The following is a 111504-nucleotide window of genomic DNA, read 5'->3' as shown; positions in this document are numbered from 1 at the left end:
CTGTCGCTGAAGCTGCTTTTCTGTTTGGAGATGATGATGTGTAGTGGATTTGTCCATGATTGACCGCAGCTTGTTCTATACCCGTCTCTCTGCTACTGTTGTCAGGCTGTCGAGCTCTGTGCCCACAACAGAGCTCGCTTTCCTCGCCAGTTTATTAAATAATTCAAGATGGCGGCGCCCCTGTTCGGCTGCGGCTACATCGGCTCGCTACAGTTTTTTACACTTCGGTCATAAAACCCAGTCTTCGACTCAGTTTTGACGGCGAACAAAGTCAATTCAAACCGCAGATTAATATACGATCGCAATTTTTTTGCTGGATATGCGATCATCCAGAAATCAAGCGCTCGGTGCCACGACCACTCGGGAGTGTTTACTTAGCCTCGGACTGCTACGTCAACAAGACCCAGCGGCCTACAAAGCAGCGAAGCAGAGTGGCAAGAGAGCGGTGTGACCGGAGGAGGAAGCGAGGTTGTCGGGCCGGGCTAACCGCTAGGCTAAAGGCTAAACCCTTTAAAACGCCTCTCCCATCCATTTTCCTCTCCAACGTTCGATCTCTGGACAATAAACTTGACCATTTAAAACTGGATCTAACATCGAACCGCAAGATGACGAACTGCTGCGCTATAATTCTGACGAAGACATGGTTAAACTTATCTATCCCGGCTGACGCTCAAGGAAACTGTGCGTGTCGGATGTATCGACATTTGGTTCTGTATACACGTGTACACGAATGACAATAAAGTATATCTGAATCTGAATCTGAATTAAGATGAGAGGCATCCTTCTTCTTAGTGCTGCCTCCCCAACACACTGCCGCATAGAAGAGGGCGCTTGCTACAACAGTCTCATAGAACATTTGCAGGAGTTATTTGCAGATGTTGAAGGACGCCAGCCTTCTGAGGAAGTACAGTCTGCTTTGACCTTTCCTGGATAGAGCTTCTGTGTTGGCAGTCCAGTCCAGTTTATTGTCCAGCTGCACACCCAGGTATTTGTTGGTCTGGACAAATTCTACACATTCTCCTTTGATAGTTACAGGTTCCCGGTGAGGTCTAGTTCTCCTGAGGTCTAGTTCTCCACCACCATCTCCCTGGTCTTGGTGGTGTTCAGGTGCAGGTGGTTAACGTCGCTCCATTGGACAAAATCCTGGATCAATTTCCTGTACTCCTCCTCCTGCCCACTTCTGATACATCCCACGATAGCAGTGTGATCAGCAAACTTCTGCACAAGGCAGGACTCAGAGTTATACTGAAAGTCCGACGTATACAGGGTGAATAGGACCGGAGAGAGCACGGTCCCCTGCGGCGATCCCGTGCTGCTGACCACAGTGCCCGAAGTACAGCACCCCTGTTTCACATGCTGTATCTGTCTGCCTGTCAGGTAGTCCGTAATCCATGCTACAAGTTGTGAGCTAACTCCCATCTCTGTCAGTTTACGATTAAGTAGCAGAGGCTGTATGATGTTGAAAGCACTGGAGAAGTCCAAAAATGTAATCCTCACAGCACCCTTGCCCCTGTCCAGGTGAGAGACGGATCGGTGTAGCATGTAGATTACAGCATCCCACCTTCTCCTGGTAGTCAGATATCAGACAGGACGAGACAGACTGAATCGATACCGGATACTGGAGTCAGATTTCAGACAGGACGAGACAGACAGGATCGATACTGGATAATGGCGCAGGATATCGGACAGGATAAGACAGGCGAAATAGATACCGGATGCTGGAGACTGTAGCAAGATATTAGACAGAAAAGGACAGCCAGGATCGATGCCAGATACACAAGCAGATACCGGACAGACGGGATCGATACCGGACAGGACAGGACAGGATCGATACCAGATACTGGAGACTGGAGTCAGATATCAAAAAGGACGAGATAGACTGGATCGATACCCGATACTGGGGACTGGAGTCAGATATCAAACAGGACGAGATAGACAATACCAGGCAGGATTCGCAAACAGGATACCGGACAGAGTCCAAACACACCTCTTGCAGGTGCAAAGGTTCGTTGACGGACTGACAAGGGGTGAGTGAGAGCACTGAACTTAAATAGGAGGGAAGCCAATCAGGCCAGAGCCGCAGCTGGCGCCAAACAGGCAGGTCCAAGTGTGGGCTATCGCCCCCCTAAACGAGTGCACAACACTGTGAAAACATCTCGCGACTTTTTCTTTCTTCGAAACTGTGTAAATGTATACCTTGTGAAAATTAGGGTTTGTCGTTGCTGCTAAATACTGTATTATTGCATTTTTTTCCATTGCACTCATTTTTTCACAAATATTACACTATTATTACAACTAGACTGGGAGGTCGGTGGTTCGCGCCCCGGCCGAGTCATTCCTAAGACTTAAATAGTGGTCGGCGGCGCCCTCTGTTGGCTGCGGCTGCATCGGCTCGCTACAACGGGTCAGGTGCAATCGACATTTCGTTCTGTGTACATTGTTACACAGAATGACAATACAAGGAAATTATTATTATTATTATTATTATTATTATTAAGCCAGTCTCTTAGATCAGTGGTCCCCAAACTACGGCCCGCCTCCACATTTGGTCCGGCCCCCTGAACAATACCAGAAAGCATTTTGATTTCTTTTTTCACATATGTGTATTTGTATTTGATAATAAAGTTGGACTTTTGCATTAAAATGTTCCTTAGTTATGAACTATTTTCATTATTAACTATTAGTTAATAACTATTTTATATGGCGCAACAAGGGTTGTTGACTAGTTATAATGTTATATTTTGGGATTTTGGATTTGTTTTGTAAAGCAGAAAAAGTGAAGTACCAGTATATCACCACTAGATGACATAGTCTCACAGGTCAGAGAAGGGTGTTTGGGGCAAGTCTCACGGGACCTCACGTGATTTAATGAGACTTGAGACAATAAATCACTCTTAATGTCAACAAGTAAATGGTGTCGTGTGAGACTGACATTTCCCATCTATTTTGCAGGTGAGATGTTTATCCTGGTAACACACTTACTGTGAAGAGGATAATATGTGGAAATATGTTTGTAAAGGTTGTTTGTGATGTCTGTAAAGTTTACAAAAAGTAAAATAGTACGAGTGAGTCGTCCGTTAGCATAAGCAACAGAGTGAGGTATGCTACGTTACGCGGGACTGGGTTAAGAGTGTACTGTGATGTTAATATGTATATTTGGCTACCATATAACACAAAGTGAGTTGTTTTGGAAGGTACAGTTATGGTGTTTTTGTTAAATGATTCTTGAAAAGTACCAATTGATGGCAATGTTATTTTGTATTTATATGTTAAAGGGGACCTCACGTAATTTAATGAGATTTGTTCAATAAATCACTCTTAATGTCAACAAGTAAATGGTGTCGTGTGAGACTGACATTTACCATCTATTTTGCAGGTAAAACAACAAGAACAACAAATAAATATATATGTATATATATATAAATCAAATGAACCCAGAGAGGGTTATTATTTATTTCATAAATAGTGTTATTTATTTCCTGCCTTTTTTCTGTGAAGAGCCTAGAGAGGGTTATTTGGTTATTATTTATTTCATTCATAGTGTTATTTATTTTCTGACTTTTGTTATGTGAAGAATACAGAAAGGGTTAGTTGATTGTGGCTTTCTGGAAAAAAATACGTTTTTACATTTAGGCACTCCTGCAGTCATCACACTTTTTCTGTTACAAACTGACCCCGGCCCCTCATCAGAGAAGGGAAAAGTTATGTGGCCCTCACAGGAAAAAGTTTGGGGACTCCTGTCTTAAATCATCATAGTAAACATTTTTTCTGCTTTTACCCATTTCATCTTATTTTCTCTTTCAAATCTTGATTACATGTTTACCCTGGAGTGCCATGTCCAATTATCATTGAATACACAACGTTTATATCATTGACAATAGAGACAATTCAATTCAAAAATAGAGTGTTCGATAATAATAATAACAGTAAGTATAATACATTTTACTTCGAAGGGCCTTTCAGGACATGTCACGATTCTGTCACTTGCCCGCTAATTGCCGTACTCGGCGCTCACTCCTTCAGCCCAAGCTACCACTCATTTCCTAATTATCCCTCTCCCTATTTAAGCACTTCATTCTCGTTCACTCCTTGTCAGTCCGTCAGTGAACCTCAGCACATGCAAGGCAAGCACTTTTTGATTCCGACCTGTTCCTGCATCCTGCCTGATTCTGTCCCGTTTCGCTGGCTTCCAATTCATCTCCGGTTACCTGACTTGCTTCCGATCCCCGACCACGCTTCGTTCTCCTGTTCCGGCTCCCCGACTCGCTTTCAATCACCGACTATGCTTCGTTCTCCTGACCCAGCTACTCGACTTGCTTCATAAGCTTCGTTCTCCTGTCCCGGCTACCCGACTTGCCACCTGTCACTGGCCGCGAGGGCTTCCTGCTCCTCCTGCCCAGCGAGCACCAGATCACTGTCCTTTTTCCTCTCGCTCTGACTTCCCCGAACCGTTAACAAAGCATTTTGTGAAACATTCCGCATTTAGGTCTACTGCTTGCTCCGGCCGTGACAGGACACCCAAGGTCGCTGTATATATAGTAGGACACAACAATAAAGAAAGAGTAAAACAAGCAAGTAATAAATAGCAAATAAAACACAGTAGAGTTAAAAGGGGGCAGTATGTGAGGCACATTGTCAAGAAAACGCAAGTCTGAAGAGTCCAGATTTGAAGGTGGACAGGGTCACAGAATTTCAGAGGTCAGGTAGCAATGAGTTCCAGAGCTAGGGAGCAGAGCGGCTGAAAGCTCAGCTACCCATGGATAACATATACTGATTTTTAATATCAAAAGGTTGGCATGTATGGCATATATAACATTTTAAAATAATCATTCACCCTACCAAAGGTTGAGCGATCTCAAAAATTACAACATGGGCCTTGTGCACTGTGTGAATATTGACTAAGTGTGAGTAAACACTGACCTGCTGTGAGTTGAGAATGAATAACGCGAGATAAAAGAGAAAAAGAAGGTGTGTATTATACGCAATCATCAATCCAACTCATTAAACGTCTCGCTCGCCCTTTTCCCCGATAAGGAGTGGTGCTAAATGACTCATTTGGCATACAGTAGACTGACGGTTGCCAAGACAACGACTGCAAAATATTTACTCTGAAACAAATCCTAATGTTCTCATCACCTTTATTTTTATTTCTTGCAAACATATTCACAATTTGTGATCAATTTTTGAACCCCTTAACGCAGGGGTGAGAAAATTTGGGTTTAAAGTTTGGCAAATGGCCTGGAGACCCATCCTATTTTCAAAACCTGGTCTCGGCAACTTTGTTGATGATAATGTCATCAATTGAATAAAGAGATGAGAATTTCCTTTTCAGTGTATTTCAGCATGAAGGCCAAAAGTGAATGAGTGAGCTTCTTAGCCTAGTTTCAAATTTGAAAGCAGGGAAGATCCGTTCACATGCAACCTGAGTACAGGAAAGGATCAACAGGAAGTTATATACCAGCCCCATGACATGGTAGGCATTTGTGAAGTGGTTTTGTTGTGAGAGGACCTGCTTTTTTCTTCATTTCGTTTTTTTTCTTTTGTTTTCCTCATTTTTTCCTGAATTTTCTTCCTTTTTCTCATTTTCCTTGAGGTCTTTTTATTCTTCTAGCCTTTTACTGTTTTATTTCTTCCTTTCCACCTTGACCTTGACCACCTTGCCTTCTGGGAAATCTTCCGTTCTTCCTGATTAGTCACTCCGTCATTGTACGTCCTTATATTATTCTTAGAATATATTAGTTTAATTACATTGGATTTTAAACACTCACAATTAAAGCAAAATAATAAATTTGGCATTTGTTTTAAGCACTTATTTTAATATTTGGTTTTGTAATAATTTTTGTAGTATTTGTGTAGTTTTTTTATATATTATTGTAGTATTATTTCTATAGTATTATTTTGTCGAATTTATGATTTTTTTTATTTTTGTTGTATTCCTTTTTTAGTGATTTTGTAGTTTTCTGTAGAAGTATTTTGGTTGTAGAATTTTGTATTTGTTCTACATTTTTTGTAGTATACCCATATTTGTATTTTTGTAGTATTCTTGTAGTTTTTTTCTATCTTACTGTCGTACTGTAACAGTATTTATGTTGTATTGAAGTATTACTGTAGTTGCATTTTGCAGTATTATTGTACATAGTAGGATTTTTGTTTTATTTTTGTAGTATTTCCATAGCAGTACTTATTTTAGTATTTCTGCAGTGTTTTTTTTTTCTATTTTACTCTTGTAGTATTTATGTTGTATTAAAGTATTACTGTAGTTGCATTTTGTAGTATTATTATACATAGTAGGATTTTTGTAGTATTTCCATTATAGTACTTATTTTAATATTTCCGTAGTGTGTTTTTAGTAGACACACAAAGGGACATGAGGACAAAGTTGGTATATATATATATATATATATATATATATATATATATATATATATATAATGAAAAGTAATTCATTTTTTTAACATTTTTGTTTGACAGGCCGGATTAATAAGCGTGGCGCGTTGCATACGGCTGCGGGCCGTAGTTTGCCCACCCGTGCCTTAAAGGGATAGTGTGTATTATTTAGTGCCGCCTAGTGCTTAACAAACGTTCATTCATTTAAGAAAAAAACTATTATATATGACATATTTTATACAAACATGCATTTGTTCAAATATTCTTGGGTTGAAAAATTTGTCTGATACAACATGAGCCTCATCTAGATATAATTGTCTGCCATCTTGCTGCTAGCAGGGATAAAACACTCGCTAAAGGGTGCAGAAAAAATAAGAAAAAAAATGCGCTGTTTGGTCCTTTTGGGTCTCGGTAGTTTTTATTTTCGTGCTTTTTAGCAGTCTTCCGTCGCAGTGACATCATATGGTCAAAAAACACACACTGTTCCTTTAGCATAGAATAGAATATACCTTTGTCGTCATTGTTACAACATGGGATATATTGTGACAACGGAATTGGACGTGGCACTCCAGGTCCACATTTTACAGTGAGGATAAGGAAAACAAAGAGATAAAGGAACAAAGTACTTTAACAGCCTTTTAAAACATTTTTGAGTTCTAAATTGTAATAAAAACAATAATTCAAGCATAGTTTTCCTTCCAAGCTTTACATAAAGAGTACTGCACACATCTGAAATAGTATTTTCAAAATTAAGATAACAGACTGCAACATAGCACCTATTTTGGTTATATATTTGATTTTAAAGGCAGCCTTACCGTGTTATCTCCTTCGATGACTCTTAGACAGGGAAGGTGATATGCTCGAGGCCTTCTTTATTGAACTGTATATAAGCCTGGTGCTTTTATTGCAAAATCCCAACCCTTTTTCCCAGGGAGCCTATCAGGATCATTAGATCAGCAAGCCCTGCGGCTACATATAAAGTCCTGTCTTGTTAAGAGTGTAAATGTCAACATGACAGCAGAGGGGAAAGGGAAAGGTTTCCTCATTTCAAGGATCATGTTTGGATCTGAAGATATATATTTTTATATTGTTTCTTGAATAAAATAAAATATAATTTGAACTTGAAAAAAAAAAACAGTTTGTATACAATTTTGAAGGCAAAATTCGCGGAGGAAAGAAGCACTACAGTACTGGATTCAAAAGACTTACAAAGCCGATTTGAAGGATAAAATCCAGTGTGTATTGTGTATTTTGCAGAGCCACAACTATATCTACGATTTGAATTTGTGATCTATAATCTCAGACCACAGACTATTACAGGCTACAGAATTATATTACAGCCTCCCCTGATCTAAAACCTACATAAGGAAAAGGAAAAACTAAAAAATGAGAGCTAGTGAGAAGAACTGACATGTACTAAAAAGTACTGAAAAGCACATATAGTATGAAAAAGTTATGGCCAGTAAATCAAATTCCAAAAAGTACTGAAAAGTGTATTAAATAAGACACTCGGTCTCAAACCAAGGACATTCCTTGTGTCAGACAAATATGCTAAACACTGCACTACGGAAACACACTAACAAGTATAAAATATTATAAATAGCACTGAAAAGTATGAGAGTAAAGCGAGATCGTAAGCGAGTCGGCTATCTTTTAAGTCAAAGGTGGTTCTTTAAACAATCGAGAAACCGCCAATAAAACCTACCGTTAATGTCCACGGGATGGCACTAGTGTATTTTAAATGCGTATTTTGTTATTTGCTATAAACTGACGCAGTAAAAAACAGATTTGTAGTATTTAATAGCGCTGTGAAGTCGATCATAAAAGTATTATTTTCTTTCTTTTAAGTAAAAAAAACATCTAATTGGCAGATATGTAAACAGAAAAGGGCAGCACGGCGGGGCAGTGGTTAGCGCTTGTACGGCACAGTTCATGTCATGGGAACCTGTCGTGGGTTCAAATCCAGCTCCAGACTTCCTGTGCGGAGTTTGTATGTTCTCCCTGTGCTTGCGTGGGTTTCCTCCGGGCACTCCGGTTTCCTCCCACGTTCCAAAAACATGCATTTCAGGTGAATTGGCCGGTCCAAATTGTCCCTAGGTGTGAATGAGCGAATGAGATGTCTGTCCCTGTGTGCCCTGCTATTGGCTGGAGACCAGTTCAGGGTGTCCCCTGCCCACTGCCCGGAGATGGCTGGGATGGGCTCCAGCCCCCCCGAGACCCTAATGAGGATAAGCGGTATGGCTGATGAGATGAACAGAAAAATGTCACAAATGCTATCTGTAGTCCATGGGCATTCTTCTTTCCTAGACCTCAAAGGTGGATTGATGTAGTAGATGTTGACTTGATTTCAATTTGTGTTTGAATTATGTTAAACTACATCTAAATTACAATAATAAAGAGCTAAATGTTGAATAGCAACCTGACTTGATCATTTTTTGTTTTTGAAACATGACACAAATTATTAGATAAGCAAAAGAGACAACGTTGAGAGATTTTTAATCGCGTGGTCGTGGTTTTCTTCTAATCTAGGATAAAAAAAAATCGTAAAGGTAAGAAAACGACTTATCAAATATAATCCAAATGACAATGAAAACACCCTAAAAAAGATTAAAAAATGAAGTTTATTGCAGCGCTCAAAGATTTGCGCATACTTGCTCGTGCAACAAACGAGGCTGCAATGATAATTTCACCCAGAAGATGGCATCAGCAAGTAAAACATTCTAAGTTATATACAACACCTTTAAAAAATAGGAAATGGATGCAGTGCCTCCAAGCTTCTGTAAATTTTGTAATATAGTCATAGGACAATTCGATTTTTATTTCATTAAGTCGCTCGTTTATTACTAAAAAGTACAAGTTTACTACCACAAAGACGTGAAACAAAATATTGAAAATGAGTACAGCTTGAGCCTCAGTACCTTAGGAACTTAAAAGGCATAATGAGGACGAAGAAAATCTTGTTCGGACTCAGTGGTTCATTCTTGCCCTGCCTGATCCCTCAGATGGCTCACTGGTCAGAGCGTCTTCTGTCTGAGCAGAAGTTGTTTCTGAACCAGTGTTACTGTCACTGGTTCCCTCCTCCATGGCCCCCTCTAAGACACTTTCCTTATCTTCTGAAGCCCCCTCTTCACTACCTGGCTGGTCCTGAAGTTCATCAGCTGCCTTCAGCCTCCCTGTAACATGGAAATAATGGGAAGATCATTAACTGCGTTCACCAAAATTTATTCTAAAAGCCAGATCCGGACAATGGTATGATGACTCACCTGAGGGCTCGTTGTTGACCAAGTCATTGTTCTCCCCTCCCTTGTTGGTAATGTCGTTGAGAGCATGGGGTTGAGGTTTGCCATGTTTTTCATCTTCAGCTGTAGACACACCCGTGGGGGGCTCTTTTGTTCCTTTGTCCCCTGCTTCTTTCTCTCGCTCAGCCATCCGTTTGCGGGCTGCCTCTTCTGCAGCTGAGATCTCTGCAGAAATCTTCTCCATGTCCACTTCCACTTTCATACAGCAGAGCTGTGGTTTAAAATAATAACAAAATTGAAAAAAGGTGCGTTGTTATTATTCGAGTAACAAGAATGTCAAAAACAACAAAATTACTGAGGTAGTTTGAGTGTTTAAGTTTTGAAGTTCTCTTATGTACAGTACAGACGCTCCCCTACTTACGAACGTTTGAGTTACAAATAAAGGCTGATACAATATTTTTTTTCGGGATGCCGAAAAATATCCGGACATTGTTGTAAGTTAGATTTTGTATTGTGTGCACCATTTTCTAGAGTACAGGATATTACTGTAGTGCTTCTTTCTGCCACTACCGGTGTGTGGCGCTGTGGGAGCTCAGTCAGCATCCACCCCGAAGAAGAACTCTGCTTTCTTTTCCTAGTTTGTGTTTTAACATTCTATACTGCATCTCCAGCACACTAAGAACTTTGACATTTTCATTGTTTAATATTTCATGCATCCATTTAATATGGTCGGTGTAAAGAGGCGAGCCATTTCTTTTGAAACGAAAGTGGAATAAGAAACCTTGATGTGGTTGAAAAAAATAGTTGGATCGTTTTGTTTTTAGCCACTGTCTACCACGGAGGAGGAAGTCGCCTAACTCTTGAAGCTCATCTTCCAAAGGTAAGTTAAACTTGACTTTATTTATCTTTGTAGAGCATAATATTTGATGAAACTTTTATTTTCTAGTACAAAACAATACAGGTTACTTATAAAAACCTTAAACATACCTCTATAAACCTTAAACATAAAAAATATAGCACTGAAGCAACTTACAAACAAATTCAACTTACGAACGAACCTCCGAACTTATGATTTCATTCATAAATAGGGCGGCATCACAAAAAGTAAAATGACACCCTATCGGATAAATAGCACCACCTGCTGTAAACTGTTGATTGGGTTGGCAACAAATGCATTTCATTGTAATGGGAACAATATTGAAAACTAGAGCTACATCGGGATGAAAGCATTCGGGCAACTTGATCATTTTCAAGATTTTCCTCCTCAAATGATTTGGATAAACAAAAATCAAGTTTAAGTTGATCGGATTTACAGAACGTGTCCATTAATTACTGAGAGTAGGCAGGTGCATGTATTTTGGTACTCTTGAATTATTGATCTGAGAATACATTATTGCAACACAAAATTTGTTTGGTAAGCTCATTGACCCAGACCATCATTGGATGCTGAAGAAAGCTTTTAGAGACCATTTCTGCAAAACTGCATCTACCAAATATATATGTATCTTTCTTTCGGGGTGTTACACAAATAACTAATTTTGAATAATTTTTGCACACTTTCTGTAAATCCTAAAAACTTTATTCACTTCTCAACGCTGTCTCCTGTAAGATCGAATCAACTGAAATTGCTGATCCAAACAACCAATGATTTATAAAGGAAAATCTTGAAATTGATTAGTTGACCCAAACTTTATCATACGACTGTATGAAACGACCACCTTGGAAGGAGTTATGAAAAAGCAAATCCCAAAGTTGGCCTTGCATGAGGATTCCACATCATATATTTACTACCGAAACACGAATAAACACTTACTCTTTTGAGTTCATTTGTAAAAGAATCTGTGGCTTCAATGAATTTACGTTTCTTATCTTGGTGACGATCTTCAATTTGAAGCAACTCTGCTTCCAATTTTCTCTGTGACATGAAACAAAAGCAAAATTAAGCAATAATCGCTACTAGCATCTCAGCAATAAGTTAAATTTGCACAGAAATCCAAATTACTGCTGATGATTAAAAAAATAAAACTAATAGGAATGTTACAAAATGTATGTAGGACTGGTAATGTCATATGCTATATAAATAATCTCTGAAGGTAAAATATTTCTCCCTATAGAATAGGGCTTCATTTTTTCTGTACTTTGCTCATTGGGTATTTATTTTTGCAGTGTTTTTACCCCTCACCACTATTGCATTGTATTCTACGCTTCATTTCTCTCGTGTTTTTGTTTTCCAGCATTTTTACACTCCTTGTTACTTATCAGTTCTTTAAAATTCCAGTGTTCCCTCATGTGGGTGGGACTCTGGACTGGGAGCAGTGGTTGACTGGCTGGTAGGAAAGATTTTAGAAGCCCTATTCCTGCAGGTGTCCTCTATCGCACCCACCAATATGCATGAGCTACCCCTTAGGACTTTTTCGTCTCATGATTGAAATGTGCCTTGCCATGTTTTCCATCACAATCTGTGTGCATAAGTCTAAGTGACTGTCTGGGATATTGAGCGGGGGAGACGAATGTTTTTTCCTTTCATTTTTGTATATTAAATGCTTTCATACAGAACTGACTTGTATTTTTTGTAATAATAAGAATATCCATATACATTTGATTTTATTAAAAAAATGTTATTAACGCAAAAGAAAACACGATAATGACCAATCAACTCAGTCATAAATGCTAGCTGGAAATGCTAATGCTACAATGCCCAACGCTAGAGGCTCACACCGCAGCAGATGGGTAGGCCATGATAAAATATTTGAGTTACTGTAAAAAGGCCGAGCGAAAAACCCAAAAAATGGCTATACCTGGTGAACCATCAAAGACTGCACTTGACGTTTTAGGACTTGCATACGAGCAGTTGTGACAACAGAGCGCACATCGGGCACGACACTTTCGCTGAGGATTTCACTGATCAGACGGTGGTTGCGCTGGAAACGGGCTGCCGCAGAGTGCTTTACAGAAAACCCATCATCGTAATCTAAGGAGGGAAAAACAAAAAGGGGGGGTTATGTTTGCACCAAAAAAGTAGATTGTGATATATGAACCATAACTTTTAAGGTACAGTAATCCCCCCATTTTCCGAGAGTAACTGGTTAGATCCACGAAGTAAAAATGTTTTTTTTTACTTTACACAACAACAACAGAATCATTTTTTACAGAGCCAAGCATTTATTTGAAAAATAAAAGTATAATCTACCTATAAATAGGGGTGCAACAGATTGGAAAACTCAAGAATCTGTTTCTTTTTCAGATCAGAAAAAAAAAATCAGACAAAAAATAGACTTGAGTGGTCTATTTATTATGTAATCCAAACGTTTAATTAAATGCAGGTTCATTTCTTGCACCAATCCCCGCCAATCTGCCGACTAGCGTGAGATTCACACGCTGTGCATGGCAAACTGGAGCGAAAAACATGTCATATATTAACATATCAATGACAGATTTCGTGCAGGTTTGCATTACAGTATTATTCACAATTTCTTTCAATTTATAGATAATATATTGTGTGGTCTTTATACAGGCTGCTTATTTTTCATTTTGCACACGAGAAGTAAGGGGACAGAAAGTGCTCTAAAACAAGAGCTCTGCCAAGATTTTTTCTAACAGAACATTTTTTACCAAAAGTTCGTGTATATTCCCTTTGATTTCACATTAGAGTAGGCCGCTAACAGGACTTTTGCTATTCTGTAAATGCTAACACTTCCCTAAGTTCTTTTTTGCCTATTTGTTTTATGATAATGTAACATAAGTGTTTGAAATCTGTAGCTAATAATTTCCCAGACAGATATTTCTTATACATTAACTTTTTCACAAGTCAGACCAAAATATGTTTTTTTGTTCATGTATTATGGTACTACCGTTTTTGGAGTATCAGCAAAATGTTTTTATTTCGATTTCAGTTACTAATTGTCATCCCTGCTTTTAACTTAGACAAATGATAAGTTCACATAATGAAGTATTGAACTTTCTTTCATACATGCGAGAAAATGTAATAAACTGTAATTATATTAAAAAAAGATTTTTGGGTATCAAATCACAATTTGATGCCGAGGAGGAACCCAAATATTACGCTTAGAAATGTGTACAAGAGATTATCTGTCATACCCATTAGGACGGCAAGTACACATTATAGTCTCACTTGTTTAGAACTAAGTGCTTTTAGAAGTAATTTCCCTCAATGTTATCTTCTACTGTCAGACATCTAGACTCGAGCCAAGTATCATTTCCTTGGTATGGGTGTAGCTCATGTTGAGGTTTTCTTCTTTTCTGAGTGTGCGTGTCTAAGAAAAGTTCAAGTTCCAGAACATGGAATTAGTTCCAGGACTTTTGGCCATTCAAAAAGAAAATGTCATCTTAAACTACGATACCTACAGAAAAACATTCCGTTTGTGTGGTCCTGCCTGAGTAATTGGAGCATGGTGCTGTAATGTGGAGTGGAAAACAAATTATGAAGAGCAGCCTTACCATCTGGATCCTCAGCAGGCTGAATACTCATGTAGGGCTCGCCCTTGTCCAATCTCGACTGCCTCTGACGGCTCTCTTCTTCAAGTGCTGCTTCAGCGCGGCTTTTTGCATTCACGTAGGCCAAGTAAGCTGGTGAGTTGTGATAGGCCTTCATGCTTTCATTATATTCGATCTATGTTAGAGAGGACAGCAATTACAAGGAGAAACCGCGCAAGCATATACCAGCCAAATCTTGATAAAAGAGGTCATGAGGTTTGTTACACAGGAAGCAATGATGACTGGAGGGACCCACAATTGCTCAACACACTTCAATGTAGATTACACACCCCTGTTCAAATGCCAGTTTTTGTGATATGACAAGGAGGAAACCTGGGATCATTTCAAAAGATATCCTTTCCAAAACTTGGACAAGACCAAGAACATTTTAGAGGGAAGTAGGAAATTAAACATTGACGATGTTTAGGCGTTATTCGGAATTGGCCAAACATATGAAAACACATTAAATGGGAGTCAACACGTGTGCCACAATTTAGTGATTAATGTCAGTGAAAGTCAACCGTAAGAATTTCCAAATAATATGTTGTACAGGAATCTACATAGTTAAACATGACATTTCGTGTTTGTAGAATACATTGAGAAACAGTACAGACATAATTTGCTGGGGATGGCTATTTAGAGACTTACGGTTGACTAATATATGAGGGGCAAAAAATACATGAACTATCATACCAATGATGTTTATAAATACTCATAGGTCGAGGAATGTGTCAGTCTTTTAAATAGCGGAATCGATACCTAAATAGTTGCCGCCATATTTGTCTGGGATCATGCTGCTGCGCTGTGCTCAACAGGCACCATTTTTTGTTTGCATTCGACAAAACAGTCCCATCCAGTGGTCAAGTATTACACAATAAACCTTTAAGCACATGGTAGTCCGCACATAACCGATATTTTTAGTGACGGGAAAATGCTGCCAACCCGAAATTTTAACATAATTTAAATACCAGAAATTCATGCATCTATCAATCTACAAAGCATTGTTTCATGTGACTTTTGATTTAAACAAAATAAGTAAAATAAATAGATGGAATTTGTTTGCTGTACAGCGACAAAAATCAATGCTCACCTAGTGCAGCATATTGACAAAGTTTTTTTTTTCAAGCTAGTGAAACGTCAAATATCTGAAACAAAACTGGCGGGGAAATGTCGCTAGAGCTTGCTTTTGTACTTTAAGAGATCTGATAGTTTCTGGTCTCTGAAGGCACTACAACGCCAGCATAGAACGGTCATCTTTGGTAATTGTTCTGACAGTGTTTTAGAAAAAAAAAATACATTTTTATGAGGGTGTAGTGTGTGTAAGAACTGAATTCAAACTAAAGAACTGAAACTGTCGGGACAGTGAAGCGGTGTTTAGACGCAGCGACCCTTTACACTTTTCCAAGTTTGCCGAATACTCCCGGAGGGCGATCTTAGAACAGTAGCTCGCTTTGAGGACGAAAAGAAGGCATGATACTTGAATAGAGGCTTGCACGACATGAAGCCTCTGGTGCTGTCCACATCAGCTATACCGATTAAATTAACAGCATAAAAATCGAGATTTCAGTCACTTCACCAAAAAGAGATGCCTGGTCACCATTGCTTGAACAGACATTACTGTACTGTTGAGGACTCCACACATATATGTGAGCACATTTTGTTCACCAACCTTTTTAACATGCTTCCTGGCAAAATGGTTCTGACAAAAGTATTCAACTCTCTCTTGATCACAATGATCAATCTGTGGTAAATTCATTGCCCGGAATAGCTAATTAGCAACTTGACAGCAAGTTTTATTGTTAGGATGTTTGCTAAGCTTTCTACTCTTTACTTTCGCAGATGTGCCTAGGAGACCAGTAGGGTTATTTGCTTTGAATTGTGAAATTATCAGAAGTATGACTTTTGTTTGGACTTGCTTATAATCAAATAGAGCGTTTTTCTCCACTGCATGAGACTGTGGGACGGGACAATATTCAAACGCTACTATTTAGCTGTGGTTCTGCCAAAATAATCAGGTCCTTTAATGGGCGGAACAGTTCTACAGTTTTAAATTGCATTTTTGGGACCAGATTATGATCAGTTACAAATGTTTTTATTGCAGAACTGCAGTTATTTTTCTTTCCATGATTCAAAAAAGTATGATCTTTGCAGACAAAAACATTGCCATAACAACAAATGGAGGAAGTGCCATTTCCCATACCTACAGGGCTGTTTTTTTTCTTAGCTAAAATTGTGGCTTTGGCCAGAAGGTAAACAATTAGCAGGTAAACAATTAGTCAAGACAGTCAGCATTAGCTAAAAAAAAAAAAACTTTGATCGACAGCAAAACCATGTTAGGAGCAGAGTACAACATTTATAATGGCAAACATAGAAAGACTATATTGTGTCAGGTTTGTTCATTTAAAAGATCTAATGCTACTGGCAATTCTGAACAACTACCACCCTTGATTCAGTTTAAGAGCGGAAAATGTTGATGAATTATTTCCCCCTTTTCTTTTACATCACAAAAAACAGTGCATGAACAGGAGTGTGTGAACCTCACATTCACTGTATCTCACGACTACCAGGCATGAAGGACCCATAAACATTCCTAGTAAAACAACCAACCTTCTCTGCTTCATAGTCATTCAAATAATCCTGTTTCTCCTCATCAGTGAGGTCCCTCCACATGCCACCGATTATCTTCCCAATTTCCCATAGCTTCAGATCAGGATTGGAGGCTTTTACTTGATCCCAAACCTGGTGATGAGAACCAGACATGGGGGTGGGATTGGGTTGGAGGGGCTATATAAGTGGGCATCTCTTTGCAGAGAGGTCACAAACCAGAGGAGGCCGAGTGCTTTAAACTCCATCTCCGAGATTAAATTCCACAACATGAAAAGACTATCCTAAATGTGGCCTGGCTAAATTTGACAAAACCTACCTTGATTAGAACACATTGGCTTTTTAAATATAGTTATTGACTCAAAAGTGATTAATGCATTCAAGTGTTTCAAATGTGGTCATGATGATGCGAATTGCATAGTGTAGTGTACAGTATTTACCTTTCGACTGTATCTCATATATGGCATCAGTGGCTTGTCAGGTGGCTTGGGCGGCTTGGGTATATTTATTCCTGAGGAATTCTTACAAAGGAAAACAAAGAGGAAGGAGAGACTATAATAAATGGTTGAAGTTTTATGAAAATTGGTATAGTAGCTGACCTGCAAATTGAAAATTCTAATCCCCCCAAGTGCAGTAACACATGATTTAATAGTTTTCAGACAGTACAAAAAATAATGCAAATGAAGTATTCACAAAAATGAGATTTTGTCTGCTACTGAGCATAATTTGTTTGCATTAGCAAAAAAGCAAATTTCATGCAGCAATGAATTACTGTTCGGCAGCCAAAGTCTTGCCAAACAGACAGCATGATTCCATGGCAACAAGGATGACATGGCCCTTAAGATGGCCATCAGAAACGCAGAATTCAAAAGCTTAGATGGATGACGAACCAGTGTGCACTGTTAATATTTGGAAGGCAGCATTGAAGTCTGTGTTATACGGTTGACTTTGGGTAATACTATTTGGACAATCTCAATAGAATATTTATGTTTGTAAAATAAGTATAAAGCTCATCAGTGGCTAATGTTTTTGTGTGTTTTCTCTATTTGTAGGGGCTTAAAACATGTTGCTTTCAAACTAGCAAGCCATGTCATGCATCAAAAGCAGCATTATATTTAACTGACTGAATAAATTAAATACATACATAAATTTGCTTTTTTGCTATGACAATAGTCATACCGTTACCCGACTGTTGCTGCTTTGGCTCCCTCCCAGTCTGTAGTTGTTGTAGGCCAGATGACTGTAGGGGTTGTACCCTACAAATCCCGCAGTATTGGGCATTTGCTAATGGAAAAAAACGGGACAGAGACACAAATGAGAAGGAAAGGAACAAAATAAAGCAAATGGTACATGAGAACAAAATAAGCTGTGGTAGGACATGTTTTTTAAGTGATCAAAAGGAAAATATCCATATTTCACGTTCGAGTTAATCACAATCACATACGTGAAGCTGTACTTACAGTTGTAGGTGCCGGGGGAGGAGGAGGAGCATAAGAGGGCCTCTCTGGAATAAAAAAATAATAATAATCCCAAGAGAATACGAAATAAATGCTTTTTCTAAGAAAATCAAATAATGCCGGACATCCAAACAGCAAAATAAAGATACTGGGTTACAAATAGCTGATTTTAAGTGACGCTATCCCATGTATCAAGGGCAGATTTAACAATCAAAAGTCCTTACTTGACATCTTGCCACAGATGTAGGTTTTAGTCCGTTCCAGTCACTTCTGCAACAAATATTTAAGACAATGTATGAATACAAAAGGACATTATGGGAGAGTTGTAGTTCGCATTTGGACTGTATTTGAAACGGTCCGTTTCTTACTTTCACCATTTTCGTCCTAGAATAACATAGAACTGTTAAATCACTCTCCAAGTCGCCAATTTCTGGAAATCAGATAACTGAATTGGTGTTGAGATTGCAGATAAGATACCCAAATTCCTCCGAAGCTTTTAAATAAATAGATAGGGACACAATACCAGAACAAACTACAATCGGCCATCCATTTGACTTGTAGCCTCCATTAAAGCATCAAATATAATGCTTTTACGCCACCTTCAGGTATTTCTTTACCATATGACTTTTATCCATGTAATAGAGTTTATTTCTCTGATTACAATTAGAGTGCATTTGGTTGATTATTTTGTTTGTAATTGCTTGAGACTATGCAGGGTACATGCTAGGCTAACAACCTAGCAAGTGGGTCAGACAACAATGGAGCATGTGAACCCGACAGTTAGACTGAATCTAAATTCACACAATACGCCATTCATTTGAAATTGGGAAGTTTATTTGGTATAAAACAAGGTAATGTGTAAAATAACAAGACATATAAATACTTGTAATTACCATATTACGAAGGTAGAAACGACTGTCGTTTTGCTAGCTTATGACTAGCTTCGCTAGCATGCTAACTAGCCAAACTAACATGACAGCGTCTTCGGATATTGACGTGCTTATCAAATTGTAATTCGTCAATTTTAATAAAACCCATTATAGGAGAAAACTCACCCAAACTCCGACCTACTCCTTAGTTTTGGACGTTTCGATTTAAATAGAAATTCGGCAGTCGAATTTTCAGCAGGTTTCACACGGATGAGAAAGAAGAGGGGCTTCAATGATGGCGCATGCGCACAACACTTGCATAGTATACCCCCTACACTAATATTTAAAATCGCAGTTTTTTTAAATAAATACATTTTTTTCCATTAAGTTAAGAAAAAAGACCCACTAACAAAAAAAATTAACATTTGATTACATTGGTTGGGTATGTTGACAGAATTAAGTGTTTTACCAATGTTCTCAATCTCAACCCTTGATCCTTGTTAATTAACAGTGCATAGCAATGTGCAATGAAACAAAAATGAAAAAAAATGAAAAATAAACAACATCTTACTTTAATTATTCTGATCGTATTTTTTAATAATTTTCAAAACTCATTTTGTCACTCATTTAATATGTTACGATTTTACTATACCAAATTTCATAATAACAAAAATGAAATCCACTCCTTTTAAGTTTTGCTCATTTTTTCAGTCACTTCACCAAAACTTCATTTATGATATGAAGAGGATAAGTGGACTTTTACAAACACAAAAATACATAAAAAATAATGTTGTATTTAACTAGAAAAATAATGTTGTTATACTATATACTGAAATAAAAAGAAATCTGTAGAAAATCCTCGGAACGTCAGCAAAATTATCAGATAGTTTTGCTCATATTTTAGGATTTTTATAATGTTACTATGTGTTTTCCTCCTTCTTCTTCTAAAAAAAAGTAATATTTATCTTGTTCCTGATTTCGCGATCATTTAATTAAAAATAGATATTTTTATTGGGAAGATTCCTTTGAACAAATACAGTATATTGCACTTTTTTTCGAGTAAATAATTTGAAATCTAGAAAAATAAGAAAAAAAGGACAACAAACATTTTTTTCTGATTTCACTGTTTTTTAAGTTTTCTAATAAAATAAGATAATTTACGTTGACATAAAAAAAATATTTGAGAGAAAACGTAAAAATGCATCAAAATAATTTAAAAAAACTCCCATATTTGATCATAATGATTTGATTGTTTATTAAATGTAGTTAACTATTATAGATTGGATATTAGTCCTTTTCATGAATTTGTATATATTACATAAAATGAGGTTCACCTAGAGCAGGGGTGTCAAACTCATTTTAACTCGGGGGCCACACAATAGAACAAACATTCTGTCGGGGGCCGAACTAGTAGATTCAAGAGAAATAAAAAGAGAGATAAAGAAATAAGAGAAAGAGGGAGGGAAAGGGAGAGAGGGTGGGACAAAGAAAGAGAGAGGGAGAGAGCTTGAGAAACAAAAGAGATAAAAAGAGAAGTCGTGAGAGAGGGGGAAAGAAAGAGAGAGGAAGAAAGAAATCCAAAGAGAAATACAAAGAAAGAAGGAGAGAAAAGAGAAAAGAAAGCGCAAAGGGTAGGAAGAGAGAAAGAGAAAAGAGAGAAAAGGAAAAAAGGAAATTAGAGCAAAATAAGTTAAAAAGACACAGAGAGAGAAAGAGACAAAGACAGAGAGTGGGAGTAAAGGGGTGGAAAAGAGGGAGGGAGGGAGAGAGAGAAAGAGAGAAAGAGAGAAAGAGAGAGAGAGAGAGAGAGAGAGAGAGAGAGAAAGAAATACAAGTACAGTGTCTTTGTTCGAGGCACCTTTCTTTGGCAACATCAAGTGGACATATTTCAACCTGCAGCTTGTTTTTCTCTTGCGCTTCTTTGAGTCTTGTCTCACGGGCCGGATTCAATCCCCAGGCCGCCTGTTTGACACCTGTGACCTAGAGGGAGCTGATATTACTGTCTGCCATTTTGCTGCTACGGGTACTTCCAAAAACCTTACAAAATGCTGGGCGAATAAAATCTCCGTCGTTTGTATTCTTCCTTGTGCTTTTAAGAACCCCTTTATGGTGGCACTACACAATACAGTGACATCTAGTGGTCCTTTTGAGATGAATGTAAAAATCTCAAGCACCTTTTCAGTACACTGTCTGATTTATACCACGCAGCGTGTTTTTTTCTCAATTCTTCATTGTTTTTGGAAGACAAATGCTTTGCATTCTTGCTCACATTTTTGGCGAGCTGAACCAAGTCTGTAGTTGTTATAATGTGTTCCCTCTATTGAAACAACCAAAAGCCCGCCGGATTTATCCTACATCTCCACCCATTCAACCTGAATTAAACTGATTTTAGTTATAATTGATTGTGATGACTGTGGCCCTCTGGCAGATAACAAATACGGGTGCCTATCAATTTTTATGTACTTGTATGCTTTTTTCAATTTTTAGCAATATTTGATTAAATCTGACAAAATACTTTTAATTGTATAAACTGTATTTACAGTAACTGCCCGCCATAATGGTTGTTAGAGTTAGGGGATATAATGCATTTAAGGACAGTGGGAAATCGGAATTTTTACTGTTAACAGAAATGAAGCCTTTTGAAAATAAACTTTAAAAGGACTGAAGATAAAAAACAAAGAGGATGAATAAAGTATCTATCTATCTATCTATCTATCTATCTATCTATCTATCTATCTATCTATCTATCTATCTATCTATCTATCTATCTATCTATCTATCTATCTATCTATCTATCTATCTATCTATCTATCTATCTATCTATCTATCTATCTATCTATCTATCTATCTATCTATCTATCTATCTATCTATCTATCTATCTATCTATCTATCTATCTATCTATCTATCCATCTATCCATCTATCATCTATCTATCTATCCATCTATCTATCTATCTATCTATCCATCTATCTATCTATCTATCTATCTATCTATCTATCTATCTATCTATCTATCTATCTATCTATCTATCTATCTATCTATCTATCTATCTATCTATCTATCTATCTATCTATCTATCTATCTATCTATCTATCTATCTATCTATCTATCTATCTATCCATCTATCTATCTATCAAAAATAAAATAAAGCATGACTGTCTCCACGAGTGGTCAGCAACCACCAGGTCGCGGACCAGTACTAGGCCATTGGTCGTTTAGTACCAGGCCGCACGGGGAAAAAAAAGCCTTGTTTTTTTTTTTGTTTATACAGTATTTATCGGTGTATACGCAGATTTTTTTTGTTTGAAAAAACCTCAGCGTTTGAGTGAGCGTTCTGCTGTGGTTTTACCGTAGTACACCACCGCAATTGAGCAACGATTACTGGTTGTAATGAAGGATTATGGGTTGCCCTAGATGAGAAAAATGCTCCAAAAAGCTGACTCAGCACTTTTAGTTTTGTTGACTCAGTATATTTTCCCAGAAAGACATTCCACTCTGGCAGGTTAGAACGACACCATATTTTACAGGCAGTCAGTTAATTCGTTCCAGGAGTAGCTTCGTCACCTGAAAACTCGGTAGGTAGAGAAGCGAGAAGCAAAAGATAAGTATGGTATCTTTGACAAATCAGAAATAACAGAAATAATCATTAACTTTTCCTCGCGTTTATTGAAAAACTAATCCAATGACATCTGCTTTTGGTGACTTTTGCCTATGAGTCAGAAATGGCCAAGGCAGGGGTGGCGATAGCTCGACTTGTCAACACTTTTTCCAGGTGATTCTTTTCCACAAATATCTAAACTTCCTGGAACTTTGCAGATATGTCTTTTATCCGTGCTGATTAAATGATGGCTGTGTCCTCCTCCCCGCTATCTTGCCGGAAACCCTCCTCTTCCTCGTCTGTGAACTCTGAACTGTGACGGTGACACGAAGAGCATGCCCGGAGCACGCATGCGCAGTGGTTGCAAGATTTGAAGCAATAGCCTGTTTGTTTACGTTGTGGAATCTCTGGGAGTGGCAAATAGCAACGCGTTCTGTGCTCTATTATTGGGTTCGTGAAGAGAGGAAATCTTCGTAACTAGAGGCAATATATTCCCTTTCAGGTACTTTGTAACCTGAAACATTTGTTTGAAGAGACATTCGTAAGTAGAGTTACCATTGCACTGTTTTCTGACATAGCTTTTAAGCCTGGTGTGTTTTTCTGCGGTAGTTTTTTAGCATGGTGTTTGTTGACGACAGTAATCAAGGACCAATGGTCCCTCTAAGCTGCGCGCGTGCGCAATCGCGCACTGCCCCCACATTCTCAGCGCACAAGAAAATCTATCCAGAGCAATGTTCCCTCTAAACTGCGTGTGTGCGCAATTGCGCACTACCCAGAGCCTTTCCGCACACAAGAAAATCTAGCCAGCTCACAAAAATCAGGGCTCATTAAGAAGTGAATTAAGTCAAAGTTATAGAGCATGAAGGTAAAAATACACGGGTTTCCCTGACACTGTGTCCTAAATGCAGTATTTTGAAGTCACGAAGTCGAGTGAAGTCAGTAGAGTTTTTCGAGTTTTTCGAGAACCGGCTTCTTCGGCTCGGCTCATTAAAAAGAACCGGCTCTTTCGGGTCCCAAACGGCTCATCAGGTTGTTTTTGCTTCTTTAATCCCTACACGACCAAATATTATGTAAAATTGTGCACAAAATGAAAAATGATCTGCATTTCTATAGCGCTTTTCAAGTCAATGACTTCCCAAAGCGCTTTACAGTGTGCTTCACATTTCCCAATAGCGGCCTTGTATTGCAGCCATGTAAGACGCTAACCTGCTTATAGGGGGTATTAGGGGTTCAGTGTCTTACCCAAGGACACTTCGACATGTAACACGGACAAGCCGGGATTCGAACTGGGATCCCTTGATCCCAAGACGAGCGCTCTACCTCCTACTGCCGCCCCCAGACTTAAAGGAAGGGGAGAAATAGAACAAAAAGGAAAAAAAATACCAAAATGATAATGTAGTGAAAAGCTGAGAAAAAAAAGAAACAAAAGGAAAAAAAAAGGAAAAATTCTGAAAAAAGCCAGAAAAAAGGAAAAGAAAGAAACAAAGGGAAAAAAAGTAAATAGAGATCAAAAAGAAAAAAGTGACAGCTAGGAAAAAATAAACGCAATGAGATTTTTTTTAAAGGAATTAAAAAAAAAAGAAGAAAAAGTTTGTGTTGCATTCAAATAATTTCCAATTATACCGAGTCAATCTTGTTCCCAACATTGTAGTTACACTAAAAATGTTATTAAATACAGATCTGTATCGTGCAACCGACTAAATAAGCCCCCCAAAATGTTAGTATTATACGACAAAAGATACCAGGAAGAAAAAGAAATGGAAATCTTGTGAAAGAATTGTTGTAAAAACAAATGACGTTTGTAGGCCGTACAACCTTTGCAATAATACATTAGTCAATTCATTCAAAAGTGAAAACTAAATTTGCATTGCCGCAAAATATAACGTGATGTCAAGTTTTGGACATGTTTGATAATGATTTAGTTGCCATACTTGGAATTGCTGTTGCTCACTGTTGTTTCAAGCGTTGCTCACCGTCTTTGTGTGAACGCTCAGGCCCGAGGAAAATCAGAGGGAACATTGTCAAGGACCCTCGTTATTTGTCATGAGTAAAAGTTCTGTTTGCAACAATTTCAGTGATGCTAGTTTTACTTAACAACAAAGAAAACAAAATTCTCTGTCAGGTTGGATGTTTCGGTAAAACACCGGTCTGTGGTACAGACAAGTTCGCGGACCACTGGTCTACACGACAACCTCAAACCTCACACTTGGATCACGCTAACGTTAAAATAACAAGATTAAGGGTGGGTTAAACGGATCCTTTAATCTGCCCGTCTATTCAGTCCGAACATGTATACACACACCTGTACATACACAAGGGCCTCAGAGGCACAGCTGCTGGATGCCTCGGGCGTTGTATGAGCCTGTGACATTTTCAATCCATCAATGGATGACCTAAAAAGCTGCTTTCGTAAGGCAGTTACAAGCACAGATCTTAAGCCTGCGCAGCTCCCCAAAATGGACCCACTTACTGGAACTAAGCAGACTTGAAAGTTTATTCTGGTGCTGGGCAATGGAGGTATTTTTAGAAGCTGCCGAGGTCAGGGTATTATGATGTATCATTCCTGAGGTTTTTGTTGGAGGCTTGTCGTAAGTATAATTTAATAGCTTTTACCAGCCCTCGCAACCAATGACAAACAGTCTCAAGAAAGCACAGGAAGACTAAAATTGTCTTACCTAAACATGTTCATTTTACCTGTGAAAAGTGATGGGTCCCGGGGACTTGCATGATCAAAAATCTATGGGTCCCAACAGAGATCTATGGGTCCCCAAAATTTAGGGTGCTCCATGCCCTTACAAACTGTCGTATTTTCCCTTACAAAATACAAACAAATCTTTTTTTTTCAAACATGTTTATTTATGTAGTTTAACATGTTATATTGTACATGAAATGAAATGATCTGCATTTATATAGCGCTTTTCAAGTCAATGACTTCTCAAAGCGCTTTACAATGTGCTCCACATTTTCCCAATAGCGGCCTTGCAGCCATGTAAGGCGCTAACCTGGGTGTATTGGGGGTTCAGTGTCTTACCCAAGGACACTTTGACATGTAACACGGACGAGCCGGGATTTGAACTGGAATCCTTAGATCCCAAGACGAGAGCTCTACCTCCTGAGCTACTGCCGCCCCCATGCATTACATGTGTTTCCTTATATCATATATATTGTTAATGAACATTTTGTTGCGAGACACTGAGCTGCTCGACATGAATGAGGTTTATTATAAAAAAAGTTAAAAAATAAAGTCGCTTGGACGTTCACTGTAGAAGGAAAAAATATGTGCAAATATAATTAAGTAGAATAATACATTTTCTTATTCAAATTATGAATTCATTTTCTGCATTAAATTATTGTTGGTGATATACTGATTAAAAGGGATCACCACAAACCTGTCTTTTTTAATTTTCTCCTTTTATACTTCCTTTTTTTCGTAACTTCTTTATACAACATAATCATTCGTAATATAATGCATCAAAGCAAGTGAGCCGTTTGAGAGACTTTAATGAGTTGAGCCGAAAAAGCCGGTTCTCTAAAAAGAGACGGACTTTCACTACACAACTCGAACTCGAGATCGGCATGCAGACGAAAACTCGAACCGCGAGACCGGAACAACAATGGCGGATCCGCCTGACGAAAAGTTTGGAGTGCGGTAAATCTTTGTTAAAAATGATAATGACAATTTCGTGTCAAAAAAGTTGGGTTCCGGGGACGCACGTTGATTTGACACCATGTGTCCCCAGCAAAAATAATGCGTCTAGGAAGCAGGGGCGCGGGCAAACAAGAACACTGCCTAAAATTGATTTTTTGATGACAAAATTTCTGTCTTTTTGTTCATTAAATTTGGCTGATCTATACAAATATATCATAGTACTTCGTCCAGGTACATTATTGTCAAGTTCTGTTTAATATCATTTAATGCAGTATCCATAATTTTTCCAATTCTCTACTAACAATAGTAATAATTATAATTATAATCATAATAATAATAATATGGTACCATATCTTGATGATGCAATAAATATCAGTGTTCTCTATTCTTTTTATTCTTTTTTTTTTCTCTCAAATTGCCTTTCAAGATGTCATGTTTGGTTTTGCTGTTGGATTTTATCAATTACATTTCCTGAAAAATATGACTTAAAGTGCCACATATACATGATTTTTTTTATTGCTTCAGTATCGATCCCGTCTAGCTCGCCCTGTCCGGTATCGATCCCGTCCGTCCAGTATCTACTCGTGTATCTGGTATCGATCTCGTCTGCCTCTGGCTTCCTGTTTTTCCGTGCCGAATCCCTGGCGTTTGTGTTCACGCGCATGACTGCCCCATTCCCGTAAAATAAAGCTTGTGTGAAAACGTTACGCGTCTGGGTCCTCTGTCTGTTCTGGTTCTGATACCTTCAAACACATTTTACCCTTGGCCCAAACTCAAATACAAGAAAGGACAACAGAAGCAAGATGTTTTTTTTTATTTAATGCATTAGAATGTGAAAAGGGAAAAATAATAGTACGAAAATCCTAACAATTCCAACAACTGTAAAACTCACTTTCAGATTTTTGATCACTTCAGTGTTTAAATATTAACACAAGACAAGTCTTATTTCTCGTCTTTGGCTTATTTTGACCTAATTGTCTATACACGCTATTGTTAAAAAAATCAGTATACAGGTCACTACAGCCAAGTTAGAGACATACGACTTAAATTCAAAAACATTTCGGTGAAGATGTACGTGTTTACTTTTGAATGTTTTCGGTACAAGTGATTAGCAAATAGGAGTCACCATTTTGAAGCTGAGGGCTACTTTTTAGTTACTATTAGCGCAAAGGGCTGTCATTCTGATACACACAACAAGTTATAATGTTTTGTTACATTATTTCTATGTAATTATCATGTTATTACCAGGTTGTAATTATTAAAAGCAGGGTTGCAATAGGCTAAGTCAATAAACCATCACTGGTGAGCTATTTTCAGAACAGATTTATGAGCTACTCTGGTGTTCTTCTATTGTGTTCCTGGTGACCGTGGGTTGGAGACCCATTGGTGTATTTGAATTCCTGCAGTAAATATCAAAATCATGGGCATATCGTTTTGTTTTTTTTAAAGCCATCAAGTTTGTTTCTTCTACCGTCCCGTCTAATCAAACTTCTGCATTTAGTTTAAGTGAGTGACATTATGATGATACAAAACTTGTCAACTCTAACGTGGGAAATTTAATTTCACTACACCAAGTATTTTTAATACAGTGTTCTCGTTTGGCCGCGTCCCTGCGTCCTAGACGCATCATTTTTGCTGGGGACGCATAGTCTCAAATCAACGTGCGTCCCCGGACGCAACCTTTTTGACACAAAATTGTCATTATTACCCGATTACTTTTTTTTTTACAAGGATTTACCGCACTCCAAACTTTTTGTCAGGCAGATCCGCCATTGTTGTTTTGGTCTCACGCTTCGAGATTTCGCCTGCACGCCGATCTCGGCAAACCAGATCTCGTTGCTTCGAGATTAGGTCATTGTTGTGGTGGTTGTCGTCGAGTTAAGGTGAAAATCAACACAAAATTGGTAATTTCCTCAGTGTCAGTAATAAGTCGAAACATAACACAGAAACTGGTAACAACGGCAATAATTCCGGCACGAAAAAATGGCAGAGAAATTCTTCGGAAGACCGCGAAGGCAAGGAAAACACGTGTGTTGAAGCGAACGATTCGACGAAAGAAAATAAACAAAATAATACTCCTAGCAAGAAAAGGACTTTTTTGCCAAAATGGACTAAATTATATTCCTGGTGACGCTATGAGGAGGATGATAATGGATTGGACCTTGAGAAGGCATTACAACTTGTGGCGAGACAGCAAACCACAAAGAATATATGAACTGCAAAATCAGAAGTGATAACTTGCTCTGTATTACCAATTAACTGTGATGGTTAAAACTGGATCAAAATATATATTAATATAATTATTTCAGCAATATTATTTTGTATAATGTACAATATTGTTGTGAACTGAAAAATCTTGAGGTGATAACTGATTTGTATGACCAATAAACTGTGATGATTAAAACTGAATGAATATATAGATTTATATTATACATTTGTCGCTGATTTACAATGTCAACCTCGATAACACAAAATTTTGGGGACCCATAGATCTCTGTTGGGACCCATAGATTATTGAGCATGCGAGTCCCCGGGACCCATCACCTTTCACAGGTAAAACACTGTCAATAGTATCCTTCTCATTGTTCCTGTATTTATCTCAATTGTTTTTCAACCTGAAGCATGTCAACGCCTGCATGGACCAGCCGGCAGAGATGGGGAGCTGACTCGTTGCTGTCCTGGACTTTTTGGACTATTTTACAGGCTTGAGGCATTGTTGCTTTCTTGCAGTTTCTGGACAAAATTCAACATGTATTGTGTTCACCATGTTTTGTGTACTGTTACACAATACTTAATTTGTTGCATCCTGGTCATCCTAGAGGGGGATGAACAATTTTAAGGCCCCTTCTCAAGGTTTCTTATTTTCCTCATGCTCAGGTTTTGAGTTCTTTCCTTGCCCGCATGTTGGTCTAAGATCAGGGGATGGTGTAATTGTAATCCTGTGCAGTCCTTTGAGACATCTTGTGTTCTTAAAGAAATTTGGCCTGACTTTTGACTTGACTTGACTTCAAATCAATTATTTCGGTGTGAAGCTGGAAAAGGGAATTTATAGCAAAATGTCACGGTTGCCATGACGCCCAATTGGCCCCGCCCATGTGGTGCCAGCTGCGGCGCATTTACAGATTGGCTTTCCGTCAATTTAAGCTCAGTGCTCTCATTCTTCCTTTGTCAGCCCGTCAACGAACCTCTACCCAGAAAAACGTGGGTTTTGACTCGGTCCTGTTCACTGTTGGTATTTCCTGTCCGGTATGGTTCCCGTTTATTTTGTCCTGTCTAATATCGGTTTCCAGTTTCGTTCCCGTCTAGTTTGTCCTGTTTAATTTAAATCCCCCTGTTTTGATATCAATCCTGTCTGCCTCGTTGTTTAATATTGGTTTCAAATTTCGTTCCCGTGTAGTTTGTCCTGTTTAATTTCGATCCCCTATTTTGATATCAATCCTGTCTGTCCCGTACTGTCTTGTATCGACCTCATCTGTCCGATAACTACTCGGGCAATTGGTATCGATCTCGTCGGCCTCTGGCTTCTTATCTTTTCACGCCAGACTGCTGCTTAAAGTGCATGACTACACATTTCCCGTAAAATAATGGGCTTGTGTGAGAAACGTCACGCGTTTGGGTCCTATCCTGCTCTGGTTCATGACAGCAAAATATGAAAAATAATGCTTAACATTGGCAAAATTAACTGCTGACAAAATGAGAATGTTTTACGAAGACAAATAATGAATTGTGTTATGTTATAATTATTGTTTGTTATATATAATTATTTGGGGGCAACTTTCCTTGAGAATGTATCGTAATTACCGGACTATAAGCCAAAACTTTTGTAACACGATTTCAACACTACGGCTGCTTTTCTTTTTTTTTTCCTTTCTATTTTTTGATGCGTTACCGTGCTTGTGTTGCTATGTCATAGTGTTTTTCACCAGTGTGTGTTTTTTTTAACCAACCCTCTTAGTACTGTGTTGTTTTGCTGCGTTGCCGTGTCACGGTGCCTTTTCCCCATGCGTGTTTGTTATTAAAACACTGTGTACTGTCTTTTTTTGTTAATATCTCATTTCAACCCAGGCGCGAATAGTTATGTGTGGGCTTTGTGTGCAACTTTCTGACCAGAACGGACACAGGACTCAATTGCATGCGTTTCTCAGATTTTATTGAAAGAGAGTGAGAGTAAGGCTTGCTTGATTGCTTGATCCGAAGACTGGCGGAGAGCGGGATCGAGCAAGGCGGGAGTGACACGTCCGTGTCGGAAGAAGGCAGGCGGGAATGGCACGTCGTTTGACCAGGGCTGGGGATCAGAGGTGATGTCGAGTTTGTAATAGTAGTCGTAGGCAGGCGGCAGGCAAAACAGGCGTAGTCAGGTTCGGAAACGGGTCGAAAAACGGGAATCGGGCAGGAAACAGGTTTTAACAGGGACAAAGACGGACGGGAACGCTCACTGAGTGAAACACAACAGCTCGCAACGATCTGACAAAGTTTGAACTGAAGTCGGGGCTTAAGAAGGGTGTGGCCACCAATCAGCTTGTCCGGGCTCTTGCCGCCAATCAAGCTGTCACAGGTGTTCCAAATAGGGCAATTATGACACAAAACTGTCAGGACCAGAACGGAAACAGGACCCGATTGCATGACGTTTACCACAAGTTTTATTGAAAGAAAGAGGAAGGGCTGCGCCGACGACCCGGTGTTCGCTGGACACGGGAAGCAAGTCGCTTTCGGATTCAGACTGGGATCTGATCACAGAAGTGGATCTTCCGTAGCGAGCGATGGCGGTGTCACGGACGGAAAAACGGGTCAGTAGCCGGGAGAGGGAGAGCAAGGAGTGGTCGGGGTCAGAAACGAGTCGTAAGCCAGAACGGGAGAGTAGACGTAGTCGGGGACAAAAAAAGGTCGTAAGCCAGGACGGGAGAACAGACGTGGTCAGGAGCAAAACAGGTCGTAGCCGGAGACAGACGGGAGCAAAAACCGGACATGTGGGAGTGAGGGTCGAAAAAGTCTTGCCTAGTATGCACTGAGGTTTGCAGACGGACTGACAACAGGGGACAGACAGGACTGGGTTCAAATAGTGACAGGGAGCCAATCAGAACCCGGGGCGGTTGGCGCCAAATGAGCAGGCACAGCTGAGTCACATCAGTAATCATGACGCTAAACAATCTGTGCGACAAAGTAATTCTAATCTTCTCAAGGAATGGAAGGAGCATGGATTTTGTGCACAAACAAAAAGGATTTTCAATAAGTAAGATATGACTATATTCCTACAATTTCATGAGGTTGTTATTGATATTTTTTTAATATGTGTAAAAGCTGCAGTAAATGGTTTGTATCCATAAATAGTTATTGAAATGAAATGATCTTCATTTACATAACGCTTTTCAAGTCAACGACTTCCCAAATGTGCTCCACATTATTAAATAACAGTTAGCATAGCACTACATGTCTGCACAAAATTATAAAATCCTTCAAAAGATTAAGAATTAAGAAGAATCAAAGTGACCATAACGCTCCATTTCCCTTCGGATTTTTTTTTTGGGCAGCCTTTCGTTTTTTATTTGGGTACCCTTCGCAACAAAATGGCGGACAATTACATCAGGAGAGCCTCTTGTTATGCATGATAGATAAAAATATCTTGACTGGCCAGCATCTTAAAACATGCCTGTTTATGTATGTATGCTTATTTTTTTCAATCAATATATTTTTAATCGATGTTTTTTACCACCGAGAGGTGCTTAATAATACACACTGTCCCTTTAAATTTTCATATTAAGGCAGAGGCCTCAAACTATCACCCGGCGGGCTACGATTCACCCATGTGTGTTTGAGACTCCTGGTGTAACAAAATAAACATTGAAAAAACAATTGATTTTACCATGACTGCCTTGCTTTCTTGTTTTCCTCATTTTCCTCATGTTGAGGTTTTTTGAGTTTTTCCTTGCCCTCATGTTGGTTCCATATCAGGGGATGATGTAATAATAGTCTGAAAAATAGTCTGTGTAATAACCTGTGCAGCCCTTTGAGACTCTTTGTGATTAAGGTGTCATGGTCGCCGTGGCGACCGGTCTGCCCCGCCCCCTGGGCACCAGCTGAAGCAGATCAGCTAATTGCGTGGCTGCTACTTAAGGTTGGGTTGTGGGTATTGCGGGTGTTGGCTCAATACACCTTTTCCGTTCTGTTATGCCCTGGCCTGTTTAGTTTGAGTCGGAGGAAACCTGTACCTGACCATTCTGAGTGTAAGAATGTTTTTGTTCTGTTTTGTCCCGGAGTTTTTGGATGACTTTTATTTTGTTAAATAAAAGTTTTGATCGTCACGCAATTGAGTTCTCCCTTCCTGCCCCCTGCCTCCGTTCTGGTCCGGTCTCCACGCCTCGTGACATAAGGGCTATACAAATAAAAATGACTTGACTTGTTTTCTGAAGAAACCTATACATTTCATAAACCTGACTTGAAAATGCTTTTGAAATAATTTTCCGAATAAAGTACCTTGACCAATAAACTCTATGAAGATTCTTACTGAAGAAAAATGATTGCTTTATTGATGAAGAAATGTTTGTCTGTGTTTGTACAAGACATCAGTATTTTCCAAAAATGACAAGCATTTTAATAGTTGTTTTCAGTTGTCACAAAAAATACACACAATCAGAACATCCAAAAAACAAAACTAAAGTGTGTGAATTAATACTGTATATCACACAGAGTGTGCTTGTCCAAGTAATATACCAAATGAAGCACAGCTGTAGAAATAAGATTGTCCTATCAACATTTATTAGATTTTTTTGGTAAACCTGTTATTCCAGGCCTTTGGGATGAAACCGAAAAATGAAATCATCACGATGAAGTGAACTCACATGGCAACAATTTAAAGTTTTTTTGAGGGTGGCTGTTATTTCAAACTGTTTTTAGCGTGAGTCTTACTATTGCAAATCTGTAAAATGCAAACCATATGGATGCTAAGAGCCTGTTTCTCAATTTCATCTCTTTGAGTATACTATGATTTGTTTCCAGATTTTAAACATTTAAAGGTATTGAAATGAAATATTTCCTTCTTTTTGACTGCTACTTGTAGAAGGGGAACACAATAATAATTAATAATTTTTTTTACAATAATAAGACATATTTGACTCCACTAGTTGAGTTCAAATTGTTTTTGTGGAATGATTTGAGGAGAAAACCCCTTTTTAAAACTATTTAACCACTTGCTGTCCTTTGGAAAAAGCATCAGAGATTCCAAGAGACCAGGTAACCACCAATCATGGCTCACCTGTTTTCTGGAGAGGAGACAGAATTTGGCGATACCTAAAGCCCGTCGCAAACCTGGCGCCAACTATGTGGGGAATTAGGGGATCACATATTTATTACTGCGCTGAAAGATAACACAAATAAGAGTGCGTTGCTTAAAGTGTCAGCATTATATTTCCAGACGACGGCGCTAGGGCAGCCATACTGTGCCACATTGCAACATAGATGTAGCTTTTTGTGTTGTTGTCATTGTTGGTTGCCGCGGTAATAGTCAAAATTACATTTGCTTGTTATCAGTCCTCGAGGATTAAAGGAAACTTTAGCGACTTGACATTAACGCAGGTGATACGGAAAAAGAGTTGTAGTAATGCTTTGTTTCGGGCGACAGTAGCTCAGGAGGTAAAGCGCTTGTCTTGGGATCGAGAGATCGCAGGTTTGATTCCCAGCTCCCCCGTGTTATATGTCGAGGTGTCCTTGGGTGAGCCACTGAATCTCTAAGCAGGGAGTTGCCTTGCATGGCTGACGCTGCTATCGGAATGTGAGTATGTGAGTGTGTGTGAATGGGTAAGTGTAAAGCACATTGTAAAACGCTTCATTGACTTGAAAAGCGCTATATAAATGCATTACATTGTTCTAAGACAATGGTCTGCGTTATGCCAGAGGCTTCCAGTCACAAGGGGTTGCATCCAGCTACGTTCTTATCCAGGGCAGTGGTTTTCCCTGGGCTTTGACACTGAGTGGGGGGATTAGCATCGTATGGGCATGATACATCTGCTGAATTGGCTCTGGGTATCAATGAAGGCCACACTGTCGGGTTATTTACAGACTTAAGCTTCGTGTTTATGTGATTGACAGTGCGCGGCACTTGAAACCCTGAGAATGCTATTCTCCGCCAGGTGATAGTCGTGGTGGTCTCGGCAGCGTTTCGATATGTTATCAAAAAAGGGAAACAGTGTCCTGTCTTGAACTGTAATAATTACATGTTTACCGACTTAAACTCCAGTGTATGTGTGTGTGTGTGTGAGAGAGTGAACGACGGTTTGTACATTAGTAGTATTAATTATAGGGAGTGCTGGCTGGATTATAACTTGCTGGTAAGTCGAATCGTGTCATGTTTTTTTTGTATGGCTGTATTCTGGCCAACTTAGTTCGCAATAGATAATTATCCCGGGTCAATTGAGTGAGGCATGCCGTTTTTAATACAACCGCTGTTTTTCACTGCCATTTCAATTAAAGACTTGACTTGTGGGTGAAAAGGTTGAAAATTTGTATGTATGTTCTAAATATAGAATAAAGTACTGTCAAACTTCCTGTTTTGCTTTGCTGTGTATTATATGACGAATGTTGGAAAAAACATAGACTCATTTCTCCTCTAGAAGGGCGTCATGAATGTTTCGACACATCACCGCAGTGTTTGTATTTAGAGCGCATGGGTTATGGGGAAAAAGCAGCTCGGCATCTTCCTCATAGCACCGCGTAATTGAGGAATTTGACGACTGAATGGCAAAATTATCCAACATGTTTGATACTCGATGTCATTGGTGCCACACCATTTTGCTCCAAAAAACGCCCTGCTCAACTGACCCCAAAAGCAAAATCCCGATTGCCTGTGGCATCGACATGATTGGGGCCAGGTCCCAGTAAATGAAAATTGCAGCAAATGGTACGTCGTCTTCAGTGGACAACAAGTGGTAAAATGCCTAACCACTAAGATCGTTTTCTGAAAATATATATCTTACTAGCACGATACTAATCAAAATACTGAGTAAAGACTAGCGGGTAAGCAAAGAACATACTATTGTCGATACATATCGGGTGGTTGAATTTCCCTTTAAAGCATATACTGCATCAAATGACTGCAGGTCGTAACTTTTCATCACAATACACAACAAGTGCCCGGAAGATTCACGTGCACAGAAAGAAAATAACAGCAACAAAAGACTCATTTAAATTCCAAACTCTTTCCTTTTGTTACTCTAGCTCAAGTACCATAGGTCACGAATGCCGTGAGCCTTTGGGGCCTTTCCTTACGAAGATCCGATCTTGAGCACTAGTTGAACTAAGCTGCTCCTTGTGAAATCTTTGGCTTTTCAATCCCTCAGAGTATCCGTCATTAACTGGTGGCAATCCAATTCCCCGCGAGTCTCTCCCGGGCCCGGCAGTCTCATGCCAGTCTTCTGGTCCACGCACCAGCACTTTCCCCGTTGGCCGTTGCGTGCTGGATGACACTGGAAACACAAATTAAGAACATTGTTCACCTTCCTAAAGGTACTCGCGAACAGATTTATTTCTCAATTAGGCACAGAACATGTAGTGCACTTTCCCACAAGTAGGCAGATATGTTTCAAAATATTATATATACCACAGCCATATCTCCCTATCCAACTAGCAGGAGCTGGCTAGAGTCCGTTCTGACTCTTTTTGGGAGATTGATTCAGAGGAGGGGATTCCCAGTCCCCTCGCTCAACCCAACTGAGGTGTTGGGAGTCGTTAGGTTACCAAACCCCCCAATTCCAACCCGTAATGATGAACGCCAAGCAGGGAGGCAACGGGTACCAATGTTTAAGGCTTGAACCTCAACCTCCCAGTCTCAGGGCGGGCGCCATACCCCCAAGGCCACCGAGCTGGTCTTCAAAATATGATATCAATATAATATAACCCTTAGCCTCGTGCCGGGGGGACTCAGAGTTCACCTATCTGGCTTGTTTCCTGTAGAGTTGTGATGTCATGGAAGGAACACAACACTTTCAAAAAGGAATATACTAATGAAATACTGTATGTGTCATGATTACAGATGTGACTCAGCTGTGACCGCTCCTTTGGCGCCAGCTGCTTCGGACTCTGATTGGCTCCCTGTCCCTATTTAAACCCACTCCTACCTGTTGGTGAGTCCGTCTGCGAACCTCTGTTTTTCAAGGCAAACCTTTTTTCGATCCCTGACTCACGCCTGTCCTGTTTTTGCTCCCGTTTCTCTCCGACTACGACCCGTTTTGATCCAGACCACGTCTGCTGTCCCGTCCCGACTTATGACCTGTTTTGATTCCGACCACATCTACTCTCCCGTTCTGGCTTACGACTCGTTTCCGACCCCGACCATGTTTTTGCTCTCCCGTCCGGGCTTTCGACCTCTTTTTGTCCCCGACCACGTCTACTCTCCTGTTCTGGCTTACGACTCGTTTTCGACCCCGACCACGTTTTTGATGGTTTCTGAGCATGAACAGCCTGCTTTAAATCACACCATACAATGTTCAGGTTTAGGGACTGGGATGGCCATTCCAGGGCATTGTACTTGGAAGTGAAGTCAATCCGTCAACGAGCCGCAGCTGGCGCCACACGGGCGGGGCTAATTGAGCTCCATGGCAACTGTGAAAAACCTATTACTTTAACAAGAATGCCAGTAGCTGCAATGGCCACACAGTCCCACAAAACCGTCACCAAATTTTACTGTGGGTATTAAATATTTTTCTGGAAATTACGTGTTATTTTGTTGTTATGTCCAAATAAATCATTTTGTGTTTAATCAGTCTATGATGATTCTGCTGGTAGTGTCTGTGGAAAGAAGTCCTCTGCCACATTACTCTTGCATACAGCATCTCATTGTGCAAAGAGCGCTGAATTGGTAAATGATACACACAGGGTTCGGTAGGGTTACTTTAACTGGATTACTTTCAATTACTTTTGGATTACTCCAATACCAAATATGCTAATAAAAGACAAAAGAAACTAAATATGACTAGAATGATGACTCACAACACATGGTAAGCTTTCTCTCCTGGCTTTGATCTCTTTGATCTCCGGCAAAACGAACATAAAATGCGACAGAGACAAAATGAAAATAAATCCAAACAGCTTGCCAACATCGTTTTTGCCGTTCCATGTATTCCATTACTCCCCAAGCTTGCACAAAATTTAGTCATTTTATTCATATTTAGTTTCTTTTGTCTTTCATTAGCATATTTGCTATTGGAGTAATCCAAAAGTAATTGAAAGTAATCCAGTTAAAGTAACCCTACCCAACCCTGGATACACAGTGACACTATCCGTAGCAATATTATGCTGTATGTCTTTGGAATTGGTCTGTGGGTGGAGTTTGATTGTTCTCACCATCTTTCACCCCTGCTCGTCGGAGATTTTTCTTGGCCTTCCACTGCGGGAATTAACTGTCCCTATGGGCTTCCATTTCCCACTATGTTTCTCACTGTGGAATCTTCCAGCTGTAATATCAGAGTTAGCTGTTTGTATCCATCCCCTAAACCAAGATGCTAAACAATCTTTATTTTCAGGTCATTTGAGTTGATTCGAGGCTGCCATGTTGTCAGTCTTTCAAGAAGATGCAAAGAGGAGAACAACTTGGAAGTGGCTACCTAAAATACCCTTTCTCATGATTGGCTTTACTTCTGTATGTAGTTCTAGGTTCAAAGAGCTTACTAAACAAAATTTGTGTTGAGTAATAATTGCAGTTTCTGTAAATCCTATAAACTTCATCGCACATCTCGAATGTCAGTTTGTTTTCTATATAATACAACTGAAATCGTTGTTCCAAACAACCAATGATTTGTAAAGGAAAATCTTGAAAATGATCAGAGGAGCACAGCTGTTTGTTTTAGTTAGCTTTAGTTTTAGTTTTTGTTAGCTTAAGGTGTGTCACGGTTGCCCGTTGCCCCCAATTGGCCCCGCCCGTTTTGCACCAGCTGCGGCTCGTTGACTGATTGGCTTCCCTTCTGTTTAAGCTTAGTGCTCTCACTCACCCTTTGTCAGTCCGTCAAGGAACATCTGGGTTTTGACTCTTTTGGGTATCCTGCTTGTGTATCCTGTCTGGTATTGTTCCCATCTATCTCATCCTGTTTGTTATCGGTCTCCAGTCTCCAGTGTCTTGTATCATTCCCGTCTATCTCGTCCTGTTTGATATCAGTCTCCAGTGTCTGGTATCGATCCCATCAGTCTCATCCTGTCTGATATCTGTCTCCAGTCTCCTGTGTCTGATATCAATCCTGTCTGTCCCGTCCTGTCCGGTATCTGCTCGTGTAACTGGTATCGATCTCATCGACCTCTGGCTTCCTGTTGTTCCACGACAGACATCTGCCCTACTTCTCCCGCCCAGCGATCGCCGAATCACTGCCGTTTGTGTTAACGTGCATGACTGCCCTAGTCCCGTAAAATAAAGCTTGTGTGAGAAACGTTACGCATCTGGGTCCTCCTCCTTTTCTGGTTTTGACAAGGTGTGATTTTAGGGTTCTGTTGGTATTATACAAAATCATGCATGGACTTGCTCCCTCATATCTTTCAGATTTAATTTCCCCCCTATGTTCCGGTCCGGAGCCTTCGCTCTGAAAATGCTGGTCTACGAGTGATCCCAAGAGCCAAGAAGAAATACGCAGGTTCGAGAGCGTTCTCCATTCGGGCCCTGGTGTTGTGGAATGGCCTTCCCCCTGAGATTCGATAAGCAACCTCAGTGGAGCTGTTTGAATCTAGGCTTGAAACACACTTCAATAGCTTATGAATGACCTATATTTCATTGACAATATCTGTGTATTATTTGTTATTGCAACATCCCTTGCAGCCTGGTCACTCTGGAAGAGGGATTACCTCATGTGGGGTCCCTTCTCAAGGTTTCTTCATTTTCCTCATGTTGAAGATTTTGAGTTTATCCCTTGCCCTCATGTAGGTTTTAGATCAGTGGATGGTGTAAAAAATAGTCTGTAGTTTGCAATAGTCTGTGGTCTGTGCGGCCCTTTGAGACTCTTTGTGATTAAGGGATATACAAATAAACATGACTTGACTTGACTAGTGTAACTAATCTGAAAGTTTCTCACAGCTAAACATAGATAAAAATGTCACGTTTTATTATTTTAGACTTGTATTTACTGGGCTGGCCGCAAGTAACAAAAATCAGCAAAAGTTCCACGAACCGTTCTTACTTGTCCCTCATGACATGTTTTACTTCCCAGTTTTTTTCACTGCAGTCTTAATCAGTAAACATGTTTCTCAGTTTTCTGCAGACAAGGATACTTTAGCCATGTTGCACAATCAAAAATGTCAGTCTGGTAGAGGACGTTTGCCTTTCTAGAACTTTTTGTTGATTGCAAACAAAGCTCAGAGCAATCTTATCTCCAGTCTTTGTTCGCCCTAAGCTTTTATTGTGAAGCTTATCTGACTGGTTACAGACTCTTATCAAAGCGGAAGAATAACAAAATCAAGAAATTATGTCGTAAAGCTAAAAAAATGCATTGTTGCTTTGTAATGAGTCATGAGAAGTTGAATGGACCTTGTCTAGTGCTCCGCAGGAAATTTCCCAATTTTACCTCTGCAAAAAAAAAAAAAGCATGCCATTGTTCAGTGTGATTGACTTCTTAACTGTGGCATTCATCCATTTGAAATGAAATGATCTGCATTTATATAGCGCTGTTCAAGTCAATGACTTTCCAAAGCGCTTTACATTGTGCTCCACATTTCCCAATAGCGGCCTTGAATTGCAGCCATGCTAACCTGCTTATCGGGGGTATCAGGGGTTCAGTGTCTTACCCAAGGACACTTCGACATGTAACACGGACGAGCGCTCTACCTCCTGAGCTACTGCCGCCCCATTTCAGTAGGTGGCAGCAGATTACAATATTTATTTTCCTTTTTTTGAATTCTAGTTATCTGCTCATGAGGTAATACAGTGGATTTAGTAAGTTCTACTGCTTGATGACGCTGTTTGAAATTCCTTTGCAAAACCTGATCAATCAAACAAGTAAAAATAATGCGCATCATTTTGAATTTTCCCTTTGTTTTACTGACAAATAAAACACAAGTTAGAAGCAAGACTTGGGAAAACAGGTTAAATATCTAGTCCAATCGAAACTAAACAGTGACCAAAAATTAATTAACAAAACTTTATAGTTTATACTGTCAGTTTAGGAATCACGATAACTTAAGCTTTAATTTATGGAATATGACTTAAAAGCTGTCCTTAATTTATATCAATTTTAAATAAAATGCTATAGAGGATTAACAAATCAACAGTTTCTTTGGGTAGGGGTCACTAGCGGTATGATTGCAAGACTGAAATGTCATTTTTTTGTTTTACAATTTCCCTTTGTTGGGGTAAACCTCTGTTTTCTTGTTTTGAATCTGAATATGTTATCCCTGCAAGGAAAAATGTAAAAGGGTTAGGCAGTTTGAAGCTTTTGCTTTAGCCTACCTTCTTTGGGAACATGTTAATGTATTAAATTATTGTATTGTACATTTGTTTTTGTGCAAATATTTTGTTGTTTCCTTTTAATAATTCGTGGTTGTTGTTTTTTTGTATTGTATTGTGCCTAAATAGAAAGGCAAAAACATAAGAAAATAAATACATAAAACTAATGCCGGGAATTAATGCTCAAACATTTTTTGATGGACGCCGTACCTTGAAATTTTTTAATATAAAAAAGTTTTTTTTTTTGCTCAAAAATGTTTAAAAGGCTAGACTGGGGAGCATTTGATATTCGAACAGGGGGGGGGATGAATGCATGAATTAAAAGGAGGGTCTACTTGAAGATATGTTATTGAATTTGCACTTAGAGATGTGGGCATGTTTTATAAGCTAGCTCAGAGACTGTTGAAGTAGTTGGAATTGTTTGTAAGCATTGTTTGTAAACACACCTAAGTCCAATCTCCAACCACCTATTTATTCCAACAACTTATATTGACAGCTTGGACTGCTAACTGTGCCAGGTCATTGCATTTCCTTTTCATTCTTAGGTCTCTGGTTGTCATGATTGCCTAAGTCAGGTCAACTGGGGGCAATAGTTTGGCGCGCTGGAGCGCGCTCTCTGATTGGCTGACATTCTCCTCTTAAGCGGTCAGCGTCCAGAGAAGGACGTCAGACTGTACTTCTGTATTCCTGTGTGTTTCGCCAGATTACCAAGTACCAAAGACAACTCTTGCTTGATTCCTGCCTGCTTTCTGATTTTGACCTGTTTCCGTTCCACGTTTTCGACCTGCTCCCCCGCCCTGGCCATCGACCTGCCCGCTAAGCTGTACCGATTCCACCTACCTGTCACGGAACTGCCATTCCGTTCGAAGCGGCTGATGACCGACAGACGCCGGCGTCCAAAGCCAGTTCCGACAACTCTTTCTAATAAAGATTATTTTGAAACAAACGCAATTGGGTCCGAGATTCCGTCCTGGTTCATGACACTGGTTTGGATATTGTCAGGTTTGATTTTGTTTTGTGATCGTTTCTTTGTTTGTTACTTTGTTCCTTGCATTTTCAGTCAGGTCTTTGTTCCTGGTTTAAATATAGTCGGGTTTGATTTTGTTTTGGCGTGTTATGTCTTTTGTGATCCCTTGTTTGTTTGTTGTCACTTTGTTCCTGATTTAATTATATACCGTCCTTATTTTGAGCACCCTTGCCTCAGTTGCTGCCTCCCCTTGCTTGGGTCCACTGGCAAAACGTAACAAGCCAGCTATTGTGTGCTTCATGTTACAGACCTGCTTAATGTGAAAGTCTCCATTCTTGTCGCAGTTGGGGATCGGTATGGTGAAAAGATCATCGTGAGTGCGGGAGTTGGATGCCAATCTGTCCAGTGCTCTCTGGAGCTCCGCACGACATGGAGCCTGCAGGCGACAATATTCAGTTTGTAAATGTCAACAGAACAACTGCGCTCATTTACTTTCATATAACTTGCTGTTGTGGTAGAGAGTGAAAAGATTTTTAAGAAAATGGAAGATGGAAAACAGGCGCGGTTTTTCTTCAAGTAATTAATGCAATAATGATGGCCATTCCCTGAATTATATTCTTTAAATTGGAGCTGGATTATATATTTACCGTGTGTATTCGTGTATAACGTGACCCCCTATATATGGATTAAAAATAGGCACATTATTTTCATCATTATTTTTTTACACTTAGTTCATCCATCCATCCATCCATTATCTGCACCGCTTATCCTCAGTAGGGTCGCGGGAGTGCTGGAGCCCATACCAGCTATCTTCGGGCAATGGGCAGGGGACACCCTGAACGGTTACCAGCCAGTCGCAGGGCACACAGGGACAGACAACTCACTCGCTCATTCACACCTAGGGACAATTTGAACCGGCCAATTAACCTGACATGCATGTTTTTGGAATGTGGGAGGAAACCGGTGTGCCCGGAGGAAACCCACACAAGCACAGGGAGAACATGCAAACTCCACACAGGAGGTTCGATCTCATGACCTCAGAACTGTGCCGCACACCCGCTAACCACTCCGCCGCCGTGCTGCCATACATTTCATATTCATATCAATTTATTTAATATTGGTACAATACTTTGCAGGCAGACTAGCGGAATAATGTTTGTTTGTTGCTACTTTGTTCCTGTTTTTTTATTATTACGTATGAAAAAAACAATATAATATCCCATTATCACACTATTTTTGGTCACGGTACCAGAGACCAATGTAATTTCTTGTGAATTTCACATGTTACAATGACAATAAATTCTATTCTTTTATTCTATTCTATTGTAAGCATTGTAATTGATAATTTTATCTTCATTTTATCATGTGCATAACAAAATTAACATTCATCTCCGGTACCATGACTACAAAATAGTGTAATAATACGATAAAACGTACTGTCTTGGGTTCTACCAATTGCATTCAATGTATTGAGATTGTGGTCATCAATATTTAATCTGACCTGCACCCAAACTTTGAGGTTTTTTTTAGGTAAAAAACAAATGAATGCGTGGTATACACAAATAAATACGGTACATCTCAAATCCAAATACATTAGACGACAGAATAGTGTGGGACCTATAATTGACCAGTCTTTCAAACGTGGGTCTCAAAGACGCTGCCCGGAGTCTGCAGTTGTCCCGTGGGTCGATAGTTTGTGGTCCCTGAATGTTTTTTATTGAAAAAAAAAGTTTGTTTTATTACTTTACTTTTTCCTTAAGGAGCTTAGCGTATCTGATCAGATTCATATGACAAAGAACTCAGATGTTGTGTAAAGTTGATATATTGGTTAGTTGCTCTGATCAGGATTTACATAATGCCAGTGAATGTGACCAATTGGCCGGGATTCTGAGATTAGTGATGCGAATTCCGGCTCTTTTTAAAGAACGTTTTTTTTGGCTCCTGTACAGCTCTGCGGTAGCGCAGAAACAGAAACGAAAAAACGTATATATAAGAATAAAAAAGCAAGTGAGGACAAAAAGAAAGCGTCTCAAACTCAACCGGCTCCTGATTGGTGGAGAGCCATTTCCTGTCATTCACTTTAAAGAGCTGGTAAGTCACATATAGAAAAATACTAATTTCTTGCCCTTCATGTACTGAATTTTAGCACCATAGGGTGTGCCGGATTTAAGGCGCACACCCCAAAAATAGTCTTTTGTGATACAGTGGAACCTCGGTTTTCAAACGCCTCTCAGTTCGAACAAATCGGAGTCCGACCAAAAATTTCGAGAAATTCTTGCTTCGCTGTTCGGTCAAAAAATCGGAGTTCGAACGCCGGTAATGCGTGAGTGCGTACGCTAGGGTGCGATGCTGAGCAGCGTACGGGTGTAGATCGCTCTTTTCCTGACCAAATGTTATCGCGTGCGGACGTGCTTCGTTTTGCTTTCGCTTTTAATATAGGTGTACGAAGTGTTTTAGCCCCTAATTATGCCTCCGAAGAAAGTCAGTGCAAGCAGCAAAGTTGCTACAGGTGAAAAAAGAAAAGTAGTGCGTACAACTACTCCACCTGCGCCTTCTGCTGACCACCACAAAGGTAAGAAATCCTATTCATAATTCTTTTCTTTATCCTTTTTTTTTATTTTTACACGTTCATGTTAGCGTAATCTTTCGTACGGAAGATTACGATAACGCGAACGTACAATTAGCCTGGGTTAGCTTTGTTTACATTGAACATTCGAGGTAAACATTCGAGGTAAACATTCAGGGTGTTGGAACGGAGCCCAACTTTCAGGGTGTTGGAACGGAGCCCTCTTTCCAATCAACCGCTCACCACTTGTTGTGGAGACCCGGGTGCTAAATGACTTGTAAACGACCTGATTTTTTTACTTTTACACGTTCATGTTAGCGTAATCTTTCGTACGGAAGATTACGATAACGCGGACGTACGATTAGCCTGAGTTAGCTTTATGTTTCCGTTAAACATTCAAGGTAAACATTCAGTGTGTTGGAACGGATTAAAACGATTTACATTATTTTTAATGGGAAAAATGATTTCGGTGATCAAACAAATCGGTTTTCGAACAGGGTTCTGGAACGGATTATGGTCGAGAACCGAGGTTACACTGTATTTCTTTCTTGTATCGACATTTCGTTCTGTGTACATTGTTACAAAGAATGACAATACAAAGGAAATTATTATTATTATTATTATTATATATAAGGTGCACCGGACTTTAAGGCAGCAGGATTAAAACTATTGTTAGGGCTAAGGTTAGATAGATAGATAGATAGATAGATAGATAGATAGATAGATAGATAGATAGAAAGATAGATAGATAGATAGATAGATAGATAGATAGATAGATAGATAGATAGATAGATAGATAGATAGATAGATAGATAGATAGATAGATGGATGGATTTCATATTTGCAAATGTATTGATCAGTCAGAAAATATAGCATATTATTGCATACAGTTGCACACAATTGCATAATTGATTGCAAAAAGAATCAAAACCAGTGGAAAGTATGGGTGCCTCGGACTAGACTTGATTTACTAGATTTGTAGGGATAAAATCAATATTCAAAAAGATATTTGATTTTATCTCATCATCACAGTATTTTTAGTCGTGTTGCCAAATCTTTGACAATATTATTGGGCTAGGCCACAAGAACATTGTCAGACATGAAACTGGTCCCTGAAACAGCTGAATTGCAAAGTCTTTACGAAGCGCACATATTCCATACCTGTCAACCCGTACGTTTTTGCCGTACAAAGTACGTTTATAATGCATTTTAAGACGTGTACGACCTACAAGAAAATCAGTACGGAAAAACGCAAATTTGTCAATTATGGGTACCATCCGGAATACACCGACTATTACGAAACGGCAAATCAATCAAGTCAAACCAGTTCACCACGGCATCCTCTATCTCTGTATCGGTTTTTTTTCCGTTGCAAACGAAGCGAGCGGTTTGATGCTACTGTGCGCATGCGTCTGCCGCCTGGGGATTTCCCATCATGCATCATTCTGAAAAAAAAACATGGTGTAAGATTATTTTGTAAGGGAAAATACGACAGTTTGTATGGGCATGGAGCTGTGGAGGTTGACAGGTATGATGTTGAATGAATGATTGAAAACTTTTATTTCGAACATAAAAATAAAAAAAACAGGACAAAAAACAATGAGTCAACAACAAAATAATGTCACATAACATGTTCGATATTCTGAACTGAATGACGATAAGGGCATTGTGGGAAGTGATTTGTTCTTTCTGAACTGAATGAAGAGAACGGTATTTCCAATTTCAATGACTGGCCAATTTGGGATTTTTGGGCATGCCTTATAGTCCTGAAGTATTTTGAAAAATTCACATTTTTATTTTAGTTCATGTTATGGTTTTATGAAAGTTTATTAAAGATAATGCGCAGTGAGTCCGACTCTTGTCCTCTTTGACCTTTAAATAAGCACATTACTTTTTCTGATCTCAGTAATGGCTGCACATGAGTACTCATTACCAGGGTTGGGTAGGGTTACTTTAACTGGATTACTTTCAATTACTTTTGGATTACACCAATACCAAATATGCTAATAAAAGACAAAATAAACTAAATATGAAAAAAAATATGACTCCCAACACGTGGTAAGCTTTCTCTCCTGGCTTTGATCTCTTTGATCTCCGGCAAAACGAACATAAAATGCGACTGAAACAAAATGAAAATAAATCCAAACAGCTTGCCAACATCATTTTTGCCGTTCCATGTATTCCTTTACTCCCCAAGCCTGCACAAAATTGAGTCATTTTATTCATATTTACCGTAGTTTCTTTTGTGTTTTATTAGCATATTTGGTATTGGAGTAATCCAAAAGTAATTGAAAGTAATCCAGTTAAAGTAACCCTACCCAACCCTGCTCATTACGCTGTTCCTCATCACCAACACTCTCCACTTCTAATCTCATGAATTCCTTTGAAGTCACTCCCGCTCCCGCTAGCATACTCAAATGATGCTTTTTCTCACCAGCGCCGCCTTAGCCTCTTCCCTGGCCGTGTTGCTTCTCTGATTCGTGGACTTCGGAGGGTGCCGGGCCAATGTCTTTTGTATGCAACGTTTGTCTTGTGGACTGCATCGGATATTGCTGTTGTTCGGATGCTCCGGGACGATTTCATCCTGCCGTTCCATCACTAAAAGCAGAAGAGCGTCAAACAAATCACTGAAGCCAGTATGTCAAAGTACCTTTCCTCCTGTTGCGCTGGCCGGCTGCAGAGCGCTTCATAATAACCGCAGCCGTGCCGCGATTTATTAGGTAGTTGAAATGACAGAGCCCCCGTTGCGGCCTACAACTTTGAGTGTCTCGTTCCGTGGCCCTTTAGGCAGCCAGCTGCTTCCTGAGGAAATGTCCCCTCCCTCTCCATCCTCCATCTCTCCAGATGGAGGTTGTTAAAGGGTATTTGCACTGTCATACTGTAAGTGGGCACTGTTGCGTACGCCCATCTGCACACATCCACAGTCACTTCACCTGTGGCTCGCGAGAATTGGCCGTGTTCTCCTCTTCCAGCTCGTTACCTGTGGCGTTTTATAGACTGGCACCGGAATCAAAGCAGGCTAAACTATAAAAGCTGTGGATTTGCGCTCTGCTTGCTACACAAGGGCCCGGCCGGGGATCCAATTAAAACCCTTTTGGCAAGGACGAAGAAAGAAAGGGCGGGTTTGCTGCCTGCTAAACCTTTGCATGTGGATTTTGCTCTGGATGTTTTCTTTCCCGTTTTAAAATTCTTTCCATTTTTATACCAATAAGTCATGTCGGATTAGAAATAGTGAGGTATGTTTTTTGTCCTTTTAGTCCTTTGACAGCTTTCTTTTTTGCACTATGTTGACTATTTTGCACCAAATGCATATTGCACAAACCCTTACGATACCAACTGTATGTAACATCCTACATGCCGACATTTCTTGTGTAAATTTTGTGTAAATTATAACTATAACCTTATCCTCCTTGTTTTATAACCTGATCTTCTCTGTTCCTTATCTTCTTGGTTTCTTTACCTCACCGTGAATGTGTGAAACTGGAGTGTCATGCCCAATTTCGTCGTCACAATATGTTAACCCATTTTGTAACAATGACAATAAAGGTATATTCTATTCTATTCTATTCTATTCTATTCTATTCAAACAAACGAGTGAGCCTTAATCCTTATAATCAGTGTTGAGAGTAACGTGTTACAAAGGAACTACTACTACAATGGAATTAGTGTTTTGGTAACAAATATACAATATGAATCAAATTTTGTAACTCAACATTCGTTATATCATGGTATGTTACTCTGTTACTTTTAAACGACACTCGAAAAAAGAAGAGCAGACATCAATACATTTTGAACTTGCAAAGACTGTATGACAATTCATCTATCCATTATCTGCACCACTTATCCTCAGTAGGTTCTCTGGGATGCCGGAGCCCATCCCAGCTTTCTTCGTGCAGTGGGTAGAGGACACCCTGAACTGGTTGCCAGCCAATTATAGGGTACACAGAGACAGACAACTCACTCGTTTATCCACACCTAGGGACAATTCGGACCGGCCGATTAACCTGTTTTTTGGAATGAGGGAGAAAACTGTTGTGCTTGTTGGAAATCCACGCAAGCACGGGGGGAACATGCAAACTCTGCACATTAAGGCTAGAAGCTGGGGTTGAACCGATGACTGTACCGTGGACGAGTTAATCAGAAAATTCCGAAGTGTTCTAAAGGTCCTCCCCTGAGCCCTTTCTTTTGTCTATTTTCCTAGGTTACAAAAACAGAGAGCAACATTATGCAAATAGTGCATTGTAGTCATAATAACAAACAACAGTGAGGCATATTAGTTATATTAGTATAATAGATTACCGATGTGAATTACCTCTGCCCGCTCCTTTAGCGCCTACTGCCTCGGACTCTGATTGGCTCCCTGTCCCAATTCAAACCCACTCCTGTCTGTCCCCATTTGTCAGTCTGTCTGCGAACCTCAGTTAACACTAGGCAAGCCTTTTTCGACCCTGACTCCCACCTGCTTTTTGCTCCAGTCTGTTCCCCGGCTTCGACCCGTTTTTTATCCTGGCCACGTCAACTCTCCCGTGCCGGCTTTCGACCTCTTTTTGTCCCCGACCAGGTCTTCTCTCCTTTCCTGGCTTATGACTCGCTTCCGACCCCGACCACGTTTTGCTCTCCCGTCCCGGCTACTGACCCATCTTTCTGTTACCGACACCGCCATCGCTCGCCACGGAAGATCCACTTCCGCGTTCAGAGCGACCTGCTTCCCGCGCCTAGCGAACGCCGGATCCTGGGCACAGCCCTTTGTCATGATTGCCAAAGTGAAGACACCTGCGGCAGTCGGGTGGCGCGCTGAAGCGCGCTCCCTGATTGGCTGACGTTCTGTTCTTAAGCGGTCAGCGTCCAGACCAGTTTGTCCGAACGTACCTCTGTGTTCCTGTTTGTTTCGCCAGATTATCAAGTACTAAAGACTACTCTCTGTTTTGATTCCTGCCTTCGGTTCCGACCTGTTTCTGCCCCGCGTTAGGAACTTCTCTCCTGCCCTGGCCATCGACCTGTCCGCTAAGATTGATTCTGCTTACCTGTCACGGAACTGCCGTTCCGTCCAACGCTGCTGGCGACCGACGTCCGCCGGCTTCCTAAGCCAGCTCTGTCAACTAGCCAATAAAGATTCCTTTCAAACGTACGCATTTGAGTCCGAGATTCCATTCTGGGTTCTGACACCCTTTCCCTTTCCTTTAATAAAACTTGTGAGAAACGTAATGCCATTGTGTCCTGTGTCCGTTCTGGTCCTGACAATTAGTCCAGATAATTAACCAGAATCCCATGTGAATCAGTGTGCACGTTTCCAGTATTAAAAACAGAATAAACTTGTTAAAATCAAAGAAAATAACTCTTATGACCCTAAATTTTCTGAGGATGAGCGAAGTATTCTCCCGACTCGTTGCGGGAAACCTAACATTTTGTAATAATAACCCCTGTTGTAATTTTGAGATTTTTTTAAGCTTACATGCATGCATATCAAATGTCTGGTATGGAATTTACACTTTTAAAACGAAATGTTCAGCTGCACAAAAGATGCCCCTTTTTACCCTCCGAGTATTCGCCCCCGAAATGTGCGTGCGTGGAGGTGCCATTTCCGTTTATTTTTAGTCCTGCTGCATTTAATCTTCGCTCATCAGCACTTCCCATTACAAGCAAAACACTTGTTTCGGTTATTTTCTCACATCCACTAATGTTCAGGGAGTGGGTCAAGAGTGAAAGGTATTGTCGGGTGATTCAAATGCTGTTTTTCTACTGGGACACTTGTTGTATAAGGAGTACAATAAGGGATTGCCCCTTTATGACATTAGTATAAAAACTACATTGTTGTTTTTTTTTGCAAGTCAAGTCATGTTTATTTGTATAGCCCTTAATCACAAAGAGTCTCAAAGGGCTGCACAGATTATTGCAAAGCACAGGCTATTATGACACCATCCCCTGATCTAAAACCTACATGAGGGCAAGGAAAAACTCAAAAACCTCAACATGAGGAAAATGAAGAAACCTTGAGAAGGGACCGCACATGAGTCAAGTTAAGTCGTGTTTATTTGTGACGACCTCTATCACAAGGAGTCTCAAAGGGCTGCACAGACCACAGATTATTGCAAACGACAGACTATTATTACACCATCCCCTGATCTAAAACCTACATGAGGGCAAGGAAAATCTCAAAAACCTCAACATGAGGAAAATCAAGAAAATGAAGTTTCAATATTTATCAATTACTGATAAGTTTATTCTGCTTGATTCTGTTTCTAATATTGGACACCTGCAAAGGAGATTGCACAATTCGTTATTTTCAAATTTATTTTCTTATTTTGACTATTACGCACTGTTTACAATTTAGTTACGTATTCATTTATGTATAAATAATTTGAATATAGACACTAAAATATGGGCAGCACGGCGGCGCAGTGGGTAGCGCGTGTGCAGCACAGTTCTAAGGTCTTGGGAACCGCCTGTGTGGGTTCAAATCCAGCTACCGGACTTACTGTGTGGAGTTTGTATGTCCTCCCCGTGCTTGCGTGGGTTTCCTCCGGGTACTCCGGTTTCCTCCCACATTCCAAAGACATGCATTTCAGGTGAATTGGCCGGTCCAAATTGTCCCTTGGTGTGAATGAGCGAGCGAGTTGTCTGTCCCTGTGTGCCCTGCGATTGGCTGTCAACCAGTTCAGGGTGCCCCCTGCCCACTGCCCGAAGATAGCTGAAATGGGCTCCAGCACCCCTGCGACCCTACTGAGGATAAGCGGTGCAGCTAATGAGATGAGATGAGATACAAAAATATACAAAACGCTAAATCCATTTACCGAACAAAGAGCCCTTGAGCCTTTAATTGGTCCCAAAAGCATAGGACGCAACGTCATCGCCACAAAGTTCGTTTTTCAACAAAAATATGAAAGCCGCAAGTGATGCAATGTGATACTCAAAATTTTAGAACAAAACAGTTTCCCCCCAGTGATTTAGGATCTGCCCATCATAGCCGAGGTCAGGCTCATCTCTGGAAAATGGGATGAGGCAGTATACTGTAAAACAATGGCGACCAGATGATAAAGGTACTTCCCTTGCAACTGGTAACACTGGAAACCAGTACTTTTTCTTTCATGTAGGGGAGCTAATGCCAGTCAAAAAACAGCCTAGAGAGGGATGGCCTTCGCCAGGCTGTACTGCCCAAGACACACCACAGAAAGTGCTGGCGGTTAAGGGATCCAACATCCTTGTCACTACACAATGCCAATAATCATATAATAATGATTTCCACAGACATTAGGCCGGATCTGCTTTTGTAACCAAGGAAATTTTATAAAATTTAAAGGGCTCAGGGGAGTGTTTTCACAACAGATTTGGAATTTGGCATTGTGAGGGTTTTTTTGGTCAGTCCTCTTCTGTTCTTCTTGTAAGAATTCATTGATGTCTTCACTCCTTATTTCATGTCTACTAAGCTTTAAAGCTATTGATTACCTTTGAACATATAATTGCAGTAGATTAGTATTGCTTTAAAAACTTGAATGTGGTGTATTCTGATAATCAATTGCATTTTCTAGCAAATTCAGATTTAAAACTAATATGCTCTAAAATTATTGCGTAACATAGAATTCTTAAATGCAACCAATGTAACAATACCTGGCTATCCCAGAACTTAGTAAAAACGGTTTAGCTAACGTTACCAATTATATTAAAGCCAATTTATCAAACCAAATATGTTCTTGCATTATAAATGGGTGTTTATCTTATTTATTGACTTATTTGAGAATTATTTTGCTCCTAAAAACACTACTTTTCATTGCACTATTGTTACGCTAGGCCAGTCTCCAAACACTACCTTGGAAATATTTATTTTCATCTTTCATCTGTTTGGGTCGAAGCAGCCCTTTTCTTACTTTCACCACTTTCACGGGAGCATGACAAACAGAAAACAATTAAAACCAGCGGGGACGGGCGTGACATCACTCTACAGTACTTCCCCCGAGCTGCCGTTCCTCAAACCTAATGTTTTCCGCCCCGAACAGCAGATAAAAGCGGATAGGCACAGTGGGGGGAAAAGCATAAGGGCTCTTTGAACTCGGAAGGGCATTTTCAACGCATACTTACTAGAGAACTTTTTAAGGACACCTCAAACAATTCACCCGACCTCTAAAATAAACAGTTATACAAAATCTAACGCTATCCAAGCCAAAATGAGGTCATATCAAAGCATATCTTTCCAGCGCTCTGCTCTTTTCTTTCACAATTTCTATGCGATACACATTCAGTAACTCCTGCAAAGCAAAAAGTCCCATTCCACTGATTGACTTGACATTTCTCATATAATCTAATCAAGTCTCGAGGACATTGCCGGCTTGCGAAACTTCAACAGAGCCAACAATATCATGAAGGCCTCCTCTCACTTCAGCCACCACCTCTTTGACCTGTTGCCCTCTGGTAGGCGCTACAGGTCCCTTGAAATAAGGACGAACAGGCTCAGAGGAATTTTCTTCCCCAGGGCAATCACCATCCCAAAAAGGCGCACAAGATTGTGAAAAATATATTGTTTAACTTGCCTATGTATAGAAAAATGGGTATTCATATTTTATTCACAGACTTATGATTGTTGCAACCGGTGTTCCCTCTAAGCTGCGCGAGTGCGCAATCGCGCACTGCCTGCACATTCTCAGTGTGAGTTTTTAGAGTTTTTCGAGAACCGGCTTCTTCGGCTCGGCTCACTAAAAGGAACCGGCTCTTTCGGGTCGTAAACGGCTCTTCGGGTTGTTTTTGCTTCTTTCATCCCTATATGACCAAATATTATGTAAAATTATGCACAAAATGACTTAAAGGAAGGGGGAATAGAACAAAAAAGAAAAAATACCAAAATGAAAAAGTAGTGAAAAGCTAAGAAAAAAAGAAACAAAAGGAAGAGAAAAAAGAAGGAAAATTTCAGAAAAAAACAGAAAAAAAAAGAAATAAACAAAGGAAAAAAAGTCATTAGAGAACAAAAAGAAAAAAGGAACAGCTAGGAAAAAATAAACACAATGAGATTTTTTTAAAAGGGATTAAAAAAATAGAAAAAACAGGGGAAAAGAAGAAAAAGTTTGTGTTGCATTCAAATAATTTACAATTATACCAAGTCAATCTTGTTGCCAACATTGTACTTCCACTAAAAAATGTGATTAAATACAGTTCTGTATCGTGCAACCGACTAAATAAGCCCCCAAAAATGTTGGTGTTATGCGACAAAAGATGGAAAAAAAAGAAATGGAAATCTTGTGAAAGAATTGTTGTAAAAACAAACGATGTTTGTAGGCCGTAAAACCTTTGCAATAATACATTAGTCAATTCATTCAAAAGTGAAAAACATTTTTGCATTGCCGGAAACTCAGCAAAATGTAACGTGATGTCAAGTTTTGGACGTGTTTGATAATGATTTAGTTGCCACACTTGGGATTGCTGTTGCTCACTGTTGTTTCAAGCGTTGCTCACCGACTTTGTGTGAACGCTCAGACCCGTAAGGAAAATTACAGGGAACATTGGTTACGATGTACGTACAGCTTAGGCCATTTTTTCCTTTTCGGTCTTTGTTTATCTTGTTCATGCTGGAGTGCCATGTTTAACCTTGTTGCAAGCAAGGTTTACTACGTTATTGTCAAAAACAATGAAGGCAATTCAATTCTATTGTTAACTGTTCTGCTAAAACCCAAATTCTGGGGGACTAAAACCATACGTACATCAATGACCAAAAGGTAGGTCCCTTTGTTTTCTTTAAGAGCTTTACAAAACACTTTCCTCACATCCAATGATACTATTGGTCCAAAACCCAACGACCCCTGTGGTAGCCAAGGTCGAAGGTCAGCTCTCCGAGAATATGTTACTCATCAGCAATATTTGTGATGTCTACCTCGACTCCCTCTGTCAATAAAGCAACCAGACACCCTAAAAGCAAGGCTCTGTTAAGTGGTACTCCAATTTGGATTGTATCCTCTCTGCAATTTAGCCTCTGGTTAAATATGACTTCAAAATGTGCTTTGTATCCTTGGTTTTAACTTGCATTCCTAGTTTATTGGTTTATTGGTTTATTGGTTTTATTATATGATCAAAGCGGCGCTGCCACGAGCGGCTGCCTTTTCCAGCAGCTGCCCTATTGTTTTATTGTCTGCTCCTATCTTCGGTGTTTTTCTTCCCGTTTTGACAACTACACTATGGATTACTTCTATCCTATGGACATGGGTTTTAGCGCACAAAAATGCGTTTATTCAAGGAATCAATTTCCTTGCCCTGAAGAATTCTCGTGCCGGCGTGATGAAGGGGCCTATCGTGGAAGAAGAGCCGGAGCTACCTAAGCGGCTAGCGGCGTTATAAGTCTTCGGTACCATCCGTAATCATGGTAAATGCGAACTCACGACCAAATAAGATCATCGAGTGCTGGTGGAAAACATCGAAGCGCACAGGGAGCGCAGTTGCTGTGTTTTGCGGAAGCGTGGCTCACGTTTAGCATTCCGGACGCTAACGTGTAGCCACCCGGAGCTACTCGGAACTATCCGGCTTCAACGCCGCTATACAGAGACACGAAAGCCGGGGGGGATCGGAGAGGAGGCGGACTTGCTAACACGAGGTAGTGTATCCCTGGATTTTCACAAAGAAAAGATTTCCATCTGCCGCAGGGATGTCGAACTTTTGGACTAGCGTGACGTCATCCACTCCGCTACAAGCACCCCTAGGGCATCATGTTAATCTGTAAATAAACAACGGGTTAGACTGCTGGAAATGTGAATTAACCTACGGGGATGAATAAAGTATCTATCTATCTATCTATCTATCTATCTATCTATCTATCTATCTATCTATCTATCTATCTATCTATCTATCTATCTATCTATCTATCTATCTATCTATCTATCTATCTATCTATCTATCGATCTATCTATCTATCTATCTATCTATCTATCTATCTCTCTATCTCTCTTTCTCTCTCTCTCTCTCTCTCTCTCTCTCTCTCTCTCTCTATCTATCTATCTATCTCTCTATCTCTCTATCTATCTCTCTCTCTCTCTCTCTCTCTCTCTATATATATATCTATCTATCTATCTATCTATCTATCTATCTATTGTATCGTACATCTATTAATTACAAACCACGAGTAAAGCGAGGGTGGTGATAATGTTTACGTTTTGGTAGTAAGTATACACAACTCTTTGTTTGTCTGTTTGTCTGTCGGTTTACCCAAAAAAGGGAGAAGTCGTTTGGATATAACCATGTTACAGGGAATCGGGTAGGTTGCTTTAGATGTGAAAAATGCCAAAAAGCTGACTCAGCACTTTTGTTTTTGCTGATTCGGCATCTATCCCGGAAAGACATTCCAGTCTCCCAGACCAGAACGACATTGAATATCAATACAATATTTTACAGGAAATGAGGGGCAGCACGGCGGGGCAGTGGTTAGCGCTTGTGCGGCACAGTTCATGTCATGGGAACCTGTCGTGGGTTCAAATCCAGCTCCAGACTTCCTGTGCGGAGTTTGTATGTTCTCCCCGTGCCTGCGTGGGTTTCCGCCGGGCACTCCGGTTTCCTCCCACGTTCCAAAAACATGCATTTTAGGTGTATTGGCCGTTCCAAAATTGTCCCTAGGTGTGAATGAGCGAATGAGTTGTCTGTCCCTGTGTGCCCTGCGATTGGCTGGCAACCAGTTCAGGGTGTCCCCTGCCCACTGCCCGGAGATGGCTGGGTTGGGCTCCAGCCCCCCCGCGACCCTGATGAGGATAAGCGGTACGGCTAATGAGATGAGATGAGATGAGTTAGGTTACCTTATATGTTAAAAATGCCCACCCAAAAAGCTGACTCAGCTGTTTTTTGTTTTTGTTGACACAGTAGATTTCCCAGAAAGACATTCTACTCTCCCAGGCCAGAACTAGTTTGGCCAGGGTTACAATCTTTCACAATTAACCTGGTAAGCCACTCTAGAAGTGGTAGTGCACAAAAAACAATGACTTAGCACTTTCTGTTTTGTTGACTCAGCAGTTTACAGACAGCCATTGCCCTATTCCAGCCCAGAACAAGATTCAATTTAAATACTAGATCTCGCATACAGAAGGGTTTCCTATATTTGGGGGAAACGCCCCAAAAAATCGACTACGCACTTCTGGTTTTGCTGACTCAGCTTTCTTTTTCCAGAAAGACATTTCACTCTTTCAGAAGAAACAACACCGAGTATCAACAGGATTTTGTTACAGGAAGTGGGATGGCTTACCCCTGATATGAAAACTGCCAAAAAAGCAGACTCTGCATATTTGGTTTTACTGACTGAGCTTTTCCAGAAAGACATTCTACTCTCTTAGGCCAGAGCAAGTTTGGCCAGGATCACAATCTTTTACAAGCAATGATGTAGGTCACTCTAGAGGTGAATGATCCTGCCCTAAAAAGGAAATGCCACCCAAAAATGATTTCACGTCTCAACGTGGATGACGCTCTACTGGCACGCTGTCTTTCTAGTTTCGAACGGATATTTTTTATTTTTATTTTGGAGCTACAAACATTTTACTAAAAGCATTCAGAGGGTCTTGAATCAAGACAGTCTGAACAGAAGCCAGGGAAATGACTACACCATCACTTATCTGTTCATAATGTAAGCTTTAAACAAACGTAATGTCTCATTTTTACATTTTTATATGTGTTTAGAGTTGAATGTCTTGGATGGATGTCTTCTTAACAGGAACTTGACCTTCCCTGCCGTGCTTGAAATATGGTGTGGTTTGTGCTGAATCACGAGCCTTTTTTTCACAGCACTCTTCTTTTTTTTTCAGTTCCTTTCAGTGTGGTCCAACTTAATCTTGGTTTAATCTTCAAAGAACCTTGTTGTGGAGATGTGAGGGGCTTTGAAGCCCATGTTGATTTTTAATTTGGGTTTTCTCAATCAACTACAGTTACTTTTGCAGTTTTCAAAACTGACAGGTTTTCTTTGATTCATACTTTGGAGTCTACCAAATTCCTATGTGGTTAAAGGAAAATAGAAATACTTGGTGGCTATTACATCATTTCCCAGGCAACTTTGTAAACCACATGCAGAAACGATGCTAGGCAATTTGAGTATGAATACAATAGAAACAGAAACCAAAATGTAGTGTTTTTGGATGGGGAAATTAAAAGTGAATATTCAAAGACTCCAGATAGGTTGAAAGGCTCAGCACAGCTGAAACTCGGTCTTTTGGGATATAAGATGTCCTGCTTCCAAAGCTTCACTTTTCAATCATCCCAATCTTAACCTGGTCTTTATGAAACCTGGCTTCTCTCCCTAACTATGAGAGCTCTCTTGTGGGATGCTCTTTGATGAGATACACTGAAATTTACTCCCCGTGCCTCTAATAAATATAAGGCATTGGAGACTCTGGTCTTGGGGTCATCTTCCATGTCTGCCTTACTAAGACAAAAGATGGATGTCACTTAACTTCAATCCTGAAAAATCTGAAATGTTAATTATTGGTCCTTCTCCATGCCGTGACTTGTTCTTAAACTCTGTTCTGAACCTTGACAAATGAAATATCATGAAGAGTGACTCGGTCACAAATGTAGGTGTCAGGTTTGATCCTAATCTGTCCTTCCAAACACACGTTAAGAATATTACTAGAACAGCTTTTTTTTCCCATCTTCGCAACATTGCAAAATTTCGTCCCATGATGTCCCAGTTTATGCAGTGATTATATTTCATGCATTTGTCTCGATTATATGTAATGTACTATTCGCCGGTCTCACAAAGGCTAGCATCAAAAGCCTGGAGCTGGTACAGAGTACCGCAGCGAGGCTTTTAACTAAGACAAGAAAGTTTGATCACTTTAACCCGATTTTGTCTGACCAGCATTAGCTCCCTGTCAGCTCAAGATGTGATTTGAAGATTATGTTGGTATTATACAAAATTATGCATGGGCTTGAACCCACATATATTTTCTCCTATGCACTTGCTAGGAGCATTTGCTTGGAAAATGCTAGATTACTAGTAATACCAAGAGCCAAGAAGAAATCTGCAGGCTCAAGAGCGTTCTCCATTCAGGCCTCGGTGCTGTAAAATTTTCTTCCCCCTGAGATTCGATCTGTAACCTCAGTGAAAATGTTTAAAACTAAGTTTAAAACACACTTATATTCAATAGCTTGTGAATGATGTTAATCTCAGGAAGTTTTCAACCAGACATTCTGTTATTTCCCATATTTCATGTTTATGAGGTCTTTGTATTGTCTGTTGATGCCCTTGTATCATCCATTGCATCCAGGTCATCCTGGAATGTGGATTACCTCATGTGCGGCCTTTTCTCAAGGTTTCTCCATTTCCTCATGCTGAGGTTTTTGAGAATTTCGCTGCCCTCATGTAGTATTTAGATCAGGGCATGATGTAATCGTAGTCTGTAGTCTGTACAGCCCTTTGAGACTTTTGTGATTAAGGGCTATACAAATAAACACTTGATTTGCATAGGTTCAATAAAACCTGTCGATATAAATTACACCACATCAACTATAGGGAATTTCTACACAACCCGGAACTTCAAACCTCTGTTTTGTAACAATCACAATCTATTCGAAAAAATGTTTTGGTTTTATTCATGTTTTTGGTTGTATTCAACCCGGTCTTCAAGAAAACGAAATACCTTTTTCAGAGTCAATATCAAATGTTGCCAAAGCAAAAAGCCACTCCAACAGGCATTACCCTCCAAAAGCTATGCAAACAAAAACTGTGTATACTGAAGACATTTGGGTTTTGCAGCAAAAGATAAAAAAGCCCCATACGTAAGCTTTTATTGCTTTTGAGTCTAGATGTTTTAACTCAATTTGTTTTAATGTACCCACATTTTCAAGTGAGCAAAAAGTATTGTTTATAGGTGCTCAGGTGTTGCCATTTCCATTTTATTGTCTGTCCCCACAGTGAAAATGTCAAATTCGTATCCGGACATATATATTGTAAGTCCATTCTTCTGACTAGCACGACTTGTTAAAAATCAGGAGGCAACCATAGATCACATTTTTGGAGCGCATGTGGTGAGTGACAAGAATGAAATCATCTTTTCTTTAATCCCCGTTGACTTAAAATCAGATTGGCTAAACCAACAGATTTATCGACAATTAGGTTACGCCTCTGGGCCTGCAGAACTGATGGTGAAGGCCTCCATGTAGATTTCTGACCATAGCCACAAGTAATGGCTGAAATGCGATTGGTTAATTGCTCTAATATGAAAGCACACATCTGCAAGTAGCAAACCAGGAGAAAAGCATTAAAGGAAGCTGACAGCCAATTTTGAATTGGAACTGTTTCCGGTATGCAGTGGTTAGCACATTCGTCTAACGCGCAAAACGTTGGCCTGGAGAGGGATGGGCACTACAAGCAGTGTTCCCTCTAAGCTGCGCACATTCTCAGCACACAAGAAAATTTAGCCAGCGCACAAAAATGAGGGCTCAAAATTACTAATTAAGAAGCGACTTAAGTCAAAGTTATCGTGCATGAAGGTAAAAATACACGGGTTCCCCTGAAGTGTCCTAAATGCGGTATTTTGAAGTCGAGTCGAAGTAGAACGAAGTTGAGTAAAGTTAGTAGAGTTTGTCGAGAACCGGCTTCTTCGGCTCGGCTCACTAAAAAGAAATGGCTCTTTTGGGTCCTAAACGGCTCTTCACGTTGTTTTTGCTTCTTTAATCCCAACATGACCAAATATTATGTAAAATTATGCACAAAATGACTTCAAGGAAGGGGGAAATAGAACAAAAAAGAAAAAAATACCAAAATGAAAAAGTAGTGAAAAGCTGAGAAAAAAAAACAAAAGAAGGAGAATGAAAGAAGGAAAAATTTAGAAAAAAACTGAAAAAAAGAAGTGTAGGAAAAAAAAGTAAATAGAGAACAAAAAGAAAAAAGTAACAGCTCGGAAAAAATAAACACAATGAGATTTTTTTAAAGGAATTTAAAAAAAAGGTAGAAAAAAACACGGAAAAAAGAAGAAAAAGTTTGTGTTGCATTCAAATAATTTCCAATTAAATCAAGTGAATCTTGTTTCCAACATTGTACTTCCACTAAAAAATGTGATTAAGTACAGTTCTGTATCTTACAACCGACTAAATAAGCCCCCAGAAATGTTAATAGTATGCGACAAAATATATCAGGAAATAAAAAGAAATGGATATCTTGTGAAAGAATTGTAAGAACAAACGACGTTTGTAGGCCGTACAACCTTTGCAATAGTACAGGAGTCAATTCATTCAAAAGAGAAAAATAATTTTGCATTGCTGGAAACTCAACAAAATGTAACTTGATGTCAAGTTTTGGACAATTAATTATCTTGCCACACTTGGGATTATGGTTGCTCACTGTTGTTTCAAGCATTGCTCACCGACTTTGTGTGAACGCTCGTGGAAAATTAGAGGGAACATTGACTACAAGGCTGGACTTGCCCAAGACACACCAAATGAAATGGTGCCTCTACGACCCTAGTGGTTAAAGGATCCAACAAACCAACCCACCGTTCATGGAAACATCATAATTGACATCAGATGATTGTCACCGCCCACCACTGATATATACACATTATAGTACAAAGTATTTTTAGCATTATCGTTGGGCAGGCGTTTTAAAAAGCAGTAAGTTGTAAAGCAATCGAACCACTGCGCCATAATTTTCCAAATCCAAAACAAAACTGTAAATCAAAAGAAATTTCCAAAAGGGAAAACCTCTTGCTACATTGCCACATGATGTTCCGACCACTTCCCAGTGTTCCAGCCGAAGCCAGAACAGATCTCCAGGTGCGTGTTGTGCCAGATGTGATTTTTACTCAGGAATCTGCCAAAAACAGGGCAGGGACAGTTTTTTGGATAGATTGTTGATTTATTCCTCAAGAAAACAATACGGTCCATATGAAAATAATTGAAAAAGGCACAGGCCGTCTTTCTAGAAGATTCTTTGGAACCTCAAACTTCTTCTTGGGATGTTGAAACCATCAGTCAAGATGGATGTCAAATGATAAAAGATGTTGTTGCCGTTACCGCATTTCGTGCTGTTTGGTACCATTAATTAAAAACAATTCAGTAGTCTTGCTGTCAAATGTTCCGAAGAAAAATTTGTGGCACCAATTAGGTCAATACAAGTACAGAATAATGTGCCTTCTTAAAATATCCCCCAGATGACATTGTATTCTAATATATTTTCGGTCAAGCTTTGATGAGCTGAAAATAAACCATGTTTCATGAACTGTGGACTGGTATGGGGTTTTCTTCACATTTAGCCTCCTATGTGATACCTCGCACCTTATTTTGTATTGCCACTGAGAAGAAATATATTATTAAGCTTATTAAGTATTAAGCTTATTATTATTCCAACGACTGTTATGACTATTATGTTATTGTTGCTATCATTATCAACTCTATGTCTATATATATTTTTAATGCATGGATCAGGACACTCAAGAATGGTGGTCCTGCTGCCTGGGTGTGGACCCCCTAAGGTTATGTAAAAGGCATACACATGTGTCAATCTACAAGTATTTAAACAAATATGTGTTTATGTGATTCTGCTTACTATTGAAATTAATGTTGTTTTTCTAAAATTGATTGTTTTTTTTTTTTTTACCTCTAGGAGGTGCTAAAAAACCCTTACGTCCCTTGAAAAAAATATTTCCTTTACCTTGATTTTCATTTCAAAAGGAATTTGATGAAAACGTTTTATTATAAACTTTACTAAATGAGCAGCACGGCGACGCAGTGGTTAGCGCGTGTGCGGCACAGTTCTGAGGTTATGAGATCGAGCCTCGCGTGTGGAGTTTGCATGTTCTCCCCATGCTTGCGTGATTTTCCTCCGGGAACTCCGGTTTCCTCCCACATTCCAAAAACATGCATGTCAGGTTAATTGGCCTGTCCAAATTGTCCCTAGGTGTGACTGAGCGAGTGAATTATCTGTCCCAGTGTGCCTTCCGACTGGCTGGAGACCAGTTCAGCTGCCCACTGCCCGAAGATAGCTGGGATGGGCTCCAGCACCCCCGCGGCCCTACTGAGGATAAGCGGTGCAGATAATGGATGGATGGATTACTAAATGAAATGGTTTATGTATGTATAGATGTCTGTATGTTTATTTATCCATAAATAGACGTGAGATAAATTGTCTCGGCTTGTTATCCTTTTTTCCTCCGGTATTTCTGAGGTTTCAGATTCGATACTTTTATCCACAGATACACAAAACGCATCAATTATTTTTTCATTTCCTGGCCTGTCCCTTTGCAATTTTTTTAAACCCAATGCCGCTCACAACTCAAAATTCCTAATATGAATTTCCTTTGTGTTGTTTTTCATATTCACATTTGTATAATCCAAGAAGGTTTTTGTGTGAGCTGCTACGTCTTAGAGATTCGCTGCGTCTCACAAAGTTCAACGCTGGATTGTGTATGCCTCTCAGCGCTCGGAGAGGTCATTGTTCACGAAAGGACAACAAGAATCTGATCACATTTTTAACCCAGCAAAAGAGCCGCAGCTGTACAAATGCACTACCCCAATCCAAATAATCTTTTTACATGACTAGTAACAAGAGTTAACCCCTTATGCACATCTTTAGGGAATAACCCGATTGAAAGGAATGAAGCGTGAAGGACATTACTACGCAAGTAAATGCCGTTTATGCATTTAACTTTTGGATGAAGGACATTACTACGCAAGTAGATGCCGTTTATGCACTTTGGACTGAATGAAAGACGATTTCGTTTAGGTCGCTCGTTATAATCGATGATGTACCGAAATTGTCCAAAAGTGGACTTTGTTGCTAGTTCTTACGTGTATTAACAAAGAAAGTGCTTGCCAGAAACATGGACCTAAACTACAGCCATCAGAGGATTTTCATGCTCTTATTTTTAATAATGATCTCAATTGTCAGTTGGTTACCACCATGCAATTGAGTGAGCGTAGAAATGCATGTGCCCTCAATCCTTGGGACCCATTGGAAATAAATCTCATCTCATCTCATCTCATTAGCTGCACCGCTTATCCTCAGTAGGGTCGCGGGGGTGCTGGAGCCCATCCCAGCAAACATCGGGCAGTGGGCAGGGGACACCCTCAACTGGTTACCAGCCAATCGCAGGGCACACAGGGACAGACAATCCACCTGAATTGCATGTCTTTGGAATGTGGGAGGAACAGCACGGGGAGAACATGCAAACTCCGCACAGGAAGTCCGGTATCTGGATTTGAACCCAAACAGGAGGTTCCCAAGACCTTAGAACTGTGCCGCACACGTGCTAATCACTGAGCCGCCGTGCTGTCTCATCGGAAATAAATGTAGTACAAAAATTACAATATTATATTCTTAACTCACAACTGTTTATAAAGTACACGAAATAGTGAACTGAATAGAATTGTCTCTATTGTCATTGATAACAACGTAGTGAAAGTTGTTTGCAACAAGATCAGACATGCCTCTCCTGGGTAAACAAAAGAAAAATTAGGATGACTAGTGTTGGGAATTAAATATCAAAATGTACCGTTTACCAAATTGTTCGAATTAGTTATCTGACTCCATTAACCAAACAGTACACATTGATACAACCACTGGTGGGCCATGGGGGGCTGCAAGGCCTTTTCTGCTGGCATTAAAAATATCTGAATCATGTGATGTTAATTATATTTTGTCCATTGATACTTAGTAAATAAATTAATATTGTCCGTCAGCTTCATTTCATTGTTCTCCCTGGTTGTGCTGCTTCCAGATGTGTGTTTTAGTGTTTAACATTTAACTAATCACATATCAGCCACTATGGGCAGCACGGTGGCGCAGTGGTTAGCGCGTGTGCGGCACATTTCTGTGGTCATGAGATCGAACCTCCTGTGTGGAGTTTGCATGTTCTCCCCTTGCTTGCGTGGGTTTTCTCCCACACTTCAAAAACATGCATGTCGGGTTATTTGGCCGGTCCAAATTGTCCCTGTGAATGCGCGAGCGAATTGTCCGTCCCTGTGTACCCTGGCAACCAGTTCAGGGTGTCCCCTGCCCTCTTCCCGAAGATAGCTGGGATGGGTTCCAGCACCCCGCGACCCTACTGAGGATAAGCGGAGCAGATAATGGATGGATGGATATAGCGTTAACGATCAGTTACTTTTATTAAGGAAATAAAAGTCGTCCAACACTCAAGGACAAAAACAAAAACAGGCTTACAGGCAAACAGGAACTCAGACTAGGAATACTCACCAAAACAGGCTTTTACTCAGAACGGGCAAGTACAGGTTTCCCTCAAGTCAAACAGAACAGAATAATGTAAAGTAATGCAATGAACCTGCAACCGGCAATCCCCAAAACCCGCCCTTAAGAAGCACACACGCAAATTAGAAAATCTGCTACAGCCGGTGCCAAGGGGGCGGGGCCAGCCGGTCACCACGGCAACCATGCTGGACATGACATTAATAGCATTTCTGTCAACCTACCATGGCTGAAAGTGGAGAAAAACAGATTTGGTTGCAGATTTACTGTCTATTTTCAAGAAAAAAAAAGCTCAATATTGTTAAGAAAGGTCGGACAATTTGAAGCAAGCTACCCTTTCGCATGTGGGAAGGGGTTTTGTCCGCCACTTTCAGCTTAGAGGTAAGACCCTAAGACCGAGCTAAACCCGACCTGCCAAAAATGGCACTCTTTACGTTCGGGACGAGATGGGTCGGGCTTCTTTCTCGCTGACAAGAAGCTTTATGTGTGGCAAGTCCACGCAGTGTAGGCCCCTTCGCATAGCCCCACTACCAATCTCGCGCAATTTGTGTTGCCGGTTCCCTGGGGTTGTCCCAAACCACCTCTCCTCCACCGAGGTCTCAAAAATAAAATGGGAAATTTCACTTCCAAGAGCAGGTTCATTCGCAAATGAGTAGCATTTTCGCTGCGGTGACAAAAAAAATCTAAATTCCGCGGCATAATCAACAAATGCCTGTGATGTTTGCATGTATTATTTGGGGGGAAATGCAGGGTTTTATGTTAACAGACTTACATTCATGTCTTTTCCCCCTAATATTTGTGACTTTTGTCAATTAAGTCTGCATCTGTTAATATTTTTCACAAGAGGAAGATTTTTTGTGTTGCACCGATGAAGACATAAAAGGAATGTCATCCCAGATGCCAGTACACAAAACACACGCACAACCACAAGCACACAATGACAAATAGTATCAAAGAAATTATTAAATATGTATCAAACCTTGTTATAACACTGTAAAAATAATAAATAAACACTGGACCGTGTGTACGATAAGATCAAACAACTAGTTGGATCCGCCCATCTCTGTCTGTCCCTCTCCCCCTCATACACCCCCGCTCCGGAGGAAAAAAAAGCCTATACAACAAGGACAGTACAAACATCTTCTTTGTTCCTTTTCTTTTTTTTCCTTATATCCTCACTGTAAAATGTGGACCTGGAGTGCCACGTCCAATTTCGTTGTCACAATATATCCCATGTTGTAACAATGACGATAAAGGTATATTCTATTCTATTCTATTCTAAATGTCTAGGACAAATGAACTCCTTTGACCCTGGTTACCAATCATTGTCTCCAGCCGGCTGTTGATTTATGACCCTATCTCAGATTCCTTCATCATGAATTTTCTCATAATAATAAAAAAACCTCTTATCATCTGGAGCGTTGACTTTTGCTAAGAGCAGTGTCAGACTCGTTTTCATTGGAATTACCCTGTCATTGAATAACAGTGTTTGGACTAACGTGCTACAGTGGATGCCGTTCCTGAATTTCACTTACTGTCCTTGGCAACGAGTACTCCAACGCCTTATCAATAAAATTGAGTAACTCTACTGTCCGGCTCGGTGGCCTTGGGGGTATGGCGCCCGCCCTGAGACTGGGAGGTTGTGGTTCAAGCCTCGGCTGAGTCTTACCTAAGATTTAAACATTGGTACCTGTTGCCTCCCTGCTTGGCGTCCAGCATTAGGGGTTGGAATTGGGGGGTTTGGTCACCTAATGACTCCCAACACCTCAGTTGGGTTGAGCGAGGGGGCTGGGAATCCCCTCCTCTTAATCAATCTCCCAAAAAGAGTCAGAAATGACTCTAGCCACCTCCCACTAGAGGGATATGGCTGTGGTATATATATAATGTAACTCTACTGTCGTTACTACACGGGTGCAGTGTGTTATTCTGCGACTTATTAATTGCAGTTGCTTACTTACAGTATACTCTGATTACCAGTAACACTCTGTGGAGTGGGCGTGTTTAGATGTACTTACAAAGTACAACTAAATACAGTTATGAAGGCCTCCTCTAAAGTACAGAGTACCAGGTCGTGAATTTCTCCTTATGGAGATATTCTCGCTACCTTATACTTATTTTACAACTATAAAATAAAATGTTAACATTAGAGGGTCAGCTTATGTGTGCGTATTCGGTTTTGTTTCTCCATCGTGTATGAATGATCTATATTTCATGTTGACAATATCTGTGTATTGTTTGTTATTGCAACATCCATTGAAACCTCGTCATCCTTGAAGGGGGGCTATCTTATGTGTAGTCTCTTCTCAAATTTTTTTGATTTTCCTCAGAAGTGTTCCGCAGGTTCGAGAGCGTTCTCCATCCGGGCACCGGTGCTGTGGAATGCTCTTCCCCCTGAGATATGATCTGCAACCTCAGTGGAAGTGTTTAAATCTAAGCTTAAAACACACTTCTACTCTAAAGTATATGAATAACCTATACTTTTTGTGGACAATATCTCTGTATTATTTGTAATTGCAACATCCTTTGCCTGGTAATCCTTGCCCTCATGTAGGGTTTAGATCAGGTTGTCATAATAGTCTGTGGTTTGGGGGATACCACATGTGCGGTCCCTTCCCAAGGTTTCTTCATTTTCCTCATGTTGAGGTTTTTGAGTTTTTCCTTGCCCTCATGTTGGTTCCAGATCAGGGGATGGTGTAATAATAGTCTGAAATAATAATCTGTGCAATAACCTGTGCAGCCCTTTGAGACTCTTTGTGATTAAGCTATACGAATAAAAATGACTTGACTTGACTCATGTTGAGGTTTTTGAGTTTTTCCTAGCCCTCATGTAGGTTTTAGATCAGGTGATGGGGTAATAAGAGTCTGTAGTTTGCAATAATCTGGTGTATGCAGCCCTAAACATGACTTGACCTCACACTGTTGGATAACGCATCGAATAAATCTGCTCTCACCTTTCTCCAATGCTTTTAAAAAAGAATTATTGGTTCTACATTGAGTATAAATTACAGTATCCATCTGTCTGTGAACCGGAGTAGCTTCTCAGAAAAGTTGATTTACTGAGTTTGGGGCTCACCCCCCCCCCTCCCCCAGTTTGTTATGATCCCAGGGGTAACAAGAAGAACAAAACCGAGAAATCCAATTGAACCCCCCACCCCTCAGAAAAAAAACAAAAAACAGTGGCCTTTCCAAGCAGGTTCAAACCCTTCCATGCACATTTTACAGCTAAGGCGTCATCGCCAAAGTCAAAATTTGGTTAGGGCTACGACATCGCGAGCTAAACAGCTTTCCTGGTCTTTCTGATTCCATTTAGTCACGCTATGTGCTGGCCTAACCTATTCTGGCCCTGCATGGAGAGAAGAAAGCTCTCATTTCAGCTCTGGCAGAATCGAGTGAGGATGAGCTCATCCTCCTGCAGGAGCTGGACGCGGTGGGCGATGCATTTGAAGGCTTGTTAGGGCTTAATGTTGGGGTGAGGGGCAGTGGAAACAGATGCCGCACTGGAGATGAGTGTCCTGGGAGTTTTATAATGACCGATCCGAGTCTTTGTTCTTGCTGGAGCCCCGCCGCCCCGACGCATTTAGCCCTTTATTCAAGCACGTGGATCGAGTAAAACAACCGGGTCCGTGAAAATCGCCTCATGCGGAATAAAGGAAATCGACTATTTGTTTAGGATAGAAGATGACAGAAAATGTTGATCGTGTTACATCATTTGGGAGAAGTTAAAGTCCATTGAACTGGAAAGGGATCTGCAGATAAGGAATTCCGCAGTAAGGCATTCCGCGGTGTTGAAGTAAAAACATACTAAAGGCCTTGGCATAGGGGACTCTCCAGAGTAGGCACCTTGTTTTTTTTTTATTAAATTAAAGGAACGATGAGTAAATCTCGCTGTTTTTATAGTGCATTTGGAAACAAGTGCTACATCACAAAGGGAGGAACACAAACTATGTAGACTCAAAGATACCTGTGGAAATGTATGTGACAATATATATATATATATTACGTCAGGCAGCTCCAGAGGGTCATCAAAGGGGCGGCAGTAGCTCAGGAGGTAGAGCGCTCGTCTTGGTGTACATAATATAATAGCCGTGTTACATGTCGAAGTGTCCTTGGGTAAGACACTGAACCCCTAATACCCCCAATAAGCAGGTTAGCGCCTTACATGGCTGCAAGGCCGCTATTGGGAAAATGTGGAGCACATTGTAAAGCGCTTTGGGAAGTCATTGACTTGAAAAGCGCTATATAAATGCAGATCATTTCATTTCATTTCTTCAAAACAGCCCAGAAAATCATCGGTTGCTCTCTGTCCAGTCTGGAGGACATTGCCTGCTCTTGCTACCTCAGCAGAGCAGAAAACATCATCAAGGACTTTTCTCACCCTGCCCACCACCTCTTTGACCTGCTGCCTTCCGGCAAGCGCTACAGGTCACACAAAACAAAAACAAACAGACTCAGAGTTTCTTCCCCAGAGCCATTACCACCCTAAACACACGCCGCGTAAAAAACTGAAAACTCTTGCAAACACACTACCTCATACGATCGTAAAATGGTACTCATGTCTATGTTTCTTGCGCAATGTTGACTGCAGTATGTTTACTGCTCACCTTACACAATGTTGACTATTTTTTTTGCACTATGTTGACTATTTTTGCACCAAATGCATATTGCACAAACCATTACGATACCAACTGTATGTAACATCCTACATGCCGTCATTTCTTTGTGTAAATATTGTGTAAATTACAACTATAACCTTATCCTCCTTGTTTTATAACCTTATCTTCTCTGTTCCTTATCTTCTTGGTTTCTTTACCTCACTGTGAATGTGTGAACCTGGAGTGTTATGCCCAATTTCGTTGTCACAATATGTTAACCCATTTTGTAACAATGACAGTAAAGGTATATTCTATTCTATTCTATTCTATTCTATTCTATTCTATTCTATTGTATTCTATTCTATTCTTAAGGTGGGGGTTGTTCTTTGAGGTGTCCTTAAAAAGATGAAAGTAGAATATTGTCTCTATTACAGTGACAATGTGTTAATAATGCTCAACTGAGTTTAAAGACATCTTATATTTTCCCCCACCGTGCCTATCTGCTTTGATCTTACTCTTAACAAAGCTGTACCAGCTGCGGAACACATTAGGTAGGAGGAAATAGGTAAGGGGGGTTATGAGTGTCACTATATGCTCGTCATTGCAGTTTTTTGTTAGTGTAGCCTGGAAATTGTAAAAGAAAGAAAAAGCCTGTGTCAAGTGTAGTCCAAATACCAACCCGAACCCCCAAAAATATGAACAAATTTAAGAAATGTACATACTTGCACACACATCATAAATGAGCTGACTGAGGCTGTGATCATGCCTTTAAGCCAGGAGATGGCAGCAGAGAGTAACAAATTTCCAAATTACGTACAGTAACTTTAAACCCCAACCGTGTTGCGCTGTGAAGTAGACGCTAATTTCTTGTAAGCATTTCGATGGGTGTGCTCAACAGACTAGCATAAGTGTTAGGCTAACTATGTTTTCAAAACTTTAGGGGACACTGTGCATTATTTGACCACTACATGTTGCTATATTGTGTAGTGAAACTGGAAACGAGTGCTACAAAGCACAGGGAAGAATATAAACTCTGGAGACTCAAACTGACTAAACCACACCATTTTTCTTCTCATTTTTTTGCTAAGCCTTCCACAAGGTTTTTGTTTTTTGGGGGTACACATAGCAGCAAATATGTCATACAATCATGTAAGCTCGGTCTAGACCAGCCTCGTGTTATGTAAAATAAATTTAAATATTATTATCCAAATGTATTTTTTAATTACTCGAATTATATTTTTCTACCACTAGGAGGAGCTAAACACTGTAGCCTGTCATGGTTGCCATGGCGCCCATTTGGCCCCGCCCGTGTGGTGCCAAAGACAGATTGGCTTTCTGTCTTTTTAAGCTCAGTGCTCTCATTTTTCCTTTGTTAGTCCGTCAACGAACCTCTGCCCCGCAAGATGTGGGTTCTGACTCGGTCCTGTTTTCCTGTTGGCATTTCCTGTCCGGTATTGTTCCCGTTTATTTTGTCCTGTTATATATCGGTTTCCTGTTTCGTTCACGTCTATTCTTGTCCTGTTTATTATTATTAAACACTGAAGCCTGTCACGGTTGCCATGGCGCCCATTTGGCCCCGCCCGTGTGGTGCCAGCTGCGGCTCATTGACAGATTGGCTTTCCGTCTTTTTAATCTCAGTGCTCTCATTTTTCCTTTGTCAGTCCGTCAACGAACCTCTGCCCCGCAAGACATGGGTTCTGACTCGGTCCTAATTTTCCTGTTGGCATTTCCTGTCCGGTATTGTTCCCGTTTATTTGGTCCTGTTATATATCAGTTTCCTGTTTCGTTCACGTCTATTTTTGTCCTGTTTATTATTCTCTCCAGTTTTCGTTCCCGTCTTGTTTGTCCTGTTTATTTCGATACCCTGTTTCATTATCAATCCTGTTTGTCCCGTCCTGTTCGCTATCGACCCCATCTGTCCGATATCTGCTCGGGCAATTGGAATCGATCTCGTTTGTCTCTGGCTTCCTGTCTTTCCACGCCAGACCGCTGCCTAACGTGCATGACTCCTCATTTCCCGTAAAATAAAAGGCTTGTGTGAGAACGTTACGCGTTTGGGTCCTGATCCTGTTCCGGTTCTTGACAGAAGCCGATTGAAATGCTACTTCAGAGCACAATACGAATGCTCTTTGTCATTTAAAAAGCGTGCATCATCATTTTTTGTTCTATTTTGAACATACATTCCATTAGGTCCTGATGGGTGTTGGTCTATGGCACAGGTGCCAAACAGGCGGCCCACGGGCCGGATCAGGCCCGCTCAGGGATTGAATACGGCCCGCGAGACAACACTCAGAGAAGCGCAAGAGAAAAACAAGCTGTAGGTTGAAATTTGTCAACTTGATGTTGCCAAAGCCAGGTGCCTTGAACAAAGACACTGTACTTGCATTTATTTCTCTCTCTCTCTCTCTCTCTCTCACTCTCTCTCTCTCTCTCTCTCTTTCTCTCTCTTTCTCTCTTTTCTCTCTTTCTTTCTCTCTTTTTTCTTTCTCTCTTCTTACCCTTTGCGCTTTCTTTTCTTTTTTCTTTCCTGTCTCTCACGCTCTCTCCCTCTCTCTCTCTTTTTCTTTCTTTGTCCTGCCCTCTCTCCTTTTCCCTCCCTCTTTATCCCTCTTTTTCTTTCTATTTAATCTACTAGTCCGGCCCCCGACAGAATGTTTGTTCTATCAAGTGGCCCCCGAGTTAAAATGAGTTTGACGCCCCTGGTCTATGGTCATAGTTGAGCAGTTGGGGTTTTTTGGTACCAGGGAGGGGCACCAAAACATAGCCTTGGCAGGGGTCACCGCAATGGCCGGCACTGATAGCATGTATGCAATTAACAACGAGGAGAACTCTGTCTGGAGGTGCGTGATGAAAAGGTCAAAGAGTTAATGTAAACCTTTGCAGCGTAGGATGAGGAATAATAAAGCAGCAAGTGAATGACTGTTTGCAGAGATCTCTATTAGGCTCCAGACAGACCACACTCCATTACAGTCTTTTGATATGGCAGCTTTTATTGCCTCCTCGCAGCACATGCACACGCAAATACCCACAAACCTGGACATTTACATGACCGCAACCACCGCAATGTTTTTTTTACTGCCTGCACAATTTCACTGCCTAGCCGGTGCAGTAATTTAGGAAAATCACAGGAAAATACAAGCAGCTAGTTGAGTTTACAATGCCGGTGTATAGCAAACAGGGTTGGGTAGGGTTACTTTAACTTGATTATTTTCAATTACTTTTGGGTTACTCCAATATCAAATATGCTAATAAAAGACAAAAGAAACTAAATATGAATCAAATGATGACTCACAACACGTGGTAAGCTTTCTCTCCTGACTTTGATCTCTTTGATCTCTGGCAAAACTAACATAAAATGCAGGGTTGGGTAGGGTTACTTTAACTGGATTACTTTCAATTACTTTTGGATTACTCCAATACCAAATATGCTAATAAAAGACATAAGAAACTAAATATGAATAAAATGATGGCTCACAACACGTGGTAAGCTTTTTCTCCTGACTTTGATCTCTTTGATCTCTGGCAAAAATAACATAAAATGCAGGGTTGGGAAGGGTTACCTTAACTGGATTACTTTCAATTACTTTTGGATGACTCCAATACCAAATATGCTCATAAAAGACAAAAGAAACTCAATATGAATAAAATGATGACTCACAACACGTGGTAAGCTTTCTCTCCTGGCTTTGATCTCTTTGATCTCCGGCAAAACTAACATAAAATGCAGGGTTGGGTAGGGTTACTTTAACTGGATTACTTTCAATTACTTTTGGATTACCCCAATACCAAATATGCTAATAAAAGACAAAAGAAACTAAATATGAATAAAATGATGACTCACAACACGTGGTAAGCTTTCTCTCCTGGCTTTGATCTCTTTGATCTCCGGCAAAACGAACATAAAATGCGACAGAAACTAAATGAAAAGAAATCCAAACAGCTTGCCAACATCATTTTTGCCGTTCCATGTATTCCGTTACTCCCCAAGGCTTCACAAAATGTAGTCACTTTATTCATATTTAGTTTCTTTTGTCTTTTATTAGCATATTTCGCATTGGAGTAATCCAAAAGTCATTGAAAGTAATCAAGTTAAAGAACCCCTACGCAACCCTGTATATAAAATAAAAAAATATGGTGTATGATTATTTTGTATTTTGTAAGGGAAAATACAACATTTTGTAAGGGCATGGAGCCCTGGAGGTTGACAGGTATGTAGATGATTCCCAAATTCGCCACACTTTTTGCTAACCATCAGTTTGTTGTCCTCATTTAGACCAAACTGGACAACGTGATTGAGAAAGACCTCTCAAGATCTCTACCTCAAAATCTCCTGCATCGACATTCGGTTAACGATTCGAGATCGTGGAGCTCACCTGAGTTTTCCTCCACCTCCCTTTCGTCGGTGCACACCCCCCCTCCGTGCATGAGCGAGTGCAGCGGCCTCTCGATACCCTGAGGCGGGTAGCAACGAAGGCCGGCTCCGCATCGCGGTGAATATACTCCACAGTGCGCCCCTTTGGGTAAGGCGCACGTGGGGCAACACCCGCAACCGGGCTCACGAACCGTTTCCTCGCAGTCGTCCGGCAGCTGGCAACCGGCTAGCTTCTCCTCGGAACACACCGGGCAGCGGATGGCCTGGTCGGACAAGCACAGCGCCACTAGCATCAAAGAGGCCAAAGCCCTCAGGCCCCGAGAGGATGGCGCCAGCGCCACAGCGCCCTCACGCACCATAGCAGCCGTCCAGGGAAATCCCACACCAGGTCACCTTAGTTCTAGGTCACAAATTCAAAAACAGCAGATCAAGAGCCTAAAGTGGGGACGGGAGTTCAGAGGAACTCTTTGTCTAAGGTGGTCTTTGATATTTTCAGCTCGGGTCACAATGCCTCGTCTGTGCTGCTTCTCTGTCCCGGCGATTCAATGAAACCGCATTGAAATAGAAGACGGGTCTTGATCTGCTCCGCTGGCGGATGCTGTTAAGAGAAGAACCGGGTTTTGTTGTGTGTGATATCCACCAGGTGGTCTTCAAGTCAAGAATCTTGCCCGGTTTTCAAGTGTCCAGCTGCAAAATCATCAAAGGCGACGTTTGGAATAACAACAGCGATCTCTCCTCTTGCTGGTGTGCGGTGCAAAGATCTGGCGCCCGAGAATGGCTCAACTTGAGTGGCTCTCTTTGGACTTTATACCGGTCTATGGACACGCCTCTTTACAGTGAGAGAGAAGCTGAAAGGCTCAGCAGAGAAAAGCTCGCTCGCTCCCTCTCTCTGTCCCCTGCTCCCCGGCGCAATCTTACTCCCTTGTTCTTTTCTCTACACAAAGAAGAAAACGGCAGGATTCTTCTGCACTTGTTTGCACATGCAACTCTCATTACGCTAAACCGAATGAGTCGAACTGACCCCTCATTTACCTGCGAGACCGCCACAACAGACGTGTGGGTTCATGTTTGTTCGAAAGAATGTGCCAAAGCCCAGACCACATGTTCTAATTTGTGGTTTCTGGCTATGTTCTGAAGTGGGCAGCAATGAAAGGGAAAATGGACAGTCCGACTCTAACCCCTCCTAACACCAGCCACTGGCCCCCAGCCTGCAACCTCCCCCTCACCACACCCAATGAGATTTACGGAAACACTGACTAACAGCGAATTAAATGAGTTCTCTGATGCGATTCTCTACCCAAATTTGTGTTGGGTCTGTCCTTCGAGCGCTACCTCAAGGTTTTTGAACAAGGTTTTATTAATCTGTGTTATTCCCCTCCTTCTTTACCATGGAAACCTTGCTTGTATTGTACGGCCTTTGTGAGTATGCTTTTTTTTCTTGAGGCGGGTGGCTGGTTGCCACGGTGGCCCATGGGTGGCCGCCAAGTCTTACAACTCAGGTGGGTGCTTTGCTGTTTTTTTAATTTTATTTTGAACATGCCAGACGCTTCGTGTGCACTTGCTTGCTTGTTATTATTTTACCAGTTAATGCAAGTGAGAAAAACGAATAGAAAAGAAACAGGGTTGGCGCACCATGGCACATTTGGATTTGCAGATGTTTAGTAAAAAGTGCTTAAAATAATTAAAAACTCTCACACCCCCTTAATGTATTGTGCTGATGTCAGACTTTAATTTTATTTTGATTTGATTTGGGGGATAATATATATATATGATACCTCTCAAATTGAAAGATTCAAAAGAAGCTAACAAAATTTATGACGCTACAAAACGTAAACGTGTATATATATATATATATATATATATATATATAAATGGTCTGCATTTATATAGCGCTTTTCAAGTCAATGAAGACCTCCCAAAGCGCTTTACAATGTGCTTCACACTTACCTATTCACACACACTCACACACCAATAGGGAGTCAGCCATGCTAGGCGCCAACCTGCTTATTGGGGGCATTAGGGATTCAGTGTCTTGCCCAAGGACACTTCGACATATAACACGGAGGAGCCGGGAATCGAACCTGAGACCTCTTGATCCTTATCTATAAGATACAAGTCAAGTCAAGTCATGTTTATTTGTATAGCCCTTAATCACAAGGAGTCCCAAAGGACAGCACAGACCACAGATTATTGCAAACCACAGAATATTATTATACCATCCCCTGATCTAAAACCTACATGAGGGCAAGGAAAAACTCAAAAACCTCAACATGAGGAAAATGAAGAAACCTTGAGAAGGGACCGCACATGAGGTAATCCCCTTCCAGGATGACCAGGCTGCAATGGATGTTGCAATAACAAATAAGACACAGATATTGTCAACAGGAAATATAAGTCATTCATAAGACAGTGTCTGAAACTCATGACAAAAAGTTAGTGGACACCAGAGCAGACAACTCTGAAAAGTTGCCTGCTCAGCCATAAAGTTGCCTGCCCCATTTTTCACAATTTGAAACACAATAAGACGACAAATCGCAAAAGAAAAAAAAACATTCTTGCAAAGTATTAAGGATTCATAATCAGAATATATAACAGAACAACCCTTTAAAATGAAGTTTATTATAAATCGACTTATAACATTCATTGCATGTATATGACATCGCTGTTTTCCATCTGCCATCAGTATGTACCTGTATTTACTCATCTTCATTCATGCAATGTTTGCTACAAGCCACGTGAACTCCTCTTTCCACGATGCTTTTAATGTACGTTTACGTTTTGTAGCATCACAAATTTTGCTAGCTTCTTTTGAACCTTTCTTCTGGGGCTGAGGTTTTGGCTAACCACTTCTCCATTTTTCTTGTGTTCTCTGTGCGTCTACTTTGGAAAATGATATGCAAATGCGTGACCTTATAACGCTCGGGAGAGTCCGGAAGCACAAAGTTATTCGATGTAGGCTTCTGATCGGTTGCCGAGTATGCAAATTGCCAAACGAACCGAAATTTCCAAACCAAACGGAAATTTTGAATTTCGAATGGAGAACGCTCTCAAACCTGTGTATTTCTTCTTGGCTCTTGGGATCACAAGTAGACCAGAATTTTCCTGTTTATGTTTACTGTTTATAGTTTATTCAACCAATAATCTTCTCATAAAAATCATCGGAAATTGTCTCGTTGTCTCGGGCCAATAAGAATTTAAAAATTTAACAAAATTCAACATTCAGAGTATAAAACGAAAAACAGAAATTACAATTTACAATTATTAAAGATTAGGACAGCACTTGGGTAAAAACTGTTTGTAAACCTTTTAGTAACCCTGAATGACTTCAAGCGTCTACCGCTCCTAATGATCATCTCCAGGATGACTCTCATCCTTAAGAATATTCGAGGTACGTTTCAAAACTCTATCATTATATATAGATTCCAGGGATGGCAAACCGGTGAGAGCAAAGGTACCGGACCGGCATAAATCTGAAAGATATGAGGGAGCAAGTCCATGCATGATTTTATATACTACCAACAGAACCTTAAAATCAAATCTTAAGCTAAGAGGATTTTCAACTTCGGGAGACCGGAGAGTAGTGCATTACAGTAATTGAGACGGTTTTTCACATCTTGTAGCATGTCAGCTTATAAGTCTTGCCCTAAGTCATGGGTCTCAAACTCAAACAAATTAAGGTGGTTTAGCCAAAGCTAGGATCAGGGTAAGGTTGGGCCAAATGGTGTTTTCCACAAAAACAGCGCTGACAGTGTTTTATACTATGGAGCCTGAAAGTGAGCAAAAAACAAGTTTTACCCAAGCTTTTTCATAGAAGGGCAGAAAGAAGGGAAAATGTTTTTTTTTAAGGAATTCAAGCACTTTTTCAGGACTTTTAAGCAAATTCCTATATGGGGACGAATCATGTAGTTTGCAGAGCCGCAACTATATCTGTGATTTACTGTACATATGTGATTTTTAGATCTTGAGTAAATCGCGGGTATATTGTTTTTTGAGTCAAATCTTACTCCATATAGGTGTTGGATAAAAATTACATTTTCAGTTGCAGGAAGGTCTTCCCGTCATAATTTACCACTGGGAAACTCTACCTTATTTTTTTTTACTTACCCATAAAAAACGTCCAAAATTGATATGTACCTTTACACTAATACACACGTCATAGTGGGCTGTTTAGATGAAGCATGCATGACAATGCCATACAAACTATTGACAGCTGCCGTCGATCACAAGGGAAGAAGAAATGCAATGGCAAAGCAAAGCCACCGGAGAGCAGTGTCGGAGTCATTCTTAAGCAGACTTTTTGAGAAACATGGCAACAATTTCAAGCATTGACAAGCACTTCATCCACAATTTAAGCAGTTTTCTATCCTTGACAACACAACCTTAAAATGTAAACATGTTCAAGGATGTCAAGCCCCTGTGCGAAGCTTGTATACAAGTTTTTAATATCATTGACTGTCAGGAACCGGGCCGGGAAGCAGGAAGTCGGAACTCATGTGCGTAGACGATCCGTCACTTTAATTAGGAAATAAAAGTTGTCCAACACACAAACGGACCAAAAACAAAAAAAACAGGTTTAAAGGCAATCAAAATTACAAACTAAGCATTATTCAGATCAAACGGGTATGAACAGGGTTTCAACGAGGGTCAACAATGGTCTGGCAACAGGCAGTCCCAAAAGGAGCGTTTAAGTACTCCAAAAGCAATCAGTCCAATGCGTCTCAGCCGGTGTCAAGGGGCGGGGCCAGCTGGGCGCCATGACAACCGTGCAGGACATGACAATTGACAACAACGTGGTGAACATCGTTTGCAATTAGATTAGACTTAACACTCCAGGATAAATAAGATAAACACATGACAAAGACTTACAAGAGTTTTAAAAATGAATGTAAGGATAAACAGGTAAAACATACAGTGGCTTGCAAAACTATTTGGCCCCCTTGAACTTTGGGACCTTTTGCCACATTTCAGACTTCAAACATCAAGATATAAAACTGTCATTTCTTGTGAAGAATCAACAATAAGTGGGACACAATCATAAAGTGGAACACGCTTTATTCTATTCGATATTTTAAAAAATTTTAACAAATAAAAAGCGAAAAAGTGGGTGTGCGAAATTATTTAGCCCCATTGAGTTAATACTGTCACGAACCAGAATAGAATCTCGGACCCGATTGCGTTCGTTTTTAAAGGAATCTTTATTGGATTGAGCTGACAGAGCTTGCTTTGGAAGCCGATGGTTGTCGGTCGCTAGCAGCGTTGGACGGAATGGCAGTTCCATGACAGGTAGGCAGAATCGATACGGCTTAGCGGGCGGGTTGATGGCCAGGGCAGGATAGCAGGTCGTAAACGTGGGACAGAAACAGGTCGAGACCGAAGGCAGGCAGGAATCAAACAGGAGAGGTCTTTGGTACTGGAATCTGGCAAAACACACAGAGAGACACAAGTACGGTCTGACACTCTCCTCTGGGCGCTGACGGCTTAAGGGGAGAGTGCCAGCCAATCAGAGACCGCGGTCCTGCGCGCCAAACGATTGCCCCAGGTGTCTTCATTTTGTCAATCATGACAAATACTTTGATATTTGCGGGTACCAGTAAGAGCAAGATGGCGGACAATTCATGTAGTTTGTTTATTATTCAAATCATTCTTTTTCATGAATTATGATTTTTTTTGCAATAGGAGGAATAATATGGAATTAATAATACACAATGTCCCTTGAAAGCTTCTAAGCCCTGCAAATAAAATAATCTATTTTTTTTACAAGAAAATGCCTATTTGTCTCAGGTTTTACACATCATATTGTTGTTAGAGAGTGAGAAGGAGAAGGATGTTAAAAGAATAAAATAAAATTCTCAGAAACTGTATCTTGAATCAAAAAAGTGATCATTTTTAAATGGATTAACAAATGATAGTTATGATGACAATTATTTGTTTATATAATTGATTGAAGAAGCGTCCAAAGTATTTATGGGGACAGGTCTCTTATAAGCTTTTGGCTTCAACCTGTCTTCCCTTTTTTTCTTTTCAGCTGATTTGTTCATTCTGAGACGCGACGTTTGTTTCAATGTGACCAAAAAAGGAAAAATAAAGGAGAAATACAAAGACCATGCAAGATTTGCAAAAAAAAAAATGACATTTAAAAAATATTAAACATATTATTAGCGTTTTAAACAGTAAGAGCGTCTACATCACAATTGAATTTGTATTAACGCGTTAATTTCTACTAAAAACGAATGCAAATCTTGTTCAGTTGAGAAAAGTTCCAGACAGCTGTTCTATACAAAATATACCGTGTTTTCCGCAATATAGGGCGCACCGGGTTATAGGGCGCACCCCCAAAAAATAGTTTTTGGTCCTATATCTTCCATAGATAAGGCGCACCGGATTATAAGGCGCTACAATGGGAACGTGGACAAAACAGTCAGATGATTCAGTCCAACTGATTACCCCCTTAACATTCCCAAAGCTTGCAAAGAAGCAAATACGTGTCTCAGACACGTGCGGATGCGGTGTCCGTACGATGTCACTCAAATGCATCGTTTCAAATATCATTCGGAAGGTTAAAGTCTTAGGATTCAAGAAATGCCAACCATTCCTTAGTTTCTATTTTCTTTTTCGCTCGCAACTTTACTGTGCATATGACAATAAACACTTGGAATTTAGTTTAATTCACTCAACTCATCACAGCAACATCAAGATCGTTCTAAAACAAGATACCGGGAAAATATAAAGCCGCATAGCTCACCTAAGTTCTCACGTTCAATAATGATACGCAATCATGGTCTTCTTACAACCGTGAGTGTAGTAAATCCAGGAGAGTAAAATATTTACAAATACAGACTAATGAAACATGTTTCTTTATGGCGTAGTTTAGCAAGCTTGCTATTCAGTCATCTTTTTCGGCCAATTGCAGGGTTTGTTTCGGCCCTCTAGCCTATCCGAGGCTCCGAATAACTTCAGCCAATAGCAATCGATTTAACGGATGATTGACACATCTTTTTCGGCCAATTGCAGGGTTTGTTTTGGCCCTCTAGCCAATCTGAGGCTCCGAATAACTTCAGCCAATAGCGATCGATTTAACTGATGATTGACACATCTTTTTCGGCCAATTGCAGGTTTTTTTTCGGCCCTCTAGCCTATCCGAGGCTCCGAATAACTTCAGCCAATAGCGATCGATTCAAATGATGATTGACACATTAGTTAGCCAATGAAACGCTGGTATATAAATCCCAGCATACACCGCAGACTACTCCACGTTCGGGGGGAAAATCGAGTGGGCGGCTGTTGCGTAAGTTGCGAGACCTTGCGATTTAATATTGAGCCATATATAAGGCGCACTGTACTTAAGGCGCATGGTCAGCTTTTGAAAAAAATTAAGACTTTTAGGTGCGCCTTATAGTGCGGAAAATACGGTATATCTTTGTATATTCTCTTGTAGTAAAATTACACTAGAAATGTGAAGGGGCTGTTTTTGTTGACCACATGAACTGCTTACTACTGTGGCTGGTACACATGATTTCCTTTTTATTTTGGAATGTTTTACTAGTCAAGTCAAGTCATGTTTATTTATTCAGCCCTTAATCACAAAGAGTTTCAAAGGGCTGCACAGACCAAACCACAGACTATTATGACACCATCCCCTGATCTAAAACCTACATGAGGGCAAGGAAAAACTCAAAAACCTCAACATGAGGAAAATGAAGAAACCTTGAGAAGAGCACATGAGGTAATCCCTCTTCCAGGAGGACAAGGCAGCAACAGATGTTGCAATAACAAATAATACACAGATATTGTCAACATAAAATTTAGGTTATTCATATGTTATAGAATATAAGTGTGTTGAAAGCCTAGATTTAAACAGTTCCACTGAGATTCCAGATCGTATCTCAGTGGGAAGAGCATTCCACAGCACCGGGGCCCGAATGGAGAACGCTCTCAAACCTGCAGATCTCTTCTAGGCTCTTGGGATCACTAGTAGATCAGCATTTTCAGAGCGAAGGCTCCGGATCGGAATACAGGGGGAAATTCAATCCGAAAGGTATGAGGGAGTAAGTCCATGCATGATTTTGTATACTACCAACAGAACTTTCAAATCACATCTTAAGCTAACAGGGAGCCAATGCAGGTTAGCTAAAATCGGGGTCATGTGATCAAATGTTCTTGGTTAAAAGCTTCGCTGCAGCATTTTGTACCAGCTGAAGGCTCTTGATTTTGGACTTCGGGAGACCGGAGAGTAGTGCATTACAGTAATCGAGACAGGAGGTAACAAATGCGTGAATTATAATCTCCGCATCCGACGGAGACAGCATAGGGCGAATTTTAGCAATGTTTGCGAAGATGGAAAAAAGCTGTTCTAGTCATATTCTTAACGTGTGTCTGAAAGGACAGATCGGGGTCAAATATGACACCTAAATTTTGGACTGAGTCACTCTGATTGATATTACATTTGCCAATGTTCAGAACAGTTTTTGAAATTCGAAAAAACGAATATTTTATTTAGCTTCAATGCCTGAAATCAAACAAGTATAGGTGACTAAAATATGATCATTACTGGTTAGTTTGCAATAATCTGTTTTAAGAGACCTTGTGATTCAGGGCTATCAGGGTTGGGTAGGGTTACTTTAACTGGATTACTTTCATTTACTTTTGGATTACTCCAATACCAAATATGCTAATAAAAGACAACAGAAACTAAATATGAATAAAATGACTCATATTTGTCTTTTATTAGCATATTTGGTATTGGAGTCATCCAAAAGTAATTGAAAGTAATCCAGTTAAAGTAACCCTACCCAACCCTGAGGGCTATACAAATAATTTTGCATGGGTTTTGCATGAGAGGGTTGTGAAAGTGTTCCCCCTAGCCACAAGATGACGTAGTCTATCCTTACTAAAATGATCGCGTTTCCAATTTTACGGTTATTTGATCCAGCCAAGCTTTAATGAATCTCTTCAAATGTTTATATTAATATTACATAGACAGTTAAAACGACCCTGCACAGAGTACATGCATTTTGAGATAGCATGTCGTTTAATGCTCCATTTGACGTGAAATGGGGTCTGTTGTTCTAAGTAATCTCTCACAAAAGTTTTTAGAGAATTTTGCTTAATTTCATCCGCACAAAACAGATAAAACTGTGAAACCTTCCACCGAAAGACCAAACTAATAGATTGCAAAATAAACTGTAAGATTATTTGAGGTTATTTTCAATTATTTGTATATTTTCACGTTCATGCATGTTCAAATTGTGCATGCTTATAAGATAACTTGGGATATAGTAGCCCCGAATTTAATTGTTCAAGACAAAAAGAATGTTTTTGTGATTCTTAAAGAGGTTATATTTATGACCTATTTTTGCGGGGTCGGGGTCTCGCAGTGGTCAGCAGGGTTGGGTAGGGTTACTTTAACTGGATTACTTTCAATTACTTTTGGATTACTCCAATACCAAACATGCTAATAAAAGACAAAAGAAACTAAATATGAATAAAACTATGACTCACAACAGGTGGTAAGCTTTCTCTCCTGGCTTTGATCTCTTTGATCTCCTAACTAACATAAAATGCGACAGAAACAAAATGAAAATAAATCCAAACAGTTTGCCAACATAATTTTTGCCGTTCCATGTATTCCGTTACTCCCCAAGCCTGCACAAAATTTAGTATTTGTATTCATATTTAGTTTCTTTTGTATTTTATTAGCATGTTTGGTATTGGAGTAATCCAAAAGTAATTGAAAGTAATCCAGTTAAAGTAACCCTACCCAACCCATCAGAATTACTTTTGGATTACTCCAATACCAAATATGCTAATAAAAGACAAAAGAAACTAAATATGAATAAAATGATGACTCACAACACATGGTAAGCTTTCTCTCCTGGCTTTGATCTCTTTGATCTCCGGCAAAACGAACATAAAATGTGACAGAAACAAAATGAAAATAAATCCAAACAGCTTGCAAACATCATTTTTGCCGTTCCGTGTATTCCGTTACTCCCCAAGCCTGCACAAAATGTAGTCATTTTATTCACATTTAGTTTCTTTTGTCTTTTATTAGCATATTAGGTATTGTAGTAATCCAAAAGTAATTGAAAGTAATCAAGTTAAAGTAACCCTACCCAACCCTGGTGGTAAGGTATTTTAACACTCGTGCAAAAGATAGCAGGAAATACACATGTGGTCTCTGAAATCAGGCGATCAAGTGTTAACTTCTCTTTTCCGCATCACCTTATAAATAGTCTCCTTTTAGAGTAAAACGTCTTTTATCATGAACACAGACGATCCTGGTTTTGCATCTACAACAGGAAATGGAATGGGTGAGGCTTCTATGTTATTAAGTAATATCAATATATATATATATATATATATATATATATATATATATATATATATATATATATATATATATATATATATATATATATTAAATCAATTCCTGCACAAATCTGTAAAATCTGCTATATGTGGACCATCGATTTAAGCATAAACTCTATATTATTTGTTATTTGTTTTCCATTTTTTTACTAAATTTACATTATGTTTTGCTTCTTTCAGACATTTTCACCACCGCTGCAAATTCAAAGCCCCTAAAGGAAGTAGCCGACGAGATCTTATCCAGAAATGGAATGCAGTCCATTAACGGTAGGAAGTAGTTAGTATTGGTTCATTTTAAAGAGACAGTGAGTATTATTTGACCAATAGATGTCACTGCGTGGTGTAGTGCAAACCGGAAAGGAGTGCTTAAAAGTGTCAGGACAAGAACGGAAACAGGACCCAATTGCGTTACGTTTCTCACGGTATCACGACAACACTGTATGTAACATCCCACATGCCGACATTTCTTGTGTAAATACCATGTAAATTATAACTATAGCCTTATCCCCCTTGTTTTATAACCTTATCTTCTCTGTTCCTTTATCTTCTTGGCTCATACCTCACTGTGAATCTGTAAAACTGGAGTGTCATGCCCAATTTCGTTGTCACAATATGTTAACCCATTTTGTAACAATGACAATAAAGGTATATTCTATTCTGTTTTAATAAAGGAAAGAGGAAGGGTAAGTCGCTCTGAATGCGGAAGTGGATCTTCCGTGGCGAGCGATGGCGGCGTCGAGAACGGAAAAGCGGGTCAGAAGCCGGGACAGGAGAGCAAAAACGTGGTCGGGGTCGTAAGCGAGTCGTAAGCCAGGAAAGGAGAGTAGACGTGGTTGGGATTAAAAACACGTTGAAGCCGGGGGACGGACGGGAGCTAAAAACAGGTGGGAGTCAGGGTCGAAAAAGGCTTGCCTAGTGTTAACTGAGGTTCGCAGACGGACTGACAAAAGGGCACATGTAGGAGAGGGTATAAGTAGGGACAGGGAGCCAATCAGAGCGGGCACAGGTGATTCACATCGGTAATCATGACAAAAAGCACAAGGAAGAAACTACGGAGACTCAAAGTGACCAAACCTTACCATTTTTCTTCTAGGTTTTTTTTTCCCAAAAAAATTTCTGGGCTACTCGTAGCAGCAAGATGGTGAGCCTCATGTCATATAAAATAAATGTTTGTTTTTTTTTTTCCTGCGAGTCTTCAAAAAATTCCAGATTATATGAGAGGTCATGTATTTTTGCTTACTGTTGAAATCATTGGTAATGGTTTTTACCACAATGAACTGCTAAATAGTACACACTGTTCCTTTAAAGTGAGTCTGTAATCATTCACAAGCGGGGGTTGGTGATAATTTTATTCAGTTTTTAATGTTGGACACCTGCAAAGGAGAGTGCCAGTTGGTCATTTTGACTATTGGAGCTCACTTTTGTTTGTTGTTTTGACTAATATGCACTGTTTATAATCATTGTCACTCTCATCCAATCATTTTGATGTTCTTTATAATCATTGTCACTCTCATCCAATCATTTTGATGTTCTTTGATTCCACACCCATTCGGGCGGATCTGCTTTTGTAACCCAAAAGATTTAATAACAAGAAATTACTTATGGGAGAGCTTTTTAAAGAAGTTAGATTTTTTCTTATTTAAGGTTTGAATCCTCGCCTGTTCCCCTTGGAAGTTCAAAATGCATTGATGTCTTCTCTCTGTAAGTTGAGTGTCTACTGGGTCGGCAATGATATTTGAGAATTTGATGTATATCGGGGGCAGCATGGCGGCACAGTGGTTAGCGCGTGTGCGGCATAGTTCTAAGGTCTTGGGAACCTCCTGTGTGGGTTCAAATCCAGCTACCGGACTTACTGTGCGGAGTTTGTATGTTCTCCCCGTGCTTGAGTGGGTTTCCTCCGGGCACTCCGGGTTCCTCCCACATTCCAAAGACATGCATTTCAGGTGGATTGGCCGGTCGAAATTGTCCCTAGGTGTGAGCGAGTTGTCTGTCCCTGTGTGCCCTGCGATTGGCTGGCAACCAGTTCTGACAGCCCACCTTTGGCCTTTCCCAGTTCATTCAGCGCAGGTTTTGCTGAGCCGCGAGTGGGCACGCCAGAAAAGTTTGGGGGAGATCCCGCTCAGATCCGCCCATTCATAGTAAATTGTAGATTAATATTTGATCTCCAGCCCCGCAATTTTGCTACAGAAGCGGCTAAGCTAGCGTTTGCCATTAATCACCTCACAGGAAGAGCGCGTCTTTGGGGAACAGCCGCCTACGAGAGAGGTGCTACGGCTTGCAAGTCATTCAACCTCTTGGCTCAAGAGCTGATTAAGGTATTTGACTCTGGTTCCTCATCGGTTGACGCCGCCCGTTCAATCATGAACATCCGCCAGGGGAGACGTTCCATTGCCGACTATGCTGTTGACTTTCGTACGCTAGCGGCACAAAGTGAGTGGAATGAAGAGGCGCTGGTCGACGCCTACCTCCACAGTCTGTCCGGTTATCTCAAGGATGAATTAGTCTCCCACGCTCCTCCGGCAACACTTGACGAAGCTATTGACTTGACCGCCCGGATCGACCGTAGGGTTCAGGCAAGACGCCGAGAGAGGGAGGGTCCCAGCCAATCCGTCACCAGGCAAGTCCAAGAAGCTAATAATGTACCAAACCCCCGGGTTCTGTTCAGCCCCATCGTAGAAAGGATGGAGGTGGACCAGGTCCCGGTCATCCCCAACGAAGAAAGGATGGAGGTGGACCGGGTCTCTCTTTCCCCCGAGGAACGCTGGCGAAGATTTGTCAATCAATTATGTTTATACTGTGGTGGTAAGGGACATCGCTTGGCCACCTGTCCGGTAAAAGGCCACCGCTCGTCGGACGTAAGGGGCGTCCGATTGAACTCAGTCCTTGTATCTGCTCCCAAAGACGCTAGACCCGTTATCCAGGCTTCCCTCTTCCTCCCCAATTCTACGCAGACGTTCCCGGCCCTGATTGACTGTGGCGCTGAAGTAAATATCCTCGATCTGTCTCTCGCACGCAAAATGGGGATACCTGTTAAACCCCTTCCTAATCCGGTATCTGCTCGGGCTTTAGATGGTCACCTGTTAGGCACAATGTCTCAAACAACTGAACCCATAGAATTACAGTTGTCTGGAAATCACCAAGAGAAGATCCGATTCCATTTACTCCACTCCCCGAGCCAACCCCTCATTTTGGGTCATCCATGGTTGGTCCAACACAACCCCCATTTCGACTGGCGCACTGGGTCAATACTGGAATGGGGCAGGGACTGTCACCAAACCTGTCTGCGAGCCGCTCCTTACCCAGGTCACTCCACTTCCATAAGAGCTTCACCCAATCTGTCCAAGGTCCCAGTTCGTTACAACCACCTACGGGAAGTCTTCAGTAAAGCTAAGGCCCCTTCCCTGTCACCCAATCGGCCTTATGACTGCGCAATGAGTCTCAGGCCTGCCTGTTCGACTCCCATGCCTGCCTGTTCGACTCCCATGCCTGCCTGTTCGACTCCCATGCCTGCCTGTTCGACTCCCAAGCCTGCCGGTTCGACTCCCAAGCCTGCCAGTTCGACTCCTAAGCCTGCCCGTCTGACTCCGACTCTCCGGCCTGCCACTCCGACTCCACTGCTGGCCCTGATTCTGCCTGTTCTGATTCTGTCTTTTCTGCCTGTTCTGTTTGCCGGTTCGTATTCTGCTTGCCCTGTTTTTGCTGGTTCTGATTCTGCCTGTTCTGTCTCCGCCTCTCCTGTCTTGCCTGATCTGATTCTGCCTGTCCTGTCTGAATTGCTGGTCCTGTTTGCCCTCCGGACCCACCCTCTGCCGCCCCTTCGGATGCTGAGGAGGGGGCTTCCCTCCATTCGGAAGGATTCTGAGAGGTACTGTGCTGTTACATAGTTTCCCTATTACCTGTGTTTCCCTGTGACGTGTCTTGGGTTAAATTTATTATTATTTTTTTTTCTGGGGGACTTCTGGAGCCGTCCCTTGAGGGGGGGGGTTCTGTCATGATTACCTAAGTGGAGCCACCTGGGGTAATCATCTGGCGCGCTGGAATGCGCCTTCTGATTGGGTTATGTTCGCTATTTAAGCATTCTACACCGAGACATGGGTGTCTGAGGATTACTCCTGTATTCGTAAGACACTCCCGATTACCTGCCTTGTTGTTTACTTGATTCTGCCTGTCTGCCTTCGATCCGACCTGCTTTCGTCCCACGCTACGATCTTCTCTTCAGTCCTGGTAAACTCGACCTGCCTTCGTCCCACGCTACGATTGATCACGTCTCCCGCTAACCCTTACGCTCCCCCAAATAAAGAATTGTACGAACGCTCTGGGGTCTCCTGCTCTGTTCTGGTAATCCCCGTGACAGATGGTGCGGAAGTGGAGGAAGCATGGGGATGAGCTGTTTACGTTTTACATTTTACAGTTATTATGTTATTGCGTTATTGTTTTGCACTTGTTATTGTTTTTGCACATTACGAGTGTCACTATATTGCGATTGCACTAACATTTAATTTACCATAACAGTATCAGACGTTTTTTTGCTGGTTGACTAAAAGGAGGAAAAGTAAAATGTTATGCCTTGCTGTTGTTCAAAGATGTTAAAGATGTGTCACGAAAATGCTTTACCTCAGAGAAAACAATAAAACAGCTGTTTATTCATTTTGGGAGTGAATGGAGTTGTGGAAAGCTTGTTTGTTATCTATTAATAAAGTTTGACTGACCTATCTGACTGTTTTGTTGACATTCCCTTTAGCGCGGCACCATCTCATGGTTGCATAACGTAACTACAGCCTCTACTGTAGCGCCTTAAAATGCGGTCTGCCTTATGTATGGAAACAGTTTTAAAATATATCATTCATTGAAGGTGCGCCTTATAACACGGTGCGCCTTATAGTGCGGAAAATACGGTATATATGGATTTTTCTTTTTAGTTTATCTCCCTCACAGTGGACATGCTCCTACGATGAAAATTTCAGACCTCTCCATTATTTCTAAGTGGGATAAATAGTAAAACAGCAGGGTGTTCAAATACTTATTTCTTCACTGTGTATATATATATATATATATATATATATATATATATATATATATATATATATATATATATATAAAAATATATATGCCCCAGAAGATTATTTAAAGCCTTGCTCTGCAGCACATCTGCATAAAACATGCGGTTTGTTTTTCTTGGAACCTGCATTCTAGATTAGTTCTCTGTGTGCAAAGTTTCCGTCGAGCGTTTCCCACAATGTGTGAGGTTGCTTTTCAGATCGCCGTCTGTTGCTGCCGAGACCACCATGTTTTTTTTTTTGTTATTTTTGGGGATGGACCTGAATTCATAGGTGGTCGCTTGACTCCCTGTAGTTCGAAAAGGAAGAGTGTGCGAATGTGTCCAAGGGACATGTGCAATTCAGTTTTTTATCTTTAGGAAATCCAGTAATTGACTACTGACTAGCGCACACACTGTTGAAAGAGCCATGACAGACTCAAAAACAAACAAAAAAAATGTCTGGAGCCACAAAAAAAAGATAAAAGGAATTCATACCGAAATGGGACTCATTTAACATTAATTCTAAACATTTTTGCAGCCTTGAAAAAGAGTCACTTGAGGTGTCCTTAAAAAGTATGTGTTAACAATGTTCGCATGAGTTCAAAGAGCCTTTATATTTTTTTCAGCGCGCCTATATTTTGTTCTGGCTACAAAGCGCATAACGCATTCATAAATAAAACTGGATAAATTCCAGTTCTACTCTCTCCATTACTAATTAATAATAATCAATATTTGAATACGGGGCAGCACGGTGGTGCAGTGGTTAGCGCATGTGCGGCACAGTTCATGTCTTGGGAACCTCCTGCGTGGGTTCAAATCCAGCTCCAGACTTCCTGTGCGGAGTTTGTATGTTCTCCCTGTACTTGCGTGGGTTTCCTCTGGGCACTCCGGTTTCCTCCCACATTCCAAAAACATGCATTTCAGGTAAATTGGCCGGTCCAAATTGTCCCTAGCGAGCGAGTTGTCTGTCTCTGTGTGCCCTGCGATTGGCTGGCAACCAGTTCAGGGTGTCCCCTGCCCACTACCCGATGATTGCTGGGATGGGCTCCAGCACCCCCGCGACCCTACTGAGGATAAGCGGTGTAGCTAATGGGATGAGAATATTTGAATACATGAACTGCCATTTATTTATTTAAATTTCTAAAATAACAAGTGATCATGTTACTACTATGATTTTACTATGTTATTACCAGGTTTACAATTAAAAATATGGTTTAACAGACTCAGTCAACCAATGAAAAATAATTTTACTTGAAAATCACAATGAGTAAGCACTGGTGAAATGAAATGAAATGATCTGCATTTATATAGCGCTTTTCAAGTCAATGACTTCCCAAAGCGCTTTACAATGTGCTCCACATTTCCCAATAGCGGCCTTGCAGCCATGTAAGGCGCTAACCTGCTTATTGGGGGTAATAGGGGTTCAGTGTCTTACCCAAGGACACTTCGACATGTAACACAGACGAGCCGGGATTCGAACTGGGATCCCTTGATCCCAAGACGAGCGCTCTACCTCCTGAGCCACTGCAGCTATTTTCAGAAAAGGTCTGCGTCACCTAAACTTTGGGGGGGCACTCTGGTGCCCGCGGACACAACGTTGGAGACCCCTGAAATACACTATGAGCTTGTTGTTTTTACATGTTTGCTGAACTACCTCCCTCAATGCTTCCTTTTTCAAACATGACGTTTGAAGACTATTAGTGACCTTGTCTCAATTTTATGGTCAAAAAACACATTTTCAAGTAGAATTTTAAACTTTTTCACCACTGTTTTTGTTTTATGTCAAATATGCTAAAGGTTAAGGTTTATACTGAAGAATTTTATACATTTGACCATAAAGGATTTCGTATGATCGAATACAAATTACATTTAATGCAAAAGATATTCACTGGCGGGGCGAGCTCAGTGCAACCTAGTGGAGAATACAGGTATGGCGGGGACGCGACATGAGGCTGATAAGATAATCAGCGCATCCAGACGCGGAGGGGCCCTGATGACGGAGGACGGCAGGCAATGTTTTGAGAAACGCTCTGCTGTTTTGAGTTTTCCGGACATCGAGGCGAGGTGGTGGGGCCCACGTGGGGCTTCCCTGGCACGCCCATGGGAGGAGCCGGGACACCATCTTGCGGAAAGACGTGGGCCGAGGAAAAAAGGCTAGAGAACTTGAAGAGAGGGTTTCACAGAGACTCCAACGACACTAATTCGACTAATTCCGCCATATTCGATGGAGTTCACTTAGTTCAATTTTTAATGAAATTAAATCTGCCCCCGTGTGAAAATGTCGGCTATTCATGTTTAACTTTTCGATCAAGAAATGAGCGCGCATTGTTGGGTGAATGTAGGTTGTGTTGGGTTAATGGAGTCAGATAACGAATTCGAACAATTTGATACATTTTAATATTTAATTCCCAACAATACTAATAAACATAGCACGGCGGCGCAGTGGTTAGCGCGTGTGCGGCACAGTTCTAAGGTCTTGGGAACCCTCTTGAGTGGGTTCAAATCCAGCTACCGGACTTCCTGTGCGGAGTTTGTATGTTCTCCCCATGCTTGCATGGGTTTCCTCCGGGCTCTCCGGTTTTCTCCCACATTCCAACGACATGCATTTCAGGTGGATTGGCCGGTCCAAATTGTCCCTAGGTGTGAATGAGCGAGTGAGTTGTCTGTCCCCGTGTGCCCTGCGATTGGCTGGCAACCAGTTCAGGGTGTCCCCTGCCCACTGCCCGGAGACGGCTGGGATGGGCTCCGGCACCCCCGCGACCCACCTGAGGATAAGCGGTGCAGCTAATGAGATGAAATGAGACTAATAAACATGACTTCACTTCACTTGACTCGACTTCTTTTCCTTACTCAGGCATGATCAAGATGGAGGACGCAGGAATTGGAAACCATGAAGGATATCCAGAGACTGAAGAAAAAGCCATTGTGCAACTGCACGAAAAAGAGAGTGTCATGGAGAAAGGACTCGAAGAAGGATCTGAGACAGATGATGACCATGATAACACGATAGATCGAGATTCTGTGGCTAAGCCTGAGGACTTTTCGTCCTACAGCAGCGCAGAACTGCAGCATGCCACAGCAGAGACGGCTTGCATGACAGGAGGCGTCACTCCCCACAAGTTTCACTGTGACATCTGCGGCTTGTCCTGTGTCAGCATCAACGTACTGCTACTGCACAAATGCAGCCACACGGGTAAGAACGGGAGCATAATCGACACTTTGCATCATACTCTTGTGCAATCCTCACTTTGTTCACACCTTTAGTAGATGGCGGTTTGTGCATGTTAGGTCAAAAAGTAGTTCACATCGCAAAAGCGATTATATGAATCTCTTCTTTTTCGCAGGGGTTGCGTTCTAATAGGTCCCCTGATAGTAAAAACCCGCAAGGTAGAAAGATGTATTTATCCATCAGCAGGGTTGGGTAGGGTTACTTTAACTTGATTACTTTCAATTACTTTTGGATTACTCCAATACCAAATATGCTAATAAAATACAAAAGAAACTAAGTATGAATAAAATTATGACTCAAAACACGTGGAAAGGTTTCTCTCCTGGCTTTTATCTCTTTGATCTCCGGCAAAACTAACATAAAATGCGACAGAAACAAAATGAAAATAAATCCAAACAGCTTGCCAACATCATTTTGTCACAATCACCTGGATTGGGAACACTCAGGTTTTGGCGCCAACAGCCAGGACAGCTGATTGGCGCACCCTGTCCATTTAACTCCTCAGCTTCCGGAATCAAGTTGTCTGATTGTACTCACGCTACCTGTTGCCTTCAGCTCAGTAAGCCTGTACCTCCGACTCTTTGCCTGCTCCCTGTTTTCTTCTGATTGATCTCTGTTGCCGACCCGTTTCTGTAATTGCCTACGACCTGCCCTGCCCGTCTGACTCCTGAACTCTTTTCCGAATACTACGACGCCCTTCTTCTCCAGCCCCGGCCAACAACACTACGATTACGCCTGTCCGCGACCATTCCCGCCAAGCCTTCACCCGCCTGTCAAGTTCCGTCAATCCGCCAACCAACGGATCGAAGAATCCCACCTTGTCATTTCCTTCCTTTCAATAAAACCAAGAAACGAGCGCAAGTGATCTCAGTCTTCCTTTCGTTCTGTCTGACACATTTTTGCCGTTCCATGTATTCCGTTACTCCCCAAGCCTGCACAAAATGTAGTCATTTTATTCATATTTAGTTTCTTGTGTCTTTTATTAGCACATTTGGTATTGGAGTAATCCAAAAGTAATTGAAAGTAATCCAGTTAAAGTAACCCTACCCAACCCTGTTCATCAGTGACATGTAACAGTGTCTGAAATAATGACTGCCCGGACGCCCGGGGCGTGCATCTTTAACGTCGGGCGTACAACTTACCAAACGTCTCCATCTGGGTGGCCGACAGCTTTTTCAAGAAAAAAAAAACAACATTTTTTATTCTTTATTAGACAGGATGGAATGGTAGCTTGTTACAAACGTTTGCTTTATTCCGATTTCGAAATCTTCGTTTGGTTTGGAAATTTCGGTTCAGTTGGGTCTAAAATGGCGGCGCCCTGTTCGGCTCGCTACAGTTTAACTGTACGGGTCAGGTGTATCGACATTTCGTTCTGTGTGCATGGTTACAAAGAATGACAATAAAGGTAAATTCTATTCTATTCTATTCTATTCTAATTTGCATACTCTGCAGCCAAAAAGAAGCCTTATAAAGTCATTTTCCAAAGTAGACGCACAGAGAACACAAGAAAAATGGATTCGTGGTTAGGAATCCAGCCAAAACCTCAGCCCCAGAAGGAAGATTCAAAAGAAGCTAACAAAACTGATGACGCTACAAAACGTAAACGTACATTAAAAGCATCGTGGAAAGAGGAGTTCACATGGCTTGTAGCAGACGACGCAACACAAACATTGCATGAATGAAGATGAGTAAATACAGGTACATACTGATGGCAGATGGAAAACAGCCATGTCATGAACCAGAAACAAAGAGAGGACCCAGTAGCGCTCGTTTACTCAGTTTTATTGATAAAGAGGGAGAGCAGTGCTTGGGTCCCCGATCCGATGATCGATGGACGATGGTAGTAGGTGGGGGGAACGCAGAAGTGGCATTTCCGTGTCGAGCGAGGATAATCGTAGACTTGCGGGAATACTGGTCGTTCGCCAGGACGAGAGAGAAAGGGCGGTATCGAGTTCAGAAACGAGGTCGGCAACAGGTGTCAGGCAGGAAGCGGGGCAAAACAGGTCGGATGTCGGGATGGCAGGACAAGGCACAAACGGGTCCAGAAACAGGTCGGCAACGGGTATCAGGCAGGAGAAAATAGTGCAGGAAAATGTCGGACAGAATGAGCTTGCCTAGCTGGGAGCAAAGGTGTGCAACGATCTGACTGTTTCCTCTTGAAAGCCGGGGGTTTAAAAAGAGTCTCTTAGCCAATCAGCTCTCAGGGCTTTTGGCGCCAATTGGGCAGTCACAGTTGCCTTGAATCGGCAATCATGACAAGTTGTGAAAAACGGGCCAGGCAACTTTATAGCTGGGCAGGCAACTTCTCAGAGTTGTCTACCCTGGTGTCCGGTCACTTTTTGTCATGAGTTTCAGACACTACATGTAATCTATAAGGCTAAAAACAAAATAACAACTACATATCTACAGATAAAAACGGAAGTGAGAATTGCATTTGAATGAACTATCTTTATTTTCATTACACAATACTACAACGAAATTAGAAGGCTTCTCCTTTCAGTGTAAGACAGTTATGTAGAAAACGGACGGCTAGCTGCACGCTAGCTTCAGAGTTCCTCGAATTGAGCCATGTCTACGTGATGATTACCAGACATGGGGACTTGAGACTTAGTGACTTGGACTCGAGTCGACTCGAGTCGCTGTTTTTATGACTTGTGACTTGACTTGGACTTGGCAATCTAAGACTCGGGACTTGACTTGTGACTTGACTTGCCCAAGAAAAAAATACTTGGGACTTACTTGGGACTTGAAGGTGAAGACTTGAGACTTACTTGAGACTTGCACATGTGTGACTTGGTCCCATGTCTGATGATTACTATACAAGAGTCACAAACGTAGGGTTTTCAAAGACCGTACTTCTGCTTTATTGGACAAGGGGCCGGAGCTCAGGAGATCAACTACAGGGAGAGACCACAACTTTTAACACAAGGATGTGACTGGAACTTAAGGGTGGACCTAGGTAGGCATCTTAAGTAGCCACCTGAGATAACCATCACATCTCTTGGGCCAGACATCATCCTCTGGTCCCTTCCTAGCAAAACAGCGATCATGGCAGAGTTAAACCGTCCCTAAGTAGAGAGGACTAGACGCAACAAAGAGAGACAAATACACAGTGCTGGTAGCTGAAAATCGAGGATCTGGTTGGGTAACATCTATGTACCCTGTAAGGTTGGCTGCCAGAGGTTTGTTGAAACATCCATCCAGCGCCTCCTCAGGAACATTGTAATGAGTTGAGCAAAAATGAAGAAGGCAATTAAGGACCTGGCAAAAGAGGCAGAAAGAGCTGTGGCTCAGAAGGAAGGATAGGTCATGGGGGTAAGGAGGGTCCTAGGAGTGGCTGCAGGGGGCGCCAGGGAGACGTGCCTGCCATTGCTCCAGCACCATGAGATGTTCCGGGAATAATAGAGCCAAACATCAATGAAGGGTGAAGGTGGCTCCCGGCTGTTGACCCTGCACTTACCCCTCCCATTTGGCACTGGCGGAGGTGTGTCAGGTGAAAACGCCATACCGGTAGTTCTTACCTGTGCTCTAATCCAACCTGTGCCAGTGTTTTTGGAGTGTAAAATATGCACTGCTGTTCTTTCACAATTTCGAATAATGCTTGGTTGGTGGGTTGGTTGGTTGGTTGGTTGGATCCCTTAACCACTAGGGTTGTATAGGCACCATTTCCTGTGATGTGTCTTGGGCAAGTACAGCCTGGTGGCGTCGTCCATCCCTCTTCAGGTCAACATTTGTTTCCACCATGTCTCAAACCAGGGACCTTTCGCGCTACAGGCAAATATGCTAAAAGCTAGTGGAAAAAAAAAAGAAGAAATGTCATGGTTGCCATGGCGCCCAATTGGCCCCGCCCCTTGTGGTGCCAGCTGCGGCTCGGTGACAGATTGGCTTCCCTTTTATTCAAGCTCACTCTCCCTTGGTCAGTCCATCAACAAACCTCTACTCCGCAAGACGTGGGTATTGTTCCCATCTATTTTTGTCCTGTTTATTATTCTCTCCAGTTTTCGCTCCCATCTAGTTTGTCCTGTTTAATTTTGATATGCTGTTTCAATATCAATCCTGTCGGTCCCGTACTGTCCGGTATCGACCCCATCTGTCCGCTATCTGCTCGGGCAATTGGTGTATCGATCTCGTCGGTCTCTAGCTTCCTGTCATTCCACGCCAGACTGCTGCCTAACGTGCATGACTCCCCATATCCTGTAAAATAAAAGGCATGTGTTAGAAACGTCACGCATTTGGGTTCTCTTCCTGTTCCTGTTCTTGACATGAAAGTTAGCTGCCATTATTAACGTAGCATTAATTTTAATGATTTTTTTTCTCATTGAGTGTCTGCTAAACTTACTCTTATCACCATGTAGAGGACTACACTTATTGATCAGTACTTTCAACAGCTATAGAGGTCTCTTGTCAATGTTATTATTTTTTTTTTTTACTTGATTTTCTTGCCTTGTAAATATTTGTTTGTAGAATCAAACCAAGTTACATTATATATTTTGGGTGTCTATATTTTCTTTCGGATTGTTTAATAAGATTAAATGAACTCCAACATCGATAATTTACAAGCTAAAATACAATATGATTTGAGAATTTCTTCCTAAATAAATACGAGAGACAAAGATGTCAGGACCAGAACGGAGACAGGACCCACTTGCGTTATGTTTCTCTCAGTTTTATTGGGAAAAAAGGAAAGGATTGCACACACAATCCGGGGATCACTGGTCGCGGGAAGCAGGTCGCTCTGAACGCAGAAGTGGCACTTCCGTGGCGAGCGATAGCGATGTCGGGAACGGAAAAAACGGGTCAGTAGCCGGGACAGGAGAGCAAAAAACGTGGTCAAGATAAAAAAAAAACGGGTCGAAGCCGGGAAACAGACAGGAGCAAAGACAGCAGTGAGTCAGGGTCGAAAAGCTTGCCTAGAGTAAACTGAGGTTCGCAGACAGACTGACAACAGGAGATAGAAAGACATGGGTTTAAATAGGGAGAGGGAGCCAATCAGAGTCCGAGGCAGTTGGCGCCAAACGAGCTGGCACAGGTGCTTCACATCAGTAATCATGACAAAAGAGGCTATTTTGATCGAATTCTGGTGATGGCTCTTCAGCCCCACCTAATGAGTGATCCGATCACCAGTAAATGTAATTTTAAACCCAAATAGTTATAATTTAAAGCAATTCTCCCTACAACCAACAGAACCTTTATAGTAGAGAATGTAATTAATTCCAGACTTATAACCTGAAAGAACTGTTGTAGTTGTATGTTGTCAATCTATTGTAAGGTCTTGTGAGAAAATATGTTTTCGACAATGACTATGGATGGCGCTCTCTTCCCTTAATAAAGATGCTAAGTTATTAATAGCATTTTTGGAACGACAGTGGAACCTCAGTTCTCGACCAAAATCCATTCCAGAACCCCTGTTTCGAAAAGTGATTTGTTCGAACACCGAAATCATTTTTCCCATCACAAATAATGTAAACCGTTTTAATCCGTTCCAACACCCTGAATGTTTACCTTTGTTTACTTTTAAGACACAAATAACATAAACATAATGCTAACCCAGGCTAATCGTACGTTCGCGTTATCGTAATCTTCCGTACGAAAGATTACGATAACATGAACGTGTAAAAATAAAAAAAAAAGGATAAAGAAAACAATTGTGAATAGGATTTTTTACCTTTGTGGTGGTCAGCAGAAGGCGCAGGTGGACGGTGGAGATGGATGGAGGAGGAAGGAAAATGATTGTTTGGAAGGAGAGTCCCCTTCCATAAAAACTTCGGGGAGCTCTTCTGTCTGAGGGGTGCTCACACGTTCAAATCTCTTTGCTATGGATGACTCGGCTACAGGATGTTCTTTTCTCTTAAAATATCTATCCAATGACACTTGATTCTGCCTTCTTTTTAGCACTTTTTGGAAGTGGTTCATGACAGTGAAGAAAGGTCATTGATGACTCTGGTGGCTGCAGCTTCATCGGGGTGGTGGAGTTCGACGACATTCTGTAACTCGGCCCATTTGCTACACATTTGTTTCATCTAGGATGTCCCCTAGTGTAGTGGAGGTGCAATTGCACCTGAGAAAATTAAAAGGAGTAAAAAAAATGTGATGTGAAACATCCACCCCTACACGGTACCACTGCACTACAGTTAGGAATAGCTGTATTGCGGAAGTTTTGCGATTTCACGTATTTTTATCACCCTTACGCCGCTCAGCATCGCACCCTCGCGTACACACTCACGCGTCGTACCGGCGTTCGAATTCCGATTTTTGATCGAACTACGAAGCAAGAATTTCTCGAATTTTTTGTTCGGACTCCGATTGGTTCGAACTGTGAGTCGTTCGAAAACTGAGGTTCCACTGTACTACATTATAGGAAGGCGCACAAAGTTGACATCTGGCTATCAAACCTTCATTTGACCTGAACAAAAAACTGAAATTCAGTGGAACCTCGGTTCTCAACCATAATCCGTTCCAGAACCCTGTTCGAAAACCGATTTGTTCGATCACCGAAATCATTTTTCCCATTCAAAATAATGTAAATCGTTTTAATCCGTTCCAACACCCTGAATGTTTACCTTGAATGTTTAACGTAAACTTAAAGCTAACCCAGGCTATTCGTACGTTCGCGTTATCGTAATCTTCCGTACGAAAGATTACGCTAACATGAACGTGTGAAAATGAAAAAATCAGGTCGTTTACAAGTCATTTAGCACCCGGGTCTCCACAACAAGTGGTGAGCGGTTCATTGGAAAGGGGGCTCCGTTCCAACACCCTCGATGTTGGGCTCCGTTCTAACACCCTGAATGTTTAACGTAAACTTAAAGCTAACCCAGGCTAATCGTACGTTCGCGTTATCGTAATCTTATGAATAGGATTTCTTATCTTTGTGGTGGTCAGCAGAAGGCGCAGATGGACGGTGGTGCTATTATTTCTTTCTTAAATGCAATAGTTGTACGCACTACTTTTCTTTTTTCACCTGTAGCAACTTGCACTGACTTTCTTCAGAGGCATAGTAAGGGCCTAAAACACCCGTACGCCGCTCAGCATCGCCCCCTAGCGTACGCACTCACGCATTACCGGCGTTCGATCTCCGATTTTTTGACCGAACAGCGAAGCAAGAATTTCTCGAAATTTTGGGTCGGACACCGATTTGTTCGAACTGAGAGGCGTTCAAAAACCGAGGTTCCACTGTATACTTTTCTAATTTCCATATCTTTTCATCAAAGGATTTGATGGGAAAATGTGTTTTTCTTTCCCAGGCGAGAGGCCCTTCCACTGTCCTCAATGTGGAACTACTTTTACCCAAAAAGGAAATCTGCTGCGTCACATCAAGCTTCATTCTGAAGAGAAACCTTTCAAATGTCCCATGTGCAGCTACGCTTGCCGCCGCCGAGATGCCTTAAGCGGGCATCTGCGCACACATTCTGGTACTCATCTGACACCTACGTCTTGCCTTAAGGGGTGTCAAAGTCATTTTAACTCGGGGGCCACACGATAGAACAAACATTCTGTCGGGGGCCGGACTAGTAGATTAAAGAGAAAGAAAAAGAAAGATAAAGAAATGAGAGAAAGAGGAAGGGAAAAGAAGAGAGAGGGTGGGACGAAGTAAGAGAAAGAGGGAGAGAGCGTGAGAAACAAAAGAGATAAAAAGAGAAGTCGTGAGAGAGGGGGAAAGAAAGGGAGAGGAAGAAAGAAATCCAAAGAGAAATAGAAAGACAGAAGGAGAGAAAAGAGAAAAGAAAGCGCGAAGGGTAGGAAGAGAGAAAGAGAAAAGGAAAAAGGGAAGTTAGAGCAAAAGATGCTAAAAAGACACAGAGAGAAAGAAAGAGACAAAGAGCAACAAAGGAAGAGAAAAAGAGACACAGAGAGTGAAAGAGACAGAGACAGAGAGTGGGAGAAAAGGGGTGGAAAAGAGGGAGGGAGAGAGAGAGAGGGAGAAAAAGAAATACAAGTACAGTGTCTTTGTTCGAGGCACCTTGCTTTGGCAACATCAAGTTGACGTATTTCAACCTGCAGCTTGTTTTTCTCTTGCGCTTCTCTGAGTGTCCCTTAGCGGGCCTGATCTGGCCCGCGGGCCGCGTGTTTGACACCTGTGCCTTAAAGGGACAGTGTGTATTATTGAGCGCCACCTCAACAATGACCTTTATTGTCATTGTTACAAAATGGGTTGAACATATTGTGACAACGAAATTGGACGTGACACTCCAGTTTCACATTTAACAGTAAGGATAAAAGAAAACAAAGAAGAAAAAGGAACAAAGAAGATAAGGTTATAAGTTCCACAATATTTACCCAAGAATTTTGGGCATGAAGGATGTTACATACAGTTTTGGGATTGTATAAGTGCAGGGGTGTCAAACTCGTTTAAACTCGGGGGCCACACGATAGAACAAACATTCTGTCGGGGGCCAGACTAGTAGATTAAAGAGAAAGAAAAAGAGAGATAAAGAAATAAGAGAAAGAGGGAAGGAAAAGGAGAGAGGGAGGGACAGATAAAAAAAAAGGGAGAGGGAGAGAGCATGAGAAACAAAAGATAAAAAGTCAGGTGAGAGGGGAAAAAGAAAGGGAGAGGGAGAGAGAGAGGGGGGAAAAAGAAAGGGAGAGGGAGAGAGAGAGAGAGAAAGAGAGAGAGAGAGAGAGAGGAATAAATACAAGTATAGTGTCTTTGTGAGAGGCACCTGGCTTTGGCACCATCAAGTTGACATATTTCAACCTGCTGCTTGTTTTTCTCTTGCGCTTCTCTGAGTGTTGTCTCGCGGGCCGGATTCAATCCCTTAGCGGGCCTGATCAGGCCCGCAGGCCGCCTGTTTGACGCCTGTGTATTAGTGCAATATGTGCAAAAATAGTCAACATTGTGCAAAGTGAGCATGGGCATGAATACAATTTGACATCTGTATGAGGTAATGTGTTTGCAAGAGTTTCAGTTGTTTGTGTGGCGTGTGTTAAGGGTGATGATGGCTCTGGGGAAGAAACTGTCTCTGAGTCTGTTTGTTTTTGTTTTGTGTGTCCTGTAGCGCTTGCCAGAAGGCAGCAGGTCAAAGAGGTTTGCTCTTTTGTCAACGCATGAGGTTTCTATACTGCATGTCCGGTTTTAGATTTGGGGATCAGCAATATTTGTTAAAAAATAAAATGTCATCCTCTGAATTTAACATTTCTGACCCACAGATGAGAAACTTTTTAAGTGCAACCTTTGCAGTCTCAGATACAAGCAGCGTAGCTCACTGGAGGACCACAGAGAGAGGTGCCATGCGCACAATTACAGCAAAGCAACTGCTGAAAAAGTCGGTGAGCAACGCTTGAAACAACAGTGAGCAACGGCAATCCCAAGTGTGGCAAGATAATTAATTTTTAAACATGTCCAAAACTTGACATCAAGTTACATTTTGCTGATGCTTGGCAATGCAAAATGATTTTTCTCTTTTGAATGAATTGACTCGTGTACTATTGCAAAGCTTGTACGGCCTACAAACGTCTTTCACAAGATATCCATTTCTTTTTATTTCCTAATATATTTTGTCGCATAATATTAACATTTTTGGGGGCTTATTTAGTCGGTTGTAAGATACAGAACTGTACTTAATCACATTTTTTAGTGGAAGAACAATGTTGGCAACAAGATTGACTTGATATAATTGGAAATTATTTGAATGCAACACAAACTTTTTCTTCTTTTTTCCATGTTTTTTTCTACTTTTTTTTAAATTCCTCTAAAAAAAAAATTTTCAGCTTTTCACTACTTTTTCATTTTTTTTTTTTTTTGTTCTATTCCCCCCTTCCTTTAAGTCATTTTGTGCATAGTTTTACATAATATTTGGTCATGTTGGGATTAAAGAAGCAAAAACAACCTGAAGAGCCGGTTCCTTTTAGTGAGCCGAGCTGAAGAAGCCGGTTCTCGACAAACTCTACTAACTTTACTCAACTTCGTTATACTCTGACTCGACTTCAAAATACCGCATTTAGGACACAACGTCAGGGGAACCCGTGTATTTTTACCTTCATGCACTGTAACTTTGACTTAAGTCACTTCTTAATGAGTAATTTTGAGCCCTCATTTTTGTGCGCCGGCTAGATTTTCTTGTGCGCAGAGAATGTGCGAGCAGTGAGCAATTGCGCACACGCGCAGCTTAGAGGGAACACTGGACATCAGTAGGGATTCTCTGTTCTCTATTCTATCCTAAATACATTTTCAGTACACGAGCTCAGTTGACACTGACAGACAGTCAATGCTGACTATTGACGGTAAATGGTAAATGGTCTGCATTTCTATAGCGCTTTTCAAGTCAATGAAGACCTCCCAAAGCGCTTTACAATGTGCTTCACACTTACCCATTCACACACACACTCACACACCAATGCAGCCATGCAGCTTTGATCTCTTTGACCTCCGGCAAAACGAACATAAAATGCGACAGAAACAAAATGAAAATAAATCCAAACAGCTTGCCAACATCATTTTTGCCCTTCCATGTATTCCAAGCCTGCACAAAATTGAGTCATTTTATTCATATTTAGTTTCTTTTGTCTATTATAAGCATATTTGGTATTGGAGTAATCCAAAAGTAATTGAAAGTAATCCAGTTAAAGTAACCCTACCCAACCCTGTATAGCAGGGGTCGGGAACCTTTTTGACTCAAAGAGCCATAAAAGCAAAAAATATTAATTTTATTTTGGGAAAGAGCCACACCATATATTATGAGACAAATTTACAAAATTGCTAAACCCGCACCCCAGACAAAAGCTTAGTCTTCAGCACATTTATTTTTGATGATTTGATAAAAATTATGAAAAGAGAATAGTGCCAGAGCCCCTGTCCCAAATTCAACAAACAGACCACTTTAAACTTGTCTCTTTCTTGCAATGACTCAAGATCGGATAAACTCCTTTTGACCCTTTTTTTCATACATATTGGTTTCAAAACCAGATGCAAGCATTTATTGTGTAAAAACGTCACAACATTCTGAGAATAGGGAGCCTTATGTGCTTACCTTTGGCGAGAGATGGGAGGGAATGCTTGTACTTTTTGCATAGTTCCACCCATCCCTCCCACTCACCCAATCAAATGACTAAGTTCTCTTCCGGTGTTTTGGCGTATTTACAGTTCTGTGGATTCATCATAAAGTATCTGAACACTGAACACAGATTATATAGTGAACTTTTAAATAAAGGATTCTTTAGCGTTGTACAGCCAAAACGAGTTTTTTTCCCCCTTTTTTTGTGTGACACCTTGACTGTAAATTGTAGTGAAAACGTGCCCTATATATACTGCGAAGTGTTACCTTTAAACTTAGCTTTGGTTTTACGTGTACCTGAATAGGATAGATAACTTCGGTTTTGAACAAGATGGAGAAATTTTGCATGCAATCAAATTGGTCTCTGAGCCACAGATACTCATAGAAAGAGCCATATATGGCTCGCGAGCCATAGGTTCCCGACCCCTGCTGTATAGGTTAAGCATTCTGTGGTGGTTTAGCCTACTGCTTAACAGACCACTTCCTCTCCATGCAGGAATACTAAGTAGTTACTGTATTTAGAGCAGTTTTCAGAAGACCTTTTCTTTCTGGGAGCAAACAAAAACACCCACGCAGTACTGCGCCTATGCGGTCACCGACGTCGTACTTTGACGCCGGTTAGTGCGTTCGCGGTGAGGAAGTACATCCTCATCCTGCGTCGGTAAAGTACAAAGGAAGTGAAGTCAAAGGAACATTTGATCTTATATCTTGTGCTTTCACTTCAAGCAGCTGAGGTTTGGTTGACTTTTTAAGCCTAAATTAGAGAAGAACAGGGACTATTCTATCATCTTTCATCACCGTCTTTGGTTCTCTGTCTATTCTATCGCTAAGCTTTTTTGCTCTCATTGTTTGAGGCAGACAGACTCTTCTCAAGAAGTCCGATGGGCAGCGAGCGTGCCCTGGTTCTTGAAAGGCTGGCCACAAATGTAGCCAAACGCAAGAGCTCCATGCCGCAGAAGTTAACATGTAAGTACCTCCTCCAACTTCTTCGTTGATTCTTCAAGTTCAACATCTTATAGCCTTAATATGTCGCTCTATAGAAAATGTTTTGTTTGTTGAATTTGTGCTTTTACGGGTGCTTTATACTACACTATATGCAGGGTTGGGTAGGGTTACTTTAACTGGATTACTTTCAAAAGTAATTGAAAGTAATCCAGTTAAAGTAACCCTACCCAACCCAGCTGCTAATGTTATGTATTTATGAAAAGTTTTGGCAAAAAACATCGACTAATTCCTCTCGAAGGATGTCATGAATCTTTTGTATTTAGAGCACATGCGTTGTGGTAAAGAGCAGCTCGCCATTTTCCTCAGTGGTGCCACGTATTTAAAGTTACAGTGTAGCAAAAAGCAGTAGCTTATAGTCAGGGTTGGGTAGGGTTACTTTAACTGGATTACTTTTAATGACTTTTGGATTACTCCAATACCAAATATGCTAATAGAAGACAAAAGAAACTAAATATGAATAAAATGAATAAATTTTGTGCAGGCTTGGAGGGTAACGGAATACAAGGAACCGCAAAAATGATGTTGGCAAGCTGTTTGGATTTATTTTCATTTTGTTTCTTTCGCATTCTATGTTAGTTAGGAGATCAAAGAGATCAAAGCCAGGAGAGAAAGCTTACCACATGTTGTAAGTTATAGTTTTATTCATATTTAGTTTTTTTTGTCTTTTATTAGCATATTTGGTATTGGAGTAATCCAAAAGTAATTGAAAGTAATCAAGTTAAAGTAACCCTACCTGGATTACTTTCACATTACTTTTACTTTTGGATTACTCCAATGAATTTCCCTTCGGGGATGAACAAAGTATCTATCTATCTATCTATCTATCTAATATCAAAATATGCTAATAAAAGACAAAATAAACTAAATATGAATAAAATGATGTCTCGCAACACGTGGTAAGCGTTCTCTCCTGGCTTTGATCTCTTTGATCTCCGGCAAAACGAACATAAAATGCGACAGAAACAAAATGAAAATAAATCCAAACAGCTTGCCAACATCATTTTTGCCGTTCCATGCATTCCGTTACTCCCCAAGCCTGCACAAAATGTTGTCATTGTATTCATATTTAGTTTCTTTTGTCTTTTATTAGCAAATTTGGTATTGGAGTAATCCAAAAGTCATTGAAAGTAATCAAGTTAAAGTAACCCTACCTGTATTACTTTCAATTACTTTTGACCTTTAAATAAGCACATTTCTTTTTCTGATCTCGGTTATGGCTGCACATGAGTACTCATTACCAGGGTTGGTTAGGGTTACTTTAACTGGATTACTTTCAATTACTTTTGGATTACCCCAATACCAAATATGCTAATAAAAGACAAAATAAACTAAATATGAAAAAAATTATGACTCACAACACGTGGTAAGCGTTCTCTCCTGGCTTTGATCTCTTTGATCTCCGGCAAAACAAACATAAAATGCGACAGAAACAAAATGAAAATAAATCCAAACAGCTTGCCAACATCATTTTTGCCGTTCCGTGTATTCCGTTACTCCCCAAGCCTGCACGAAATTTAGTCATTTTATTCATATTTAGTTTATTTTTTCTTTTATTTGCATATTTGGTATTGGAGTAATCCAAAAGTAATTGCAAGTAATCCAGTTAAAGTAAGCCTACCCAACCCTGACCCTGACTATATAGACATTGGTGTTTGGCCGCACCTACCAATACTTCATCGACAGTGTTGGAAATTACGCGGTTACGTAACTGTGTTATTTTTGAAGTAACAGGGTTATCTAACTGATTATTTTTTACCGTTCCTGGCAGTGAAAAGCAACTCATGAGAAAAAGTTACTGGACACCAGGGCAGACAGCTCTTAAAATTTGCCTGCCCAGCCATAAAGTTGCCTGCCCCATTTTTCACCACTTGAAACACAATAAGACGACTAATCGCGAAAAAAAACCCCACTGCTGCAAAGTATTAAGGATTGATAATCAGAATATATAACAGAACAACACTTTAAAATTAAGTTTTTTATAAATCTACTTATAACATTCATTCTATGTATATGACATCACTGTTTTCCATCTGCCATCAGTATGTACCTGTATTTACTCATCTTCATTCATGCAATGTTTGCGTTGTGTCATCTGCCACAAGCCACGTGGACTCCTCTTTCCACGATGTTTTTAATGTATGTTTACGTTTTGTAGCGTCAATTTTTTTAGCTTCTTTTGAATCTTTCTTCTGGGGCTGGTGTTTTGGCTTGATTCCTAACCACTCGTCCATTTTTCTTCTGTTCTCCATGCGTCTACTTTGGAAAATGATATGCAAATGCACGACCTTATAACGCTCGAGAAAGTCCGGAAGCACAAAGTTATTCGATGCAGGCTTCTGATTGGAACCAAAATTGAACTTCCGAAATTTCTAACCAAGTTGTTTTTTCTAGTGTGCTTTATAGTCCGTAAAATTTTGTTATATGATTTATTACCCATCCCTACTATGAAATGATGATAAATGTATGCATGTTTTGTTTTCATGGTGTTTATGTAGGTGACAGCGGTGTCTGTTTGGACCTCAGCTTGAACAGGAACCCGATTCACCAACAGGACCATCAGTTAGTCACCCCAGGGCCTGGGGTCCACTGCTATCAGCCACTAATGGGCTCAAATACTGATCCAGCTCACTCCCAAAGGCCGTACCCAACTCTGTTAGGCCGCAATGATGTCAGTCCTCTCAGCTATACCAACAGCCATAAGGTGATCGTGCCAGGTCTTCCTCACAGCCCGAAGCAAACTCCTGGCATGGAAGCCGTCAGCACCGATGGCTCCCAGGGATCTCATATTATGTATGGCCTGGGCCACCTGCTGGGTGGGCTGAACCATCAGAACGGACTCCCACACACTCAGCCCATTTCCCTGTCACCTCTGGAAACTTTGCAGATGGCGACGGCTGAAGGAGAAGTTGGGGGGACGCCCATGGCTTTCTACTCCTGTCGCCACTGCAAGGTCATCTTTCTGGACTACGTCATGTTCACCATACACATGGGCTGTCACGGTTTCCGTGACCCGCTACAGTGCAACGTCTGCGGCCATCGCAGTCGGGACCGTTACGAGTTCTCATCCCACATAGTACGCGGTGAACACCAACTGGAAACCAAGTAGCTAGCGTGCCTGGGTGACACACAGATAGAAAACAAAGGAAATGAAGGATAATGCGTTGTATTTGTTTATACTGTAGGAGGCAATGGGTTTATTAAAGAAAATTTCAACTATTTTTTTTTAGAACAATCTGAGGACCCTTCTCAGGGTTTCTTATTTTCCCTTTGCTGAGGTTCTGAGTTTTTTCTTGCTCGCATTATGGTTTTGTCATGTCCTGCACGGTTGTCATGGCGCCCAGCTGGCCCCGCCCCTTGACACCGGCTGAGACGCATTGGACTGATTGCTTTTGGAGTACTTTAACGCTCCTTTTGGGACTGCCCGTTGCCAGACCTGTTCATTCCTGTTTGATATGAGTAATGCCTAGTTTGTAATTTTGATTGCCTTTAAACCTGTTTTGTTTTGTTTTGTTTTTAGTCCGTTTGTGTGTTTGACAACTTTTATTTCCTAATTAAAGTGACAGATCGTCTATGCATATGAGTTCTGACTTCCTGCTTCCCGTTCCGTTTCCTGACAGGTTTTAGATCAGGGGATGGTGTCATTGTAACCTGTGCAGTCCTTTGAGACATCTTGTGATTAAGGGCTATACAAATAAATACATTGACTTGACAATCGTCCAAACATGTAGTAAATTCAAAATCCCAAAGGTGAGAACAACCAGGAAAAGTATGTGTGTGTCTGTGTGTGGAGTTAGTGGACCTGATCTGGCCCGCGGGCCGCCTGTTTGACACCTGTTGCGTAGACGATCTGTCCCTTTAATTGAGAAAGAAAAGTTGTCCGACACACAAACGGACCAAAAACAAAACAAAGCAGGCTCAAATCCAGGCAAAACTACCGACTAGGCATTTAATGGGATTAAACAGAACTTGCAGGAATCTCTCAGAATGTTACACCGAAGTGCAACAATGTCCAACAAGCACAACAAGAATAAACAGGTATCAAACAGGCATGAACAGGTTTTCAACAAGGGTGAACAACGATCTGGCAAAGGGCAGTTCCAAAAGCCACGTTTAAGTACCCATAGGAGTACCATAAATTCCGGACTTTAGAGCGCACCTGATTATAAGCCGCACCCACCACATTTTAAGAGGAAAACCGATTTTGTACATACACAAGCCGCACCTGTATATAAGCCGCATGCACCCACATTTAAAAATGTAACACAAACACAAAATTAACCCAAACCCAATTTCAAGTCCCGCGATTGAAACTAAATGTCCTTCATTAAAGTCCACAGTTCCAAAATCACAGCCGGCAAAATGAATGGAAAATGATACCGGTACTTAAGGTTTGATGCAGACCCGCAGAGTCCGAAGTAATCCAAGGAAAAAAGTGTATGTTTCCAAAGGTAAGGGTGGGAAAATATATATATATATATAATATCAGATGAACACATTTACTCACGCAACTCCTTTTTCTTTAACCAACTTTTTACCCCCTCTTCTTTCCTTGTCCGTCCCTCACCTTTAGCGGTCCCCACTTAAACTCGGCACCCCGCGTTTGTTCCGCCCCTCATTTTTCCTTCACACGTGCAAAACATATCAGAATAAGTGTCTAAAAAAAAAATACAAATAAATACATTACAAAAATATACAGTTGCAAATACATATTGTACATGGGTTACACATATTTACAAAGAAAGACGGTACACCGAGAGATTTTTCGAAGCTTTAATAATAATAATATAGCTTTGACAGGGCAGTTAATGGTAGCAACACTCGAGCGCCGCTAGCGGCCGTTAGAAAAATGACATATATTGGCCGCATCCCCAAATAAGCCGCAGGGTTGAAAGTTAGGGAAAAAAGTAGCGGCTTATAATCAGAAAATGCAGGTCAGCCGGTGTCAAGAGGGCGGGGCCAGCTGGGCGCCATGACAACCGTGCAGGAAATGACAGTAATGTGTGTATCCTTGAAATTGTGTTGTATTTAGAAACAAAAGAGGAGCTATCTATAGAATGTAATTAATAGGTAATATGAAGGGGTGGGGAAAATAAGTGTCTGCTTCTTACTACCCCGTTTTCGAACATGTTATGTTAACATTATTTTGTTATTGAGTCATTGTTTTTGTTCTGTTTTTCATATAAAGTTTTCATTCAATCATCCATCAAGATGGTGGTTTCTGCAAACCCTGTAGTTTTTATTTGGTAAATAAAGGAAACTATTTGGCACATATTGTCTTTGTTTTTAGTCTACGGACTGTCTAGTTGTGAGTAAATAGGTGCGTTGTGTTTGTAATCTTTAATAAGGGGAGCGATTGGCTGACGTTGGGATGGTGAAATCCCTTGTAATGCTTTTTGTTTTGTTTTAATAACAACCTGCTGAGGGCGCTGTTGTCGCATGATTCGTCCATCCAGCGGTTTTAGTTCTTCACCCCCCTCGTGTCTCAATGTTGTGATAAAAAATGAACGTCACTCTTAAAAAATAATAAAAGGTCATTGGTCTTGATTGTACTAAATATTGCGTTGGAGCTTCAATTAAAATTATCGTGCTACTGCGTCGTGCATTTCTCCCTACCCGGAGGATCCAATGTGAGCATGCGCACTGCATCACCTCTACTGGGGACAAGTGGTGGGAAATCCGGCTCTTTTTTGAGAATCGGCTTTTTTGGCTCGACTCACTTAAAGGAGCCAGCTCCCCAAAAACTGGATTCTTCGGGTTTTGTTTGCTTTAATTGATATACTGCATTACTAATATGAATGAAACATTAATTAATTTAAATTTTTTTATGCTACTTTATTATTTTAGCATTTATTGTTTGAATATACAGCAAACCTTTACCAAATTGAAACTTGAGAGAGAAAAAGAGAAAGAGTGAAAAAGAGAGAACAAGAAATAACTATAAAAAGAGAGGATAGATAGATAGAGATAGATAGATAGATACTTTATTCATCCCCGCAGGGAAATTCACAGGGAAGAGGGAGTGAAAAGTGATAAAGATAGAGAAACAGAGATAGAGAGTAAAAGACAGACAGATATAGAAAGAATGAAAGAGTGTGAGAAAGAGGACGAGAGAAAGACGGTGAGAGAGAAAAATATGGAGAGAAAAAAAGAGGTAGAAAAAAGAGATAGAGAAGGTTAGGGAGATAAGGAAAGTGATAAAGAGAGAAAGAGAGAGAAAGAAAGAAGGGAAGGGGAAAAGATAGAGATAATGCAAAAAAGAAAAAAGATGGAGAAGAATAGGGAGGTAGACAAAAACAAAGAAAGAGGGAGTGAGAAAGAAATAGAGAAAAAAAAGACATAAGGATAGCGAGAAATAAAGAGATAGGAACGAGCAAAAAAGAAAGACAGAGAAAGAGAACAAGAGTCGGGGAGAAAAATATGGAAAGAGAGAAACAGTGAAAGACAGAAAGAGAGAGCAGAAGAGAGCAATAATGAGAGATGGGGAAAGAAAGAGCAAGCTAGAGAAATAAAGAGATAGCAAAGAAGAGAGAAAGAGAGAGCAAGAAAGACAGGAAGTGAGAAGGAGATAGAAAGTGCAAGGGAGAGAAGAAGAGAGAGAAACAAAGTCATGGGGAGAAAGAAAGCAAGAGAATGAAAGTGGGAAAGAAAGCAAGAGAGAGAAAAGGAGAGTAAAGAAAGAGCAAGAAAGAGAGGGGGTGAGAAAGAGACAGAAAGTGTAAGAGAAAAAAGAAAGAGAAACAAAAAGAGGGGTAGAAAGAAAGAAAGAGATGGGGAGGAACAAAAGCAAGAGAATGAAACTGGGAAAGAAAGAGAGAGAGAGAGAGAGAGAGAGAGAGAGAGAGAGAGAGAGAGAGAGAGAAAATAAGGGGAAAGAGAGAGCAAGAAAGAGAGCAAGTGAGAAAGAGATAGAAAATGCAAGAGAGAGGAAAAGAAAGAGAGAAACAAAGAAATGGGGGGAAAGAAAGCAAGAAAATGAAAGTGGGAAAAGAGAGAGGGGGAAACAAAGAGATGGGGAGAAAAAAGCAAAAGAATGAAACTAGGAAAGAAAGAGAGAGAGAGTGTGTGTGCGAGAGAGAAAGGCACACAGAGAGAAATAGAGAGAGAGATAGAGAAAATAAGAGGAAAGAGAAAGCAAGAAAGAGTGAGTGAGAAAGAGATAGAAAGTGCAAGAGAAAAAAGAAAGGGAAACAAAGAGAGAGGGAGAAACAAAGAGATGCAGCAAAAAAAGAGAATGAAAGTGGGAAAGAAAGAGATAGAGATAAAATAAGGGAAAGAGAGAGCAAGAAAGAGAGGGAGTAAGAATAGAGATAAATATATAAAGTGCAAGAGAAAAAAAGAAAGAGAAACAAAGAGATGGGTAGAAAGAAAGAAAGAAGAGAAGGGAAGGGAAAAGATATAGGGAGAAACAAAGAGATGCTGAGAAAGAAAGCAAAAGAATGAAAGTGGAAAAGAAAGAGAGAGAGAGAGGGAGTGAGAGAGCAAGAGAGAGAGAAACAGAGGGAGAGAAAGAGAAAATAGGGGAAAG

General features: G+C 40.7%; 3 protein-coding genes across 7 annotated transcripts; 1 reads left to right on the top strand and 2 right to left on the bottom strand.

The window, feature by feature from the left end:
• Window positions 1-9313: 9313 nt before the first annotated feature.
• On the bottom strand, window positions 9314-19371 carry smarce1 (SWI/SNF related BAF chromatin remodeling complex subunit E1). 4 transcript variants are annotated; one of them, XM_088341597.1, is made up of 11 exons: window positions 19237-19371; window positions 18406-18451; window positions 18185-18228; window positions 17904-18008; window positions 17165-17245; window positions 16728-16859; window positions 14085-14256; window positions 12425-12597; window positions 11440-11541; window positions 9651-9897; window positions 9314-9560 (listed from the first exon to the last, which is right to left on the bottom strand). In XM_088341597.1, exons 2-11 carry the CDS (start codon window positions 18410-18412, stop codon window positions 9355-9357), a joined length of 1269 nt encoding a protein of 422 aa, XP_088197723.1. In that variant the 5' UTR covers window positions 18413-18451; window positions 19237-19371; the 3' UTR covers window positions 9314-9354. The 4 variants fall into 4 exon arrangements, with proteins under 4 accessions (XP_088197723.1, XP_088197724.1, XP_088197725.1 ...); XM_088341598.1 differs by having other exon boundaries at window positions 17910-18008; XM_088341599.1 differs by lacking the exon at window positions 16728-16859.
• A 13429-nt stretch (window positions 19372-32800) lies between these two features.
• Window positions 32801-74142, bottom strand: LOC148360701 (insulin-like growth factor-binding protein 4). The gene is made up of 4 exons (XM_088341596.1): window positions 73347-74142; window positions 46673-46836; window positions 41983-42108; window positions 32801-35753 (listed from the first exon to the last, which is right to left on the bottom strand). Exons 1-4 carry the CDS (start codon window positions 73702-73704, stop codon window positions 35616-35618), a joined length of 786 nt encoding a protein of 261 aa, XP_088197722.1. The 5' UTR covers window positions 73705-74142; the 3' UTR covers window positions 32801-35615.
• A 562-nt stretch (window positions 74143-74704) lies between these two features.
• On the top strand, window positions 74705-109195 carry LOC148360700 (zinc finger protein Aiolos-like). 2 transcript variants are annotated; one of them, XM_088341595.1, is made up of 7 exons: window positions 74705-74844; window positions 83894-83980; window positions 91606-91944; window positions 99225-99392; window positions 101131-101250; window positions 103833-103940; window positions 106475-109195. In XM_088341595.1, the coding sequence occupies exons 2-7, from the start codon at window positions 83965-83967 to the stop codon at window positions 107083-107085; spliced, it is 1362 nt and encodes a 453-aa protein (XP_088197721.1). In that variant the 5' UTR covers window positions 74705-74844; window positions 83894-83964; the 3' UTR covers window positions 107086-109195. The 2 variants fall into 2 exon arrangements, with proteins under 2 accessions (XP_088197721.1, XP_088197720.1); XM_088341594.1 differs by lacking the exon at window positions 74705-74844 and adding an exon at window positions 83613-83655.
• Window positions 109196-111504: the final 2309 nt, after the last annotated feature.

This window comes from Urocampus carinirostris, chromosome 8 (assembly GCF_059441175.1).
Source record: "Urocampus carinirostris isolate Australia breed hairy pipefish chromosome 8, RoL_Ucar_1.0, whole genome shotgun sequence".
Classification (NCBI taxonomy): Eukaryota; Metazoa; Chordata; class Actinopteri; order Syngnathiformes; family Syngnathidae; genus Urocampus; species Urocampus carinirostris.
This window is presented reverse-complemented; position numbering and strand designations above follow the sequence as displayed.

What these genes read in the sequence shown, in the direction of transcription:
- smarce1 (XM_088341597.1), bottom strand. An exon ending in ATGACTATGAAGCAGAGAAG is followed by an intron (nt 14,257 to 16,727) that starts GTTGGTTGTTTT and finishes TCTCTAACATAG; the next exon opens with ATCGAATATAATGAAAGCAT. An exon ending in TTACAAATGAACTCAAAAGA is followed by an intron (nt 9,898 to 11,439) that starts GTAAGTGTTTAT and finishes TTTAAACCACAG; the next exon opens with CTCTGCTGTATGAAAGTGGA.
- LOC148360701 (XM_088341596.1), bottom strand. Translation starts at nt 73,704, where the DNA reads ATGGTGCGTGAGGGCGCTGTGGCGCTGGCGCCATCCTCTCGGGGCCTG. An exon ending in GGAGGTGGAGGAAAACTCAG is followed by an intron (nt 46,837 to 73,346) that starts GTGAGCTCCACG and finishes TTCTGCTTTTAG; the next exon opens with TGATGGAACGGCAGGATGAA. An exon ending in AAGAGGCTAAGGCGGCGCTG is followed by an intron (nt 42,109 to 46,672) that starts GTGAGAAAAAGC and finishes TGTCGCCTGCAG; the next exon opens with GCTCCATGTCGTGCGGAGCT.
- LOC148360700 (XM_088341594.1), top strand. An exon ending in TGGAATGCAGTCCATTAACG is followed by an intron (nt 83,981 to 91,605) that starts GTAGGAAGTAGT and finishes TTCCTTACTCAG; the next exon opens with GCATGATCAAGATGGAGGAC. An exon ending in AGCAACTGCTGAAAAAGTCG is followed by an intron (nt 101,251 to 103,832) that starts GTGAGCAACGCT and finishes TGTTTGAGGCAG; the next exon opens with ACAGACTCTTCTCAAGAAGT.